Source organism: Salarias fasciatus, chromosome 7 (genome assembly GCF_902148845.1).
Source record: "Salarias fasciatus chromosome 7, fSalaFa1.1, whole genome shotgun sequence".
Taxonomy (NCBI): Eukaryota; Metazoa; Chordata; class Actinopteri; order Blenniiformes; family Blenniidae; genus Salarias; species Salarias fasciatus.
In genome coordinates, this window is record NC_043751.1 from 10445432 (window position 1) to 10560241 (window position 114810).

Genomic DNA, 114810 nt, shown 5'->3' on the forward strand with positions numbered 1-114810 from the left:
TTACAGCTCTGATGCATTCATGGACAGTCGTAATGTAAGAATTGGCAAATTGGAGCCCACAATCATATGCGTATACCTTCTCTCACACACTGCACATTTTATTATAATAATTTATTTACGAGTAAATGTGAACACATCACTTGAAACGGGGCCCTATGACCTTGTGGGCCCTGAGGCGACCGCCCCCTTGCCCCCACTCTGGCTTCGCTGCAGGCGATGGCACTATGTAATCACACTGAATGCACAGTACACTGTACCCAGATATGTCTTTTGAGTATCACCAAAGTTTTACAATCCCTCCCTGAGACTGTGTTTTCCAGACGCAGTGCCTCCATGACTGGTGTGTCTGACTCCAATCCTGCTCTCCATGGTAGAAGAAGCAATATATTGTGCCAAACATAGGACAAAAGGATTTACAAGCTACAAAGGCCTCGATTAGAAACACAAGACATCAAGATGTGATATGAAGTATTTGGCATGCTATTTCCTGTACGTGTTTTGATGTGTATGAGAACGAAGACATGAGCGTTCAGCGATGATAAAGGTTTTCATGTCTCTTCCTGGGGATGTAATATGCTTGGTACTAATTAATCTGAGGCAATCGCTGAGTGATCACTGGTTAATGGCCTCTGAAATGCAGCACTACTGAATTATATTCGCCTTGGGTCTGAATACATCGCTGCTCATCTGTCCTGATTTTAAGGATCCCTGTGTGCGTTTTTCCCCACAAGTTTTACTTTGCAAACAAGCAAACGGTCTTCGGCTGTACAACTGTCAGATTTTAACAGTCAGGGACGTTTCTCATGTTTACAACCACAAGCTGGGACATTTTCAGTCTCACAAATTTCTCACACTCTCACTTCTCCACACAGTGTAGCTGCTGCTATGAGTTTAAGCTACACTGCCCCCACAGGTCATCTCTGGAATTACTCTGCATGCTACACATTTGGAAAGGCGAAATTATGGATGTAATTTGGTTTTGGGGTCTTGATTAAATTGTGTCGCAGTTGAAAAACATAGAAAGCAATAAAATTGCACAAACCTTCAGGAGTCTTATAGACAGAATGTTAAAACGTGAAGGTCCAACCAATTAAGCGAAATGACAGCGTTCAAACTGCGAGCAAAAGAACAATGGTGAAAAGCCTGTTCAGGCTTCAAATAATGTTGCTGCTCCTGCAAAAACAGTCTTTCTCAAACTATAAACTTCTAGAAAAGTGCTAAGTGTTTGTGCATGTTGATTATTTCAGACTACAATAAATTGAGCATATTCCCCAAACTCTGCATTTGCTGGCAAAGCAGAAAAAAAAACAAAACAAAAAAAAACTTGACTCGGTTTCAGTTCGCTTCATTTCCAGCCCCACATCACGCAGAAAGCTGTGTTTACAGTCAGCTGTGTTTGTAATATGAATGGATGGACGGATGGTTTGCTAATCTTTGTAAGGATTAGTTAGGAAAAGTCTGATCTGGTGTTGCCTCATTCTCTGCTCCACAGCTCTGTGTATTCAAACTCTCTGCTGAGTGTGTTTGTGTGTCATAATTGGCAGGGATCTTTTATTGCTTCAGAGAGCCATTTGGACTCTTTTTTTTTTTTTCTTTTCTTTTTTCCACCTCCCACACCCCCGGTTTTATGTGTCATTTGTTGTTTCATTTTCACCCCAGTCGAAAGCATTCGGGGACCTATTAAGCAAAAACCTGTGAATATTTCAAGGCATAATTAGACTTCTAATTACAATTCATTATTCATCAAATGGGCAAACCAAACGGTGATACATACAGAGGTCTCAAACATCTACTGTTTGGATTGCAATTATAATATGTATAATGCTTTCTAAAACATATTGTAATATTGTTAGCCGGAGACAGAGATATACTAGTATATTATTCATGGGCACTCGCTGCAGATTCTCCGGTCCCCGCCGGGACAAACAGAAACTCTGTGCAATGAAATTATACAGATGTTTTGCTGCATAAAGGTTGGTGTTCACACTACTTTTACTTCACTGCCTCGTCTGCTCAGTATTCAGTCAGGCTTTGACTCGGGATCAAAGGAAGTCCTTCAGTTTTTCTTTATTATATTTTGACTGCCATTGCCCTCTGAGCCTCACATACAAAACATCTTAAGCAACCGTCGATACTGGTATTTAACCGTAAAGTCAGAATGAGGTCTTCCAGCGTTTTGTTTTTGTTTTTATTCTGCATGAATTGCTCCTCCATGATGTCTCTCACCCTGACGTCTTCTCTGACCTCCAAAGTGGAAAAGATTGACATGCGGTCAGCCGTTCGCCCCCTGCGCTGTGTACAAATGCAACACTTTAGTAACCTTTGTATTCACCGTCTGCCTGGATCCCATTAACATTCCTGCAAAGTTTCACTTCGCCTTATTCATGAGCGGTGGGTCAGAGTCCGTATCCGTATCCAATAGAAATTGTAATTCTCGGTCTGCGATTGCCTCGCCGAGCTCGAGAATTAATAAATAATGTCTGGCCGCTCGTGCGCACGGTGTCTCTCCCATTTACGACACAATGTAAACATCAGTTCCCTCCTCCTTTAGCGTGATTCCACTGATGGCGTTATCGCCACGAAGAGAGTTCTTTCATTAGCCGCGGCGGGCTCGTCCATTACCGTCTCATATTCATGCGTTGCACTCTGTGCTCCTGTCAACCAGGACTTCTGTAGCCCGACTTGTCTTTAATTGGCTCCTCGTGCGCTTCCTAATGAAACTGCAGCGTGCCGAGCGGGGAGACGGTTCATCCTTCTTCACCTCTGTCACCGAAGAAAGGCTGCTCCAGCCCGGCGTCCAGCTGTAGGAGAGCCTGTTGCATTGTGGGTGGAGGGACACCTGCACTGTGAGTAATGAGCCTCCTTCCAGGAGGCCTCGCTGGTCGGGGCTCAGCCCTTTACGGCTTCCAGGCTTTGCCACAGGCGAGCGAAGCTCCAAATGATCCGCGGTGCATCTGCAGAGCGAGTCGGAGAGTAATGGCCTGGTGATAATGTCCAGGGTGCTTCTTTCAGATCATCAGCAGAAGTCGGCGGAGATAAAGTTGAACTGAGTTCAAGCGTCTACAGCTCCCCAAGTGGCAGTGAGAGGAAACGCAGAAGTTTCAAACTCTTTCAAGAAGCCTCATGCGAGATATTTAATAACTCCTATAAAGATGTGTTCTATGATGTATTAGCACATTAGGGATTCTTCACAATGCATTCATATTTTTTTAACAGGTCATAAAGCTTCATTTATTAATTAACTTGTGACATTTGTCTGGGTGGTGAAGATATAACGTGTTCTGAGCTCATTATCAGTGGTGCTGTAAGTTCATTCCTGAGGAATCCACAACACTTATGGATGAGCCTGACGTCCTGGGCTCCGTATCAGGTTATAACTCCAGAGATTATTTCCAAATTAAGCCAAGTAGCCTTCTAATGAACCAGGCAGATTGAAATGGTTTGAGTTCTTCCTTTTTTTTGACTGGCACTTACAGCAAGCAAACACAGTTTATTGTAGTGTTATGGTACCTTATATTTGTAGTAACTTTACTTAGAACTCACAGTCATATGCTGCAGCAGATTACTGATTAGATCTGTATGTTTACAATGTATTTTGCGGTATTTCTGGTGATTTCATCCATTTACCAGCTAATATACAGTGCAAACACGACTTTAGATTCCTCCATAAAATGCTTATAACACCGTTATTACACTTTATAACCTTTAATCTAACTATTATAAGATTTTAAAACTTATGTAAATCTGTAAATTAGATATAATGAAAAAATGTACATCTATTTGGAATTTTTCTCTTTAATATATAGTAAGTAAAAACGACCTTGCTTGATAATAATATTCAGAAATTGAATTGTGGGCCATACCCATGTCTGAACCAGCTCTTTGTTTGAAAAAAAAAAATACTGTATATAGAATGGAAAAAAACTTCCATTCTTTAATGGAGCACCTTTAAACCACAGGGGTAGTTTTGTTTCTTATTAAAGGGAAACATAATCATCCGCTCTTCTCCTTCCCTCACTTTGTTTGATGTTGTTATTTCAACACAGGAAAGGAAAAGAGAAAGCGCTCACACCGGACTGATTTGTTGTTTTGATTAGGAGTACATTTTGTCTTCAGGAAATGCCATTATTGCCCAACATTACCTACTACCTTTACAAATCCGTAAATGACGGCTGCTTTTTTTTTTTTTTTTTCTAATGTGAAAGTAGTAATGGCTCCATCTCATCTGGCGCTTTGTTTGGAGACGGCCTGAAAAGCAGCACACATCAAAGCCTTTCTCCAATTAACCACTTAAATCAGCTCCGCAACTCGGAACATCCTCTCTATTTGAGTCATTAGTGCGTGCGCCTCGCTCCTCCATTACGCCGCGCGCTCGCTGTTTTATCACCGGGGGATCCTTTGAAGTGTCGGTGGCGGCTGCACATGAGAAAGGCTGGTTTGGTCCCATAAAGATGATGATCGGCTCTGCCTTTGAAGTGCCGGGAGCGAGGTGTGCCGCTGTCCGGAGCAGGCAGGTGAACAGCTGAAGGATTAGCCCAATCCAAACGGGGAGATGGATGCGGTTGACTGCGCGGCGGGGTCTTTCTCGTGGCGGCTGACCTTGAGGCTGGGCCGCACCATTATGCTTTATTACTGTAGGTTACAGGCGTGTGTGTGTGTGTGCAGGCTTTATGATTCATGGCTGCTGATTTCAGAGAGCTCTGCTGAGTTTTATGACGAGCGAGAGAGGGTGATGGGGAAGGAGTGACTCCAGCCGTGGAAGATGACTGCGTTTGTTTCAGATGGCCTTGGGTGTCAGAAAGGAAAGTTACATGTGACATAAACTGGCAGCATCAGGTCAGATTCCCACAAACACAGGATGCAATAACTCTGCCCTGGCTTCACTTTTCCTCTCTGCACTGGCATCTTAAAAAAGTTTAAAAGAAGGCCACGTTTAGAGCGCACACAAACACAGACATGGAGCTTGTTGTCTTACTAACAGAGCAGGATAGGAAAGTGGAGCAGTGGAGTACTCATTGGGAACAACATGCAGCACAAAACACACTGATATTCCCCAAAGCAAACAGGCGATATATCACTGTCGTCGTGATCGCGCTCTTTCTGAATATCCCGTCTGCATGGCACAATGGTCACAGGCACTGGCCTCCTGTGGATTTGTTTATGGTCACTGGATTGTGCTTTATGCATGGACACTAATCATTAGAAGATCTGCTTAATTTACCTTCTAAAATTACACACGCGGCTGTGGGAAGGATCCCATTCTTCAATCCGATGGGTAGTGTATCTTCATCTTGGTATTGCTCTGCTTTAAAATGGGCCAATCTTACAGCTGATTTTCAGCAGATATGGCAGATGTCTGCATCTTAAACAGCTGCTTTTTCTACTTTCCATAGAAGTGATTCTGTCTGGAGCTACAAAATATATTCGAATTTTAAAATGAGGATGACACAGCTATAAATATTGCTACACAAAAAAAAAACAACAAAAAAAAACCTAAGGTTGTGTTTGAAAGCTTAATAACTGTAATTCACAATGGTAGACATTTGATTACACTTTTAGCTATTTTACTGGGTTTAGACATATTTCCAATGGATTACCTATATTGGCTTTTTTATGCAATTTAGTCACGTTTGCTGCTTGAACCATTTTACTTGTCCTACTTTTCTTTTTTAACCTTGTTCTTCTGTTTGGGGTTATTTCTACCATGTTAGTCACTTTACTTTATTATATTACAAATTGTAACTGTTTCAAACGGTTTTAACCAGTTTGGTTGTGTTTTCTTCTCAGAATTTCAGTGGTTGTAGCTATATTAGTCATTTTTTTAAACTTTCAGCCATTTAGCTGTCTTGACAATGTGTTTTTTAGCTTTATTATCCAGGACATCTGAATGTTACAGTGACTTAAGCACTTCCAGAAGCTCAACACTGAAGTCAATAGCAGCAATTTTTTTTCTTTTCTTTTTTTAATGCATGAACAATTTGCTTTATGAATATCAAGAATTTTTTTTTTTACAGTACTTGCTGATCCCCTCGGGCTCCATCTCCTCAGGTGTTCCTCTCCGCTCTCAAGATACTCGAGGATCTAAGAGTACAGAGAACAAAGACTTCTCATAAAGTATGTAAACGTATGGCTTCTGTGCCGCAGTGCAATCAATTAAAATGGCTTCTGGAGGGCAGCATTCATTGTGTTTTCAGGAGATTGCTGTACGTTGCTATTACGCTGAGCAGTATTTTCATTATCTTAAGTGCATGAGATTTTGTTTAGGCCAGCATTTTTAGGAAACAGGAAACGACTATTATGGGCAAAATCTTCCCTCATGAGCATCTGAATAGGCAAGCGGAGCTCTGATTAGGCGTCCTCACCGAGGAAATTACGCTATTAGTCACAGTTACAGACCAAACTACAAGCCAAGGCAACAGTCGATTGTCCTTGTGTTATGAACGAACTTGGTACTGAGAGTCTGAGTCGAGGCCATTATCGTTTCATTACACAGGCTTATGTAGCCATCAGTTCCTCTTCAGAAAGAGGGCAATTTTGTTTTTTTATACACCAATATAATCGGCACATCTGTCCTTTCAGATACACTGATGGATATTTTTGACAACAACAACATTGTATTTACCAGCAGGAGACATATGGCTGTTGTTAAACAAGCGATGTTGCGATGAAGTGTCCATAAATCTGGAAGTGCATCCGGTGTCGGCTGGGGGAAGAGACGCAGTTTTAGACTTTTGATTACTGATTCACTGTCAGAAGAACACGGATCGATCTCCATCAGACAAAAAAATGCAACACGCTGCATTTACTGATGTGCAGAAGTTAATCTAAAAAGCTGATCTGGTGGAAATTGTCACTCAAAAATAAATATCTTTTGCTTTGTTCATACCCGACATCGTGCTGCACTACAGATGGACAATAACGACGATGGCAGCCTCTTGAGTGGATAAGTCCCAGTCCATATTCTCCTGGGAGTTGGTAGTTTAATAGTTCCAACGTGTCATTTAGCAAACTAACTTCATCATCTGTCCATACGAATGTTTTGTTCTCTGCAGGCGTGTGTGTGGTTTCATTACAAAAACAGATTGATGTTTAAACGAATGCCTAAATCTCACTGACAACACTTTCAACAACACCAGAAACATTTCCTCTTCTGGGGTTCCTCGCCAGCTGGAGATAGTTTTCCCATCCAGCATTGCTCAGATCATCCACATTCACATCTCGGGGCTAATGTCCCGGTCCGTCATTTATTGCTGAGTTTTGTTTTCATGCCCTTTTTGAAAACGAGAAATATCCTTTTTTCGGTTTTCTGTCAATATTAACAGCCCATTTGCCGTCCACTTCCACACCGGACACTAAAAGCTGCTGTCAGTAATACGAACATGCAACATTTTTTTTCTTCCTTTTTTTTGAACAGAGCACCATTCAGCACCGCTCCTGCTTCTCAGACATAATGCAAGTCGCTGATTTGCTCCATGCTATCATTTGATAAATCCAGCACCCTACATTGTATTCGCACACATGAATGGTAGCCTTTGTAATATCCTTTTTTATTCTTTTGCGTACTCCTCTATCTGTACCCATGACATGCACATGCTCACCTCCCATTTCTAAAAAAAGCTCTTGTCAGAATATGACAGATGAGATTCCATTCAGCGGCGGCGGCTGAATAGGTGGGCTAATATTCCTTTTGATGATCAGAAACGCGGAGGGACCTGATAGCCATTAATGTGTGGTCACACTGCCGGACTACCGCATGGCATCAATTCTACCGATGATACAAAGAGCTCAATATTTCTTTAAGCATGAATACCCTGTTTAATTTCCTATGTTGGGCGATGTGTTGATAAGACTCAGCGGAGCACATGCTGTTTCGGCGCATGAAGGCATGACAGAGGGAAACGTAGGAAATAAATAATGAAGGATTAAACAAAAAGTAGATGCTCACAGCTTGTATAACAATCAATCAATAAAAATACAGTAAAGGTGACATAAAATCTCATAGTGCATGACCATAACATAACACTCACAGTTTAATTAGTGGCCAGTGTACCTTTATTGTCAATATGTACCATATGGGGCATCTTAAGAGCAGCACAACACTGATGTGTGTGTTAGCATGAGAAGATGTCGTCATGGTGAAACCTGTAAATGGAAGCATTGAGTGTGTTTATCATGGTTCTTACATGAGGATGATGATAACCTGGCTTGCATATCTATATTTTGGGGAAAAAAATCCTCCTACAATCAGCTGATTAACAAAACTCTTTAATACAGGAGTGTCAGACCGGAGGCCCACAGCCCTGCGTGTTCTCAGCTTCGACACTCCTGAATCTCATGAAGATTCATCACGAGCCGCTCATTGCACTCGGCAGTGTTGAAGCAGGGAGACATGGAGAACATGCAGGGCTGCAGCTCTGAGTTTTACACCCCTGCTTTAATGACTCTCATAGCAATCAAGTCATTAATGTTATTAATATTGGCTCAGGAGAAAATGTGCACCCTGGACAGGTCACCAGACACACTCTCATTCATCTCGAGGGGCGATTTAGAATGACCAGATAGACGTGCTAACCAACGCACCGCTGCACGGCCCATTTATCTAATGTTTGACTCAAAAAGGTAGAAACCGTCCTTTTATCTCATGTTGCGCTATGAGCTGGTCCAGAGTATTGTTTCAGCAATAAGAGCAAAATTCTCGCTCTTGAATTTGAAGCTGGCTTCGTGGTCAGTCATCCATTAACTCTTCACTGTCGTGTTTCCTGATTGCTCTCTGTTAACCAGAGCAGAGCAGCGATCTCAGGTACCCATTACCTCAGAGTTTGCTTCTACTGGAGGTAGTTTAATTTTGGTTTGCACTTTTGCTTCAAAGCAAGAAGATCTTGAGCTCATGTACCTTCTGCCTGCTCACTCTGGCTGGATGAATGCGTTGTGCTGATGATAAAATAGATAATTAATTTTTGCATAGTGAGACACAGAGAGAAACAGAAGTCACAGTCACACATGCTGTATTTTCACGACACCGGGGCTTATGAGTGGTTTGGAGGTTATATTCATGGCCCTGATAAACAAAAAGCCATGTGAACAAGATGAAATACTGTTATCATGCAGTGTGCATCAGGGGTGGATCCTGGGAGAATTTGGTTGGACTTGTTCCCTCGGTTACATTGTTGTCTTCAACATCTGGTTCTTTGCTGCAGTTAATAAACACTTCGACAGAATCCGGAGAGACTCAGGCGGTGCTACCATGGAGGCTCTGCCTGCTGTGAACACTCACAAGTTTTTGGACTGATGTTCAGAAGATTAAGATTGACAGCATTTCTTGGACAAGTTGGATCGGCAAGAATGAACTAATTGGGAAGGAATTCATGAGCCTGAGCTCAGTTTTCTTTCTCTTGTTCCCAACCTGAAGTGAAAAAGAAATCTTTTTACCCTGAATATGACGAATAAAGCTTCATGCAGAGAAAAAAAACATCATAAAGCATTGTCTGCGATTCTCAACAGACAGTAAAAGATAATTAAAACAAGCTTTTGTAATGATACTCCAAAGAAAAGCTGTCATGTAACACACTGTGCAACCTGGAAGCATCTGGTTTGGTGCAAAGATCCTTCAAACTCTTCCCCGCGTTATAGTGACACCATGATTCTGGAGTTCATGGCGTGGCTGAATGAAATGCATTTCACAAATAAAAAGCAATGACTTCTATCGCTCACTCTGACAATCTGCGTGCGCCGGGTGATGAACCATTCGTGCAAAACCAAACGACCTTCGGCTACACTTACACGGCGCTTGACACCGCCGTGTATCACTGCTCCGTCGCCAGCTATTTACATTTGGCTTGGTGCTGAAATGCCGGGGATGCTGTGGGACTGTAATGGCTCGCATTTCACCACAACCCGTCAAGGGAAATTTCACCATCTGCAAAAAGAGGCAATTATTTTTCTGTGGTGACTGTTTAAAGCAATAAAGTGGGTGCAGTGTATCAAACACAGCTGGTCCCCTCAGGTGAGGGAAAACTAAGCATGTTATCCTGTGAAGTAATTTTGCTTTTTGCGTTTTGCTTAAACAACAGCATGGTCTGTTTTAGAGATCTGTCAGGAGGAGCTTCCTCTCCTCAATGCGGGGAGTCAAGCGGGATGATATGTCTGTCAGAAAATCGCAATCAGCACTCGGAGCATAATGAGGGGTGAAAAAAAAAAAAAAAAAACATCTTGCAAATTAAATTCACCTGTCAATCCATATCGGTTTGATCCCGTCTCACTGTCAGCACACACCAAGACTCCAGATCGTGTCAACACTGTGACACGCTGCGTTCAGACGTGACGCTCCGCCTTCAGCCAACTGTGATACACAAATGCACGTTTCGATATCAAGGGTGCAACAGAATATGTGATTGCGTCCAAAAGTTTTCCTGACTCGTGCGAGACCTCATGATGAACTTTGAGGCATTTTCATTACCACATAATTTACTCCTAACCTCCACTTGGCCCCTCGCATGTTCACCTGGCAGCTCCAGTGTGACTGCTTTGCCTCGTTTGCTTCCTCTGTCAAACCTTTGATTATGCAGCGGGCTTATGCCGAGGTTTTCTGAAACAATAGCCCTTTACGTCTTGCATGAATTATTTGACGCTCTCTCCAGTCGCTGCTATGATTCTCTGCGCATATTTTCAACTCGGGGACGCCACAGTTATGTCGATGAAGTCAACTAGATCACGGGTTGCAAGATTTTCCCTCGTCTTTCATTTGAGGCCATAAAATATTAATTCCACAACAGCTGTCTGGGTCTCTCCCTTATTTGACGTGTGCTGTCAGCCTTCTAATAATGTTCCTGGGTTTTGTCTCGTTTGTACGTCCCCATTGAGGTTCCAGTAATCTCCTTCATTATTAATCTCGCGGAGCAGAAATGTCATGCCTAAAGCCTCAGTGCACACTCGGCATCATTTAATTCCTGTTTACCAGCCTCCGTCTTTCGTCCCGGTGAAGGCGTGTGCCGCCGCCGCCGCCGCCACAGCAGCAGCATGCTTCCCCCCTAAAGAATAGTCTTTTCATTCTGTCAGGAGACAGAGGATTTGCATTGAGATCTATAGTCTTCTCCCTGCCACACGCTCTCTTATCATTCCTCTAATGGATCACAACAGTGAGCTGTTTCACTGTGTATCTAAGAGTGTGTGTGTGTGTGTGTGTGTGTGTGTGGGTGCGGGGTGCTGGTGTGTGGCAATTGTGAACTCCAGATCCCCTTGAGGAAATGTTCTAAGCTGATTTTACCCTCTTGTGCTACTTCTTGCTCCCTCATCTCCTTTGCAGCTCCCCAGACTCGTGCAGCTTTAATGTGACATCCCAGGGTTGTGTACCTGGCCGGGACGCCCAGTTTGAGAGAAAGCAGATGGAGCTTGGCAGTTTGTCAGAGGTTTTTGTTTAATTTATTTGCCTATTGTGGATAGAGGCTGAGAACTGGAGCAGAAGGTGACTAATGAGGATCCAGGTGAAGGTTTAATCTGTCGGGGACAGTGAGCTGCTGGTTTCGCGTTATCAAAATTGAGAGAGAATTTCTATCAAATGCTGTGATTGTTGATGCAAATAGGCTTTCTGTGGTGTCAGTCACATTCAAAACAGCTTTTATGTATTCCAACAATGGCATAAATGTGTGATCTGAGTGAGTTTGCTTAATAATCCCACAGAGAATTTTCACACAGCCCTGAAATTCTCTTCAGCTTCAGTTAAGTGTTCCAGCACATTTATGTGTTTTTATTTCATGGCTCACAACTTTTGCTGCAGTTTCACTGTGTTTGCAGACAGTTGATAGAAGTGAAAGTCAGGTGAAAGTATCGCAATTATCCCTTTCTATCACTTTTAAGAAAGGTTTTCAAACAGTCTGAAAAATATTTCTCTCCCTTTTTGTTGATGTTTGTGTTTTCTTTTTCTTTCATTGGTGTGTTGTTTAATTGGCTTGTTATCTGTTTGTTGATTTGTTCAGTGCTTGGCTGCTTGGTCAGTTGGTTTGATGGTTGGTTGGATGCTTGGTTGTGTGGTTGGTGTGTCGGTTGATTGTTGAGTCTTTGGGTGATTTGTTATTTGGTTAGTTTGTTGGTTGGGTCGTTGCTTGGTCAGTTGGTTGGTTGTTTGCTGCGTTTGTTGGGTTCGTTAGTTATTTCAATACTCAGCTAGTCGTTATGTTGGTTGGTTGACTGGTTTATTTGTGGGGGGGTTGGTTAGCTGGTTTGTTGACTGGTTGGGTGTTTGATTGGTTGGTTGGTTGGTTAGTGGGTTGGTCAACTAGTTGTTGGATTTGTTGGCTTCAATGGTCAGTTGGTCATTATGTTGGCTGGTTGCAGGGTTGGTTGGTTGGTTGGTTGGTTGGTTGTTTAGTTGGTTGGTTGGCTGATTTGTTGGTCGTTATGTTGGCTAGTTTGTTGTTTGGTTGATTGGCTGGTTGGTTTGTTCATTGCTTGGTTCAAGGCTTGGCTGCTTGATCAGTTGGTTTGTTGGTTGCTTGGTCATTTAGTTGGTTGGCTCTTTGGGGGATTTGTTTGTTCATTGGTTGGCTGGCTGTTGGGTTTTCTGGTTAGTTTCTTCAATGGTCAGTTGGTTGTTTTGTTGGCCGGTTGGTTGGTTGTCTGGCTGGTTGTTGGGTCCGTTGGTTAGTTCAGTCCTTTGATCGGTCGGTTCATTTGTTGCTTCATTCGCTTTCTAAAGACATGCTTTATATTATATTGTATTCAGTACAATAATTCTGTTCTCACATTTGTCAAGGAAGTTGTAAGTATTATTGCCTCATGCTCTTCTTCAACAGCCAATTGCATGCTGGGTTGTAGCTGTGTGTTTTGCCTGTAGCTGTATGTTTTGCCTAAATTAGCAACACAGGTGGTGGTGATTTTAAGCCAGATTTAGGATTAAGACTGCAAGGCTGTCTGGAAGTCCTCGAGGACGGGATATCTGAGGTTGAGCATGTCTCTGAGAATACATATGTGTACCACAGAGGCCTCGGCAGTTCAGTGGGCCCATATATTAGTGTTCACCAGCTGTTCTTTCTTATGCCAACTCCTCCTTTGTTTGCTGACAGACTCATTGGCGGATGCATGTGGGATGGGGAAAGGCACCTGTCAGAATTATACATGGGGCATCAGCAGCTCCATAAACAACCTCACAGCAGATGGAGAACGCAGAAGAATGTTGCTCTGATTCTGAAATGTATTCTGCTCACTCAGTATTGGCAGCAGCCACGTGGATTCGGGAGACTGAATTTGCGCTGTGGGTCGAATTGAATGTGAGCACAGGGCTGATCTTTAAAGTCAAGCATCTGGTTTTACACACCTGTTATGCAGTATATTACAGGCAGCTGAGATTTTCCCCAAAAGATTTTCCTGCAGGAGTATGCCAACAGCACTGGGCATGTTCACTGCTAAAATGCATAATGCTGCCCGATCTGAATCGAATGCACACGTCTCACTCTTTATCCATAAAAAGCGGGAATTTGAGCTGAAAAACTGTCAGAAACATCCTCAAAAGGGAAACAGATGCACAACACATTTTTTGTCCTCAGTTTTTGTCCTCTGCATGTACCCCTGAAGTCAATGTTATTTCTTTTGCTGTGGTTGCTTTGCTTATTTCTTCCCCATAGGCCTCCAGTCTCCTCCTTTCCGGCTTCTTATTAATCACACCGCTGCAGCGTTCCTACAGCAGTATGTATATTACATATCTCAATGATATGTGACTGCAGGGTTCTGTTATAAAAAATCCCAGAGGAATTCAGTCACCTTCGTTGAATCTCTGAATGCTTCTTGATTTTAATAAAAAGGACAAAGACTGAAGCAAATGAATCTGTATTAGCATTCACACCATGCGGTTTAATTTTAGCATGAGGTGCTTCTGACAGGCAGATTCTATTAATCTGCTGAAGCATTGCAAAGTCGGAAATGTTTAGATCAGAGTTTAAACCCAGCTAGAGTCATAATTTGGGCACACAACTCTGCATAGAGTTGAAGCTAATTATCAGCACATTTCCACACTTTAATAAAATGCTTTTTTGAAACGTGGTCCTGATTTCAGCTTCTCCTCAACAGCTATTTTGCATGCTGAATTTCCTGCTTTGCATTTATTAAATTGAGTTCATAATCATTTTGTTATTTTGTGGAACAAATTCATAATTTAATCAGTCTTTTTGAAAACGTATAATGAATCCAGATTAGTAATCAAGCGTTTTACATCAGCCTAAAAGCTCATGGGAGGAGTTATTAAGCCACTTCCTGCTGACAAGGTTTGCGATGTAAAGTGTCTCCGTCAGTATGAAGCGGTACATCAGGATAATCAGCAGCTCCATCAATATGCAGATTTGAGAGACACTACAGACGCTGAAGACTGTTTTTCAAAATCGTATCTCAGAAACAATAGGTGAGGTGGAACAGGTTTTATTCTCGGGCAGTTTCACAGAAAATAGACGTGAAACGGGAGGGTTCTTATAGAGTCCACAGCAGGGATAGAGACAGATTTTTAAGCTTTTCTTTACTTGAATCCACTCTTCTCTGTGTACGTCATTGTAGCTCCTCTAAACTCCTTTGCTTGCTGCCTGGTCTTGCACATTGTGAAGACATATGAGAAAAAGGAGAGTATGAAATAGTATGAATATATGTTGTTCCTGATGTCTTTCACCTGTGCCTGAGTGTGTGACTGCCTTCACCTGGTGGCTGTGGTATATATTGGGCATGTTCCATGTGTCCTGGCTGCTGTTTCATCTGTGTTTCTGTTTTTTGTTTGTCTGTGTATTTCGAGTGTTTCATCATTATCTTTGGTGATCGTGAAGAGACTGTGATTTTGGTTGTTAGTTTTTTTGTTTCTTGGTTATTTTGTGCTCTCAATAAAACGACCTCCCGTTCCACCAATCTAGCATCCTGAATCCTCCTCTGAGCAAACCTAAACAATAGCCTTTAAATACAAACTTTTCTTTGTTGTGGTGCAGAGCATACCTGTTGAAAATATCTATATTATTGAAAAAACAAACGATTACTCACAAAAAGTATTAAAATTTCAATATAAAGCCAGTTTAAATGGAACCTTCTGGTGTAAAATACAGTGAAAAGACCAAAAATCTCAAAGCTATTTTTTTATTTTTCAAAATCACACTGTCAACATGGCTTTGAAGCCACTTTGATCGAAATGAAGAAGCTCGTTTTCATGGCAGCATCAGAGATATCTCAACTCTGGTCTCAGTGTCATGTTGTGTTCACTATTCTGAAGATTATATATCAAAGTTTTGCTTGAAATATTGAGAATTTCACCATCTGTTTTAAGTTTGACACCCTGATTTAATGGGTTAGAGATATTTTAGAAAGTGTTTGATGGTTTTCTTTCAAGACACACTGAGCAAAAAATTGCACATAAAATGTTACATGTAGCCATTAAGATAGAAATCCATATTCATAGATGCAAACTAAATTTCAGTCTGAGTAAAATTAAGTATTCTTTAAATGATTCCCTTGGACAGGTCGTGCAAGGTTAAGCAGGATTTCAGATTCTTTTAGGGTTTTTGCAAATATGTGACTTACACGGCGTAATAATAATAAGCTCGTCGTGGAAACTTGCTCTTCAGGCTGTTATTCAATCTCATAATACAGAGAAGGTGCTTTGTAGATGAGCTTTATCACAACACCATTATCCCAGTAGCACCGGCTTTGTTGACTCGCTTTGAAAAGGTGTTCATGAATAAATCTGCCTCTCTTTTTTTTTCTTCTTTAAACTGGCTGCACGTTAGGTTAACAATACATCTTACAGGAGGAAAAAGCAGAGCAATGAAGAAGCATGTCATATAAAAAAGAGAGGATTGAAAGTGTCCAGAATAATGAGCCTCTTGGATGGCAGCGAGGGAGGAATGCTATCATTTGCTGTCAGCTGTGTCCCCTCAAACACAGGCACTATTTGCAGATATCATCACTTCATTCAGCCTGTTTGTTCATATTCAGAAGACCCAGGAGGGGAAAAGTGCAGCAGATGTGTGCATAAAGTGGACGTGGGTGTGCCATTGACTTAGAAGCAAATCTTTCTCAATGCATTTTCTGTCAAATTACTGCAGTATCAGCATTTAATGAGACAGATAGGTAGAGCAATAACGCTCAGACAATGAACGAGGCACATCTGCTTCCCAGGTAGGCCTGTTTGAAGTAAATATGGTAATGTGGCAGCTTTGGCTCACACAAGAACCATCTCTCATTGTCGGATATCTGTGCACGTTTAAAAAAGTCACCCACACCAGATAAAATGAGCAGAGCAGAAGGACGGACTATAATTATTTAAGCTTCAGTCCTGATGCTTTGAACCCGGTAGATGCTCCTCACCTCTCCAGCTGTAAAGAAATACGAGCGGCTAATGAAAATGAATGACCTGGTTCATTCCACTTGATTGTCAGAGCTGGTTTCAGCAGTATATTTAATGGAGGTGCTGCGGTGGGTAGGAAGGACTCACATGATATTGAAACGGCGAGCGTTTCTAACCTATCTGCAGCTCTTCGGTTCACCACTGTTTTCAGACACCAGGAAGCAGTTTGTCTAAATCTCGACAGCGTGAGTCATGAGGGACCGCAGGAGAGCAACCCGGAATACAAAGTGGACTGAGTCATTAAATATGCTGCAAATTTCACAATTTTTCCATTAAAATTTCCTGCCTCATCTAATTTAATCTCTCAGCTGCAGTAAAACCATGAACATTAAGTGTTAATTGTTTTTTTTTTTTTCTTTTACATCCAGCAGCTCAGCCTGATAAATATTCAAGATCAGAAAAACTTTAGTTAATCCCCACATGGAAATTGCCTCAGGAATAATTGCACAAGATAGAAGAGAAGTTGTAAATACATCTCTACGGCTCGTAAAATCCTGGCAAACTATTTTAGTGTGCCCGATCAGGCCTTGGACATGCTATGGAGTTAGCGTTTACAACTGGAGGTTCTACCAAGTATAAGAGAGAAACTCTTCCCTGGCTTTGTATGGAGAGGTTTGGGTCAGACTGATAAAATAGTCATGATTGTCATGGGTAATATTTTCTTTTGCGTATTGATTTGTGATTTCTGACAGTCTCTTGTTTCAGGCTCCTTGAATTCCCCTCCTCGTGTCTGATTAGTGTTACTGATGTCTTTCACCTGTGTCTAAGTATGTGGTTGTCTTCACGTGAAGACGTGTTGGACGTCTGGTTTCTTTTTTGTCTGTTTTCTGGGCACTCCCAGTGCTTCACCATTATCTCTGGTAGTCTCAAGGAGTTTGTGATTTTGCTTGTTTTGGTTTTTAATTCTTGGTTTTTCTTGATGTAGCACAGAGTATATGTGATGAAAATGTCATTATTGCAAAACAAAACAATTACTCCCAAGAATGACTACAATCTCAAAGTAAAATCAATTTTTAATAAAACCTTCTGGTGCAAAATACAGTGAAATGTCCACAAATTTTCCTCCTAATCTGCTGTAAAATGCATATTTTTATGAATGGTAAATGGACTACACTTATACTTTTTACACTGCATTGTCACATTCACCCATTCACACAGCAGTGGAGGCGGCTGCCATGCAAGGCAGCTCAATCTGTCCACTGGGAGCAGTTAGGGGTTCAGTGTCTTGCCCAAGGACACTTCAGCATATGGACGGGGGAGATAGGTAATCAAACCAACAACCTCCCTGTCAGCAGTGTGGCGTGAGCGGCGGAAAAAAACTGCGCACACGAAGGGGCGATGAGTCCAGGTTGAGTGGTCCACTTCTTATTTTTCTTGTGTAAAAGAACAAAGTGCCACAAAATGCCAAAAAAAAGTGCATAGGAGGATTTTAAAGGGAGCTTGGCTTCCCCAGCAGCAGTGTAGCATCCAGCTGCCACTACCACAACAACTTCAGAGGTAGAGACACACACCTGCGCCGGCCACTTCGCCAGTTTGTCGAGAGCGCGTTGTTTGCTTCATCTCCCTCCTCTGGATCTACTGTCCCACACTGCTCCGATGGATTGCTCACTTTTTCCCCAAAAGCTGTCTGGACAACGCCTTCAGCATGGCTGGGTATGAAAGGGACTACATTCTCTACAGATGATCCAGTCAGTGTTTTTGCAAAGGAGAAAACTTCGCTCAACAGGAACACGCGCAGGTGGTTGTCATCACGCAAGCTACTGGCCAACATTGTGCATGGCAGGGCTTCAGCTTCAGCAGCCGAAAGGCGGAGATACGGTCCGGGAGCCGAGTCCAGGTGAAACCGAGTTCCAGGGCGGCCAGGTGAGCAGATGGTAGGCAAAGGATAGACAGAGGTGTTCCAGGCTGAAGCAGACGTGAAACGAGGTCAGTAGCTGCATGGACAGATGTCAAAACATGAAGAAACTCTAGTTCAACTAACTGAGGGAGTTCAACCATCCAGCGTCGGGGTGTGGACTGCAGCCAGCTTAAATAGGCTGGGAAGCAGGTGGAACAGATGAGGCCACTCTCCGAACAGGTGAGCTGATAGAACCGCCCACACCACAGCCTGCTCACCTGCATACAGCAAGGGAGAGGAAAACGGCAAAGCAGACCGCTCAATAGTGGCTGAGGAGCGGGCATGACAATGTCGCGGTGGTCTCCCTCACAGAGCCGGCGAAACCCAGCAATCTGTGAGCTGAAACCTACTCGATCCTGGTGACCAGGTGGTCCAACTCCACTGAGCTCTACATCATAGTCATAGTCACAACACACCTTCAGGGAAAAGGATCTGAACTCTGCCCTGATCCACTCAAACTTGTGGTCCTTGCTTTGGAAACTTATCAGTCCAGGCAGAAGCAGGTTAAGATAAGATAAGATAAAACTTTATTGATCCCACGATGGGGGAATTTCACTGTTACAGCAGCCCAGAGAAGGATCACAATAAAAATATAATAATAATATTAAAAATTATGAAAGGAAAACAAGAAAAACACAAAAGTGCAGAAAAGCTTTGCAGGTAAACATTGCACACATTTCGCAGGCAACGCCATACACATCCTTAGCACCACACACAGACCACACACAGGAGGATGAAGCATGCGCCACTGCTCATGAATAGGTGGATGTGTGTGTGCAAACCGGAGGAGGCAAAAGCACATCAAAACACCACGCAATGAAATTTATACATCGATATTGTACAGTCTGACAGATGCTGGAATAAACGACCTGCGGAAACGCTCCTTCTTACACCGAGGGTGCACCAGCGTGTTGCTGAAGGAGCTTTTCAGCGAGTTTACAGTTTGGTGCAGAGTGTGGGAGGAGTTTTTCATGATGGACAGTAGTTTGGCCAGAGCCCTCCTCTCTTCCACCACCTCCATGGAGTCCAGGGGGCAGCCACAGACTGAGCTGGATCTTTTAATCAGTCTGTTGAGTCTGTTTTTGTCTCGCTCAGTGCAACCCCAGTGCACCACTGCATAGAATACCACCGACGATACCACAGTGTCATAGAAGGTCCTCAGCAGTGGTCTGCTCACACCAAATGATGCAAGCCTAGGTATAGACGACACCGACCCTTCTTGTACAGAGAGTCACTGTTATCTGACCAGTCCAGCTTGTTATTTAGGTGAACACCCAGGTACTGGTACGTCCTCCTTCTCTCGATGTGGAGTCCCTGGACGTTGGAGTCTTTGACGGTGTCCTGCGGAAATCGATCACTATCTCCTTTGTCTTACTGATGTTCATCTGGAGGGGGTTCTGCTCGCACCAGAAGACAAAGTCCATAATTGCACTCACAGTCGCTCCCCTCTGACACGCATCCTATGATGGCAGAGTCATCAGAGAACTTCTGGAGATGACAACTATCCCAATCCCAAGCTGGTACGCAAACTGCAGAGGATCCATGTTTGGGCTCACCAGGGGTGAACCAAATGGTTCAGGACCAACCTCTCCAGAGCCTTCATCAGATGAGAGGTTAAGGCTGCATGTCAAAAGTGGTTGGACTCCTTGGGGCACGAGGTCTTTGGGACCGGGACCACACAAGACGTCTTCCACATGGCAGGAACTCTTTCCAGTCTCAGCCTGAGGTTGAAGATGTAGCAGACCACCTGACAGAGCTGGTCTGCACAGTCCCGGAGAAGTCTGGAGCTGAAGCCATCAGGACCTGTGGCTTTCCTGGCTCTGGTCTTCCTGAGCTGCATTCTCACCTGATCCACTGTAGGTGTGAAGAGAAGAGGAGAAAGTGGGAGGAGGGAGGAGAGGAGAGCCCTGGGGATGGTGAAGATGAAGGAGGTGAGGGGGAGCGGGTGATCAGGCAGGAGGCACCCGGCCGGACCCACAGACAAGCAGCCTTCCAATAAATAAATAATTTAAAATGACAATTGCTGTGCAAACTTTCTTTTATGTGCAAATTGGCTTCCTTTCAAAGTACTGTGTGCATTCTAAAGTGCTGTGTGAGTGAGAGAAAAGTGCAAAATGCAGAGTCATGTCACCAGTGATGAACGGCCTGTTCGTCACACTCCCAATTGTAAGACGACTGCAATTCCAACTGAGCCACGGCCGACCCCCCAGAATAAATTCACCTTAACATGACTTTTGGGCTAATAAAAGTATGCTGGCAGTGAGTTATCTCAGCTCAGGTCTCACAACTCTGAAGAAAAGTAAAAAAAAAAAAAGCAGTGTTTTTACGGAAATTCTTCCCATTTCTTTGGTGGACCAGATTGGAGCTTCTTGCAGGTCGATTTTGGCCCAATGGCCTGGTCTAGACCAGTGAGGATTCATCACTGAATACCAGTGGCGGACCGTGCATTTCACACTAAGGCCTTCAGGACAGATTCGCCTGCACCAATCCACCCCTCAATAACTATTTTATGTCTATAAAAAAAATCTTATTAAACAGATATGCATATAAAGGGTTGTTGAGGTCTTCTTCTGCTTCTTCTTCTTCTTCTTTGGAATAATTGCGGTAGGCGACCAACAACTTAGGTGCATACCGCCACCTACTGTATCTCTTGGTGAATGTAAATCAGAAGGCCTGGATATGCTGTTGTTAGTGTACGCTAGCGAGAAGGCGCTGAGTCACCAACTCGAAATCTGATTGGCTGAAGCAGCTGTCTGCTTGACGCTTTACTTTACTTTACTGGGCTATCAGAACGGACAGTGAAGGCCTCAGGCAGATTTCTTTTTACCCTAGCAACAGATGATGCCTAAAATCTGATTGGTTAAATGATTTAATATGAAAAAAGCATGTCTGGAAGCAGCACAACCACGGGAAAACTATGAAAGGAACTGGAACATACCGTTTGGAATCATTTAGTAAGTATTCATGGACAAAATATAATTTACATCAGTCTGTAATTCAAATACCTTTTAGGCCAGTAGAGAAGGCCTTGCAGGCCCTGACGGCCCACCACTGCTGAATACCATTCTTCACCTAAAATTTAAAAAACAATTTAAATTTAAAATGGCCATTTAATATGGCTATTTAATATTAAAAATGTTTCAAATTGTTTCAAAACCTGGCCAATCGATGAGATCAATCTGTTTTCCCAAAGTCTGTCGAACATAATGTGTTGAAAAACCCGATGTTTTCCAATCCCTGTCAACAAAAAATATAGATCAGTTAATTACATGCAGTAGAGAGAGCTGTCGAATTGTGAAATTCATAACACAATATTGGACATGTCTTGCACTGACATTTACCAGTAGGACAAATTCTTGTTGTATAGCTGGCCTAAAAATACAGAAAACCCTTCAGCTACACTCGTTTCCAAGCACTGCTCCTGCCCATCACTTTATGTTTATTCTCATTATGTCAGTGTCTGAAGACAACAACAACTTCTTTTTTCAAACCAAGCCAGAATTCAACAGCGAGGTAAACATGGGAGGAGTAGACACTGAGAGTCAAACATAAATAATGTTGTCTGATGCCAGTAAGAATGAATACTTCATGAAATGATCATCTTTTTCCCACTCCACTGTCAAGATACCATGCCATGAAATATAATGTAGTTTGAAAAAAAGCTTTCACAACACAGGCAATAACATTGACTAGAAAAAAAATCACACACTTCATTTACACAGTGAGTTAGCTCATTTAATAGATTAGTAATGCTGTAAAGTTGTTGCTGGAGTTTCAGGTCATGACTCTGCTGTCCCCAGAGGAGCGAAAACAGCAGCAGGAGGCTGACCCGACCCTGAAGAGCTGGTTGGAGGGTGAACAACAACTGGAGTGGATGGAAGTGTCAGCTCAGAGCCAGGAGCTGGAATCCTGCTACTCCCAGCTGGGCAGCATTTAGTTCAGCGACGGGCTGCTTTATGGACAATGGCAAGATGGATATCCTCACTTTCCAGTTACGGATGCCGGGCACCGGTACGTCCTCATGGCTGTGGATTATTTCAAGGAGTGGCCTGAGGTGTACACAGTACCAGATCAAAGTGCAGCCACCACAGTAGAGAAGCTGGTGCGGGAGATGTTCTCACGCTTCTGGGTCCCCGCTGAACTCCACAGCAACCAAGGCAGAAACTTTGAGGGACAGGTGTTTGGCGAGGTCTGCTGGGGGTTGGGGATGAACAAGGCCTGGAACACACCGCTTCACCCCCAGAGCGACGGACTGGTGGAGTGGTTCAACCGCACCCTGGCCACCCAGCTGGCCATCCTGACCAGCCAACACCAGTGGGACTGGGACTGCCATCTACCCCTTGTTCTGTGGTCGTACCAGCCAGTGCACATCTGCAGCCCTCTAGTTCGGACAAGAACTCCGGACACCAGTGGATTTGGTGTTCGGCGCCACACTAGAACCAGAGATTGCTGGAGGACCGGAGATGGACAGTTATTGTCGGCTGAAGAATCGTCTCCACGCCATGCATGTATGAAACAAAAGCGAGCTTAAGACACACAGTGCCCGAGAAAGATGTTTATGCCCGGAGAGAAGGTGTGCATTTACTGTCCGGATCGTAAAAAGGGTATTTGCCCACTGAGCAGCCATTGGCTGGGACTGGGTGAGGTACTGGACAAAATCTAAGACGTGATATATCGGGTGCAAACGCCTGGGCACCAATGGGCTGTGGTGCCCTCGAGCACAGAGACCAGTCCCAACCCACGTCAGAAGGTCACGGGCAGCCAGAACGGTCTGCTTGAACGATTTTGCTTGGACGCTGGGATGGCTGACTTCTCAGGAGGGGGATGTGTAGTAGCCGCTGTAGAGTGAGGGGGCTAAAGAGGCGCAACGCATGGGAAGTGCTGACTTTGTTGATGTGTTGCCTTAGTTGCACCCTGAGCCGAAGCGAGGCGGATGGTGAGCACAACCCTTGGAGTGAGACATATGTGTGTGGTTCAAAATAATGGCATCCTGAGCAATAGAATCCACCTCTTAGTTCCTGTGTGCACACTGACAGCTTTACAATACGTATGTGTGTGAGAGGGTCAGATTGAACTAAGTCTCGTAGTTCCCCCTCAGAGTTCAGCATGTATTCATAATACTCAGAGCATTCTGTGTTTGCTGTGTTAGAGTTGTCAGTACACTGAGCGGATGCCACATTGTATTGGTCCTTGTCTTTTTTATGCTTCTTGTTGAAGTTATCTAGAAGTAACTACAAGTAATCTTGTACATTGCTTTTTATTTCAGTAATTAGAGTAAGTTGCTGATTACATTTTTTGACAGGTAACTTGTTCTTGTACCAGATTACATTTTCAAAATAACCCTCCCTACCCTACTTACAAATGAAAATAAATGTAAGAACAAAAATAATCTGTATTTATCAAACGCAGAACTTTTGCTCCATAGGGAACGAGTTTTCAAAGTGGAGCTGATCTGTTTGCTGAGAGCTATGAGCGGAAATGCGTTGATTTATTTATTTATTTTTCTGTCTGAGGGGTTCTTACCAGGTTCTTTGAGTTTATTGACACAATGAAAAAAACCCTTGAAAGAATCCCAGGTTAATTTGACCACTGGTTGTCTAGGGGCAGATTTCTCATCCATCATGCTGGAAATTGAGGTTCGGAGGGGAACCGCATGAGGCAGGGATCCAGGGTAGCCATCTTTGTCATTAATGATGACAGGATTTCATCCAGGAGCCAAGCTGTTCCTGGTCTTGGTCGTCTTTAGTTCCACCACAGAAAACGCTCTGTATCTGCACTGCAGTAGGGCAGCACCAGGACCTGCTCTGCAATGGCGGCAAACTTCTAGAACAGGCTTTGAACCATAATCTGTGAAGACTGAACAGAGAACAGTGGGAATAAGCTGTTGAATGTGACTGTTTTCCTTTTCATTTTGACTGAATCAGCAAACAACAAATCTGTTGTTCTTCTGTCTGTCCTGAGGCTCTCTTGAAGAATAAAATCTGTTCCCTTTTTTCTCCAGCCACTGGCCCTTTCTTTTCTTTGTAAGCATCCTTGAAAAATCTGAGGACTGAAAAGGTCATGTTCAGCTGCACTCAAACACACCGTACAGACAGCTCAGCTTTAGTGTGACAGCATTATTTATTTGGAGAGGCTATTAGTGCAGCTTAACTGTAGAAAGACGTAACCAGTAACTAGAATGCATTAGTTATTCTCCATAAATGTAAAACACAAGTTATTTCTGAAATGAAATTTCAGCTTCTCCTGAGGGGTTTAATTTCTGTTGAAGAATTTTTAATGGTGCAGGCTTAAATAATAACTGAAACAAATAGAAAAACTCATTGTAGTTAATCATTTGGGTCAGCTATTCTTATTGTTATATTTTTTTTATATTCTTATTCCAACAGATGATCGACAAAAGTGCATGTCAAGATATCTAACAGTTCATCAATAGGTCACTTTTGTAGACAGTAAAATGATTTTTAGCAATTAAAAAAGTACCAAAATAAGGGAGCCACCAACAAGAGCCTTTAATGACCACGGGACATTAGGATGAGTCAGAGGTATAAAAAAAATAAAGAATGAAATAAATAAATTTAAATAGAAACTCTTACAGGGGGTTGGTTTTACCTCCTGGCAAGATGAAAGAGTCTCTGCGTCTGTCTGCAAGTACTTTCCTTAAATTCTCCAGCCATTCAGGGAAACTTGAAAAGCTGCTCTGGGGAGTCGTTGGAGACGGAAAATAGTGAATAACAGACGACTGACTGCTGCGATGAACCACTGTGTGACGGGGATCCAGAGACGCTCTGAGCTCATGAGACGCTCATTTATTCAGAAGAACTTACTCTCACCCCACCCAAATGCCCAAATCCTGCTTGGAATCTCTGAATATTCATGTTTCCCTCTGTGTGACCATCATAAACACTTTCTTGCCGTCTCTTTATACTGTTTGACTGGTTGTCGCAGTTATCCTCGATTATCTTGCAGTTGCAATGTTAGCTAGCTATGTCGACATACTACGACAGTTTGTCACCAAGTGATAAAATAAGAAAAAAAGATCAGCAATAGGTGGAGAATGGGAAGCGGATGTGGACTGATGTCCATTGTCTGGACATCTGAGGTGGGGTTTCATCCCTTATTTATGACAAAGAAAGCAGTTGTTCTTTTTGGTAAACCACCTTATTACATCCACAAATCACATAGCCAGACATCCCAACTCTCCCAGAAGTTTCAGGAGTCTCCCGTATATTAACAGTGACTCCCCGACGCCCACAAATGAGATACAATCTCCTGGTGTCTAGAGGGACCCCAGACAGACAGCCAATTCACTGTATCCAGCGTCAAGGCACAATACCCAAAGAAAAACAAGAAAACATTTTACCCAAGACTACACAAAAGTAGGGGTGAAAAATAATGAGGGTGTTGCACAGCCCGCTGTTTGCAACAGTGATTTCAGCATTGCCCACAGCGGATTAAATGACTGTAAAAGACATGTTGAGGTGAGTTTGACAGTAATTTGTGCATAGGCTCTTTTATTTACTAGATGACGATAGTAGGTAAATAATACGAGTACCATCAGTAGGCTATACATGTTTTAATGTCACATTCTAAATATAGGCCTTTGCTTACCGAAAGGATAAAATTACTGTGTTACACATAGCCGCCCCAAACAATGAAAAGAGGTAATTAAGTCACTTTAAATTCCATTTTGACACCTTCTCAATCGCTCAACATTTCTTCTTTGCATTCACAGTCATACTTTGTCGAGTCATGCTGATTGATCAGGTGAGAAGAAGTCACATGGAAGTGATCATATTTACCGTTCCATTTTTGCATCTCTGTCTTTGCCGGTATCGTGCCAGTGTAATTATTCCCGATAAAGTGTTTCCTCTGAGCACACGGGCATTCAGTGACTCGGGAGCAACATCACTGGGCTTGATTTCATCCAAGTAAATGAAAACTAACAATTGAGTAGAGGATGGTAAACAGGACAAAGTTAAGGCCATCAAAGTCGTCAGATGCCGCTCCAGTACAAATAAAATGCATTCCAGGGAATTACAGCAATGATAAAACCTCATGGTTTCTCAGAGATCACTGATCTAGCATGTCGTAGCCTACAACACTTTCAAAAGTTTAGCAACGCAACTTAGCAGAACTTAGCAGTACATTAGCTTGTAAGCTAGTTGTCCTCCAATTTGAGCGATTACTCTGTGGCTTCCAATCGTTGATCATAAACGCTGTTATTTATGTGTAGGCCTCAATAACTGTTGATAAACCCTGCTGCTGGTTAGCTTGTTAGCTGAGGATTACCCGTATTTAGCGATCGCTGCAGATTGTTGCATTTTTAATCAGCCTTGGAAAGGGTGTTGACAGTATTCTGTACAACTTGAGTGTTTTGTTGTTTGTATTGAAATAGTTAGTGGCAACCAACAGCAGAAGACATGATTGCTGCTCTTCCTGCCCTCTTTCTGTAGTTGACGTGCGCATTAGAGCGGGAATTGACATAGACCGACGTAGACTGATAATCTCATCCGAGGTCATGTATTCCCGCCATACAGTCAGTGGTTTAAACCTAAAGCACTCGTCATTCAAGTTAATTATCTTTCTAATCAATATAAAGCTTCAGCCTTTTGTGCTCCCCGTGTTGATTTGATTCCATTTGTGCTCAGCTCTATGGGGAATAAAAGGTAATCTGAGAGTAATTATGTTCACAATATGAAGTAATGTATTTTAATCAACAGTGAGCGTCTGTCTAATTATTCCTTAACATGGACGGAAACATACATTTTCAGTTATGATGATAAAGGAAATGGTGGCAAGCAACTTTCAATCATATGTTTTTATTGTTCAAATTATGTATCAGGACATACATAAATGATCTAAATCATTTCTTGAATTTTTCTCCAAGTCAGATTGTTTTTCTGACTTTATGAGAAAACACATTGGAAAGCCGATGTGAGGATTCATTAACCTTTTTTTTTTTTTTTTTTTTTTAAATCAGTCTTCTTGCAGTGCTGGCAGATTGACTACGTCTTGTAAAACAATCATGTCGGACAGTCTCAGACAGCTTCAGACTGAAGCCTAATGATTTTGTATCATTTCGTGACACATTTCGTAAAGCCACTTACCAGCCAATTTCACCCTCTGCGGCAGAACGCAGCCTGATGGGAAAGAGGTATGAGGAGAAGTTTTAGGAGTTCGGTGGACAGAACGGGGGTCAAAGGGACTCCTCTCTGAAGTAGCGGTCAGCACTTCAACTGCACAAGCTTTCTGTGTGGAGTTTACGGGAGAGTGCTTGGCTTTTCCTCAGACACTGTGGTTTCACCTCTCAGTTCAAAAACATATGAGGTTGACTGGTGACTCGGTTTAATGTAGGAGTGAGTGTGAGTGAGTGTGTGGCTGTCTCCTTATGTTTGTGATGGATTGGTGACCTGTCCAGGGATGTACTCTGCCTTTGTCCATAGTCAGCATCCAAAAACTCCAAATTGCCTGGGACAGTATGAAAGATGGGAAATTGCATTAACAGCTTCATTGAGTTCTGCTCAATGTACAAATAAACATTAAGAAGTTCTTACAAATTCACACTGTATTACATTTTTTCCTCCATAAGGAGGTCGGTAGCAATTCACCATATGACAAGAACTGACGAGAACAAAAACACTTTCAGCAGTAAATCACTGTCATTTTAAGCGCTGTCCTTGGTGCTGAAGTTGCAAAAAAAAAAAAACGATCAGTTGGGTCTATACTCCAAAACTCACTACCTCTGACATGACAGGTAAGGATAGATTATAAAAAACATCAACAAATGAACTCAAGTCCCACAAACCAACAGCAAGCGACGAACAGATGAACATATGGACAGCCGGCGGCGGCGGGTTGTACTCAGCTGCTCGCTGGCGTGACTTCAGTTTCAGCTGCCACAATGTTGTTGTTTTTACCTTTGTCATCCTCGGGAACATTCAATTTTGATTTTTAGGAAGTATTCCCTGTGAAAAAATCCGATATTCTCTTCTGCTTGCTGTCTGCCATCGCTGTTTGATTGCGAAGAAGCTGCGTCGGGGTGAGGGAGGAGTCTCCTCAACAAACAATTTAAATTTAATTTCTTTTAAAATAGATTTTTCCACATAACCCCACAGCTCTGTGTAAATTCATTCCACAATCTTTTTATATTTTTATAGTTTTTTTTAAATTAATTTAGTCAATGCTAACGCTAAATCCTCATGCGATTGATCACATGGGGATTCTTGAAACATTAAAAAAAAAATGTAAATTGTCAGGGGAAAAAAATGAACAGTGGAGAAAAAAATGCATACAGTGAACAGCAGCCCACACCAGCATTCAAACATTTAAAATAATTTAAATCACCTACGTGGGCTCTGAAAAGTACAGCAGCCCATCATGTGGACCTGAATGTGCAAAGTCGCCTTCCCATCAGTTCTTCATGTATGTTCTCATTTTAGGTCTCAGTATGACATTTATTTTTGTTTTAATTTCATAGAAATAATTCTGATATTGAAGGTAAGTTGTGCCCTATAAAATTCAACGGTTGATTTTCCCTTTTATTAAAAAAAAATTACATGTCCTAGAAACCATTTAACAGTTGTTTTTTCTTCTGGTAATAGAAGTTCGACTCCCTCAAAGGTCGTTTCATCCTTTGACTCTCAGCAGCTCGGTTAGCTTCGTCGCCAAGGGCACCGACAGTCTGGTATTTGTGTTAAACGTTGTCAGGAAGACAACCACACGGCGAAGTGAGTCCCTCTTTATCGTCCTCAAAGTCTGTCTTGCTGCGTCTTTTTGCCCGAGACCCGTTCGCTCCCAGCTCCGCCGTTTCATGCACACTTTTCCCCCTGATACTCCGCAGAGCCGCTCAGTGGCTCCGTCTTTCATACGACAGTTTTGTCTCCTGTCAAGGCTTTTTTTAAGTTCCTTCTCCGTACTTCTATCCCCATCGGAGCGCGGCTGGCAGAGAGCAACACGCAGTACAAAGAAGTACAAAAGGTTTTTTGGCTCAGAGGCATTTGTATAGAGATAACTATTTCCTATCTCTTCTTTGTAAGTTTGCAGTGCTTACTGAAGGGAAAAAGGCATTTTGGAAGGTAGTTAAGAGTTTAGTGTCTGAATTTGAGTTTGGCTGCAAGGCAGGGATTTTTTTTTTTTTTTCTTGATTGAAAATGGAGTAAATATAGCAGGAAGCAAAAAAGTTTTATTCCAAAAAAACCCCTTGCTGTTAAAGTTGTCGGGCCTCTCATTTTAGGAAAAGAAACCAGATTGACTGTATTTTATGAATGAATGGTTTTCACTCCACAATGTTTTTATTTGCTCACTAAAGGTTGCACGGTGATGCAGTGGTTTGCACTTGTGCCTCATAGCGAGAAGGTTGCGGGTTGAAATACAAGCCGAGCTCTTCTGTGTGGAGTTTGCGTGTTTACTTGCTTCATTCAGCTGGATCCTCACTTAAGCCACAAAGCCAGAGGACAAAATCAATCTGTGCATGAGTTTCTCTGTGAACTGCCCATCGCGTCCCCTGCTGACTGGATTCTTCTTTCTGCAGCCTGAACGCATGTGGAGAAGACGGATAGAACGACAGCAAATATTCCGCAAGTACCATTAGTGTTTCTAAAGTTTGAGCTCAAATTAATTGCCTTCAAAGTTTGAAATTCTGAGGAACAAAACAATAACTCTTAGAGGATTAAACTTTCAAAGTTTCCCTGCAGGGTTCAATTACTCTAATGAACACAGGAATAAAAAATGGCTAATTTAAAGAGGATGTTTGTATTTCACACACACTGTTTGGCCAGCAGTTGAAATGGGGAATCCAAAGAAAATACCTCAAATTTAGCTAAAATTGGTTGCCTTTATAATGAATTGTAATAAATAAATAACTGAGAAAATGTTAATAAGCCAAAAGTCACATTTACACAATGATTTGTGTGGAATTAGAAAAGCGCAGTCTGCCACACTGAATTATCGAATCGCACAATATCACAAAATGAGATTACATTTAATAGTGTAATTTCATGTATAGGTCAACACTGACAGTTCAGCTGTTTTGTTTTTCATGGGGGAGACAATCAGATTTTTTAAGGAATCTTGATTAAAAATGGAGAAAAGTAGAGAAGGCCACAGTTTCTTTGGTTTTTCAAACACATTTTTTTTTGGTCTTGACACAGTTTTAATCTTTAGCTCATCTGTTTCAAGCTGTCTGATTATGAAGCCACTGATAAGTCGGGCAGTTAGGTTGGTGGATAATATTTCCAGTGTCCTTCAGGGTGACGAACTGTGATTTGGATCCATCTGATCTGATCAACTCTTGCTTTATCTCAAAGGTAGACATAACAGGAGAGAATTAATGTGTGAAATGTATCAGGAGATAGTCTACATCTCAGTCTAAATAAAACATAAAGCATTAAAGTCCATTTTATTGCCCCGGGCACATCATAATCTTCTGAATAAACATGGCCGACGACCATCTGACGACTCTCCTTGGATCCGCTGTGACGCACTGATAGAGATTAGCGGTGCTAACCGAGACACGCCGTCGCTCCACAATAACAGAGCCACATTTCTCCTCGCCGTCGATGTGTGCCGCTGTCACAGGCTGCAGGAGAGGCCAGTAACAAAGCACGGTGAGATAGTGTCTGGATTCTGAATGCACTGTATAATGGAGGAGTATGTGAGGAAAGCACGGGGGATGCAGCTTTTCCATGGGAGGATTCCTCTTGGGACTGCAACACTTGAATAATAATAGCACAACCTGACAACTGAGAGGAGAGGAGTGGTTTCTGTAAACCGAACCTGTCACAGCAAAGACAAACAATGTTCTTTTGTTTTTGAAGTGAAAGGGATTGTATCTTTTAGTCATAGTATGGCAGCAACGGCAAATTCCCAGAAGGTGATCCAGTCAAAATAAGGAGCTCGCAGTTTTTGTGCATCTTTATTTTTTTCTCGCCAAATGAAAATCCACAAACGGAGTGGACAGACCCGAGCAGAGGTGTTTATTCTGTGTCTCCTCTCTTTATAAGATTGTGCTCTGAAGCTACTCATCTGCAGCCTCATGAATAATTCAGGCATTAAGAAAAATCTAAATGCAATGCGAGAGAGAAATATATGTCACACAAGGTTTAACATAATAATAAAGCCTCCACTGTTGATTATCGCTTAACTCCGGCTATTGCTGGCTTCAATTTCAGCCTCGTGTTCTTGCCATTTCACACCTTGAGCCAAGCTGATGGAGAGAACAATCACATTATATCGGCTGAATCATTGCTCCTAACTTGAGCAGTGGGCTCCATTACAGCCATCACTCGGAGTCGCAGGAGTATCGCCGCAACGTGCGGCGGGAGATTAAACAGGACAGTGCTCTTTGTGGACACGCCGTATAAATGCCAGACCATATAATTATGATTAGAGGAAGGCATCTCCATGAAATGTTAATTGAATTAGGAATTTGGAGAGAAGCGCCGGCCGGCCGGAGATGAATGCGCGGCTATTTGGACCACCGAGGGCGCCGCATGCCGATTTTGATTTGATCAGAAGCACGAGGATGTTAAATAGATCATCCTGCTGAGTAACACCGGTCCTATCTCAGAGCATTCACACGTTTTCTAATGAAATTAAAAAAGGAAAGCGCGGTGGCATGAAAGGTTGTTTAAAGTGGCGGCATGGAGGAATGAAGGAAAAAGGCTTCTTTTACGACTTTCTGCACTGGTGCTCAAAAATACCGTCCATCAGACGGCAGAGCGGGGCCGAGCGCAGCAGAAGGCAGGGCAGAAAACGCTCTTATATCGTACATAATCAGTGAGGGAGCCATCATTTTATAATGGCTGACAAGCCAATCACCTCCCGGGGCTGGCCCGCTGACGGTGATGTTTACATCTGGAATCTGAATTTCAATGAATGTGCGTTTCGTTTATGAAGACACCGTCAGATTTTCCAAGCCGTTTTTCATCAGCTGGTTTTATCACATCCATAACAAGTTTGTTATATAGATGATCGTGTAACTAAACACAGATCTGAGCTGCAGAACCCCAAACAATATTCACAGGCTATAAAGATTAGTTTGCTTTCTTCTCATTTCAGTCTGAACAGCAGTTTCTTGTGCAGCAGTGAAATCAATCTGCCTGGCTAATTCTTCTTTTGTTTTGATGAGGCTTTAAACTGGAGTGGGTTGTTGTGAGTGTAACACTGCATGAAAAACGTCCATCTTTCCCAGAGAAATAAAGTCTGTCAGCCGATAAAAATATGTACAATATGTATTGAAGTGAAAATCATCATGAGCCTCTAACCTAGAGAGTATTTTTTAAAATATGGCATTATGAGATTTTCACATAAAAAGATGGGGATATAGACCAAGGTCAGGATGCAATTTGAGACCTTCTGCAGTCTGCACAGGAGCGTAATTAGATGAGGAGGATCATAAGAAAGGCCTCACCAGTAAAATTGGTTTTGCTGAAAAGAAGTCATCAGTGTCACTGCTATTAGAAAGCGGCTGTCAACAGGTGCCTCCTTCGGCGCGGCGATTTCTAAACAACGCCGGCTTCATTTTCAAATGTCATTGTACTGACTGAAAGCCTTACAGCACTGGAATCACAAACCATAGTAAAAACGATTGTCTTCATACATCAGAAAGGAAGAGCAGGGTTTATGTAACATGTCTGAATTAGAGTTGTAAATATACTGAAACAGAGAATCTGAGATATTCTAATAGACAGGCACATCATTTTACTGTACTTCAACTCTCTGTTCTAAACCGTATCGTGGATTAAAGATACAGAAAAAAGCTGGTTTCAACCATATTTCTCAGACAGATTCCACCCTGTTCATGTTAATAATGATAAGTCTAAGCTATGGAGTTCCACAGGGTTCTGTGTTAGGACCCATACTCTTCATATTATACATGCTTCCTGTGGGGGATTAAAAAAAATACCCAATACATTGTTATGTGGATTCACAGATGTATTTATATATGAAACCAGATTATACTAATCATCTTCTTACTTTTCATTTGCCATTCCCAGCACTAATTATGATGCCTTCAGGTACTCCCAACAGTGCAAACTGTAGACCTTGGAGCCGTAACATTCGTGCTTGTTCACATTTCTTCCTGTCTGCATTCTTAGCCATACGACATGTAATAGTTTCTCAGCAAACAGCAAAGTTTGGACAACAGCATGAACTGCCAGGAGGTCAACATGTACAAACCCTGTTTTATTTATCTATTTTATTTATTTTCTTTGGTTTTAGAAATGCTCAACCCAGTTGCACATTCATGCATCGCCATGTGGAAACTGGCAGCATAACCGTGCAGTTTTTGTTTTTGTTGTTGTTTTTTTTTTTTTTGCCACTGCGCAGCAACAATTTGAGCAAAGCCACACAGGCAGTATAATTCTAGCTTATGACTGACAGGAAACAAAACTTTTTATAACTGGCAGAAAACTTTTCCCACAATATTTCCAAAACATGATGTATATTCTTTGGCATGTTTTGTTGCTGGTATGCTCAAGCAAAAAGTGAAATGTATGCAATCTCTTGCAGGTGGATGTAAGATAGACACCATTAATATACACCAGACAAGGTAATGACCCGTGTTACATCAGTATTTACACATCAACAAGATACTTATTAAAGAAACCCACTGGATTATCTTCCAAAGTCATTCAGTAATCCTCAGTGATCTTCAAACTGGATTAGAAGCTAATCTTCTTATTACATTACCATTGGTGTGTTTTATAAGTAAATTCAGTCTTCACATATCAAATGTGTGTAAATATTTATTGGTACATTGTTTTATTTTTATATATATCACTGAAGCAGTTTACAAATGAGTGATTGTGACTTCCCATAGATTCAGTCACATCGTAACATTTGAGAGGCGACGGCGCATCAGGCCTGGTTTTCCCTGCACACCTCTGCAGGTGGAGTATTGAGTGAAGTGAACACCGAGTGCCTGTTGGGTTCAGGTAAAAGGAAATCCATGCAGGCATGGAGGCAGATAATGAAATGGAGTGACGGTGGGCCCTGAAGGCACATCACATTCCGGGGACTCACTCTGGCTCCCATGACAAGAAAGATTGTCTCCTTTAATTGAAATCTGGTTATTCTCGAGTGTTGATGGACCACTTTTAAAATAAATTGAGTGACTTTTGCTTCCTGGTGATTTTTTTTTTTTTGCCTGAAAAAGAAACTGCTTCATTTTTAAATCCCCTGACTTTTGCTGCTTCGTTACATCTGATTTTATGACATTATTGACTTTATGGCCCAAAAATTCTGTGCATTATGAACCGAAAGAGAGGAGAAGCGTTTAGTTCATTAATTCTGTCTGACAAAAAGCAGGGAGAGTTTTAAAAAAATGCTTCAGAGAGCAGATTTTGGGTAAGAACTTGAGATGCTGAGAATTATCAAGCAACATGCTTAATTTTAATGGTAAATGGGTTTTATTTGTCTCAGTTTCATTAAATTTACAGATGGCACTTTGCAAGACCATCTCAATGAAATTGAGTGTGTTATTTATTCATAAGCATTGTTCATAAAAGCAGCCACCGCTGACTTTAAAGCTTTAACTGGATGTTGATTGATGACTTTAAGTAGGACAACTGCCAGTTGAAACCTACTCTACCAAATGCTTTTGTTCCTGGAGTTTGCATGGTATTCCAATTCCTGCTTTTCTTAAGTCGTGTATGGATGGATGAATGGTCTGCTGTGTGGAACAGATGCAAAGCGTGCACCAAGTTAATTCTTTAGGTTGTTTGAAAAGTAATGAATGCATAATTATTTAAATTTACATTTATATGTTCAGCTGCCTTGAATATTTAATATTGAAAAATAAGGACATTTTGGCGAGATTTCATTAATCAAACAGTTAGGAAGCAACGGCAACCACGCTGTTCAATGTGGTGACAGTGTTTAAAAAACAAAAACCACAAACCCAGTAAAATGTCTTGCATGACAGTCGAGGAATCAATGTTCAGTTGGGTGTAATTTAAATCAGAAAGTCAAGTCTTCTTCAGTGAGAATGACGTTTTCCTGTGGAATATTCCATCAAACCATTGAGTCTTTACCGCTATACCTTCGCCCCACTCTCAGTCATATCACTGAGAAATTAGGCCCTTCAATCCTCCAAGCATGCATAAATAATGATAATGACTCACCGGAGCTTTGATGAGGAACCGTCCCTGTGTTTTTGTGGTCAGAGTGCCCTTGAAAATAATAAGGAGGGCCTGAAAAATGTCTTTCTTGGAGCAATTTGTGCTTCTTTTCCTTGGTCGAAGCCATACAGCTCATTATGCGTTTTGCAGCTTGGTAACCTTAAATTGCATTGTTGCTGTAATGTATTTGATTAATCCATTTCACTGTTACAAATGCCTCCGAGTGCAAGAAATAGAATGCTAAATTAGTTTGAGATTAGATTTTTATAATAGGTTTCACATGAGGGGCGCGTCTACGTCTTTTGGTGGAAAACCTCAGCTCATTTAACACTTCCATCACAGCCAACAGTTCATGAGGTGGAGAGAGATTTGTGGCAAATTGTGGAGTTTGTGGAACAGTAGCTCCGGGGATTTCCTTTGAATGTACTTTCAACTCCAAATGAGGCCCGTCTCTAGTCTAAACCAAGCTTGGAAATGTGCCCATTAAAGAAAAAAAAAGAAAAAAAGAAAATGTGTTTGCAGGGACTAAGCCGGATTTCACAGGAAGTTCTCATTTGACCGTGAATGTTCTTCAAGGTATGAGCGGGCTGCCCTTTTCTTCATGTCAAAGATAAGTGTTCTGGCAAATCCATCATGTATCGTCTGCTGTCAGGCTCCGGGAAAAACAATTAAAGGTTTCACACACAGGTCGACCCGCTCCAATAGTCAATGAAGCGACCGCTGTGTGTGGGCCGCGGAAAGATAGATTCATTAGGAAATGCCACTGGAGGACGGATGTATGCGCGAGACAATTAAATGGCCTACAGTATATGAGATCGAGGACTCGGGGGACTGTAAAGACGACAAGGAGAAACAACTGCCAATAAGACACGGGCGCTGTTCACTCCGACCGCTGTAATTATTTTACAATTAAAAGCATTTGGGTCAAAAAGGAAAGCGACTCTTCCTCACACTGTGGAGACAGAAGTGTTTTCAGGGAACAGGAGGTCGATCACAACTCCAGTAAACAAACCCTCCCTTTGGCATCCTTCCCAAACGTCAACAACACACACTCAGCCGCTAATTCACTTGTATGCTAACGGATGCAAGCCCATTTGTGGCATTTAGTGGCGTCGCAAACGACGTAACATCCACCGACGCTCGTGCGAGAAAGTGGATGTCCGGAATGGTCTGTGCAGTCAATCAGAGGCTCAGTTCATTAATGTCACTGTTGTCTACAATGCAATCAAGAAAGTGTGGAGTCGTGGAGCGTATTGTTCACTGGCGATACTCTGCAAGGCATTGATTTCAACCAATAGTCCTTTTGCCCCCGGGCGATGGGATGTAGCTCATTGATGAGACATTTTATCAAGGGAAAAAAGGTCAGCTGGAGTGATGGATGCCCTCTTTTATGAGCAGTAATACAGACGGTATTACGTGTGAATTTTGAATGCTCAATCTCATTGACATTTGCTCCAACTGGGCCATAAAAAGCCAATGTATGAGTGAGACTGAGTAACTACATCCTTATTTTTGTGTGTTTGAATGTTATGCATCTATAAAACTTTCCTTGCTATCGTGCCTGTGTGGACGGCGCGGCGGTGGGGGCCCCTCGGGGTCCTCATGGACGCTCTTTGACTGGTTGTTTACGGCTGGCGGGTGAGCGGAGGGGAGCAGCCACCCTCCTGTAACCGCCACTATTGATTATTTGTTGAAACATTGATCCACACAGTGTAGCATGAGGCAGTGTGCCATTAATCCAGCAGACTTTCCATTCATGGAGGAATAAATGTGAGGAATTTACTGAGTTCGAGCTGCAGGTTTGGAAGTAAATCTATGAGTGACCCTCAGCGAGTCAGTGGCTGACTGAAACACCCGAACAACTATCAGATGGATTGACAGAAACCAGAGTCACCAGAGTGCTCTTATCCTTACTTTGCTCCTATTGCCTCTGCCATATGGAGTTTGCATGTTATCTCTGTGCAGACGTTTTCCCCAGTTTCCTTCAACAATCCTAAAGCATGTGCACGGTAACTGGTTGACTCTAAATTGCTATAATTACAAATTTGTGCTGGTATGTGATGAAATTTCACCACTACTTATCTGCACTCAGCCGAACAGGATAAAACGATACAGAAAATGGGTGGCTGCATGGACAAAGACATGTAGGTCTGTGTTTTATTATCCTTGGTGTCTTTTTTTCCTTGAGCTGTATTGCAAAAGTAAAGCTATATTTAGTTGTACAGGTCCATAAGTTACTGTATCTGTAATCTTATAGATGCCTTCAGGGTGGGATGGGGTCAATATAAAGTTTTAAACTTTAGATTCTCACACATTTCAAAAGCAGAGTAGGAAACTTTGTAGAATACGGAGCACAGCCTAGAAACTGTTATTGTTTTGTTTTGAAGCCCCACTGTAATGTTTGGGGAAATGAGTGTTTGGAGATTGGGTAGAGGCAATCCGGGGAGCTCCTTGTATTGAAAAAAAAAAAAAAAAAAAACTAAAAAACTGTTGTGCACCACTGACAAAGCTGAACTTTCCATTTATTTACCAAATATTAAAGTAGCAATCCAGGAGATCATGGTTTTGTTCTGTTTGATAGTATCTTTTCCTGCAGTAGATTTTCTTGGTGTGTCTGCCTGGTCCCTTCTGCGGACTCATCCTGTTCTCTGCGAGCAATAAAAATGATGGCGGGTGCCTGACTGGGCCCTGCAGCTGCCTCTCCGCCTGGATCACCTTAAACCTTACAAATGGAGTCTCAGTGGCAGAATGAGCAGCAACATGGGCTTTACCTGTGAGATATGCACGGTGTCGCCTGTGTGATGGCGGCCTACCAGAGGAGCAACTGCTGCTGCTGCTGCTGCTGCTGGGTGATGGAAAATGTGCAACACGTTGTTGCACGGCTGCTGTTTTTCTCCCAGCGACGACACCAAAGTCGCTGGGTTTGTATCGCTGTGAATGCAACAGCCGCAGGCTCAACAGCACAGTGCTAGCTTGCTCTGCAATAGATAGTGTCTTAAGTGACGTTCCTTTAAGTGAGAAGCGTTCAGCTCAAAGCGATAACCTCAGAAAGTCTCTCAGAGCAGCGAAAGCGACAGTAGATTTTCAGCCTTGTTTGTACGAAGCCATTCTTCAGTTTCAGTCAACTTTATATCAGCCGGAAAGCAGGTGATCGCTGAGACAGCACACAGTTAGCTTGTCCTGCACCGGTTGAACTGGACTTCATTTCGTGACAAGCTGATATCCATACATCCTGTGTGTGAGCAGCGAGAGAGAGCAATTCCGTCCTATTTGCATATGCATATTTCTCATCTGGTTCTGCTTACAGTAGCAAATTCACCTCTCAACACGATACAGAAGGATCCATGCATAGCTAATGCCCAACAGTAAATTACACGGATTGTTTTAAACCCTGACATACCAGCACACTTATACCTGTCTCAGCAGTGCAGGCAAATGTATTATTGATCAAAATGTTCACTTGTGAAATGATGCTCTCCTGCAGCGGGAGAGGAGGCAAGCTGGGAAGACGGATGTGTGGAGAGGAAACTGATTTTCTACCTGTTCCGTTCAGCTGTGACGAACCTCTTACTTCCCACTCATCTCCGCGCCGGGTTGTGTTTTATTTCGGTTTATCAAACTCACAAGACACCTGACAGTCGGGCGGGTTCACGTCTTGAATAGCTGGAGTGTCGTTCTCAGTCAGAGGCGCTGAACACATCTGACGTGCTGGGGATGAACGCTCAATGGGCAACATGTCTGCCTGCTGCTCACACTCTGAATATCAATGCCTTCACAGCTCGTTTACATGATCCTAACGTGAACTGAAACACAGTTTTGTTGTCTTTGACTTCAGGGAGTGAAGCGATTTGACAGGGAGACGCTTTGGCGAGAAGAAATGAGCCACAGTGACGTCCTGGAATGAAGAAAACTCAACTTTAAACTTCCTGAATGAGCGTTTGGTGAAGCATGGTGTTGGCAGCATCATAATGTGAAGGAAGGATGGATGCAGAGAAAGTCGTAAAGAAAACTTGTTGGGAAAATTAGAATCTTGAAAGCAGAGGGTTCAAACATAATAATCCAAGCAGCAGTCTTGTGCATATCTAGCGTTTTTCTACAGCATCTTCTTTATTTTTTGTTTTATTCTTATTTTTTCAATGTTGCATCACATCAGTCTTAAACACCTTGTGTCCAAATTATGAAAAATTGTTACTTTTATTGAAAGACTAATGTTCGGTTGGTGGATGGTTTGAACTCTGTTTCACATCCCTGTCTTATCAGAAGGACACCGATAAACAAGCCCAGGTGTCCAACATCTACTGATGACAATAAAAGATGATAGTTTAAAGTCTTACGTTTCACCTTTCTCGCTTCATTAAAGAGAAACTGGACGACAGTGCCGAGACTGTGTGTGTGCGCGCGTGCATGTGTGCGTGCACGTTCATGGTCTGCAAAATCATCTTCAGTGGGCATTCAGCTAAAGTGTTTCTCATGAGTGGAAGTGGTGTGCGCAGTGTGTTTGCTGAGTGTGTGAGTACACATCATTTTCCCATCAGCAGCAGACGTAATGGACTCTGCACTCAGAAAGAACAGATCCTGTCATCTTCACACTTTAAATGTCTTTTGTGAGAGAAAAACAAAACAAAGAAAGAGTTGTTGCTGCGCGCACTCTGCTTTCCTCCTGGAAAAATGATGCTCCGACCTTGTGCTGCCTGATCCTCACTTTGTAAAACCTTTTTGCTCGGCGTTGGGCCATTTTGTCTCCAGCTGTTTTAATTTATGCCCGGGCTTTAAATCGCTATTGAACATCGCGGAGGAGAAGTGGTGCTGGCAATAACATGAATAATCCATTGGCAGTTCCTGTTAGGCTGAAGGAGAATGAGATCTCAATCACCATTATACTCAGGGGGAGTGAAACCAGGCTGGAGCAGCATTAGCCTTTCTCCTAAAAAACCGAATATGCTTTGCATTTCCAAGTTGTAAACATCCATCTTACTCAGGGCTGGAAGGTATTCAATAACGCCAAGCATTTCTCTGGCCATATACAGCATAATCACTTTATGGAAGAGGAGAAAAAAATGACCTCCTGTGAGTTTTCCAGCTCAGCCAGACTCTGTATGTGCTTGTTTAACTCCTAAAAGATTTAATAATGTCTCTCTGAGAGTGTTGTTCAGGGGACACAACAACTCAGTGTGAAGCGCCACACACTGCTGACAGCAGTTTGTCTTTTTCCGGCAGTGCAGTTGCAGTTGTGGCAAATACATAAAAATGATTTTAAAAAGTAGCATAATCCCCATTTAATTCTGACAATTCCAAAGTTTTCACAAAGTTTCAGTGCTATTTGCTGTAAATCTTCACTTTTACTACACTTCTCAGAGTCCATGTTTCCTTCCTCTGCGATCCTGTCATGTGTCGGGACACATCCCGGCTGACCACTGAACCGGGATATTCTCTCTGTGAGGCATGAGAGCTCAGCGCCACACTACACTGCTCTCTCTGTTTATCATATTAGCTCATTACTCATTTCTAATTTCATGCTGAACTTTTGGAATCGCCGCTGTGGTGCTTTTCTCGTGGTTCCCTATCAGAGGACCGAGCTCCGCAGGTCACCGACAACTTATGATAATTCTCAGTGTGTCACCCACTGCACTGCACACTCGCCGATTTCTTGACAAGCGAACGAACAAATGCAGCCGCTCCTCGGCATACAGACCGTTTTAAATTCGTCACACAGGCCTATTGCTAACTCCGCACACGTCCGTCAATCTGCCTGTGAAATGAGGAGCCGGGGGCAGTTGACCCCGACACATCAGCCTCTTTCTGCTCGGCTAACAATACTTTCTCAAGTCTTCACAGTCACACACTGATTTCTTACTTTCTTACTTGCGTATAAAGAGCGGGCAACAGCAACACTCATGGCATAGTGGTTGTCTTGGCTTAATAATGAAGAATAATGCAATTCAGAGTGTTTTGAATGAAAGCTTTAGTGTTCCTTATTTAGCATAATTTAGTGACGCTCATATTGGCTTGTTTTTGATGGAAGTATGAAGAAGCTACCAAAGAGCTTGAGGAGATGTACAGCAGCAGCAGGATAAAGTCCAGGGATCGGGAGGAAAGCTTGTCTCAGAGTATAGATGTTACATAACTATTTGCTTTCATAAAACATATTTATAGAAGTGAAGTGGAGCTGCCCTGCAGCAGTGGAATCGTAACTACAAATGAAGATCAGAAATTACCTATTAAAAGTATCTAAATCAGAAGTTATGAGTATAAATAAGTTCACATGCAGCCAATTTCATCTCAAAATAATGAAATAATAACCTTTATATTTAAATTCACCCAGGCTGGATTCGGCCTGCTTTGGCCCAGGAGTCTTCTGTTTTACGCACAAGATTTTTTTGCTTCTTGTCTGATCCCAACAGCTGTGAACATCTTGATCATGAAATTATTTGGAAGAGTCCGACATTCAGCAAACTGTTCCTCGTTGAAGGTTGCAGCGTGAGAGTTGAGACTGCAATGTGGTTAAAAACCCCCGCTTCATTATATTCTGCTCAGACAGATGAGCGACGACAGATTGCTAAAACACAACTCATACTCGATTCACTTTCATTGCACACATACATACTATGAATTCACCAACTTGATGTTTTTTTTAATAAAATATTTATTCAGCGTTAATTTAATATTCATTTAAATGTTTATCTCCTCTTTTACAGCAAAACATTGAAAAAATACAGAAGACTTTTTGCATTCTTACATCAATTGTTCCAGCAGTTGTGCAACATTTCTGAGATTACCTGGACACTTGACAACGTACCGCATTTCGGACCAGAGACGCCGAGGCTGGTTAGTTACAACAGTAAACATCTCATGAGTAAATGAACCGCGTGTTAAATTTGTGCACAAGGCTTCCAAAGTGCTTCCATCCAATTATAATAAATACTGATCAGATATTACCAACAAACACTTGTTTTGTTCAATAACAGGAGTTCAATATGTAGTTAATAAAATACCTGAAAATAATGGAGTCGCCTTTTCGTGAAAAAACAAAAAACACTAATACACATTCCATATGCAGATTTATATTAAACATTCTAATAAAATACTCTTTATAAGTCTGCATTTGTTTTTATAACAAAATTCGTAGACAACAGAGTGATTGAAGATTCTGTATAAGACAAAAGTAAAAATGTCCGACTGATTGTCTGGAAAACAGGAAGTGGCTCCGAAGCTCAAAATCTCTGCAGGGCAAACTGATTCAGTGCGTTTTGCACCACAGTGAGAAATCATGAGCAGCCTGATTGTGACTCCACTGTGCAGATATGTACCAACATTAGCTTTAAAAACAAAACACACACACACACACACGACTCGGCCCACTGATTTCTGCCGTCTGTAAACAAATGAAGTTGCTGCGTTGACAGAGTGTGTGTGTGTGTCCTCCAGCTGATCGTCTCCACAGGAGTAACATGAATCTCTGCGATCAGAGCGGCACGGTGGCGCCGTACTGGCGTGTGGGGGAGGGCGCGTCATCCCCCCTGTACGGTGGCGGCGTCCTGCCGGACAGACGCGGCACTCTCTTTCAGCCTCTTGGTGAAGAGGTGGCTGGCTCGGCCGCAGTACGTGTGTGTGGTCGACTGCAGCGACGCCTCCAGCGGCCGCAGCAGGGACGCCTCCATGTCCCCCCCGAAAGGGAACTAGGACCAAGAGCAACACGGGGGGGTTAGATTCCTCTGATATCGCAACAATAAGAGAATTCCACAGTCATCCTGCCTCAACTTTTATCTCCGCTCCTCTTGAGAGACTAAAAAGTCTTTTTCTTAAAAACTAAAGCAATTCAGAGCTAACTCCAATTTCTTAATAACAGGAATTTTCAAACAAGTACAAATGAAATTCAGTGAAGGACAAAAAAAAAAAAAAAAAAGGACTTTTTTTTTTTTTTTTTTAAATTATCGTATTTCTGAACTGCATGAAACCGTGCCAGATCTGATTTTCCGGACGTTCACCGACTCAATAGCTTCTGATTCATATCAGAACATCTGTATTCCGAGTGTGATTGGAAGATGAATATCTATCAACACACACACACAAAGGTTTGGTAAGGCATGACAGCCACAGCTTCAGTATTCCCGATAAGTTTCACTGCTGCATGTTTTTTCTGTCAAAAAGTAAACAACTTTCCTCTCTTCAGTCATTTCCTATCAGCAGCTGACGCCGTCGCCACGTACAGAATGCAAATATACATGTGGGCCTTTCAGTTTTATATTCAGGCACGCCAGTTTTTTTCCTTTACTGCTCGAGTAAATAATAGAAATCCCTCCTTTACTGCATCTTATTTGACTCCAGTTTGCAAAGCATTACGTTACTCAAAGCACACTTTCTTTATTATCTTTCATATACTGCAGAAGGCAATAAAGCACCATTAACAGCCTCCTATCGATTTTTATGTGGATGTGGCTGCTGCGTTGTCCACACAGCCATCATGATGTCTCAAACTAGCATCAGCACTAAAAATTTTACTACTCTTCTGTGGGCTTGGCTGGGTAATGGTGGTGCCCTTTATTGCGAGCTCCTCTGCTGGCTGAGAGAGCGAGAGAGAGAGAGAGAGAGTCCGTCTTGGGAGATGGGCTGACGAAAGGAGCGCTTGGCTGAAAGGAAATGGAGAGTTTTCTTCAAGAATTGCCCGCTCCGGGCTGCAGGACGCTTCCCTCAAAGGACTGAGTGGGAACAGAGTAAGAGGGGACCTGGTGAGTTGAAGCAACCGGATGAGTTGTTAAAATACTTCAACATAAACCGACTTCTGAGGAGGAAACGCTACATGTAGTAATAAGCTAATGGAGCAATAAAGCCCTGTGTCTTACATTTATCCATTTATGAGAGAACATGTGATGAGTAACACGAGCACTTCTCTCAGGTGTGTGTGTTGGCGCTGTCGGGCAGACTGATGGAGGCAGGAGGGCCGAGCGCCCCGTAATGAAGCCCGCTCGTTTACTTAATGGCTGAGAACACCGATAGCGGCCGGGCTCGGCCCCGTGGCGGTAATGGACGAAGCTCGCCGCGCTCCGCCGACGGCCGCCCGCACGTCGACCGCAGCGCTGAAATCAACAAGAGCGGATCGAAGGCGAGGCGCTGCCCCAGACGGCGGGAGAGGGCTCTCAGCTCTGAGAGCTGAAGCACGTTTAAAGGAAATCTGACAGATGCTGGACTTCACGAACACATTCAGCCTACGGTAATATTAATGGAGCCGTATTTCCACTTTTGTGCAGGAGGTGGCAGTATGTCTTCAGTTAGTAATGTTGTTTTAAGGATCAGCCTCTGTTGTGTTTACTATTCAATCAGTGTACTTTACCAGTGGCTCCCAACATTTTTCTTGAGGGACTGAAGTTTTAACCAAAGTAAACACACAGACCACTTTCCTTCCAGAGCCGCTTTTCTCCGAGGATAAACTCGTTGGGTTGACGCTCTGTGTCTCGGGGTGATTTCTGGTCTGGTGCCACTTCGGCTTGCAGTTTCCAACTTTAACTTCCCAGTTTCTCACTGAAAATGATCCATTCAGCTCTACTTAGGTCCACTGCTACAGAATGAAGCTATATTCTACATAAGTAATTTCTTTCCCTTTTCTGACCTGATGTGCCACCATTTTTTAACGCTTTAATTGTAAACGGTGAGTCGTTTTGTGACCCACCTGAATTAAATGCTGATTCACCTATTTAGAAAATGCCAGACACCTTAAAATCAAGAGGGATTCACACTCCTCCATGAATCTTATAATCTTATAAAATGAAGAAAAAAAAACATTTAAACAGGTCAGTAATACTGACAGTAAGACAAGATCTAAACCTTGAACTTTTAACAGCAACATTTGAATCTTGTTTTTAAAATGTCCATAATTTAGAAAAGCTGAGATTTTAATGCTCCAGACATGTTTGAGAATATCATAAAAAAAACAAAAAACAAATAAAAACTGATCACCTATAGCTGGTTTTGGCCTTTTTGTTGATATTCAATATAACAGTTGTTCTTTCAATGTATGTTTTAACTATTTGTTTGATTGGTAAACTAACAATAAAAAGTAATAATTCAAGTCAAATTATTCATAAAGCTAGAAATGATATACGGTTTTACCCACAGAGACAGTGAAATTTAAAGTTCTGTTAAAGCAGATCTATAATCTTTAGATTAAGATGCATGTCGAGTCCAGAACCAGTTTTAAAACCTCACAGAGACGCTTCCTCTTCACTGACCAGAGCCGGGTGGGACCAATTTGCCTGGTTTGAGGAGGGGGGGGGGACAAAGACAGGATGACGGAAATGTTTAAGAGGCTATTGATTAGGCACCGGAGGACGGAAGCATCCATAAGAGAACAGCAGTGGCCTGGAGAGCCTATTGATAATGTAATGACACGCAAATGTTTCTCCAAACCGGCGTGAGCACAGACACCGGGGAGAAAGTCCAGAAAATGATCCGTCCCCACTAAAGTAAACAAAATCTCCGCAAGATTTCTTCCTCTTGCATCAAGATTTCCAGTGAGCCGTGAGTGGAATTTATTCGTCGTATATAGCGGTTAGAAACAAGTTAAAAAGCACTGGATTAACTCTGAAAGATGTTGTTTTTGTACCTTCTGGATGGCTTCATAGACGGCTCGAAATGCCGGCTGCTTGTCGTCATGATAAACTCCTCTGTTTCCATGGAGAATGAAGACACCTTGCTGCTCCGCCGGCTGACAGTTGCTGCCATAAATACAGTGATCTGGACGGTAGTTCCACTGGCAGGGGAACACGAAGAGGCTTTCTGCGACACATTAATGGACACGTTTAGAAATCAGAACCCATTTCAGGCCTGCTAACGTGCATTTGGCTGCACATACCTGGGTTGTGATGAAATATGATATTAAGAAGATCCTGGTCGCCCCAGGTTATATTCAGTTTGTACTTCTGAAGAAGAGGCATCAGGATTTCCTCCCATTGCAGCGTGACTGGAGTCATGTCGTTCTGAAAGGACAAAAAAAAAAAAAAAATGCAATCAGGCTGCATTCACGCCTTTGGTCAACACTTCACAATAACTCTAAAGGAGATGGATTGTCTTTCAAACAAGTGAGCGCAATGGAAATGTGTTCAAAGACACCGCAAGAGTGACCTCAGCTGGCCAATGCTGGTGGTGCAGCACACTGACTGCTGCGGTCAATGATTTGGTTAAAGTTAATGGTTTTGTCTGTTATTTGTACACTAGTAAAACATTAGCTAAAAAATCTATATATTAAAACGATGTGACATCTACAGCTTCAATTTTAATGAATATAAAAGACATTTGCTCTTGGGTCATACTCTAATATTTTGAGATACCATGTTCGATATTTGTCATTTCTGGCCTAGAAAGGCATGAATTAACTTGTTCATGTATTTAGTTCACTACATTCTAATTTTCTAAAGTGCATCTGCACAAATTACACAAAGCTACTGTTATTCTGCTGTATCAAGATCACAAAAATGAAATGAACACATATCAGTGCAAAGTAACAGTACCTTAAAAAACTTCTCCCTGAGGCGCGTCATGTTCATGAGCATGACCCCTGAGTTGACCCCGGTCTTGCCGTAGTACGGGTGGCGGGCGAATCGGTTGTACCAGCCGATGCGCGGCTCCTCGTGCTCGGGAGCCATGGCTGCCAGGTGGCTGGAGTTGAACTGAGAGAGCAGGGCCCAGATGTCCTCCACGGGCCGCAGGAAGAGAATATCTGTGTCGACGTAGATCAAGGAATCCAGCTCCTTCAGAATGAGCTGGAAGCAAACAAATCAATCCATGAACACACCTTGGGGAAGTTTTTTTCAATTCATAAGAAAGAAGGCCGTAAACACACCGGGAGGAAAAGTCTCTGAGAGGCACAAGGTTTGAAGAGCTTCTTCCATTCTTTAGCGTTCTCCTTGGGAAAGGTGATGGGGTGGACTGTGAAGTTAAACCTGGTCCGAACTGTTCTCGGCCATGATTCCAGCTTCAAGGAAGACAGAAAAACTCCATCATTCATATGTTCTACTTCAGTGTTTATCTGTTGGTCTCTTTTGATCGCAGCAAGAGCCACAAAGGTTCAAACCTCTCTACCAGAGGTAGATGATAACAATAACAATGTTTAACAATGAATGGGAATCCCAGCTGATAAATCCTGTAAACAATGAGAACTGTATCGAAATATAAAACTTCTAAAAGAAGCTCATGAGTTGTCTACAAATATGCAGAATGGTGTTTTATTTTATAACAGTACTTGTAATTTGATCATTCCATTTGCACGATAGTTGCTCGTTTTCGATACATGTGAGCCAGTAATGAAACATGACAACAACAACACTCCTTCATTACGAGCAGAGCTACTGCTTGAAAAACTGACCGTAGCACAAGAGTTGTAGTGAAGTGGAAAACACTTACAGCGTTCCTGAAGCCGTCGTGCAGCACATCCTCAGCAAAGATGTAGAAGTGCAGCGGCTTTTTGCTGAAGAGGACGGCAGACTTCAGCATGGTGAGAGTCTCCTCTAGCCGGGGGCCACAGGCCACCACGGCCAGGTGACTCCTCTCATCAGCATGTCCCCGGGCCGCCGGGCCTGACCTCTCTCTAAGTGCCAAGACAAGAGTTAAAATTATCAGCACTCAATCACGCTTTCACTGCAGCGCCGACACGCTGACGAGTGCAGCAGACAGCAGAGTAATGAAAATATCAGCAGTCTCAGCTGACTGCTACTCAGCCCTGTGGGGTTCAAACCGTCATTAGAGGGACGTAGCGGAGAATTATCACTCGTGCTTTGTGGGACCTCCGAGCACTCCCGGTGAACTACTGCTTTCACATTTGGAAATCATCAATGTAGCTGTCACATTTTAAAAGGCCAAACCGGTAAGTTTCAATCATGCCTTTCATTTTATGTCACAGCACGGAGGGTCAAGACACATAAATCTCATTTTGACAAATTAATCTTTCTTCCTGCTCAGGTTTGGACCTAATGATGCCGACTCACTCTCAAGACAAGGAAGAAAAAGACTCTTGATTGTAGTGATAAATGACTGGTTGGCTAAAAAAAAGATGGACAGTGCTGCAGCACTGTTTTGAAGTTTTAGATTGATGGGTGTGCGTTGGGTGGGGTGGGGTTCTATTAAAACATTTTTAGGTTATTAGTTAATATTTTCTAATCACTTAATGGCACTGAAAGATGATTTGGAAGGACAGAAATCAGTTATTGGTGTGTATATCGACTGCATTAAATCAGTATCAGATCTCCACAACACACCTGGACAGAGTTCTTTCAGAAACCTACAAGGTGGTTGTTTAAAACATCTTAGAGAACTGAGCAAAGATCTGCTGTGGGTATAAAATGATTCAGATTCTGTTGAGTCTAAGGCCACAGCATCGCTTCCTGAATGCCTGGTTACTTCTTTACACTGGAGGTAGTTCCTAATAAACATCAGCTGTATGTCCGCTGTTATTTTCCTCCTCCGCAGTAGAGACACTTAACAACTGAAATTAAATGGTGGATAAGCAGCTTTACACTGTACCGAACTAACCCCACCACAGTATGTCAATGGCCATATATATAAATGAAGACAGAAGTTAATACCATTGAAAGCTCCAGATCATTTAAGGGGTAATCATCATCACGTCCCCTGTTTATCTATACCCATGACACTGAATCTCAATTCCACTATAAGAACATATAATGCACATTTCATGGTTAGAAGGAAACCTGTAAAAGCAGAAGTCATGCATTCATTTTGAACTGTGAACTCAGGGTGTAGGCAAAAACCTGCAGGCCAAAGTTTGATTAATAGCTTTATGGACATGAATTGCTGATTTCATTGATAGAGGTGCACAAAATCATTCATACCTAAGAGATGTCTCCAACAAGCAGTTCACTCCACAAACATCAGCAGGCAGTCTCCAATACGGACTCCAGTAGGAGACTGACAGTGATTTACACCTGACAGAATAAAAACATGAGCTTTCCTCTGCGTTAAAGGATCTGTTGAACATCAGAAAACTGTATGTTTAGTGGTAACATGTGTCCCCAAGGCTTTTAACAGGTGGTGCTCCTTCAAATCCAGCATGAAGCTAAAGGAATGAGCCACTTAATCTAGCGAGCTAACAGGATTAAAACAGCAGAAAACACATAGACACGGCACGCTAAAAGAATTTAAATAGAAAAAGCAAATGTAGCACAGGCACATTTACACACCGAGTGGAAGTGAAGACACAGGTTTAGCTAAAAGCTAACGGCTAAGCTACCTGTCCAGCTCCTGATCGCCGCCGCCGCCCCGGAGGCCTACCAATCCCGGGCTTTTCCTGAGAAGGCTCCCCGCGTCATGGCGGCTGCTGTCGGGTAAGCCGCGCTCTCTCACCACGCGCTCGTCTCCGTCCTCCAGGGAGGAGGCTAGCTGGCTGACCACATACAGCAGAGAGAACAAGGTGAGCACCGTGCACAGCAGAAATGCGTGGAGATAGCATCGCATTTTGCGACACGACTATTATGCCCTGCTCATTGTCGTTGTTGCCCCGGGGTATCTAACTACCACACCTCTACTCAGTCTGTGAGTAATCTGTGATGAACCAGACTCAAGGTGAGGGCAGTACAGTGTTTACACCTCTTAGCCCCACCCACTTCTTACACACGTGCCGCTCAGTCACGTGCTTTTATTTTTACTGTAAATCACTAAATGATGAACTCTGATCTACATACTATGAGATTATGAAGACATTTACTGTAATTACACTCTGCTGAGAGTATTCCATAGCTCTCACTGCTCTTTATATATCATCTTCAACAGTTGCACCTGTCACATTATTGCAAAAGGTGGCACAAATACAAAGCTTCTGCCATAAACATAAAACCAAGAACGTTTTCAAAAGTAACTTTGAATACAAATAAATTTAACAAAAAATTTCAGAGAACATACAAGCAAAATATTTCACACACACATAGAAGCAAGTATGTGGTTCTGTTTTCACAGATCTCAGCTTTCAAACAACATGGTGATTGATAGCTGCACAGAGCAAACAGGTAGGAAATGTCTTTCGGGTGGATTGTGAACATGAGATAACGAAACAAAAGCTTTTGTGGTTCAGTGACATTCTGAAAGAGTGGAAAGATTCAGGACAGTAGAACTGGGATTATTATGCTCGTTGTGGCCTTTACCACTGCTTTTACATTAGTATTGAGAATGCACAGTTCCAAAGTCTGTCAATTCATCATGTGGGTGTTGTATGGTCTGCTGGTGAAGTACTGCTAAAAAATACAGGTAAGGAATAGCTTTTGTTCCAAATTTTAACAAATGTTACCTTGAGAAACCGACTCCACAACTTCACTGTTTTTTCTGTGTAGGATTATTTTTTCTCTTCGCTCTAAAGCCCTGTCAGAGGAACTAAAGTGAAATGGTGATCTTTGTAACTCTTCTGATTACATGCTGATAATATCATAGTGTAATATGATGTAGTATTCATATGTAAGTAAAGCAAACTGTGTAACTGAAAAGCAGGTAATGTAAACCAGAGTAAAACCTGCACACACACTCTCTAGACTTTGTTCTGAGAAGCAGCAAACTTTTCCCAAAACCATCCTGAAGAGAAACACAAGTATACTATTTCAGATATTCCATCAGATTTACCTAAACAAATCACATTTGTTGCAATGAGAGAAAGCACAACCTGAAAATGGACATTTTACTGCTTTACATATGAATTGATGCTAAAATTGCTTCAAAAACAGCAAAAATACATGTATTTGATGGTGTACTTGTCCCTTTATTTACCAAAAGACAAGAAATCATCAGGAGTATTTATTTCAATTTTATAAATTATCATGAGTTGCTCCGCTTAAGACTAAGTTGGAATGTATGTGAATGAGAACTAAAATGTGTTTGACATATCAGATCGAAACATTTCTGTCTGTTATTAAAAGAAACATCCGATTTGGTTTTGGTTACAATAGTCTCAAGGAGCAGGAATGTCACTTCAGCCTGTTTAAATATCACTTCCCCACAATTCCGTAGAAATATTCAAAAGGAAAAAAAAAAACATGACATATTCAAATATCTAAGCCTTGTTTTATTCAACATTTTACAATATAAACCATTCTATAGAATAAATCATGCTCTAAAACATGAAGGAGGAGTAACGGTTCGATATCTGTACTCAGATGATCGACAGTAAAACATTTCTTGCATCCAATGGCATAAAGCGCGAGCTGCGAGGCCAGTAACTGACAGTGTTATGATGCACCGATAATATCGGTGGCAAATAATGCTAGGAGATAAAACATGGGACTTCATTAAGTGCAAATAAAAACAAAATTCAAAGTACAATTCTGAGATGACTTCTTCACATTTCTTTCTTGATATTGTGTGAGAGACGCCGATATGAAACGTAGGAGTCCACAACACGTCATCCAGGATTTAATGCTACCGCTCTTTTTCCTCAGTTCGTCATGAGCTCTCTGCAACGAGCGTCACACTCGTCAAGTGAAAAACACACCCTCAAATGGAAGTGAATGCTATCAATATTCAGATTTAAAGTATTATCTTAAAAAAAAAAAAAAAAAAAAAAAAAAAACAGCGTGCATTAAGTTTAATCTCTGGTTGAGGCTGTTGAGAGTGCAGAAGAAGAGCAGGTTGTGCTGAATGTTAGTGAGGCTCTCCGTTGACTGACGAGGCCTCGCCGCGCGGCGACGAGCACCTGGAGAGCCCTCGCTCGGTGTTATCGGAGCTGGAGCCGCTCTGACTGTGCTGGTCGACCGACGCGGCGTTTGTGGAGGTGGACGGCGGTTTGGCTTTCTCCTTAAAGTCTGTGATTATTACAGTCAAGTCCCCCACTGTGACCTCCAGGTGCTGAGCGCTGCTCCGGTCGACGTTTTTTAACCGGGGCCTGGTGGAGTCGTGCACAGAAACAAAGGGAAACTAAATATGTTGTCAAAGCCCGGTGAATTTCTGAAAAGAATTGATTCATTACCTCATCTTTTTATAGCTTTTCCTTTTCAGTGTGGGCTCTTTATCACTTTTGTCTTTTTCAGATTTTTCTTTCTTCTCCTTTTTGGGGTGTGTTGGAGGTGCAAACTGCTGATTTACTTGCTGTGCAACCAGCTGGGAGACAGGCCGTGGCTTTCTGAAAGAGAATCAGACTGGATTACTGACACTGCAGTTCTGTTTAGATCAGTGACTCTTTAGGCGATTTGATCTGCGGAACATCTCGTGTTGAAGACGATCAGGCTGAATATCTGAAAACCCTTGAAGTTACAACAACAACAAAAAAAGTCATCTCTTTAGTCCCCGATGTGGCTTTGATGTAACTCTGTTTCTTCAATCTATGAATATGCAGATTGTCCCGGCCTTAATCTGCGGCCAGCCTCAGGCGTGACGACACACATCAAACACACAAACCTCTGGCTTTGTCCTGTTCTATGAGCTCTCTCAGTGGCACAGGGGATTTTTGAGATTTATTCAGACATGTTCACACTGCAAAGTGGCTCTTAGAGGGAATAAACGGCATTAGATCTTTGAACAACTTCACGTCTATTAATAGTCTCTAAACCTTTAGAGACATTATGATAACATAATAGGAGCCTCTTGACTGCGTCCCATCATGTAATTTGACAAGATTTGGTCATTTCACCCTATGCTTGGTTGTCTCACTATACATTTGTAACTCAGATTTTGAAAATTGCATCATAAATAAGATTATATTATCAATATTATTATCATAAAGTAATCATATTGTTGGTGGTGCTGATAACTTCACAAAACAACTTTCACCATGTAAATTCAGCTGACGTGAAGTTAAACATGGACTACATTCATTGTCTAAAACCTTTCAAAACCTGTCACTGTGGACTTATTCTGCTCTCATTTGAATGGAAAGATCTTTAACAGTTGAGGCTGGAGGCTTTGCCTGCTCTGAGTGTGTTTAAGTTGCATCTGCACATAAAAACATATAAAAGTCTTTTATCAGTCTTTAAATGTCGGGATTTTGAACATAATTTTGGTGAGAATGGCATGACTCAAATGTTCAGATATCAGAGGGATACGCATTAGCATTAACATTAACATAGCCCTTCTCTTCTCTTAGAGGCATTCTTGATGAAGAAAGGGACTGAAGAGCCACTGCTCTGCACTGAAACTTCAAAATATTACCTTAGTTTTCACTGTAAATATGGAATAAGGATTGAATTGTGGTGAAAAATGATTTTATTACTATAGAAAAAAAACATTTTAATAACAACAGGTTTCAATACATGTTGAGTTCAACTACTTGTTGAGGGAAGACACAATCTAAGCCCTGTCAGGGAGGGTAGTCCTTCCATACATTGAGAACCGCCCCATTAAGCTATCCATCCATCTTCTATGACATTTTATCCTGTCCAGGGTGGCAGGGCGATGGAGCCAATCTCAGCTGACTATGAGAGCAGGTTACAGCCTGGACAGGTCATCGGTCCGTTACAGGAAAAACACCGACAGCCACACCTAGGAGCAATTCAGGGTCACCAATTAACCTCACATGCTTGTTACTGGATTGCAGGAGGAAACTACAGAACCCTGAGAAAACCCATGTGCACATGGGGAGAACAAGCAAATTCCACACAGAAAGGTGTGGCTGGTATTTGAACCTACAACCTCCAACTATTGCTTCACTGTATGGCTGCAGCAGGTATAGGAGTTTTCACTGTATTTTGCACAAGACAGTATCAGTAAAATTGGTTTCATGTTGAGATTTCAGTAGTAATTGTTTGGTTTTGTGAAAATAGACATTTTCATCATTTTACGCTGTGCCACAACTAAGAAGAAACACTTTAAAGTGTAATTTTAAATGTTATTATGGCACTATTTAACCTAAAGCCTTGTTTGCAACAACATTTTCAAGTGGAAACAGACGACTTTCAATGCATTTTTGGTGCTTGCTGCCACTGAAAGTGCAACTTTGTGAATTTGGCTCAGAAGGTGGAACTTTCTGTAAACGCTCTGACTCTGTCTACATATAAAAGGGGATAAACGCAACTTTTCTGAAATGCTGCAACTGCGCATGTGCACTACGGCTGGAGTAAATGGTTCTTCTTCACATGCAAGTAGACGGAACATAACAACAACGGCATGCAGCCTGGCATGACTTCAAGTTCATGTTCTCCTGAGACTCCTAACAACAATAACACTGTGTCTCTCCATAAGAATGTCCATGTAGCCTACTTGCCATTGATAACGTTTAGAGTATTTATGCAGTTTCATGACAGACAGCACCCACTGGCGCCCCCACATGAGAACTGGATCATTTTCAAAAACATTCAGTGTAAACAGGAAACCTTAATGAAACGAAAACGCAAAAACAAAGAATGTCCCCTTGAAACGTTGCAGAATAAACATTTAAAGCTTATTATAACACTATTTCGGGATGAAGATGTATGTGGCCTCTCAACTAAAATGTCGCAGCAGCCATTGCTACGAGTGATTATTACTGAGGACGTAAATGTCTTGAAAACGTCTCTACATCTGAATGCGTTCACCAGCAAAGAGGAGATCCGTGTCACGCACGGCTGTCACAGGAAATCAGCGGGCTGCAGCAGCAGCAGCTCCCCGGAGCTCCTACGAGCAGAAACATGCGGACTTGTGGTTCTTACCGTGTGGACGTCCCCTTCCGGACGTCGCACATCATGCACTTGAACGCCTCGGCGCTGTTCCTGAAGGTGCAGACGCTGCAGTCCCAGTACCCATCGTCGGAGAAGGGCTTGGACTGCCGCTTCGGCCTTCAGACAAAAACAAAACAACAACACAGGCACAGCGGCGGGTTTACAAAGGCGATACTCACTCCACAGACTACCAGTGCGTTCAAGAAGACGGTAGAGAGGGGAAGAAAAAAACGGGACACTAAATATTAAGAGCTCCAGAGTCGCGCCGAAGGGAGCCCCCTCCGCTCACACACGGTCGCCCCGCATTAGAAGCAAGCAGCCCGCCGCCATGAGCACTCCGGTGGAAACAGCTTCATCCATTGACCGAGCTCTCTGCTCACCAGTGACCCGTTTAAAGTCTCCACTCAAAAGCCGCCAGCAAAGATTTTACCTCGTCGGGCTCTTCTTGTCTCCCATATTTTTTTAAAATTGTTTTTTTTTACTATTGAAAAAACAAAAACACCCGGCCAAAGCGGACGCGAAAAGGAGCCGCGTTACAGGTGAAAAGGCGCATTTATTCAGCGGCTACTCAGCTGTCGTGGAAAGTCCTGTCGAAGGATGGTCACGTGACGCGGCGTCACCCAATCACTTCCATGTAATCACAACAGCGCTGCGCGTGACAGCGGTCACAGCGCAGCCACAGTGTGAACCAGGACTGAAACTGCAGCTCCTGAAAGAGAGCTCTTTTTAGTAAAGACAGAGAATGTCCTGCCTGCTGCAGGGGAGATCCCACTTGAAATAACTAAGAACACATAAGAAAATGCAGGGCAGAAACTGCAGCTCGTGTTTAAATAGGGCTCATCTTAGCAAAGACATGAGAGAAAAACAGGGCTGAAGCTGCAGCCACAGCAGGGTTTAAAGGGAACTGAAGACAGATCCCACACGCAATGAGTACACAAAAGATAAAAACACAGTTGAAACTGCTCCCACTTCAGGGTTTAAAGAGGAGTCTTCTTAAAAGTGACAGATCCCACATGCAAAAAGTGCACCTCAATTTGAATTTATGAAAACATCACTGAAACTACTCCTATAGCAGGGTAGATCCTACTTGTGATAAGTACACATCAAATACAAACAGGACAGGAACTGCAGCATATGATCCCACATGCAATATCAACAATTACTGAGGGTCATTCTGTCTAAAAACACAAATTATACAAAAGAATTAACCTCTAAACTTGTGTACTCTAATGCTCCGACAGGTTTTAAGCATAAACCAAGATATCTCTTTAATCAGAACTCTTTTTTCAAATCCAATCCTTAGGTACTAAAAAGCATGAGTCCAGTCTTGTGAGTTTTATACTTAATATTTGGAAATGATTAATTGCAATAATTCCAGTGCAGCATTCAGTACAGTATTCTTATGCATCTTGGCACCCCATCATTTTAATACAGATCTCCCTATTTATATTTCATGTTCAACTCATGTGACTCATTTAAAATTAACAGCAAAGTTTATTTTAAAAATCAATTTGCCCCAATTTTCCTTCATTCCTACCGTTTTTTTCCTCCAAAATATCTTCTTGGAATTAAAAATGTGAAAAAAAAAATCATGCTCTAAGACCTCATGATATGACACTCAGACGCTCTCTGGTGTTCCTGTCTTTGAACACCCACTCTACTACGTTAGGTAATATTAAGGAAATATATTTCATACAGCTGGAGTTTGCAAATGTATTGTATTTTCTTTTATTTTTGAAAGTAAGTTGTCCTGTATTTGAATTTATCATTCACTGTCATTATAGTGTGAAACAGTGCCTCCTCTCCAGGAGGGGGCAGCATTACACCTCCCTCCACGGGTCCTGCAGTGAAGACATCAGGGGAGGAAGAGTGTGCAGGAGTGGAAGAGAACCGCGCTGTTTACAGAATTTATTTATCTTTGTTTTTGATTTATTTCCATTGTACTGGCGATTCTGGTCGACTCTCTTGCAACCGGACACCACGATTACGTGCACTGTGGTGAAGCGAGGAATATGTCACTCGTGTTTGGCGTGACGAGACATTAAATTACAACTCGGTGAGTGTTTACAGCTCTTCACATGCCTTCACTCTCATTAGCCATGTTTGCTAACAGCTGTGCTATTACCACATTACAACAGCCGCGTGTCTGCAAGATAAACTCAATATTTTAACATGTGAGTGAAAGTAGTGAGCGATTTGGATGTTTTCACAATCCACGACGCTCTTTTTTTTATATACGAATAAAGATTTCTTCTTTCCCCATTAAAGGTCTCCATCCCCATCCCTCGCTTTTGCACCAGCGGAGATTTAACTCTCCCCTGTTGTGTCCATCTATCTGCTGAGATCGCCACTCGACTTAAAGTCATTCCTTCCAAAGTAAGTGAAACGATCTGCGTGATTATAATGCACTGTAAGTTAAAACATATCATCTTTCGAAAAGTGATTTCACCCCAGGTCTAGCTTGTCTTTAAATGGAGTTCAACAGTTGTTGGAAGTGGGAATTTTGCAATGCTGGGACAATTTTCAGAGGTTCACTTCTTGCTACTGTATGTTTCTTTAAAGTCAGCAAAATGCTTGCTACATAGGTATCTTTGCTCCACATTAATAAATAAGAATGGCATGAATACATGTGAAAACACACTAGGCAGGGGGTCTCTGTGGATCAGTGTGTGAAAACAATGAAGCAGATGTTAAGAGGTTGAAGATAAGATATCTCTCCTTTGCAATGCAGATCAGAATACCTCACTAATCCCAGGGGATAGTTATTTGTGACATGAGTGTTCCATGTGAAAGAGGATTGTCCCACCTGTTTATATTAATACACATCCTTGTAAAAAAAAATGTTAGTGACACTGAAAATCTGATGGTCACAAAATGTGTTGTATTCAGGAGTGATAAATCTCTGGCTGAGGGTGTTTTTGTGTATTATCCCTCCCTCCCTCTTCCCGCCTAATCGCCTGAACCCACTTTTGTCTGACTTCTTCGTTCTTTGGAAACGAGTAACAGTTAAGATAAGGCTGCTTCAGCCCTTACGAAAAGCAACCAGGTACGCCACAGCATCGTTTGTTTTTAGCTTGTGGCATTGGTACCGGAAGCAAAGTTACCCCGTGATTGCGTATTTCCGGCTGAAAAACCAGGAAGTGTGAAAAAAGGTCTTTAACATCTTAGAGAAGGTGTTGGTCTGCTTACAAACCATCATCCTGAGTAAAACTGCTGCCAGAAGCTCCACCTCAAACACAACAGCAGACATATGAGCATAGGCCACCCTTGACTCTCTCAGCGTACTCAGTATAGTCTGTGAGATTCGATGTGACCAGAGCCTCATTAGCGGGTAGTCTCAGATATCTGTAGTGTGCATGGCAACACTGTGGCCTTGGAGGTGTAATTATTTCTCCTCACATGCATAACCCATTTCTTAGTGTTTCACGCATTAAGCATGAAATACATGATGAATGTCTTTCCAGAGAGATGAAATTAATCATCTGTGTTTAAACTGTAGGAATCAACTGAACCATCCTGCAAGAATCTACGCAGTTAATGAGTGAACATACCCAGAAAGTCTTGGGTTGATCAAGTAACGGATGGAAAGATAACTGACAGCGTAACCTGTAGTCACACCATATTTACTGAAAAACAATTGTAGTTATAACTGCAGCTCCAAAACAAATACTATTTTTTGGCTGCTGTGGTACATCCAAATCAACTGTTGTTCCACTGAACACTACTTACGCCAAACTATTGTTTCCTTTGATATATCACTGAGCAATGAAAGATGCGTTTACATGGCAATGTTTGCACACAACACAACACACTCATTGCCTTTACTTTTACCTGTCTCGCCTATCTTTACGTCAGTTTTTGGTGCCTGTTACATTCTGCACACTCTGATCAGCTCTTTCTCAAACTTCCTCATATTAAGAAAATATACTGTATTTGTAACACGAGCTTCTTCTTACTGTCAAAAAACACAGTCATACTGCAGAACTGTCAGATAGTGTAAGTTTAGGTTTATTCTGGTAACGAGGCAGAAGCACTCTTTCTTTAAACTGCCTTAACTGTCTGTTAAACTGTCTCTAATAATTTATTGGTGATTTCACTCAGTGCAGGACATCAAAAGAACCGTTTTTGGTCATTTTTGGCTACAGTGTTTGTCATGTGTTGTTTTTGTTTTGTGTCATCCTAATTCTGTCATTTCAATGTCTGTTGTTACTTCCTTGATTGTATTATGTTGGGATTATTTCGAAATGAGATGAAGCATCTGAACAAACACAGTGAATAAAGGAAAAGCTTTCCAGCTACTCGGAGAGCCTGTTCTGAAACTTGTCTGTACAGGCCTGCTGAGCCACCAGTATGTCATGAAGTTGACTTGACAGTCTGGGTTTGAAGTCTGTCCACAGAGCAACCACAGCATTTGTAGCAGATGCTTCAGCATAAATTCAGCATTTAAATTTAGTGCCTCCAGCATGTCAGATTTCAGCCATTTGGTGAAAATGTGTGACGCAATGATGGCGGTGGTGCTGCCACTGACTTTTGTTGTGACGTATTGTGCTCATGGCCACATGCGTTTATGCTGAATTCATGTTTTCAGTCCCATTTAACAAATATACAGCTTGATGACGGCAGCTCTGTCTGGAGACCCTCAAATCTCAGTTTTCAGTCCACTCCCATTCCAGTTCAAGTCAAATCTGTGTGAGAAAATATAGGATGTTACAATTAAGCTGCAAAAATAACTGTGAGAATATTAATGAATGCTTTTTTTTTTCCCTCCAAATTTTTAAGTGGCTTACCGACGTGGTAGAAAATCAATTAGAGACGCATACGAGGAACACTTTCAGCAACCGAATTCAAGAGAGGTAAGGGACGAGTTTTCAATATCTTTTCCTCATTCAGGTCTTTTTTCAAAAGTTTTTGCTTTAATATGTAATTTGTGTTATTTTCTTTTGAGGTGACGCTTCATCGAGTGGTCAACATCGTAGATAAGAGGGGCCACATGCCGTGGTCCGGACAGGAATATGATGAAGGATATGAAGACGAACAGTGGTACGGCGGGCCCCGGCACTACCAGGACACCAGAGAGTATCACGACGAAGGCGCTTACGCACACAGTGACCGCCAGTACTACGAGGGAAACCAAAGCTTTGGGAATTTTCGCAGAAATTCCCCCCCACAGAGAAATGTAAGACAAGATCGGGATCAGTGATCTGAGATCTGAGACATGTGAAATCTCTGCAGTTTGACAACGGATGAAAGAAGAATCTGAACAAAACGTGCAGTTTATACATCAGTGTCGAGCAGGGGTGTCCAAAGTGGGTTCTGCATGTTTTCCATGTCTCTCTGCTTCAACACACCTGAATCTCATGAAGACTCATGGCCACGTTCTGCAGAAAGCCAGATAACGAGCCTCATTGCAATCAGCTGTGTTGAAGCTGGGAGACATGAAAAACACGCAGGGCTGCAGCTCTCCAGGACCGACTTTGGACACCCTTGACTCAAGTGTGTGTATCAGAGGGGTTTGAGATAATGCCGTGAGAATACAGTTTCTATGTATTTTATTTTCAGGAGGGACCGTATCCACAGCCGGCGTACAGCAGAGATGACTTGAGGCATCATTTAAGCGCGAGGTAATTGAAAAAACTTTTTTATGAGTGTTTTTCTTCTGCTTGGGTGAGAGTTTTCACCACAACCTCTTTGGGTTGTCTGCACAGCGTCTTTGAATTGTGTATGCAACACCTGATTATGACCACTAGAGGTCGGTAGAGTTCTGTCTGTGAAAACCAAACCACATTCTGATCTTAAAAAAAAAAATCGATCATCTCAGAACTTCATTTATTTTTAAGTTCCATACTCTGACATAGAAACAAATATAATGTTTCCATTAAAATTGATGCCTTTGCAAATATTATCAAAGAAACGTGGAGTAAGTAAAATATATCAACTCTCGTACTTTAATGAATTACTGAATCTGAACCAAACACTCAAACATTGAAGTCCAGCAGTGATTACAACTACATCAACACGCGCTCCTCTTCCGTTTGCCACTCCGACATACCACCAGTTTCCAGGCCTGAGCCCCCCCACTGCTCGCCAGGAGTCATACCAGGCTAAAGAAGGGGACAAAGGGCACCAGTGTCTACTCACTCAGCCAAAAAAAATCCCGCCCCCGCCTTTTACCCCACCCTGAGAGGAAAAACAGCTGGACCACTCCCTCCTCAGACACCCACACACACGTCTCAGAGTCTCGGAGCAGCAGATTTTATGTCTGTACTTATTATTCAAAATGGAAAAGAAATATTTCATATCTTTTCTAGATATCTTGTAAATCTGGACTCATTGATGCAGTTTTAGAATTGATGAATGCGAGAATAAGAATTTTGATGTAATTTAATGTTGACAGCTGTGTGGCTCTTTAGCCATTAAAAATATAACTTTTGCCAGTTACTTTTTTTTTATTTTTAGTGTCTTTTATGTTTTTCTCTACAATGATACTGATCTGTTACACTAAACGACATCCTCCTAACCCCACATTTCTTCTTCTGATTCCCTCCTGCTGTGCTCCCTCTAGGACCAACTCCCTTCCACACTCTGAAAAACACTGCTTTGGGTATTAGTCAGGTGTTTGGGAGTGAAACTTGAATTCAGTATTGTGCAGAGGTACAGGCTAAGTTAATATATTCTTCTTCTTTTTTTTTTTTTTGTAATTAGACTCCCTCTTTGTGTTGCACTCCCCCACCACCAAACAAAGGCGGCATTCTGTCCTCAACAGAAGTTCGTTTCGGGCACATTTGATGTGACTCACTCCGATATCTGCTGATGCCTTAGAATTTATAGGACCACGCTGTTTAAAAGCCATGATTAACCAAAAGCTTCATGTACAGGACCGTGTTGGTCGTAGAAGTTGGTCGCCTTTTATTATAGGTCAGGAAAGGTTTGACCTGTTCAGTGATACCCGAGTAACTCTTAACCTAAACCAATTAGGTCTGATTTTACTCTGCCACTATGATGAACATGCTTCAGAGAGCAGCCTAAACTGACCATTGAACAACTCCTGTTGCCTTATTCAGTGCTCCTACTAATGACGAGCACTGAAGTCAACTGTTTTCAGTTAATAAATTAGAAAATATGAATATTTGTTGCATTTCTTTCTCATATTTCAGCAATTATGTGTATATGGTTCAGCCAGATTTATTGTGGAAACCAGCCAGAAAGATGCATTTTGTTTGTTTCTGCTGAGTCATTTAACCTCAGCAAATGAAGATTTCTTTTCCACCTATACGTCCTCCTGCTCTTAGGTTGTGGTGCCTGAATGGAAAGTCGGTGTTTGGCAAACGGCATGCCGAGTCCTGGCCACTTCAAACGGACCGCCAGCCATAAAAGTTTGAGGCCTTGTTAGACCTGCTTTCTGTTTCAGACGTGGCTCGAGTTCAGCCAGAGGTCACGGCAGCCAGGTGCTTTTTGAGCCGGCTCGCCGTCCGGACCTCAGGGATGTGGTTCATATTTAAAAAATGCATTAAACTATTGTCATTTAGTAGCTGTATGAGGTCTGTCAAAACAAATAAAATGCTGTGAAATCACATTACACGGTTAAATAACATCGGGTGCTTTCTAGCCTCGGCTCCATTTTTAGCCCGATTCCCTGCTGGACTCACAACTGAAGACAGATCACAGAAAACGGAGAACAAAATTGGTCCATCTGTCAGCCGACAGTTGCTGGTGCCAAAGTGGAAGATTGTATCTGCTCCACAAATTGATCAGTGTGCCACAGAGTCCCACTGAGTCGTTGTGGGTTTTCGTCTTTATTTCTTCTGTTTCCATTACCAGTCGGAACATCCAGGACTTTCTCTTCTTCCAGCGTCACCCATGAAAATAGCGTCTACTCGACATGCTCTTAGAAATGTTGCATTACGCGTTTGCATTTCCTGACTACTACATTTCCTTAGATTTAGAAAAAAAGAAAATTTAAAAATATGCTTTTTCTTTTTCTTTCAGGAAAAGTAGACCAAACTATTTCCGCGGCCGAGGTCGAGGGTCCGGCCCACCTGTCAGACCAGCACACGACAGAAATGCCAAGTAAATACTAAAAAATTCATGTGATTCTGTTATCGTGTGTCTATCGCATTGCGATCATCTCTGGTTCAGTCCTGGTTTTCCAGCAAAACGTCATATTATTTACCACTGTGCTGAATGCTAACGCTAAATTCCTGAAGGTGTGCCGTGCGTCATTATTATTCTTCCTACTTTAACAGAGAGGACCGGGACGACTACAGGAGCCCTCAGTCCGTGGTAATCAAACGCGGCCACTCCCCTGTGAAGAGGGAAGCCCCGGCACCTGCAGCCTCCCGCTCGGCATCGAGCTCCAACAGAAGCGCCTCCTCTGAGAGGGAGAAAGGACACAGCCACCAGCAGAAGCAGCAGAAGCGTAAGGCTCAAGTCCTCTGCAGATAGCTAAACTGTTAAGACTCGCCGTTACCTGATGACAGGAGTAGAAGAAAATTCTCCGAGAGGTTTTGTGCAGTCATTTCTAGAAGGTTCAGTGATCAGCTTGTAAGCAAATTAACAGTGCTGTCGAGAAAAAACTTTCACTCCACTTTTAATTTTTAAATGTATTGTCCAGACGTTGCAGTAATGGACTTGACCATTTGACCTGGTGACCCCGTGGATAGCGTGACATCCAATAAGAGAGCAGCGCTCTGAACTACCTGACACTCTGCGATTCGCCACAGAATGAAAAGAAGAAAAAAAAAGAATCTAAGGTCTTTAGATTCGGCATGCAAAGTTGTGAATTCCCCCTCATCTAATAGAAAATTTGTGTGAAATGGCAACAGAGGAAATCATTAACCCCTCTCTACAGAGACACATGTGACCCCAGTGTGGCGAAAGGAATTAAGCCATTCCAGGTGAAGCATCTGTTTTCAGAAGAGGTGTGTAATGTGAGGGGTCAGGGTGTGCTCAGACATGTTAGGATGTTGATGACACACACACACACACACACACACACACACACACACAGTGGAGTGGCTGGGGAAAAGGATACTCTTGGTTTATTGGAGTGGTTTGGCGTTGCATTCAGAACCCAACATTTTCTCCAGTGGGAGAGTTGTTAATAATGACGTCTTCCAAATGAATTTGGGTTTGTCCGTTTTTATATTTTGCGACTTTCATTACAAACGCTCGTTTTAAAGTGATCTGGCGTCAAGACGATCATTAATTTAGGGGGGAAAGCTGTGAACAATAATTCCTTGTCGTCCTTTGATTTGTGAAATGAAGAAGCATGTTGAAGTGTTGAAAGCATAGCTCCGTGTTGCACCGCCCTTTGAAAATGCAATAAAACAGCGAGAAAACAGTCGTAGCTCCCACCTCCACTCCCATCTGGGATACTAATTAGAACAGCAGAGCGTAGTTCACAGTGACGGGGTTGTGATGACGGGCCATGTATTGCACACAGATTTCAATGTATCTTGAAAATGACTTGTCGATGCTGACTCGCAGTGAGTTGGGTTTTTTTATTCTTTAGTTTTAAGAACATACACATTAGCTTGCACAATTTATCATAAATAGTGGCAACAATGTGGTGTCTTCACTTCAATAACAAATGCATGAGATAAAAGACAACAGCAATAATGAACAGTCTCATTTTGATGGATTAGCTGTAAGTATGCGTGTGTGTGTGCGTGTGTACACTTGCAATATGTTGAAATGAAGAGATAGTGGTAGAGTTTGAATGGCCAGGTTCCAGCTTTTGATTATTACTTTTTTCATGACTTTCTGGAATGTTTTTTGTTCCACCTAGAAAAGTTCCCACACTTTCTCCATACAGAAACTAAATGTCGGGAGGTCCAGTTTTAGCCTCTTGATTTTGATGTATTTGAGCATCACTCTTATCAGAAATCCTAAAACACATTTCTGGCTCTGCTGTCAATACCTGCAGGTATCAGGTATCTATTATCTGACAACTGTGAGGTCTTTGCACCTTCATATACAAGGACAATAAGATTCTGAGGCTCTCTGTATGAGATTCTATATTGCATATTTTTTGGGTGATTTATCCTTATTTGTGGTTATTTGTTTATTATTTTATTGGGCTACATGTCTGATCTGTTTTATTTATTTTTTGTAATGAATATATGTTGACACAGTATTTCAGTTGTACTGTGTCTTGCATTTCCAGTAGTAACTGACAATCAAACTGACTTTGAATGTAACTTAACTTGATATTTTTAACGTGTTACTTGATCATTTTTACAGATGCTTGTATTTTTGGACAGATTTTTATGCAACACTGCAACAGACTCTTAAGTCTTCTCTGCTATTGATAACTATTATTAGAATGGTTACTGCATTTTAAGTTGTTGGCTTCATCTTTTTCTGTTTGTAGTCCATAACATTAATGGCATCCACAAACTCCCTCTCCTTGTGTTTAAAAGTGATATGCTGTCTGTCAGCAAAGCAAACATCATTTTGGACTCCTGGTCTGCATTTTCTAGATTCAGTGAAAGCAGCCTTGGTCTTGCAAGGTTAGCTCATGACAGAAATCAAGCTCTTGTTATAGCTGAGTTGTCCTTGTTCTGTCTTCTTTCTGCTGCCTCTCCTACATTGTGCGTCTTGTGCAAATACTGACACTTGCATTTGCTCACCTCAACACTAGGGACTACTAGTTCAAATGTTGCACAAGTCTCCCAACTTGATAGTTTTCATCAGTTCTGTGAATGTTGGACCATGAGTCTACCAAAGATACATTTGTTGAATATTTTGTTGTTTTGGACATGAGAGTAGAGTTATAGTTACCAAAGCACTCACACACTCACTCACTCACTCTCATGCACATTTTCCGGACTGTAAGTTGCAAGTTTTCTCAGAGTTTGGCTGGTCCTGTGACTGTCAGATCAAAAATGTATCTAGTTTAACCTGTACTGACTGGCGTAAACCAACGTGTAAACATTACCTTCTACAGCCACAAGAGGGCGCTCTGGGCTTGTGACGACTATGAATTGCTGCTTAGCAATAATTAAAAAAAAGACCTGAAACTTATTAATTTTAAGACAGCAAGTAACACTGAGCATGTGGCGCGTATGCACACTGCTTTTAATCTCTTTTCCACCGTCACGAAAGTTGAGATTGCCCCGTCCAGTTAGCAGGTGGCTAACGAGCTGGGTCAGCTGTTAGCTTGTTAGCTTTAGCCGTCAGCTTCAGTCAGTCAGCGAGCTGTGCTTCATCCTACAGAAGAGTCCCGATGCTTCATCTTCCTCCTCAGTTGTTTAGAAGCGACACGTAAGAATGCAGTGATTTTGAAGGAGACAGGGAGCTTGGTGAGCCTGCTTGGACTTCCTTGTTATGCTAAATTCGCCTGTTCAGTCCCACACGAATGTTTTTAATGCTGTTGTGTCTCTGAAGCTAACGCAGCGGCGCCTATTAAACCTGTTGGTGTGTGTGTGCTGTTGGGTAGTGGATTGACTTGCCTTTTTTGGTCTTGGATTTTGTGAAATTAATTTCTAAACAAATGCCACAAGTTTTGGAGCTCCAAAATCCAAATGTGGATGAGGAGTGGGCTGGTTTACGAGGCTAACAAGTTATAGTGCAGTGCGACCTATGATAGCAGTATGACTCTTAGCTCTTTTAGAATGATTACACATAGTGTAAGGCCACAGCTGACGGTAAACATTTTGGACCACTATAACGGCGTGTTCGGTACCATATAATGATATTCACGCACAAAATGCCACCAACAACTACAGCTGCCTCGATTGTGGACTTGAATCGCACCCTTTCTCCCGGCCGCCATCTTGGAACATGTGCGTCCTGGGCAGGAACGAGCATGCGCAGAACGACCGGAATGAAGGCAGAACATGCTGAATTTACACAGAATTAAAAGAATTAGAATTAAAACAAACTGAGCAGTTTATTCGGAGTTTACTTCTGAATAAACATGAAATTCGAATTGGATGTCTACCTGGTCATTTCAGTACGACATTAAGTCTGTAAAGATGGCCACTGTTAACTGTGCTAGTTGCTGTCCTCTTCATCCCAGAGATCCACCCTCTGCAGCAGTTTGCTGTGAATCCATAGTTGAAAAGTTTGTCCATTACTCATGCGCTGTAACATGCTTTTACTCCTATTTGAGCTAATATTGCATGAAACCCTTCGGGATGGCTGCAGGCCGTGTGTCCCCCAACTCAACTTGCAGAGGATCAGCTTCATGCTCCCACCACATCTCCTCCAGCGCCTGCTCCAAGACATGACACTATAACTTGGGCATTTTAATACCCCGAACCACAGCGTTCGACCCGTCCGCTGTTTCTGTGGGGTGCCTGTGAAAGTGTCATCCTGGGACTCCATCGTCTCGCTCTGGGATTCAGGATCAGCTCTGCTCTGGATCGCTCTAATCACATTGAGAAATATCCTCAGACAGCTCGGCCCTGGTGGTTATTTCTAGACACAGTGGAGCCAACAAAGAACAATATTTCAATTTAGGCGCAGCTGAACTCAAAGTCGGCTATTGTGTGGGAGGCTCCAACAAGGGAGTATTTAAAAAAAGAAAAAGAAGCAGTCATCTGTGCTTTTCTGCTGCTTCTGAGCTATGACTTCCTGATTGGTTACCATAAAAAGTGAGTAATTGTTTGATGTCTCACAGTAGAAAGCAGTTACTCCTCAAGGGTATATTTTTTGGAGGATATATTGTTTTACCGTTGCTGGACAGGACAATAGAGAGGAAACACAGCGTAAACTAAAAGACAGATTGCTGCCGAGAGATTTTTACAAGAGATGCTTAAGGTGGCACGTGTCCAAGACTGACCCACCACGATGTTCCTCCAGGGTTCAGTTTAGTACTGACAAAAAAATTATTTGACTGTTTTGCTTGCTGTTTTGCATTAATTGGATCACCTTTGTGTTTGCAGATGTAAAACCCAAGTCAGCACATTTTTTTTAATTTGACATAATTATCTCTGAATGATTATCCGCTTGTTTGCTTACTGCACTGTGGTGTTTTTCTTTTTCTTTTTTTTCCCCTGCAGATAAGCCCAGTGCCGTGGCAAGGCAAAGCTCAAGCAGCTCTGTGGAGGAATCTCCTCAAACTTCAGTGGCATCAAAGGTAAAGGAAGCATTTTGGGTGAAAATAAACCTGAAGTCATCAAACAAGAAGCATGTTGGTGTGTGTAAAATTCAGAAGGTTCAGATCAGGTTAGCTGTGATCAGATACTGTTTATCACACTGTTAAATGTTTAAACATAAGTTCATTTACATATTAACAGTTGTCTCGAAAGACAGTGATTCAGAACAAAATTATAGCACCATAGCATTACATAGCGCAGGTACAAAAATTACACTTTTAAAACACAATTAGACCAAAAGTTAGAAAAAGTGTCCTGTCTTGTCAGTTGTTGCATTGTTGACTTTCCAGTTGCTCTCTTTTCCTTGTGTTTGGACTTTATATGAATCTACTGTGAAACTAAGAGGCGCAGCAACTGCAAAATTTCATGCAATTTCAAAAACACACTTCAGTAATGTAAAGCAGCTATATTTCCTTTTTAATATCTCTTATTACTTTGCATTTACTTCATTTATGTCAGTCTTGCAGGTATTGTGCTCGTTGTCTGCCACTTAAATGAAGACAGAAGTGAGCTTTGGCCTGTAATAATACATCACCAACATTTGGATCATAATTAATCATTTATGATTATAACGTGAATAAAAACATGAGCGCATTGATAATGGAATCAGTAGGTGAATGCATGTCTTCCTTGTTTAGCATCGATGTAAAATATCCAGTTTGTTTTAAGACGTTAAAGTGACAGTAAAGCATGGAGAACCATCGCCGTGTTGCAGCCGATATAATCAACAAATTCTGTTATTTGGTTCAAATTGATGCTTTCTCTCATTGCAAACATAACTAGCTGCTGTGTTTTGTGTCACCGACTCGTCACTTTGATCTCTGGCTGCCGCCGCTCTGTAATTAGAACGACAGACTCTGTGTATCACACCTCATTTGTGTTTACTGTTGACGTGCGGCATGCATAATGAGACACATACCAAAACAAGTACTCAGCACCTGTAAGAGAGCAGAGTTGTCTCCATTTGCAACACTTTGAAATCAGAGCCTGTTTCTAAACCCGGTGGCCCCGACGCTAACCCCTTCACCTTTGACCTGCCAGGAGCAACCTTCAGCATCTGTAGCGGAGCCAGAGGAGGAGGCGACTGCCAGCATGGAGCCAAAGCTGACACCAGAGGAAGACTTCAAGGCTCGCCGGTCGGAGGCCATTAGGGCTAAGGCCCTGGAAATCGAGAAGGTAGTAAGATCTGGTCCATGAAACGACTCTCTTAAACCTCTTATACTGTAATATAACAAACTCCTAACCATGACAATTCATTACATAGATTGGTTAAATCTCGGCCTACGTGCATTATTATCAAAGAAGATTTAATGTACTGTGAAAAATGCCATCCAGATAACCAACTACAACCTGACTGCTGAATGCATTTGTGAAAGTCTTTGGAAAAACACAGAAAAACAGTACTTTCTTTCAGGTGTGCGTTTAAAAAAAAAAAAATAAAATAAAAAAGGAGTTTGTATTATTGTGTAGTGTCTCAGTCAGAATACTGACACACACATATTTGAAAACACTCCCAAAGACAGATGAAAGTAGTGTGACGGCAACTGAAACCTCAGTCCGTCTCTCACCTCATTTGTGTTTTTTAAATTATTAAAGCTTTGGTGTTCTAACTCAAAGTGGAGCGATGAAGGGCCCCTTTACAGCAAACCTGCCTCTTCATTATCAGATAATGCACAAAGAAATACATGAATGGAGAATAGAAAGACTTGATTATATTAAAATGACTGCCTCTGATGATGCATGAAAAATAAAAATAGGGTTAGTTTAAAATCTAATGTGGGAATAAATATTTTGCTGTACTGAATAGAAATAGTTTAAAATTAAATGAGCATGTCTGGTATACAGATATGTTTTGTCCAGTCTGCAAATTAAGTAACTTTAGTCCCTGTGAGCGACAGTTTATACCCCGAGCATCAAAATAATACAGCAGAGGTTTGGATAGATGGACCTGATCCAGGCTGGACCCCTCCTTCCCCTTCACAGTAAACATGCTGGACCTCTTGGTTTTGTTTCTGTGGAAATGTGTTTTGTTAAGCAGCAACAGCAAAGTTCCTTCCCGGGTGTGTGCGCAGTGCGCTGGCTCCACATCACGTGTGGACTTTGCCCCGATTTCAGGGTGGCTTATGTATCTGAACAGCCTCATTTAATTGACTTTTTATAATGTGGCTGAAAGTCAAACAAATGATGTCAGAGATGTTAAAATGCGCCTTGGCTTGCTCCGCATTATATTTGAGAAACACCTAATTCGAGACACATTTTTCTGCGTTGAAAAGGAGGATGAGTCAGCAGAACACGTCCTCGGGTCGTGATGCCTCTTGCGGCCTGCTGTTTGGAGTTGCACTTTCCCCCCTCTATTCATCCCGCTGCGCTACAGTGCCACTTATCTGTTCCCGTTAAAGCGGGGCAGGAATTGCCCTGCAGGATGCAGGCGGCGGCGGCGGCGGCCCACCCACAGCGTGGTACATCTCTTGGCATTAAGCACACATACGCTGACACTGCCGTTTTCAGCTGCCTCACCAGACGTGGCGAGAACCTCTGCACCCCTGGGGGGACTCGAACACGCGCCGATGCGTCGTCGCCGGTTGCCAGGCTGAGGAGATCCGGTGGCTGGCACTGCCGGACCACAGACTCCTCAGACGCCTTTAATAGAACTGGTCCAATCTAATTTGTGTCAAGCAACGTTGTCTCACACACACACACACACACAGTCCAGAAATTTAATCACTCCGTGTTGTTTTTTAAACTTTCGTCATCTCTTAATGTGCTGTTTCAGCATGGTCCCAATACGCTGCATGGACGTCCCTTTGACCACACAGCTCAATTCAATCACAAGTGGATTTGTTACACCAACACAGCTCATTGTTTTACAGCCAAGAGCCGAACATAATGCATACAATCTGTGGGCTTTTCAAGGTTTTGAATGAAATCCAAACCCGCCAACAACTTCACTGACAGTTAGCATCAGTGCTTGTGACGCCACTTGTCATAACATCTTTTGAAATTGTATTTTTTTTCACGCGGACTTCCATCACAACATGTCATTCCCCCTTTTCTGATGCAAGAGGTGGTCTGTGGGTTAGATTAATGGACACCGATCTCTGACGATGTGATAAAAACACGTGAAAACAACAACAACACAGAAGCAGAGTACATTCATATTTTTCGCGTCACATTGTAGTGAAGTGGCTGGGAGTCATTTTGAGAGGAGCCCATTCATCATTTCAATCGGTGCAAATGAAACATATCCATTTCAACTATTACCCTCTCCATCCAGAGGTCCGGCTTTGCAGCTTGAGTGATTAAAATGGCTCTTTTAATATCCCCTAATGTGTACCAGCCCTCAAGTGATTACCCCGCTTCCCTTATTATGCGGGACCCCTGCCTGCATCAGCGCTCGTTTGAACAGAACCTCACGTCCATGTGTATAATCTCACTCAAACCTTTAACTTCCCCCCTCGGTACTCCCAACACACACTCCGCATGTTCACAATTTGGACCTCCGCAAACATCCGATTTGGGCAAAGGCCCACTTTTTTGAGGCTCATTTTTAAGGCCCCGAGTGTTGCAGTTCCTCTTGGGGCTCCGGTCCTTCATGTGTGGCCTTTTAGTATCAGGCTTAAAGATCAGCTCAAGGCTCCCACTGCTGGGAGGAAACTCAGGCAGAACCTCCCTGCAACCTTTTCTCTCAGCATAAGAAGCACGCTCAGGTCAGAAGCAGCCCTTCCTGTTTGCTCAATAAATGCGGGACACGTTCTTACAGTGAAGTATGTGGTTATTTTAAGTCACCCCACAATTGTTGTGACTGTAGCAATTTATTTTGAGCAGGACAGATGGAGATGTTCTCTGCTCCAGCCATGAGAAAGGGAGTGTTTTCAGTCCAAAGATCTTTGCTAGATTCCTTGTTCCGATGGTGCTCAACCTTGAAAAGTTGTTTTTTCCTCTGTTGACACAATTGGGAGCGTTTTCTAAAAGTTCTACCTTCCATTTTCAAAAAGTTGTGTTTTCACACCCAAAATCCAAGAAAAGGAAGTGTCAGTAGGACACAAAGGCCGAAGCCCTCCAAATAAAAGCAAGGGGAAACGTCCCAGGCCTGCCCTGGTTTTCTGTGACGACCTCGGAGCAGGCGAAGCCTCGCTCGCCCTCAGGAGGGTTTTGAGACGGAGACCAGTGACTTTACGCTGTGGCTTTCCATTGTGAAAACCAGTGTTTCTGGAATATAATGAAGTGAAAATGTAATCACTGTCAGCAAAGACTGCAGTTTGGGGAAAAACTTAGGAAAAAGTTGTGTTTTGAAAAATGACAAACATAATCAACCCTAAAGTGGTTAGAGTGGGCATTGGTTAGTGGAACGCATACACACCGCATGTTTGTGTCAACGAAAATCCCATCTTTCCTCCTGCATGTTAAAACCTGAATTATTTTTTTCTTCTTTTAAATTCATCCTTAAAAAGTCTTGGTAGAAGCAGAAATGATTTCTACTTCATAAATGACGTAGGATTATCGACTCAAAAATGTCTCAGACTAGGGAACCGGCTGGTTCTGTGCTCCGTGGGCAGAGAAGACGGAGACCTGCGGCGTTGAACGATGGTGACCCTGAGCTTAGCCGGCCACACGTGTCGTGAGTCTCTCTCACGCGGTCGAGCTGAGGACTATCATTATGTGGGGCTCCAAGTTCGCTTGACATGATCTACAGACGTTAAAGTCCAGCATCTCCCACAGTCTGGTGTATTTCTGTCGGAGTCCTCCAACGCAGCCTTCCTCTGCTGCGTGCACACAATGCACATTGTGAAATAGCGATAACAACGCGCATTGTTGGACCGTTCAGTCGTAGCTTTTCCTTACTGCAGGAGCGTGCATTGTGTCGAGTGTGCACAAAAAGGCTGTTTAGGGATGCAGGAATGAATAGATGAGCGGGAATCGGCGATCTGAACATGTTGCAGCAAGCTCTGCTGGGATTTTTCATCAAGAAGAGAGACGAATGAAATAAAGGGAGGATAGCAGCCGGAGGCATCGTTGTAATCATCAAGTAGGACATAAAATAAAGACCCTTAATTTTCACCCTCCAAGCTTGGTTTACTGTCTCACATCAACTTCTTTAGCCTACTTTGGTCCCTGTGTACCTCCCACAACTAAACACCTGTGATTTGTTTCTCCTCCCAACAGGTACCTACTTTTTTTCCCCCCCAACATGAACTTCTTACATGGGAAGCAGTGAATGGTTCCCATATGGAGAGCTGCTCCCATCCTTATTATTGTTTTTCTTTCTGTGACTGGGTTTAAAGCCCCACCCAGTAAAGCTTCTCTTACGTTTTCACTGCTGCTAATGTTGTCTTGAAACACATTGTAGACTTTCTCTGGGATTTGTCTCCTCTTCTAATTCAGCGACGACCTTTCACCCTTTATTTTCCAACACTTCGTCTTTCTCAAAGCCTTCATGAAAGGTTAACTCATGTGACGCTGAAGTTTAAATTGCTCCTGTGTTCGGCATACAGATTTATGGACGCACAATCAAGACTGAGCTCAGACCCACATTGCATAATATGTATCTAGGCAGAGAAACAGCAACTTGTGGTTTGAAATTTCCCCATAACTGACAGAATGCTGGAATATGGCTGTTTAACCGGTTAACCTCACATTTCTGTTGGAGCACGGACTCTGATTTAAGTTGACAGGCAGCATTTTTCTTTTCAGAGTTGCCGAAGCCAGTGGCTCGAGTTTTATTGCCCTTAAAAGACAGTCAATAGCCGATGAGTTATTGTCAACTAATTTTAGTTTCACAGCCTACGAAACCTACATTCCTAAAATGGCTGCGCGATCTGCTCATGACACAGATATGTAGATCCTCTGAGGAGGCTGCGACTGTTTGATTACGAAGAATCAGGGCACATCTCCAGACATTTTGATTCAACTTGACATCCGAAGTGTTTGTTTCGCACCTGAATGCGTTGTTCCAAGGTGATCAGGGCTCAACCCTGGAAACCCGCCGTGGAGCTGCGGAACCTCTCGGTGGTTTTAGTGGCGGGCCCTCACATTTCGCCTTCCCTCTCCAGGTGATAAAGATGTTGTGGGCTTGCACCTGGGACTCTAATAAAGAACTTAACAGCCGTTTTGGGTCGGCAGTAAAATCGGAGAGGGATGTGAAAGCTTGTTACAAAGCGGTGTGAAGGAATGCCTGAGCGCCACTAACACACTCTGACACCTCGTGTCCCCTTCGTTATGGGCGGACACACAATCACACAGGCCCACGTGTACACATTGAAACACACACCTGTTTGGTGGGATAAACCATTTTACCAGAACTGGATTCATTAAATCTGTTGGGGGTCATTAGAGCTCGAGCAGCTGGTGGCAGAAGTGAAAAATAAAGTACATAAGTAGACCGTTTACTTCATTTGAAGACAGTGGACTGATTGATATTGCTTGTTGTGGAGAATCTGACAGTTTTAGTAGAAGCAGAAGTTTCAAGTTGTAGATATGCATATATGTTGTGTACCATTGAAACTAGTAGTATTTGTGCTTAAATGTTAGGGGAGCAGTGTATTGGGCCGCTCCTTGTTTCTGGTTCTTTGCTCAAAGTTTAAGCTCAGTTAGAAATTATGCTGGTTAATAATGAGCTGATCCAAATCATGGTCCATTACCGCCATGTGCAACACAAATAACCAACAATATGTTCATTTTTTCATTTAAAGAGCATATATGCTGCACATGCTAAACCTTAGATTTGGGTAAAACACTCGATATGAAACACCGTGCGTGAGAATGGTTATTGTCTCTCTCTTTGTGTTTGGCTTGCCGCTCAGCCATTGTAAGTCCATAATTAGGTTAGGTTAGCATGGTTTGAAAAGCTATATATTTTTTTTCCTCAAACAAACATGCTTAGATGACATTTTATCACTTTTCTTCAAAGGCCCTGATCTGTTAGACCTGCTTTCTGCTACTCTGCCCCCTTTCAGTGCTCATAATGAGCGCGACATCTCTGATGGGATTGTTTTCTGTGCAGCATTACAGGCAGGACTGCGAGACATTTCGCACGGTGGTGAAGATGCTGGTGGCCAAAGAGCCCAGTCTGGATAATCTGCTGCAAACCGCGCTAGACGAGAACCTGATGGAGCTCCAGCAGCGCTGCCTGGACACACTCAGGAGCTTCGTGGCCGACTTGGACAAGATTTAGAGCAGACGGAGGCCTCAGCATGAACCACACTGCAAAATATGTTGAGAATGGTCTCTTTGAACTGAAGAAAGTTTAGTTTGTTCAGAGGTTTTTCTGTCAAAACCCATGAATTAATTGATATTCTGTTTAATGATTGTTACTAAAGCTTTATGGATCCAAACAGGTTGAGTTCTACTGAAGCAGCTCCCAGAAAGCAGTGTTGAAGTGGTGATGCCTTTCTCTGTTTCCTCATACTCACTTTGTGTTGTAACTCTGTTTCAGTACCTGCATTTCTTGTAGCAGTTTATACAAGACATGGCAGACATATCTGTAAACACAACTATCTTGCAATCAGTATTGAAGGCCCCAAATACTTTATATTTCATGTTTTAACCTGTGCAGCTTTTAAGATGGTTTTTTTTTTTTAGTTACTGGAAGTTGAAAGGAGTTGATGCTGAATACTATCTTTTGTGCTGCTAACTTCTGCCATTATATGTGATTAATGTTATTGTTCCAGATAAAATTAATAAAAGAAACAAAAACAGTTCTACCAGAAAGTGCAACTAATTGTTTTTCAACGGTATTGTTGACTTTTCTCATTACAGCTGTGGTTTTTCTTAGAAATGCCAACTTGAAAATTCAAATAAACAAAAAGTTATTTCTTTCACACTGCCATGGCATACATGTAGTGAAAAGCCTCAAATTGTCATCTTATATTTAGATTGTGTGATGAGTGACCACAAGGCAGTCATACAGGGAGATAAGAAGTCACGTATTGATGCTGGAGGTCATCTATGAGCCGATCAGAAGCTTTAAATCGGTGTGAAACCGGCAGGGTGGGAGATCTGTGTTAGGAATAGGCTGAGGACACTGCAGATGTTTAAACTGAAACATCAAGTTCAGCACATGCTGCCTGTGTCTAAAAATGTTCAGAGCTGTTTGATTCCAGCATGACAATGTAACAAGGCATGTGATTGTCTCAGGGGGGAAAAAACAACACAAATATATATAGATAATTTTATTACAGTCATCGTCTATCTTAGCCTTATATTCCAGTTTGTACATTTTTTACAGATTACAATGATGTGTTTACATGACAATGACCCATAAATACACCTTTCAACCAGGCGATTTACAACACACAATGCTTTAATGTTGCTTATGCACAAACCTGGATGAAAACACACCTGAAGCGCTTGGGTCACAGTAAGCTTGTCATTAAATTTCTGACACTTGTAGAAAAAGTGGCTCCGTACCAGATGTCAATATTTTCATGTCAATGCCATTCAGGTACAAAGCATGTTCAGATTACAAAAATAGCCACTTTGTTTTTTGTTTTTTATTTTTTTTTTTTGGGGGGGGTTGCTTTAACTTTACATTATATACACATTATGCACTGTTAAATAAACACGTTTTAAATTGTGCTCCATAAATATGCAATAACCTGAAATACTTCACCGGCAGTTTGTAATGTTACAGAAGCATACATTATGAATTGTGAGAATACGGACTTGTGTCTTACACAACTACCTTGATAAGTTGAGTGCTGGGAAACAATTAATAGCAAGTAGACCATTACTGTAATGCAAACACTGAGTGTAGGAGAACGAGGTAAGAGTCAGAGCATTACCCAAAGCTCAGGAGTGTAAAGCCTATGAAATAATGCAGTTTTTCCCCTTGTGGCCTTTTTTCTTCTTGGACTTGGTCCATTGGCCGTACGGAGCTGAGGACATGCCTGCAACAGCACTAGGCAGGTCATCAGTGTAGTAGTGTCTGTGGGGCCTGGGCTGAGGGATGGGCTGGCCCAGGAAGAAGCCCTCCTCTTCAGAATCAGAGGATGAAGAAGAACATGTGGAACACCAGTCATCATCATCACCATACATGCCCAAGAACTGGCCCATTGGTGGACCCTGGAGCCTGTAGTCTGACGAGGTAGCAGGATGCGGGTGACCGTGGAAGGCATTGTGGCCCTTGGGACCGGGGGCGTGGCCTCTGTGGTCTAATTTGTAACACATCTGAACCCTCTCCTTGGGCAGAAGGTTCAAAGCGTTGTCAGAACGAGACTTGCGGCTTCTGCGTCTCCTATGGTGATGATGATGATGGCGGCTTGACTGAAGCTCCTGGCCTTGCTCCTCGAAGTGGTACACTCTCCGACGAGTTCGTTCACTCATAGGAGGCTGACGCACTGGGAGATCTCCATAATGTCCGTTGTCCACCACGTCGTCGGAGAACTTGACCTGCTGGGGTCTAGACTGCGAGCGCGTCCTCCTGAGAGCAGGAACGTGAGGTTTGGGTCTGTCCTCGAGTGCTTCCTCTTCCTCAGGGATATTCTCTTCGGCCTCCTCCTCTTGTTCAGATGCAAGACTCTTGAGGGAATTTGCACTCCTGTGTAGCATTGATGAGTTAAGGGTTCCCATATTGCTGGTTTTCTCACATTCTTCTGTCTCTAGGTCATGATAGCCTTGCAAGGAATATGTCAAAGATCTATCCTTGCCATCACCATCTACTGAAGCCCCTGGAGAACAGAGAAAAATGACAAAATGTAAGGTTCTAACTATTATTAAAGTATATTCTCAGATTGAATGTAACATGGTCAGACTGTGTCTACTTACCGGTAATATTGGAGAGAGCAAGCGAGTCCATGGAGTCTCGAACGCTGTGATCGGTCTTTTTCAATTCATCAGTAATACACTCCAAAGAGTCAGTGTACCACTGTGGCTCCTCTCCCTGAAAACCTCCTTCAGCCCCATGGTCGAGCTCCAAGTCCTGGATTTTTCTGCTACTTGCTGGGCCAGGATGGCTCCCATAGGCAGAGTCTCCAAGTCCATCTTGCGATTGTGCCCAGTACATGTCAGCCTGGTATTTCTTACTGGCCAGGCTGCCCCTCCCACTGCCACCACCACTACCACTTTTTGAGGTCTCCTGCTTTAACTTGGTTTCCTTTTCAGCAATCCATAAATCTGTAGGTCGAGAGTCATTGCTTTGCTGGAAGACCCCATGTTCCCCAAACTTTAAAAGCAGCTGAGTCATGTAGTCTTCATGCTCAGCCCACTCCTCCTCGGGTTCTTCGGGTGCCTCGGCCTCCTCGGCTCTTCCCCTCCAGAAGTGCTCATCTGCTAAGTTCATGTGGGTCAGCTTGTTGGTCAGAGTGTCATCGGGGTTCCCACTGAAGCCAGGGAACTTGTAGTTGACAGAAGGGGAGAAGAGGAGCGACTGGCGGCACTGGTCCGCTGAGCGACTGCTCTTGCCCATGCGCACACTACGGCGGGATTCACGCGACCGCGCGGACTGGAACGCAGAGTCGGAGGAGTCTGACGCATGCACATCCTCTCCAAGACTGCAGGCTTTAGAGCAGTAGATATGACCCTGATGTGGCAGGAAGGGGCAACCAAGTAGAGAGCTCTTGCAATGAGCACAACTGAAACAGGCTTCCGTAGCATGCCAGTGGAGCCCGTCGTACGTCATCTGAGCATGATCAACTCCTGCAAAAGGGGACAATGTTGACATAGTGAGCAACTGACAATGCCTCGCTGTTTGAAAGACTACACACAATCATGGTGGGTGACTTCGTTCCACAAATGCATCGTCTTACCGATGTGTTCCCCACAGGCCTCACAGTATTCTGCATAGAGAGATTCAAAACAGCCACAACAGTATGGTCTGCCGTCCTTCATGATGTATCGTTGGCCCCCCAGAATTGTTTCACATTCAAAACAAGCAAAGTGCTTCATGTGCCAGTGGCGCCCCTCTGCCTCAGTGCACTCATCGGCGAAGATTATCTGGAGACACAAATGTACACAGGATGAGACAAAACAGTGACAAGCTGTCCTGCGACCTGTCATAAATTTTAATTTCAATGTTTTTGTTCAAAGCAATGGAGATACTGCTATTCCAGAAGGTAGCAATCTTCAGATTTTCTTCCTTCTCAACTTTGTTTTTGTGTAGCATTCCAGTCTTGTGGTTTTACCTCATCGCAGGCAGAGCAGCGTGGTTTGAGGAGCTCAGCATGGTGTCTTCCGCAGTGAATCTTTCCATCATGGTAGAAATAGATCAAATCCACCAGAAGCTCGCTGCATGTGGAGCAGGCAAAACACGTCGGGTGCCAGCAGAGCCCAGGACTCGCCCTTGAGGCAAACACCGCCATTTCCCCACCATTGAAGTTTTCTCCACACTGCCATAAAAAGACATGGCTGACGTCAGTATTTCCCCTGAAGTCACTCAAACATTTCACACATATGTAGATAATGGGTATATCCCATGATAGTACTACTGGGCTCCTGATTTTAAATATGTCAGTCCACTGCACTTTCATATCTTGCGATTTCTGTTTGACAATTTATCTCTTTTTTTTCCCTTCCCCAATGAAGTCATTCTATGAGCAAATGTTTTGTCAAATTGTGACCATGGTTAAAAAAAAACACAGTTATGAAAACAAAAGGCGTGTCTTGTGCGATGCAACATTAGAAATGTTTTGTCAAAGATCATGATGACCTTACGGCTGCTCAGTGATGATTTTAAGCCGTCCTAACAGATACTTATGTGCAACTATAATAGGCCACCAGTGCTACTCTGGAATGTAGAAAGTGGGAATAGATGCACAGAGGAAAGACAGTGATTTGTTCCTGTTTCAGCACGTTAGTTAGACACTGTTTGTGTTGTAAGAAAATATAAGGGAAGGTCGTTTACTTTCATACCACTCAAACCACTTCCAGTCATTCCCATGTTTAAATGGTGCATGCAACGCAGAGAACCTACATGTTCGCAAACACTGTTCAGAAGATTACGGGGCAGGAGTTTGATTGTTCCCCTTCCCAGAGCTTCCTTCTTCCTTTGGACACTGAACATATGCAACTCCTTCTTCTCCTCTTCGCTGAGGGACTGGCAATACCGAATCTGGGGAAAAAGGTCATGGGATTATTCTGTGTAATGGTTAAAAAGAAGCTACAAGGTATGAATTTTATACAAAAGGTCAAAGTGACCTTTTCTTATCATGTCCTCTGAACGATCCCAATGCAGGGTCATCAATCACCCAAAAAGGTTATAAAGTTAGGTAAGTATGAGTGAGGGCAGTGTGCATACCAGAGCACACTGAACAAAAGCAACTTTTGACCCCGGCTTGCCCTTCTTACACCCCCTTAAACATATCTCCACCCACAGCCCCCTGATTGAGAACCTCATCTTTACAGCAGTCCTTTTTGATGTTTCCCAAAGCCTTAACAAGAGGGAAAGCAGACGTTTACACAAACAAGGCCTGTGTTTAGAGTGGAATCAAGAGGATGGGCAACAAAAGAAGAGAGACGGCCAAGTCGAACTGTGGTGCCACTGCGGTGGTGGCATCACATAAAGCCTCTTTCAACCAGCATCCCTGACTCCCGCTGAGCACTCCTCATAAAAACCACTGCTATGACAGGAATCCTGCTGGTGGGGGCTCCCAGCAAACATCATAAAATCATCAAGTCAAAAGTGACATTGTACCCACACTGCGTGTCTACAAGATTGAGGAACAAAAATCCCCTAGTGTGATGTGAACGTGAATGCCAAGGCCTCGCATCAGCAGGATGGCACGAAGATAGCAGACTTTAAGACTGCAAGATTGGAAGGCAGCAAGTGATGCAGCTAGTAAAACAAAATGGACAGTGGACCTTTCCAGCAGCTGTTGCATAAATGAGAGGACCTGCTGGGATATGTTAAATGACACTCCGCAGACAAATACTTGAAAATATTCTCACCTCATTATCATGTGGTGGCAGTTGGTAGAGGAGCTGCTTGATCCTGAACTTCTCTCCGGGGCTGTTGACGTAGGGGACTTTATCCTCAGGTAGACAGGAGAAATACAGTTGTACCTGGGGAAATCATGTCATGGAGGTATTAAACCAGATTTAGTGGCATTTCTTAAATGAACTCATTTCAAAAAGCATATCATGGTTCAACCGAAAGGCTCACTGAATTCCCGTCGAAAAACATCTGAAACCCATTTCAACTTACACAATTAAAATCGTTTATGTATCATGGGTTTGTGTTGGGTTCCCAACCATTCATAAATTCCCCAAAGTCATCCATTTCATTGCAGTAAAATATTGCGGTTGTCATCTTGGGGAAATAGTTTTATTTACACATAATCCTTTCCTAGAAACTACAGCACAAACACAATGATTTGTGACAAGACATATTCCTGGATGACTCTGAGTAGAACGTATGGAAGACTGACTTTGTGGAATGCCCGTTTTCTTAGCACTTTGATGGTGGCAGCGCAACAATTATTTTCCTCATAAATCGGTACTGAACAAGCCAAAACAGGTCAACAGGTCAAATCAGTTTCACAGTTGTGTTTTTCCAGTCATATGTTTGTCTCTGTAGAGACAGGACAAAGCGGCCTGCCGTGATGAAACCCTGACCCTTGAGGCTGACCACAGAAAACTAAACTTTATGAGGGAGGGGCTATTACAGTCAGCCAGATAAAAAGGTGGGCTGTGCTTGTCTTGTGTGTTAGAGGACTTCCTGCAGCTTTAGCTGTCTAGAGGGGGGGGTAACGGCAATTTACCCTGACAATCAACTCAACACCCCCCGACACCAAACCACCACCATAAATTATGCACATCTTCATGCTGCTATTACCCCTCATCCAGCTCCCTAAGGGCCGAGGAGCAGTCAGTTATCACCCAGGGACCTGTGTGTTTCTACACTGTAATGATGACCCTTAATGCACAGCCCGTTTAGGGAAACGGCTGCAGTAAAGGCATGACAGCTGACCTGTGCATTTCCTGAAACAAAAGGCCACGCATGTTAAGGCTTTGGGGTTCTCTGCTGCTGCAAACTCATCTTTTCATGCCCATCACCCGCTCATTATTTCCATGTGTGGTGGCAAGAGAATGAGAGAGAAGAGAGGAACATCAAGAGAGGAACAAGGCAACGAGAAGGAGAAAAAAAAAAAGAGGGAAAACGCTGCAGATTTTGGGAAAAGTGCCACATCACACTGGCTGCCCTGCGGACACAACTAACAGCCCTGGCTGTGTTTATGGAGGGGAAGGCTTGTTAAAAGACGGCCCCTTGATTTCTGATCTTGCCAGCAGCGGTAGACGAGACCCACCAAGCTCTGCTCCTAGCAGATCCCTGATAATCACAAACAGACTTTACCATACCACAGTTTGTAAATAAAAGTACACACATCCTGCCGGTAAGTGGCTGCTTGGTTTGAGCCCGACAAGTCAGCCCCGAGCAAACCGCGGACCACGTTTATGAAATGCGTTTTCTGTCCCTTATGTGCCACTTATGTCAGTAACATGCTGGAGGTGCTTTGTCTGAGACAGGTAAACGGGCTATAAAGGAGTTAAAATTAGGTCAATGGTGTTTTTATTTCCTGTCAGGAGGATACATAGTTATTCATTGTGGTGATTAAAGGAAGAAATTACATGTGATCTAATGAAACAGTCCACAACTAAAAAGAACAAAGTCATGTTAGCAGGTCAACCTTCATTGAGATCAGCTTAAAAGCGCATGTGTTCTTGAGTGTGAGCAATTACCTGTTCAGGTCTGAGGCCAGGTGGTACCCAGGCATACTCCTCCAGCGCACAGCCTGAGTCGTCGTCGGACGTGGAGCTGCGTTGGAAGCCAGAGGTTAACTTGCTGACTTTCTGCTCCATCACGAAGTCTCGCTGGCGCGCTCCACCCTGGAAGCTGGCCACGGGCCCCGCTGCACTCGCCAGGCTCATGAGACTCTCCTTTAACTAGACAGGCCGAGCAGGAAGATGGATGGTTGTGGTCAGAGTTCGGAAATGTGGATGGGAAGAAGCGGGAGGGACAAAAGACAAGACAACAAAATATTAGTTGTCAGGTCATGACGTCAGTTCCTGAATGATGCTACCCTTGCTCCACCGAGTTGCGAGTTGCACTCTCTCATTTCAGTGCCATCGGGCTGGATGTTAACCGCCGGCTGAATCACGCCATCTTGGCGCCTTTCATGAGGCTCACAGCCCCCTCAAAAGCCCATTATGGTATCTAAGCACGCTTTTCTTGGCACATCTCTGGTGATGACTCTACATAAAGACACCAATGACGAGAACTATACCCTTTCACCGCCACTGTGGTGGCAGTTAAACATGCCCTCCTCATGTGGCTTTTGAGGATGCAGAGACCATTAGGAAATTCCCAAAGCTTCATGACATGACGCCCGTTCTCATTACGGCGGCAATAACAAGCAATGTGCTATTCATAAATTTGAAGTTTCTTCTATGGACTCACACTCCTGGGCGATGTTACACAGAACGTATATTCCTATGAAGCCAACACCTCTAAAGAAATAACACTGTAACAGTGTTAAATGCTGCTAGCGATGTATGACATCATCTGATACTACGTCATGCGTGGTCCCAAAAGGGACCTCCACATGAGATGCTAGCTTGAGCAATTGAGCCTGAGGTCTGTATAAACACAGGGCTGGCCTTAACACAGGGCCACCATATGGGGAATGTCCACAAGCCTGCTCTCTCCCTTTATCTCCCCTTTTTCTTTGGACTGTTTGTTTTCCAACCTGCTGCAGTGACTGTTTGATCATTGTTTCATCTTTCAGCTGGACGGAGCTACGGCCAGACAGGTGGAGGAGCTGGATAGATGGAGGTTAGCATGGATGAGTGACAGATACTGACAGTGGGACAACAGGCAACAAAATAAAGTGTGGAGATCAAAGACCTGGACTGTGTGAGTGTTGCCACAAATGTTTTTCTACACGGCCTCGCTTTAGCAGACATGACTGTACCACTGAAGAGACAAGACTGGCAAAATGAAACAACGGGGATCTGGGCAGAGTAGACAGATCCTTATCCTTTTATAGCCTGCAAGAATTATACAATTAAACACCGAGTTTAGAATAGTCATCAAACTGTCGCTGGAAAATCTTTCAGTTTATTTAATTAAGTAAGATTGCATGTAAATGATCAAGACTGAAAGTAGTACTGAGTAATGTTATGGATTGTACTACAGTCTCGTTTCTCTCATCATCCTTCTTTATCCAAATGCCTCATCTGTTCAGTTTTGCTTAATCTTTTCCTCCTCAATCACTCCTAAAAGACCGTCACTCCATTCCTTGAGCTGATGTAAGCTGTTTAGGACCACACAAACATATAGATGATGAATGTGTGTCCAGTTGTGGTCATTTCTCACGAGCCGAGGGCTCTAGCTGAGATCAAATGGGAGAGCAGCCAGCATCCAGCAGACCTGGCCCTCACCCCCCCACGTCTCAGGCCTTAGCCCCCCCATGGCCGGTATGGGCACAAAGGGCCACAGAGAGACAGCTGGGAAAACCAGACACACTCGAATGCAGCCTTTGAACACAGACACGACGGGCAAAGGGGGCCTGAAAATCTGCGCTCTCTCTCTCCCAGAATGATATATGTGCCTGGCTGCTTCTGGGAGTGTGCAGGTCCTAAACTTAAAGAGGGAATGCACACATGGAGGCGTGCAGGCGTGGAGCCTTAGAGAAACAAGCTACTATGGACTAAGCTGGTCCCCACAGACACATAAAGTATTATCAACACACTCTGAGATATGGACCCGACTGTGGATGATTAACTGTTCGCCAAAACTTCCAGACAGCTCCTGGTTTCTCATACTAAGCCAAGAGGAAGCCGGTCACTTTGGACTCCCCATTACTAATGACTGGCTTGCCCAAAGACAAGCTTACCAGAATTACATGACAGACAGTATTTACAGTGGATTATTGGATTCTTTTTGAGGCATTTGTACCACAAACTGTCAGGGCAGGTGGATTGACTCATGGCGTGTCTCCGTTGTCACCAACAATGATATGTTTGTGAAAGAATCCATCTAACAACAGATGTTTATTTAGTCTCAAATCTTTTTTTTTTTTTTTTCCTTCTGAACATGTGGTACGTTATCTCCCCATGTACGACCTGCCTTCAGATGAGAGAGCAGGGTGAGAAATAAGACACCCTCTTGTTCTAGTTGCATCTATTGACTTGCAAATGAGACCAAAATAACCTGCAAAAATGTGGCCTTGTTTGAGAGCGGCTTGGGTTTCACGGGGAGATGGCTAACTATAGGCAGGTTCAGTCAGGAGCGTCGAGAATCCCGACTTCACAGTTTCACCCTTTTTTTTTTTTAAATCCAGTATCAGGAACAGAGTCAGTTACCATTGTTGGAAAGATGTTTGCTTTTATGGCTGAGTGTCTGCAGGGATGTCTCCCAGAGCCAAACCTGACTTACTGGAATGTCAGGCTTGAACTTTCACCGGTCCTTTCGGACGGACAGAGTACACAGGATGTGCATGGCTCAGGGTCCGCCAAAGTCCCTGCGCTCACACGACCACATGTGCTTGCATGCTAATTTTTCCCTTTACATGCTTTGCAGTTCATTTCCTCTGAATTTCCTCAACCGTTGGAACGACAGACGCAGCGAGCCGGCTAACTTAACCCTGCGCGCGCTGACTCACCGACAGACTCATCGCTTCTCCTGGGTTTCAACACATTTCTCTCAACAGGGATGCATGGATTGAAAGATTACTTTGTGAACTCCCCGCTATCACCCCCCGCCCCCCTTTGCCCTGTCCTCCTCCCACACTAGCCAGACCCCTGCAGTCCTGAATGTTTAACAGCCTCTCACTCTTTTGTAAAGGTGCTTGTTAACATGGCTTTGGGAGCTGTTGGTCCTGCATATCTGACTGATCTGCCCACAGAGAGCTGGAGGGCGGTGGGGGTGCAATCAGGCTGAGGCCAACACAGGGTGACTGACATGTATGAAAATGTTAATGTCTCGGTCGACAAAAGAGAGGAAATCTAAGTCGTGACAGGTGAACGAGGGGAGCTCAAACGCATCATTGTCTCAAAAGGTTTTTCTGTATTGGAAAACATCCCTCAACTCATTCAACAAGAATGAAAAGGTGCTGCTGAAGGTGGCACTTATTTTCTTATGAGCTTACAACAAAAGCTGAATGAGTGAGTGTGTGTGTACGAGTCAAACTCCGTAAGAAGCGACTTGTTTGTCCTCACTCTAAAGCAAAGACTGTCCAACACCACCTCATGGGTGAACTCAAGCATAATCTTATTTATTACCTCTCACGAGACCTTATACACTGACTGGACAATAAATAAAGCCAAGAGGGACATTTTTAAAGAGCATTCAGCAACATTTTAACCAGAGTATCCCCCAAACTCCAGACAGTGGAGCCTTGGATTAATAACCTTAGAGCGAGTGTGCGGGGAAAATAAGCAGCTTCTGGTCTGAATTACTGTCTATATGCCTCTAGGAAGTGAATGATGGACGCACACACAACCAAACACAGTGCTCTCTGTCAGTCTGGACCGACCCAACATGTTTAACTTGGCTGGCGCTGGCTCAGCAGTGCAGGAATGGCTCAAATTGGAGAGAAAAACAAGAAATTCAGAGTTCCTGCTTACTTGAGCTGGAGCTCATACAAACCAGTTTTCTTATTTGATTTATTTATTTTTTTTCACCTTTATGACAGACAAGATGGGAAAATATGCAGTGTGTAATTTCTCTCCCTGCGTGTATCTTCAAATGACAGCCTGTCAATTTTTGGTTTTTAACAAGATGCGTCTCTTATGAAATATGTAACTGCAGGCGATATCCGACTCACTGGAGCGGTACATCATCATGCGTGAAGCTGAGAGAACGGCTGCTCGAAAATGAAAAGCGATACCAAACATGTATGAACCATGAATAACTGTTTTCACACCGACTGCAGTCAGTGTGAAAATGCTCCTGGCAAACGACGCAGGGCCGAGGTGCTACGGGTGGAGAGTTTGGAGGCCCACTTTCGTGGCCGGGGGAGTGTTTTTCCAGACCAAATGGGTGGGAGTGACATCCCCACGGAACAGAGCTCTCCACGGGTGAGACCACCTGCATGTGCTGGGCAAACTGGATCAGCAACACAGGTACCGATGTCGCAGAGCGGATTTGCATGCACTCACTCATTCTCACACATCTTCAGCACCGTCTTACCTCAGTGTGGGTCAACTGTCCTGAGGCGAGCGGAAAACCAAAGATCTAATCACAGCTATATCCAGACTTAGATTCTTCTCAAGCCTCTGGGCTTCATATCTACACGAGATCCTTTGAGCCTTAGTTCCAGGACGGGACAGGAGCAGTCAGACTTCTCTGTCAGAGCCGTCAGCACAGGAGCGGCCCATATCCGAGGCAGGGAGATGTCTGAGCACACGGGAGAGAGTGTTTGAGAGAGGTGTGTGTTCATGTGCGTGCACATGAAGGAGCCCAACCAGATGATCATCCCAGCCTTGTCTCCCACTCCTCCTCCTCCTCCTCCTCCTCCTTCCAGCCCTCTTCACCTCAGCCCGGCCCCTTAACCTCAGAGCAGCCAGTCACGGCGGGGTGAGGCAGAGCCGGGCAGGCGCTTCTCCCTCCCCGACCCTCCCCTCGCACCCCAGCCATGCGCTCCCAAATGAGAACCACCAGTCGAGCTCACAGGAACCGCGCCTCCAAGCAGCACATCAGTGATGGCAGAGCTGATTTTACCACACTAACCGCCTCATATCCACTAAAGCGTTCACATGACGTTCTTCTTCCTCCGTTTCTATCAGCGGCTTGAAGCTGCGGGGAAAGTGGTCGAGGTTAAAGAGTCTGGATTTGGTTTGTCTGGTGATTTCTCCTTTGTTTTCTTCTGCACTCAAATCCGAAATGTCACTGAGTTAGAGAGAGTTGTTTGCGAACTGCAGCTTTATGATTACAGAGCTTGTCAGAGCAAATAAACAAAGGATGCTTTTTTCGTAAACCTACAACATCTTAGATCAGCATCATATATAACTTTTCCCACAAGGTTAGTGTCATCATATGTTTGACATGGGAAAAACTCCGCAGACAGTTTTATCAGCCACAGAGCTGTTACTGTCATTCTATAACATCTGAATCAGAGATGCAATGTCTAACAATATTTATCTCAACTCTGTGAAACCATGCGAAACGCCTGAGGGGCAGCTGTCGGGTTGAGAATACAGTTACAGCGTAGACTCACTGGATCACATAAAATTTTACCAGAGTACTTTATTTTAGAGGTGAAGGACACATTTCAAAGAATTATGAAGTTATTGTCCTGTCAGTTATTTCAATGTATCAACTATGAGGGTTCACATATTTTAAAATAATTGTACAAAAGAATTGCCCCTGCTAAAAACAAAAAGTTGGAAAATAATTCATTTTACAAAAATAATGAAGTAGAAGTACAAATTGATTTTTGCAAATTACAGATTTATAAATTGAATCAAACAAAAAAAGTTTGAAATAATCCTGTTTATGTGTTACAAATACAAAATATATGAAAGTATAACTCACAAAAAAATCCCTGTGTAAATCCAAATGGATGAGCATAACGGCAACAGTTACCAGATATTTGGATTACTTTTTACATGTACTTCTATTTTTTCTTTACATCTGTCTGCTTTTAACCACCTGTCGAGATTATACAGGTTCGTGGGATTTTTTTTTTTTTTTAATGAATACAATGTTTTTCCTTTCCATACCTGATAGAAATTGAAATTTTGAATCTCTAAACTAGCTGGATGTTTCCAGTAATGTCTAGTATGGAGGCGTTTACACCATCAGCAAACTAGATCAGTTGATCAACACAATGTAATGTTTACTCACCACTATTATGGCCTTATTTTATATCCCTTTCTATGATATAATTAATTGGGTGCAAAATGTAGCTTCTAACTGCTGATAAACAGCAAAACAAGTAATCAGTCAGCTTTCAATGTGTCGTCATATCAGAGAGGATCTGTAACAGGACGCATTTGGGAGACAGGACCCTAAATTTTAGGCGAGTTCTATAAAACCTAAATGTACAAATCCGCCCATGCAGTGAAACCCGCCGGCGGGGAGGACGCCGTTGACCTCTGCCTCTCCTTCACCTCTGCAGGAGAGTCACCGCCTGTTTCTCTTCCTGTTGCCTCAGAAAACAAAAGTGAGCTGCTCAGGTCAAATAATGGAGGGCTGCCCCGTTTTCATCTGTCGGTGGTTGTTTACAGTGTCAGAGTGTAATTTTTCATCGGACAAGGTTCATTTAGCAAAGGAGAAGATCATTATCTCCAGAGAGGGCTTATTGGTTCTCTCTTTTCTTGATATTTTTGCTGGAGAATGTCAGCATGTTTTAACGCTGTAAAACATTTGATTAAAAAGAGGATAATCTATAAAACAGCTAGAACTGCTTGCTTTATAAACACTTGAGCAGCTGTTTGTTTTTGTGGATGTGACGTGAAAACCTAATTCTGTGAATCAGTGTGAGCAATGGACTTTAGAAAAAAAAAACACAAGTTATGAATCTACATGAGTAATTCAGGACAACTTTTTGAATTTAGGACACGATCAGTTTTATTCAGATCCCAGCTTGGTGAAGGCCAGGAGCTCATATTCAGCGCATGATTGACAGAGTTTGAGTGGCAGTTTTCGTGTCCATCTCACTCCTACATACATTGACGCTGTATATGTGCTGAAATATCACAGCGTGGGAGGTGAGTGGCGACCATCATTTGAATACTTATGCACATATTCTCTTTAGAAAGCAAGTGAAATTATGTCTGAGTGAGTCGGAGTGATTAAAAAAAAAAAAAAAAAAAAAAACCGGGGTGAAGCGGTGCATTTACACTTGAGTGGTACATGGACTGTATACTGGTGTGGACAAAGCCATTGTAGCAGCCAAGTCCAGGGAGGAGAGGCACCCTTTCACAGCAAACTTCAGGTCCTTTGTGGTGGTCCCAAAGACACAGCGCCCTGCTCCATTAGCAAGTCTTTGAGGGAAGGGGCGACACAATGCGGCTCCTCCCAGAAGGCCAGATTCATGAAATGCAAAGCCGGGCTGACGTGGACAAAAGGTACAGAGCAACAACAACACCAGCCAGGGAGCCAAACTCCTAATTTATGTTGAAAAAGAGGAACTTTACTGCTGTAAGATCTCATCAAGTGTTTCAAAGTTGCACAAAAGGTTTAAAATATGAGGGCTTTGGCCGTGACCTCCGCTTGGTATCAGAGCTCACACCCCTCCGATCGCACCAGGCTAAAGTTAGACGTACCCTGCCTCACAGTTCAAGGTTCACCTCAGATAGTTGAATAATATAAAGTTGGACAAGTCACGCATCCCTGACCTTCGACCTCAGAGAGCACCAGATGACCCATAAATCTGTGTCCCGGGGGGCTTTACAGCCCATTCCCCTGTCATAGCTGCAACGACCTGAAGAGCATCTCACACCTGGTCTGCATCTTCTTGACGCTATAAAAGAAGAAGAAGAAGGAGCAGGAATACGCCCCGCGCTGGCGGCGAGGCGGCCTGTGACCAGCAAGCCCTGACAATGACAGGACGGGTGATCACCATCAAAACGGCCGCTCGACGATAAAGCCGCATTCTTCTCCGGTCTAAACACGTCCCCGAGGAGGGGGACCCATAAAAGCAGGCAGGCTCCTCGTCAAAGCCGGACGCTCCATCATCGCAGCGAGCTGGGGATCCTCCCGGTGACACCGGCCCAGAGTCGTCATCTGCCTGAATGAGTCAAGTTTTGGTCTCGGCGCCCGTCATAAAGGAGGCTGCCGGAGGGGGCGAAGGGAAGGTCAGTCCCTTAAGCCGCCGTCGTTGGTGACCATTGTTGAGAGCAGCTCTCACTGGTGTGTGAGCTACCTTATAAAAAGTAGGCATTCTCAAGGTTTAAATGACCTGCCGACGGGTATTAGCAGGATACAGGCGCAACAAAAGCCTCGGTTATAAAGGCCAATAAAAGCCTATCACCCTACTGTAACAACAATCCTTTTTACGCCTTGAAAGAGGGAGGAAAAGGTCAACTGGTGGAGCAGCCAGTGCATTGATATTGACTTAGCTAGATTGGTGCTGACAAACTCAGGTCAGACTGTGGGCTTGTCAGCCCTATAACCCTCTCGTAACCCCGTTTTTTTTTTTTTTACCTTTCCCTCTGACACACTGGAGGCAGCTGAGGGACAACGCTTGAATCTAACCTGTTTCTGACCCGAGACGTTTGTAAAAATTAAAGGGAAATATCTAGTCAATTGACACTTGACCCTGAAGATCACGTGTTTCTCAAGAGCTCAAACAGAAGAGGAATATCGGTCAAGATTTATTTGACTAAAGCGGTAATGCAATATACTCAAGTGTGAAACGCATGTATCAAATGATAATCTAATTTTCTTCTATTCTGAACACAAACACAAAATACCAGCAGTTTAAATCTTTAACCAGATTATCTGGGTTTTATTATTAGATTATAGCAGTTGTATCAAACCAATAATATAGTTCTGAAGTGGATGATGTAAGTTTGAAAGGGCCTGGTTTATTGGAAGCAGTTTATTGACACACTGCATATCTGCCCATTTAATAAGACTCGAATGCCCCATTTCCATTGAGTAACATGTCTGGAGACAAAGCCTGGTGTCAGGAAACTGGTTGTTTTCTTCCCTTTACAACACGTACACTACTGTACGACCGCTTTTGCCAAACGTCGCAGACACGTATGATCTGGACGGGTCATATTTCAGCCTCGATCTGACACCCTCTCACCTAGTTGTAAAAGTCGGACCTCATTGGGAAACAATGGGAAGTGGAGCGAAAGAGCTCCCGGGGCTGTTAAAGGGAGGAAGCCCCTTTATTTGAGGACGCTATAACTCAACAAATGCCTGTGGCTGTCTGCACACAGAGCGGGGCTGAGGATGAATGGGCTGCTCTTACACTACACACTTGCGCCAACAAAAGCAGTGGATCAGCGAAGGGGCAAGGCCTGTCATGTGTGGTCTCAGATATAGACATTAAATAACAAAACAGTCCCCGAGCAGTGACTGCAAGCAACAGGTCCGGCGTTTTACCATCATTTAATTTCTGCGGTGAGCCTTTAATGATTTCCCTGTGCCTATGAAAGCCGGTTTGATCACCCCTGTTGAAACAGCGCCCCGTCGATGTCCAGGTTCAATGTTTATGACCTTTGAGACGCTGCGAAATTTTCAGCACATGACCTCATACTTTCTCAGAAACCGGCTCACGCACGGCGTAAACCTCACACCTCACACATCTGGGCTTTTCTCCTCGGCCGTCCTCCGAGTTCAACAGTATCCCCCCCCCCCCCCCCCCCCCCCCCCCCCCCCCCCCCCCCCCCATATGGCGACCCAAACTATTTCCTGTGTGTTTCCAGCCTCGGGCTCAAGTGGACACATGAATGAAACCGCCATACCAAAACAAGCAGTTCTTGGTCATGAGTGCTACGCGCTGGCTGCTGAAGAAAAAGACGATGCAGTTAAAAAAAAAAAAAGAAAAAAAGACTAAGGTTGACAATTCCCACACGTGGAAACATTTTCCTGAGCTGCTTGGCTTCAAAAGACAAACTGTGGAATCCAACAATACTCTGAAATGGTTAAGAGCCGCTCAGTCAGGATCCCACTAATGATTAACATTCCTGAAGAAACGCTCTGTTACAGTCTTTTTAGAGCGTTCTAATTAAACACATGCTCCAGTGCCGCAGCACAGAGGGAACTCTGACAACTGCAAGTGGGGATGCTTCTTTCCAGTGCTGCTTAATTGGATACAATTTAAGTCATTAAGGTGGTAGTAAAACAGCAGTAAGAGCAGAGGAGAGGCCCAATGATCGGCCCTGGAAGACTCCCTGTGGCTCTGATGTTGTTGACCCTTTAACCTCCTTATGCGACTCAAAATGAAACAAACAGGGGGAAAAAAAAGTGTCCCGCTCCATTTTAGTCCAATCTTATGAAAGCCACGCATGTATGATGAACACATCCGATATGACGCCGTTCAAACAAGTTCAATCATATCCTGACATATGAGCCACTTTTCAGAAAGAAATTCTCTGTTAAATCCTTTTTTCTTTTTTGTGTTGTCGTTTACAACATAATCCTTTTCAAAGTAAGGGTCTTTTGTAAGAATATGTACAGTAGGGTGTGGCTGTGGTCATGAGATCCTCAAATGAACTCTGCAACCTTTTTCATAGCGTCCCTTCACCACTCGGTAGATCTTCTTTACCTGAAAAAATAGACATATAAAGGCACAGCATATGCCTGTTGAACACTATGAATAAACATATTCTTAATCTAGAAATATTTTAAATGAAGCTGATGGAAGAATTGAAACGCAAAATGAGTCTTACTTTATCTCAAAAAACATGTTTACAGGCAAGTTATTTAAAAGTGTTAAACTATAAACCCTGATGTTACGGGCTACTGCATTGTGGGACATCAACCTGTCAAGCCATTAGGATACAACAATAAACTAAATTAACTGTCATGCTTAAACCTTCGTTTTCGGTCCAGACGTCTTTTAGTCCCCCATCAAGCTGGTGCTGTGTTGTCTGCAGGGGCAGGAGGTAACATCAGGGGAGGGATTACTGTCCACGGCCCTTCCTAATGACCCATTGAAAGCAAGAAATCTCTAATGCTACTTAACGCTCCAATCCTTTAAATGGTTATTTACAATTATTCTTTGTCCGCTAACAGTTTAAACCTCAGATTTAGCGTCACATGAAGTAAGTTTGAATCAGATTAGGCTACAAAAGATAATTCAGCTGTTATTGCAAATTGGCACTAAGCACATCAACAAATACAATATTCAAAGCTTGAGATCTACTTTATTGCAGCTAATAAAGTTTATTATTTAACAGAAATCGTTGCTTTATATCTGAATGTGTTTAAATAAGAAATTGCATATTTATATGGTTTATTGCTCAGCTGAGAAACTTTGAACTTCAGTGTTTCATACAGGTATTAAAATGAGTCCCTGCTAAAGACGTTTCGATTGAATGCAGTTCAAACTTCCTAAAACCTAAAGTAGTTTTAGAAACAAGACCTTTGTTCTGAGCTGGGATCATTGTGCATCCATGACTTGGATAAAGCAGTTTAGAAGACAGACTGGTGTTTCACACATATCAGAATACATACAGTATGAATAAACGTCTGATGCAGAGTGAATACAGTGCATGTGTCTGTTGGCACAACGCGTGTGTGGAATGGAAAAAGTACCACAACTGGCTGCTTTATCACCCTCCAAATTGCGGACAGCAGTCCTCGGGGGCAAAGCCTATTCTTAGAAACCTCGCATGTAATACGTCTGTTTCTGCCAGCATGAGAGTGTTATTTCTGGAGCTGCTAATACTTCGGTCACTAATGACACCAAACCATTTACAGACATGGAACATGTGACAGGGCGGGATACGCTCTGCTGGATCTTGAAACAAAGTCATCTTCTCTTTTCAATTTGACCTGCTTCACTATTATTTCTTTTCAAAATCCCCAAATATGATCCCCTGAATGGAGAGAGTGTGTTTTTGCCTGTGGATAGGACCTATATAGATGCACACATCTGTTGAGCCACTGGTCTTGTTTTCTTTGGGAGCTCAGCCTCTAACAGGAAGACACTGCGAGCACAGCAAACAAAAACTCGACTCTTTGAACCGGTCTCTCAGCAGGAGCTGATGTCGGGTTGTTTTGGCCAAACGGACATTTTTTTTCTGCGAGCTCGGTGAGCCCACATCGGGCCTCATGTCACTCGTCCTCAGCTGGCCTTTGTCGACCTGAACCCATCCGTATGCTATCCAGAAAATATCTAGCTTGGCTGTAATGTAGCACTATTCCCATCTGATAATAACACGTTTCATCAGTGTGAACAGATTGGAGGAGAATGTAGGGTAAAAGTATATAAGTCCAATGATTTATAGGAGCTGTCAAAGTCACGATAAAACTCTCAGTAGGTGTAGAGGGGGAAACTTTACAGGTCTGCTAGATGAAACTAAGAATCTAAATATGGCATGAAAGTAACGCTTGTAAACCAAATTTGAGGCGTTTGTAAACCTGATCCCTAATTTTTTTGGGGGGGGTTATTCAATTCTAGACATAAATATTGACCAACCTTTGGCACTACTTAGAAATATGGTTTAAAAGAGAATTAATGTATGATAAATGCTCATTTACTCATCTTTTCAGTGTTGAAATATTACAGCTTGATGCACCATTAGTGGGTGAAACATTCAAAGAAATACAAGAAGTTTACTGATGCAGAGCAGCAACACTCACCGAGCAAACCATGTGACATAGCCTACTGTTTTCAACGAGAAGGATTTAACTCTTTGGAAGAGACAGAAAATCAGATTCACACATATAGGCCATTTTACTAATTAGCCTCAAAGGCACGTGAGGGAGAACGTTGGAGTTCGCAGAGAACATGCAGACACCAAAAATGCCCCCAAGACCAGACGTGAACCGGTAATATTCTTGCTGTGAAGTGAAAGTGTGAACCACTACACCACCATACAGACTTCAGATCCACTGCACTGAAACTAATATACACGATTTGATAGCAGCTATAAAAAAGTGATGAATAGAATAAATGAAGAACAAATAATGAGACATTTTGTCATAACGTGTTTCCAGACTTGCAGTTTATCACAGTAAATGTAAAAGTAATGTCGCCTCGCAAGATCACCGCAGCAAAACTAATGTGTGTCTCATATGAAGCGAAAAGGTCTCTGGTGTGTTTTTATTAGAAATGTGAAGCATGTGCCAAAGAGCACGTCTGGCGGTCGATGAAGAACACATTAGTCTTGAGAGGAAGATCCGGTCAAAGACGTCCTTTTGAACAAGTTCAGAAGAAAAACCTGTCCACTACAAAATAAAGAGAAGAAACATCTCTTTAAATCTTTCTCAGAGAGAGCCGGAAGGAGATAAAGTGTGGATTTATCACTTGGTATTTCTCTTAATCTTCCAACAATATATCCCAGGAAATACTCAGGATGACTCATTCTCAGAGCCAAACTTGGTAGTGTGTGATTGGGGAATATGGTGGAACCCTGCGCTTACATTTGTTCCCAAAACCAGATTAATGGCAGAGTGAAATATGACAGGGGTTTTAATGAGGAGATGTTTGGGGAGGGATAACCTGGCAGTGGTCCAGATACTGTCCCTCCAGTCTGCAACTGTAACCTTTTAGTAAAATCTCAGGAAATACCTTTGTTGTCAGTCCCAAAAAACTCGCCTGCCCTGCAGGGTCCATTTCTAAACCCCGCTGACCTTTTCCATATCGTCCATGCAGACTGACTCCGCCCACGTGACAATGCCAACAGGGGGAACAAGAGCCACAGGAAGGGGAGCGGGGAGAGAGTGTGCTTTGCATATTTCCAGCCGGGGGTCCGGAAAGCTTTAACTGAATCCCCTGTTGTGCGCTGGGGAAATGAGCCGGGCTTTTTAATGACTATCTCAATGTAATATGTTTTCTTTTGCTTCTGAGCCCTGTGATGCTGCGATTGCCTGGACGGATCCCTATCGGAGCGGCGGCTGTAGGGAAAACACGGCCTCCTGCAGGTATCAGGATGGGTGAAAAGAACTTTCCAAATCCCCATTAGCAAGGTCGCTGATGTGCTATCTTCATATCTGTCACTCAAGTCTGCGAAAGACCCACATGCTGATAATAACCAGCTTGGTAGCTCGGCAGCGTTATTACGGTGCGGCATGCGTTCGCTGAGCATCATGCCTGTACATGATGCCACTAATGAAACATGTGTGTCAAGCATGACTTTCATCATCGCGGTGGTCTGACGGTCGGTCCCATAATTACGCCGTGTGGTTACCAAAGATCTGCCGGGGCATTAAACCCCAGTCTGCGAGCCAAACCCGTTTCCCTCCAGCATCATCCTGCAGCTCCTAATAAACAAGAGCTGTGTCTGGAAGCGCTAAATCACTAACTACCTTTAATCACTTTAGAATAATGCTTAGCATGTGGATCCAATGTGTGCCACAGCTCCGGGCGCATCGCGCCGACTCATACGTGACGCCGTTTGAACACCGCAGCGGGGGAAACTTTAGCACGGCGGCGGGCACGGCTATCCGAATCCCTTCAACCACGACTGTAACAGTGGCCTGAATCTGACCGACCGAGCCCTGGTCCACTCCGCCAGACCGAGTGGCCGCAGATCCAGGGACCACCGGCATTAAAACAAGCCGTATTTCATCCCGTCTCCTGCCAGCCTCCCACAAACAGTTTACAGTCGACGGACTCTGCTCTCTGGAGTTTGTCTATGGCAACTCGAACCCGGTTGCCACATCTCCCCATAGCAGAGCCGCGGAAGACCGGCCCGGCCTGACAGCTCCTCACAACACACGGCCCTGTGCCGCTCCGCTTTTAGCCCGGCTGCGGTGAGCTGGACCACGTCTGGTGGATAAAAGGCTGCCAGAGTGTTTGGCTTGCAGGCGATTTACACGGACGCAGGGGTGATTCATTCTGGCTTCGCACAAACAGGCCTCTGTGTACATTTCGCCGGTACTCGGCTTTTAAATCAACACACACGAGAACGTATACACATTTTGACTTACATTCTGTTCATTCACACTCAGCTGGGTGTCTGCGGCACACACTCGGGCCCTCCAGCGAACGCCGACCATCGGGGACACATATGTGAACACTTTGTCCATCTGAGACACACACCCAGACATGCCACACTGTTTATGTCTCGGGCTGCTTTCATTTCTCTGATGCATTTTTACTGCTGCTACAGTCTGTCTGTCCACAGTCTGTGTGTTCCAACACAATGCAGGCCGCTCCGCCGCCCAGTCTCTGCACCCGTGTTTTAAATACACACTTTTGGAAACTGAAACCATCAACATAATCCACAGGACTCATAAACATATTTCCATCTTGCGTCGACACACACAATCCTGAACGAAACCATCTTTGGATTCTATCGTCGGTATCTGGATTCACCTCAAGGCTTTGGGAATAAGTTGTGAACAGACGCCGTGTGGCACGTGAAGCTGCTCCACAAACACCCCCCGTCTATAAATAACCTAATATTCTCAGAGAATTCTCACCTGCGGCAGCTCATTGAAAGTTTCTCACCCACAACACATGCCTTCATGGCGAGATCATCTAAACACTGATGCCTGCAGCTGTGAGACCCACATTTCAGTGGCTACACGTTACACATTGTGTATTGAAACACATTTACAGCTGAATGTATACAACTTATAAAATCAAACATGCACTATTACACCCACTATTACATTTTGTAAAGATGGCTGACTTGATCTAGTTAAACCTCCAGGTGGTATTTTAACTGAACTGGATTTGTGTCCAGTGCAGTTCAGCTGTCAGCCTGTGATCTGGCCACTAGGGGACACCACCACCTTGGTTCTGCCTTCTGCTTGTGTCTCTGTCCACAGCTCACGCACTCAAACTGCTTCTTTGCAGGACTGTTTTTCCTTCTCTGGTCTTTGTCCCAAGAGAGAAACAAAAGAAAAAAGAATTCTTTAAAGCATGGTAACAGTGGAAGGGAGTGACCATGGTTTAGAGGAGCGCCTGGTCCAAATATACTGAGATGTTGACCTGGGGAGCTCTAACTTTGAAGTGGCATTGTTGACACTGTGCAGAACCTGCTCTTAATCTTCCTCCTTTGTACTGTCAGTGAGCTCCAAAGTATAACACAGTCTATTTAAACACACTCTCACTTGGACTGCATCGCCTCAAATAACTTCCACTATGGATAAATGTGTTTAAATAAAGACCACACCATGTCCTCTTTTTTTTTTTTTTTTTAACCCTCCTGATGTTGAAGTGTCCTGGGATCAGCACTGCTCTGTTTTCATCAGCTGTGCTCCTGCTGACATATTTCAGAGCAGCTCTGGGTTTTTCATTCTGTCAGCCCTGGAGAAGGCACGCACAGGATTTAATGGCTCCCGGTGATCTTTGCCGCAGTCCAGTGAGAACAAATGTTTGTTATAGATAGTCTCAGGTAAAGCAGTAACAGCTCTCACGTGCCTTGTAGATCTGGTTCTTTATATCACAGCTGAGGACGGGAACGTTTGAAAGTTTAAGATGTGTCATTGCATTAAGGGAATTCTTTATGAGATGCTTAGCTTCAGTGAGAGTCCAGAGTAATGAATTCACCCGTTCAGCCTGGAAGAGATTCTAACCCAGACTTTAGGAAGCGCACACTTTGGTTTCAGACTGAGGGGGTTGGATTTTAAAGTATAAACACTAAAAAAAGAAAGAAAAAAGTTGCAGCTGCACCACTTCTCAAGTCGTTTCCACTTCTAACCATCGTGGACAGAACTGGAGAGAGTGAGAGAAACTTCACACAGTGTATATCCCTGATCAGGCTCTCTTTCCAGATCAACTCCTCAGCGCTCCTGACAGCTCCAGCGCCTGCGGTGGCGGACAGGCAGCGGTCACGGAGCGCACACCAGTTGTCACCGAAGTGACAGGCGACAGCTGAGTCCATACATCTGGAGGCCCCCGGGGACTCCACACTTCCACACGTCCGATCTGTGACCAAGTTTTTCTTTTTTTTCTTTTTTTCAGCGCCGTGGTGACGGGCTGTGCTCCGCGCGCACTGGTCTCTTTGGAGAAGTCGCTGCGTAAAAGCGCAAAGTATTGACAGTGGAAGACATGAAAACCACTTTGCTCTTTGTGGTGGTACCTTTTATTTTTTAAAGCCACAATAATGAAGTCAGAATTTCTTTAGTTTTTGCTTTTCTTTTGTTTCTTTGCGCAAAACTCGAAAATACAAATATAATTAACTTAACAGATAAATAACTTTTATTATGAGTCATAAACTACTTCTGAGTGATTGAGCTGTTTGGTTCACTCACCTCAAACCAGTTCAGGCGCTGTAAACCGAGTATCCAGATCCAATATTCCTGAAGTTGGAGAAGCGATGCACGCTGCGTCTCATTGGCATTTAGATGCAAAAGTCCAGAGAGGGCGCACCGCTGTGCCTGCAGTGCTGGACTGAGCTCTGTGCGCGGCGATAAGCGTTAAACCCCCGGTACTGCTGGCTGCATGGGAGTCGAGCGCGGAGGGGGGAGAGAAAGAGAAAGAGCCCGGTCCGCCTTCATGCACTGTCACCACATCTCAGTCATCTGCGCGGCGCACGGTGCGCTATGGCGCTCCTCTCCGCGCTCCACCCGCCGATTGGCTTAAACAAAGAGCCTAACCAATCCCGAGGACACGCTGTGGACAAACGCTCCAGAGAGTTTACATCAAACGCCTGAGGATCAGCGTTTTGGAAAGGAATCCACCAGTGACTGTAATGCCACTGCCTTTGGAAGAGCCACGCTTTTAATTGATTACTTCTATGAAATGCAGTTGAATCAGCTGAACCAGAGCTGTTGTCTCTCTGTCCTGTGCTGAATGGATTTATTTAACATAAGCTGGTTGTGCTGTATTCTGCACCAAATTGTACATTGCTGAAAATTGTACATAACTTGCAGGAGTGCATGGTGCAGTTGAAAATATTAACAACAACAAACAGGCCAGCTAAAATCAGCTAAACTATATCTGTAAGTCATTCATTAAATGAATCCTCACTGGTGGTGTGTCAAAGAAAACAAAAGTAACATAGTCAGTCTTTCCTTATAGCCCTCATACTTTTCTCACTAACTCACCACATTCAACAACTTTTCCAACATTACTGAAAACTACTGACATATTTTTGTGACTTTTACATTTTAATGTTATAAATAATAACCACTTTTTATTCTCTCGCATCAGTTCAACAACCTTAACTAGAACAGATCTGAGCATACAGTACATTTGTCCACCAGCTGTTGAAACATGATCCTTTTTTGACAAACCTATTTGTCCCTCTTGCTTCCAATACAAATGTTTCACAATGTCTTTTATGTTCTTGCACACAGACTGTGTAACTCTACTCCTATTTGCGGCGGGGCATGAAAGGTAAGTCTAGATGCACACACTGAAAAGACTCAGACAAAGTCAGACAGAATATTCTGAGGCGATCACAGAAGTGAGCAGGAGCAGCCTCCACCCAGAAATCACTGTGCGAACATGATACAGGCTTTTAGCTCGTGCTGTTCAGGTCCACAGACTCATTGTGATGTTTCTGGTAATTTTGTTGGAGTGTGTGTCTGCAGGTCGATGCATCGGTGGTACAAATTAACCTTCGATGTGTGTTTTGTCCTGGAGGACCTTGAAGAAAAGCTCCGACCTGCTGCCCCGGCAGATAAAGCTGCTCCGTGACATCGGTGTGACACGGCGCTCCCAAACACATCGCCATGCGTCCGGATCAGGTCAGATCAAGATGTTAAGTGTGTTATTGTAAATCAAAGTGCCACTCCACATCTCTGAAACATGAAAGACAAATGTGACAAAATGCATGAATTCAATAGCGCGCCCTTTGATCTTTAGCTTTCTGTCGCGGCGCGGTGGCCTCCACGTCGCTGGCTGACCCGGGTTACGACCCAGAGAGCATCGAGTGGGTCTGTCTGTGAGAACGGAGCCTAAGTGAGAACAGGTTTAGTCGGCTCAAAGAGGTCAGGTATTGTCTACTCGGATTGGCATTAAGCAGTGAGATACGACTCTGAATCAGTCTCAAACGGAGCAGATTGATACTCTTCATGTCAAACTATGTTCCAGCCCATCACCGTCTTCTTATCGGGATCAATAATATGAGGAATCCGCAGGTAATTAGTCACAACAACTGTATCACACAGATCAAAATGCCTCACTGTCTTGTCTTCATTTGTGATGTGTCCCATTTTAGCCTCCGAGCTAATTTTAAAAGCTGCAGATATATTTAGAGATATTTGACCCATTTTGTTTCTACACTGTCCTCAATGTGTGAGAAGAGGAAGAGGAAGAGGAAGAGGACAGATATGAACAAACTTAGTATATAAAGTCAGGATATCATAACACAGTGCTGATGATGATATGTTATTTCAGACCAGTGATTATTCCGAGGAGCCCTCATGCCTTCGGCGAGAAAGCCTGACCAGGCGGAGCCTCCCTCTCCATCACTTATCTTGTCTCTCTTCAGGGTTTATCTCCGGCTTATCTAATGGGATATTTATGGCGGTGTTGTAAAAAAGAAAACGACAACCTCTGAGTAGCATGTCCTACATGACTTTAGACCATAAAAGACACCCGTAATATTCTCCAGCTCGTATCACGACAAGCAGTATGCATGTTGACTTTAATAACAGAACTTGATTGCTGAATATCAAACTGTCAAGTTTGAAGGGCAACAATCAGTCAGCAGTTTTTTTTTTCTCTCTCCTTTGGTCACAGTTTTGTGTGAGTAGCACTAAATGTGTGAGTCAAATGCTTAATTCCTTTAATGAGATTATACAGCTAAAGCCTGTTATCCCTCTGACTGGAAAATATGCTTTAATTGGAGATACAGAGGCTGCATGGTGGCGAAGCGGTAAAAATGCTCCTTAAATATTCTTATAGTGCAGTTCAGAGCTTTTGTTGCTTTACATGAATCGCCACTTTCACCCATTCACACACACTCTCACACACCAAATGAACTAATTTTAAAGAAGTAATTTTCAGCGATACACTTCTGATGTAAATGCCGTGAAGCGCTTTTAAAACATGAAAAAATGTGATGCGCGTTAAAATCAAGAGGATTTTGTGAACACAACGGGAGCTGTGTTTATGAATTATGGATATATCTGGAGAGACGTGCCTGTGCAGACCTGTGTGTCTGCCGCTCTTCTCTAAGCCAGTCCGCTGACTTCGAGACCCACTTCTGCAACCTTGAGGGAATTTTGTATCTGGCTGCGTTTACTTCCAGCTGCATGTATATTTCATCCTCAGGAAGCGTAAACGTATCTCAGGAGTAAACACTGATTTAGATTCAACAACACAACTTCCAGCCACGGTGTTGTTTGATGTTTGGGATGAAATTACAGCAATCTGGCCGTCCATCAGAAACAAGCCGCCGTTTAGTCTCCAGGCACTGACGCAGTTGTAACTCTGGTTGCCAGGTCGGATGGGGATATTTGCTGGAGTGTTAGTGAGTTAGTGAGGTCTTAATCAAGCGGCTCGCTCTGCTTTTCATGTTTGCTCTACTTTTTGGTGTGAGTGTGTGTTTACTTGGGCTCAGCATGAAGCTGCAGCATGTGTAAATACATTTTGCTGACATAATTTTTCCTCTTCCTTTTTTTCTTTTTTTACATTATGCATGAGATGTTTTGCAAATTGAAGTGTATGAGATAAGGAGATCCAGAAAGAGATTCCTGATAATTGCTTGTTAATGCTGCATCACAGCCACAGAGAGAAACAAACAAATCTGCATTGAGATGCATTCAAGCGGCCTGGGAGGGGATTGTTTTGTTTAAAGGGATCTGGTTTCTTTGAGTTTACAGAGGAAGTCTCCTTTCCAAACAAAGGCAGGAAGACAAACAAACAAGTGACAGTCGGGGACGCGAGCTGGTGGCTGAAGGCAAAGGCGGGATCACTCAACGGGACGGCCCGTTTTCCACACTGAAGACGCCGGCGACCGCTCCGCGGCCCTCAAACGCCCCACCTTCAGTGACCCGGGCAGTTTATCACACAGTAACCAATGGGATTATGCCTTAATAAATGAGGCTGTGTCCCGGCAGTCAATCAGATCCTGATCGTCCTCCAACATCCCACAAAAAGCCCACAGTAGTAGCTTTCAACTGCCACAAGAGCTGTTACAGTAACAATAGGCTACTGCTATTCTTTTTGGCTCATTGATCGCATTTGGTGAACACTAGACCATTATAATTGACATGCTACACTTCAGCCTCTGTAGTCTCTAATTGGCTCTTGCTCAAGCTACCCCGAAATAACTATAAACAGCCTCTGAAAGGAGAAAAAGCTGGTTGGCAGAGAGCATGCTAATTATGGAATTGTGACAGAGTAGAAAAAGAAGTAAACTGCCAATAGTGGTGTCATGATATCTGCTGGCCTCCATCCCTGCATCTCTATTGAGGCTTATCATTGTTTGCTCATGATCCACGGGCTGAGTGTGTGGGAGTAAAAGGGAATCCTTTAACTACTTTGCGTTTGCTTTCATGTGAAGCATATAAGACCAGCAAATGCCTTCTTTCTTTTTTTAACCTACCTCGGAAAAAAAAAAAAAGAATCTCATCACCTCAGAAGGATTCTTGAAAGTAACAGCTTAATAATTTTTGCAAATGTGCGTGTTGGGTTTCTTGCAGACCGCTGCTGCCAGCAGCAAGTTGTCTTAGCATCGCTAAAGGAGTGGATTCTGTAGGAACCAGAAAATCTAGCCAAGAAATGATCAGACATGTGACTTCTGTTAGCTACGCTGCTTTCCCGTTGATTCAGAGCTCGTAAATTCAAAACCTTTCCCGGAGTTGCGAAGCAGAAATGAGGAAAGACTCTCCCACATACATGTGTATTAGTCCGTTAAACTGGGTGCAATCTAAAAACAAGCATGTGAGGTTAATTGCTGACCCTAAATTGCCCCTGGGAGTGAGTGTGTGAGTGTGTGTGGTTATCTGTCTCTCTGTGTTTGTCTTGATACACCCTGGCGACCTGTCCGGGGTGTATCACAACAACAACAGCTTTCCTGGACACCTGCGTTCTACACTCTGAACGCTGTGACCCCACTTTTCCATGGGAGTGACGTCAGTCTAAGGCTCCACTCACAGGAGAACGTTTTCAAGTGGAAGCAGAAAGCTTGAATTGCATTTTGGGTGTCTGAGTGCCCTCAAAGTGGAACTTTTCGAAGATGTTTCATCTCAGTTTACACGGGGGAAAACGCAAAAATTAAAGTTCCTCTGAGCATGCACAAATAGATATGACAATAACAACAACGACGAATGTCCTCGCCCTTGCTCATCTTTATTAGCAATGTATTGTCATGTGTGGTTTCATTACAAAAACAGCCAACAGCACCCGCTAGTGGCCCAACATGAAAACTACACCATTTCCAACCATTGCTGTGTAAACAGACATGGTTTTCGGTATGTTGCCATGTAAATGCAAATCTGTGTTTTCACTGAAAAGTCAGGTAAACTGAGCCGAAGTGATCAATACCCAGCGAAATGGGAAAATATAAAGCAGCTGAGTGTTTCCTGACTCTTCCACTTCTTGCTCATGATAAACAGCTTTAGCCTGTCATTGTACTTCTGCGCTAAGCTTACAGGGTCTAGTGGTGGTTTGACATTGTAAATCCAAAACTGAAACAGTCTCATGTGAAGAGAGTATTTCCCCTCTCAGCTCTGCTCCGGCTATCAGGGCTACAGAAGAATCAAATATAAAATTGTAATAGCCTTGCATACACGAGCCTCTGCTCTCTGCAGTTATCAAAACTCAAGTCTAATACGAACCATCTGGAATTACTTTTATATCAACTTTTCTTATGAACTGTAATTTTTTTCCCTAAAGGTTGCCTTTTAAATCTTTGATTCAGGTGTATCCCACAGAAAGTTCACCTAATCCTGCTCTCTGAATAGATTATTAAGTAGAAAAACATCAAGTAAGGTTTATGATGAGAAAAAAAGCAGTAGTATTCCAGTGCTGGATTTTAATACAAACCTTGGCGTCCTCGATTGCTATACCATCCAAACTTTCTGAAAGCCTGAGCAGATACGGCGTTATCTCTGCAAAGCATCTCATTTTCTTTGACCAAATTGCGGGGCTTTAGGTTGGATCAATTCAGCAGGCAGTGTGCTCGTATAGAAGGAAGCCTGAAGGACTCCAAGAAGCATAGATTGGGGGTGGGCTTTAGGGTTTTGGACAGGAAAACCAGGGAGCTGGGTGCAAGACAAACACAGAGGCTTCAAATGAGACGTGCCAACAAAGCGGCTCGAGTTCCAGCATTATCTCCCCTTTCCTAACACGGTCTGACTGATGAACTGTGCATCTTTGTTCGTGTGCGTGAGCTTCCCTGCTGAATCTTTAACGCCCCTCAAAATGTTATGCTTCAGATGTAAATTGTCAGAGGATCAGGCCCTGATGTTTCCGTCACTCTGTTTTGTTTCCCATCGCAGGATTCTCCTCAAGTCTTTCATTCTTATCCCAGGCATTGCTACGCTCCTGCTATTAATTCCCCAGTGGAGCTGCTCTCGGCATGCTGCGGTGCTCCGGGCCGCTCTTCTGTCGCGAGTGAGACAGCGCAGAGCACACGACCTGCACTGCGATTAGGATTCCTTATGTTCGCCAGATAAGGGACAGAAGAGGACCTCTGCTTTCTCTCTTCCTCCACATTAGCCTACATAATGTTTCCCTTCCTTCCTCGTCTCCCAAGTCTTCACTGAAGACTTCAGCTGTACTGGAGTGGCTCCATCACACGCCTGGTTGGACTTCTTAGACCTTGTCCAATCAGAAGAACCAGTTCAAGCTGTTGAGTTGAGCTTCTGTGTCACACAAAGCTTCCCAGAGCAGATTCACCCAACATGGATGCTTCTGTTGAAAGATCTTGAACATAAGCTTGGCAGTTTCTGCATCTGTGCATGCATCCCCGTTCCTGTATTCTCTAAACAAGCCTAAGATTTGTAACGGTCGATAGACATCAGATGGAAGCTATACGTATGAATTCCGAGCCTGCCATGCATAATCGTTTTTCAGCATTATCCTGTCTCTACTTGGCAGCGGGGACCCTCTGTGAAGCCAGTGGCTGGAGTCTGTTTCCCTCATAACAGGGGCTGCACATCTTCAACTGCAGCCCTCTGCAGCTTTTCGACGGCGCTAGGCTGTAATTTAATGTGCGCCTGTGGAATTCGCCGTCCAGTTATATTCCCTCACTAAAATACCATCAACAGCTTTGTTCCGCCGCAAAAAAAACACATTAACAAAAACGAGGTCAGCCGCACTTCTGGGTGACACTTTACTCTGAATACCTTACTGTACACAGACTCCTTAAAGCCTGAAAAAAGCCTCATAACCAGATTAACTGCCGTGCATGTACTATCTGCACTTGCAGGCAGAGGTTTCTGTATTTCCACCCTGCTTGTCGCTCTGTGGTCCAGAATTTTATAATTTTTTTTTTTTATTTTCTAGTAAAAAGTGCCTTTTTTCCATGTTCTTGCAGAACAGTATTGTGAAGATCATCAACCTGGGGCGGTGCCAGTGCAACTCTTTCTGCACCTCTGCAGAACGGGCCGAGGGGGGAATGTTTTTTTTGGGGTGGAGGAGGAGGAGAGGGGGCGGTCGCGCAAAGGTAGTCTGAAGGTAAAAGCCTCTCAGAGGAATCTGCCCCATTCCGTGAATTCCTCCCTGTGCAACCTGCCTCACAGGAACATGTTTCTTTTGGAGATTTGGAGTTTTTCTTTAGGAAAACCTTGGCCTCTGCTCTATATCCCCATAAATGATCCGCTCCAACTCTTCTTCTTCTGCTCCTTCACCCCTCTTCCTCCCTCCTTTCAGCCTTCTGTCCCATGGAAACGTGCCATTAGCAGATCTTTATCAGCAGACCCATCCCTGCTCGGGCTCGCTGTTTGTGGGCTTTTGTTTTACTTAACCGGCCCAGTGCTGAGCCAGGATGAGGGATTTGTGTGTGCACTTTTCTCTGCAGCCCTGCCGCCCTAATGTGAAACTGGTGTAGTTGTGGTCCCGACAATCCTTTTCCAAATGTTGCTGTGGATGATAATAACATGGGTCCGTGCCTGGGGGACAACGCCGTGCGGTCAGGGTCAGCCGCAGATGGTTGTGCCTGTGGACGGCATAAACAGGGGGAACGTCAAAACAACCCTCAGACGAGCACAGAGGAGGCGAAAGAAGCAGGGTTTCGAAAATATGCCGACAAGAGAGCCTGAGAGACAGATCAAAGTTAAAAACAGGCATTACAAAGAAGAATAGTAAGCTACGGAGGACATAAAGGAGACAGAAGTGCCGTTTGTCCCCGGTCTGATGATAAAGTGATGGGGAATGGAAAGTATGCCGAGCCGAGTGTAAAACGAAAGAGTGTGGGCCGGAGGTGTCGCCTTTCATCCTCCTGCACTGGGGGCAAACACACTGGATGAATCTATTCATTCATCCCACATGAGACGACGCAGCAGCACCCAGAGAGCAGGCCGGGCCCACCCAGCCCACCCAGCCCTCCGAAGGCCGGAGAGGACGGTGAGAACAAAGTGTTAATCCATCTCAGCTCTCTCTCCCTCTCCCTGCTGGCAGCAGCTACATCACACCATATCTGAGGCCAAGTGCGCCTCATTTCATTTATTCCTCCTTTTATCTCGCCTGAAATAATTGGGCAGCTCTTTTATTTACAAGTCTTTTTTTTTCCCACAAACAACCTACAGGATCCAAATGGACCACAGTCAGCCGCTCTGTGGAAAACAACATCAATCTGCAAACCTACAGAAACCACCGATTCTGCAGCAGCAAGTCCCAGTAGCGTTCTGTAACTGCACAGAAAATGTGTGTGAACGCACAAGTAAGGAATAAAACATGAAAATCAAGTCAGTTTAACCATGAGATGAGAATTACTGTGTGAGTCTCATTGGAAATCTGAAGAAGAGATCTGATTACCGAAAAGCTCATAATAGGAGTTGGATCAAAATGAGATGGAATCAGGTAACCCATATTCTGTTCTACTTCCTTTCTTGTCGGATCTTTAGGAGCTGATTCCAGGCAGTTTTGGATGAAGGCAGAATAAACCCAGTCGCTCACTGAGCAGACACGTGATTTTTTTAGGCAAGGGAAGAACATGCAAACTCATGATAGAAAGACTCGAAAGCCTAATCACACTCTAAATGTCCATACTACTACAGCATGGCTTCCTCTACATTCAATAATATTCCTTCATATTTATCATATTCAGTTTCTTGATTGACATAAATGTAGAAAAGTTCTCACAATTTTTTTCTTTTGTTCTTACAGACAAGTGTTTGTCCTTCAAAATGACCCTATGTGTTTTACTGATTATAAAAATAAAAGTGTTTTAACATCACACTGCAGAATGGGGACATTTAGGCCTGTTTTGAGACAATTATGGCAAAGGGAGTTTAGTTTACAACACAAGTTGTTCATTCATGGTTGTCCCAATATTAAATCCAAAGCAAATGCTGAACTCTTTACTGCATGTCAAATAACATCTTGTTTCCAAATAAAGCATATTTGCAAAGTGTTATTTTAAGGGTTTTTATTATATTTATGAGAGCTTCAGGCACTGATGCTTTCAATTTTAGTGTGTACACTCATCGACATTAGATTCATATTAGAATCACAAAGAATCTTTCCAAGAGACCTTGAGTGTCCTTTTTATATTTGATCGCGGCGATCTCGGTGTTCTTTTGCGAACCAGAAGCTGACAGCCAGATGCCTGATCTGAAGACTGGGACAGTGACATGTCCCGCTGTGCCATCATTCAGAGCTCGGCTTGGTTCTGGTTTCAGACGCATTCACACATACAGGCTCACACAAGGTGGCACAAACCGCTTCCCCACAAAAGACCGTTTGTCTGTCAATCAACACTTCTAATGAGATGCTCCGTATCTGCAGCATGTCATCTGGTTAGCTCGGGTCGTCACGTTCAGACGAACGCCCTCTCAGTTTTAATGAGATGAGGGACAATGAAGGAAAGCCGGAGCATGTGCGCCGCTCCTAACGATCAAGATATTACCCCGGTCAAACCGCACCATTACCGTTGTTTCTGTCTGATTTCTGCTGTAAGCTGTGCTTATTAAAACTGCCACCAGGGAGATTTTACTCCTTAAGCCAGATATAAAATACAACAGAGGAGATTTAGAGGAGCTTAATTCCTTTAATTAGCCAAAAAGAGGGACGCTCCTTTGAGATCAGTCTCTTAAAAACACAAATGCTTGACCTCTTGGTTTTTGCAAAACAGTCTCACACCTGTGCCAAGCGAGGATTTATTTGACTCCGACATCCAGAGAAGTGATCATTATCTTTGTTTGGGTTCTTCAATCCCCGTGGGCGCGTTTCGTTTCAAGGTGCAAAGGGAAAGTTTGGTGGAGCTGCAGGTGGCTACACGGTGAAACACACCCAGACACAGGCGGGGTCAGGGGGGTCACGGCCGGCCCGGTAACAGCCGGTCCTGTGTGACGTTCGCAGACACAAACACCATCAGAATATTTATGACTCATTTTCAGGAGCTGCCGGGTGTGTGAAAATTTGATAAATGTTTTTTTTTGGAGAAGTGACACGTGGGCGGCTGTGGCTCAGGAAACGCTGATGGATCGCGGCTGCCTGATGAGAAGAATCAGTCCAGATCTGCTTCTAGTTCCCCACATGGAAGATTTCCAACTGCGGTTCCAGGCGAAGAATGCATGATGTGTTCAATGACGCCATTTCGTTTCTTCATTCTTATCAGGCAAGTCGATAACAGCTGTTATGTAGCTGAATTAGTGGGAAATACTTTCACAAAGCAGCTGAACCTTGACAGAAAGCTTCAGATTAGGTGTCAGAATTCTCCTGATATTTTAAATGAGTTTTTATTCGCATGGCGCGCTCCTCAAAATTTAATTAGCATAAAAACAACAGTTCTAAAATAAGACAATCTTAACAAAACGATCTCTAAAAGGTGAGCAATGTCAGTATATAAACCTCATTAAAAGCCATTATTACCTACTGTGAAGGTGTTTGACAAGAAGATGTCACATAGATTTTTATCTGTTTATTTATTTCTTTTTTTAATGCACCATAGACCCACTTTTAGGTCACGACCCACCAGTCCCCTACACATATACGTAAATTACACACCTCATCATTCCTAATGCAGTTCCTATTGTTCCATAATACCTCATCTCTCTCTGTTTTCAAAGTCAGTTTTCACTGTTGTGCCGCGAGCAGAATATGAGCGTGAAATCTTCACGACACTCGACATATCAGCAGTTGTTGTGTAACAGAGTGAGCACTCACTTCAGATCAGTTGGAGGAAAGTTTGAGGAGCTGTCAGGCCAACAAAAGGCGTTTCACTCAGGTGGTGTAGCATAACGTCTGTGCATACATCTCTGTCAGCTGCCCCCTTTCTGCCGCTCAAGTGCTGATCCATCACTTTAACCCGGCACTCCTTCACTGTCTGGCGGACAATCGGCGAGGAGAGAGGCGTGATCCGAGCACTCAGCCGACCGGCAGCCCGGAGCAACACGGGGTGTCATCGCCCTCCTCTTTCTTACTTCAGGCTTCAGGCATTTCAGACACTCGGTCGTGGATCATGCACTCACACACACACATGCAGCGCCGCCGCTACACACTCTCAGGTCAAAGAGGTGACATTTGGAGCGCAGGAGCTATGTCCCGTCACCGCACATATAGTCCGTCACCGTAGTAATGGGACGGGATTTGAAATAATGCCGGTGAGGGCTCTTCAGCATGGATGGATGGAGTGTTCTCTGCAAGCAGTTTTTTATCAAGACAAACGATCCTCTTTCAGCCGGCTCTAAAACAGCGATTGAGTTGGACGATGGGGCTGATCGGTCCAGCATGAAGTAACAAACAGAGCGTAAACGAGAAGAATAATTCATTGTTCAAGCATGCATATTGCTGTGGGTTATATTAGGCAATAGTTTATTCCAGGTGAAAAGAGGAAAATGTTGCAAAAATATCCAACTGTAAAAAACATCTTATTTATTTTAAGCACGCATTAGAAAAAAGGCAATGGACTTCTATGCTTGCTTGAATGGAGCTATTTTTAGACTACATGCCACTACAAATGTGTCCCGTGAAATATGAAGAAACAAAATGATGCAGCATTATTAAAGATCCGTTTTAAAGCTCTAAAGTCCCGATGCTGGAGAAAACTGATTTTTCTTTACTATTTCTGATGATGAAATGTTAAAGGTGCATTGAGGAGTTTGCACATTTTATGCGAAACAGCGCCCCCTGCAGGCCTTGGGCGTAATGCAGCTTAGTGAAAAACTCGTCCCTGTGGCTCGCGTGCACGGACGAGGGGAACTCCGTCTTCGCTCGTTTAGTAGCGCTCAAGTAAGATTTAAGTTTCTTTTACCTGGTGGAGTCTGTGTGGAGCTGTGGCAGTGCGAGAAGCCAGTCTTTTCTTACTTTCTGGAAGATCCTGCTCAGTTGTTGCTTACTGAGCATCTGGCGGAGTAATGGCACGCATTACGTCATTCCTTTCAAATTCTCCCCAAAAAAATTCTGGTGCCGAACCGGCACTGCAACTTTCAAGTGACAATTTAGCGCTGTTAGAGGTACTTGTAATGAATATGTCAGGGCACATTGTACACATCATTAAAAATGTGTAACATATTTATGGTGGAAAATAAGTATTTTTAAGGTTGTAAAACTCCTTAATGCACCTTTAAAGTCATCAATTTATACAGCTGCACTCCTACACGCAATGTACATGAACATTCAGCTGAATGATTAAACTCGCTCCTGGTCTATGCTCTGCAAGTTCTTTAAAATTACGACAAATTATTTTACTATCTCTCAAAAAAAAGTTAATGTTTTTCTTGGAAAGTAGCTTGGCAGAAAACGAGTTCTCGGTACGAATTGAGCCAAACGCTTGGAATTCATCCAGCTCAGGTTAAGCTGTGATATTGACAATAACCCGTCAGGATGAATAAAGAGCTGACTGAAAGCTCAGCAGTGATACAGTTACTGCTGCCAAACCGTTGACAAAAGGTGACTATTAAGGCTCCGTCCTGCCTGCTGGCCTCGGGGCTGCTGGGTTTTTCGTTTCGGCCGGGCATCGCACAGAGAAGCGGCCTGCGCCGGTCTGTCATTACGGCGATGCCGCAGCACAATGCCAGACAGATGTCACTGTGAGTGAGAGGATCTGTGTCATAAATGACACGGTGAAGAGACCTGAGTCACCCTGCAGACTCGGCTGTTTTCATGCGAGAGGCTTGGTTTCCCCGGCAGGAGCTGCAGGCTACGTTATTATGGGCTGGAGGAATAAAGGAGTGTGTGTGTGCAGGAAGTCTGAACAAAAGACAATAAGGCAGACAGCCGCTGGAAAACACAATAGAGGTGATTGTGAGCAGAATGTGTACTGTCATCTGTGAAAACCTTCAGATGGATGGTCCATTTAAAAATAACTGTAAGCGAGACAGAAATATATAGAGAGAAAGATCATACACAGGGAAAGTATCTGACTAAATCACCAAAGATGGGGCAGATGCATGTGAACCTTTTGGAAAGAAGTCATTTCACTGCTTTATGGGTGATCTAATATTACCTTTCTTTTATTTATCTTATATTACCTTCAAACTACTTCGGGTTGTTCCTAATGAAGTACAAAACATATCAAGTGTCCAGTGTCATAAAGCCAAATTGGAAACATAACAAGGTCTGACAGTGTGCGCAGATTTATGTTGGGTTCCCACTCTGAGGATTTACACCCTTTAGCCGGAGCGCAAACCACAGCTGAAACAACTCCAAGTGGTCCAGAACCCCTCCGGCCGGCGGAACCACTTCAAACACAGCAGCGTGGAGAATATGGATCCTTCTTCCCGCTAATGGAGGAAGAACAAGGGAAGAAGGCAGCAGGATGGAGTTATCATGAGCAGGAAGTCACCATAATCAAGCGGGCTAATATATTATCCTGCTATCTTCGTGTTGGGGAGGGGTGGGGGGAGGAGGCGGGGCTCGGGGAATGAAGCCAGGCTGCTTGATTGAATCCGATCGTTGTCAGAACCCGCGGCCTGTCCACCAGCTGTGTCCAAACAACCCACACCCGCCGCTGGCGTCTCCGAGCTCCGGCTGGAGGTGCTGCTGCTGCTGCTGGTGGCGGTGGCGGTGGGAGGACGGGAAGAAAGGAGGGGTGAGGGTCAGCTGAGGGTGGACCACAAGCCCCTTCTCCCCTCTCCTCCTGTGTCTCCCTGTCTCTCTCCACGCTACAGTAATTTCTGCTTTTGACATGTGGAGGCCCGGATCCCATCCATCCTCCCCCTGACAGCTCAGCTGCTCCGACACACACTGGAAGGTAGACAGATTCGGCGTGGGCTCACCGCTTTAAAATAATAATCGCACTCTCCCCGCACCCTCCACATTCATAGAAATGTCTTGTCAGTGAGTCTTGTAGTCGAACATGTTTGCGAAGACGAGCACCTTGTAGCCCTCTGGTGGAAATGAACTGTTTAAACTGACACCAAGACGCATTAGAGCAGGTTTGTGTTCTTATGACAAACTATGATTATTAATATTACAACCGGCGAAGACGTAGCTCCCATCAATCTTTTTGACACTTGTATAACAAATGCACTGAGGCCTGTTAAAGAATGTGACAGAAGGTATTAGGTGTGTATTCTGGCCCAGAGGAAGGCATCTCCGTTTCTATAATGTCTTCAGAGAATCATTTCCAGAGAACTGGTTTCTGTTAGTTTCCATTGTTACGGAGGAGTGTGAAGGAATGAGAGACAGCTTTTTGACAAAATCCAAGCCATCTCGGTTAACTCCTCTTAAGATCGGTGTGAAATTGTGTTATAATTAGCGTACAAATTCCTGACTTGAGCCACAGTGTGTGTGTTGTGAGCTCACACTGACCTCGATATTCGACCACCCCATGTAATTATTTCCTTCTTGAGTAGACGTGAACACATGGAGGCATTCGCTAAAGACCTTAATGGGGCCTTGTTTTCGTTTACAGTGTATGACTTTCCGATCAGTTTGCATTCTTTAGTGGGACTGCATGTGTGTACCGAATTTCATTATTTCACCCCCAAATTGTATTTAGATATTTTGCAAACAAAAGGATGAGATTACAAAGACTTTAAATCCAGCCCAGGAGTCGTTACGCTTTATCAGCAGAGATGCCTTTGTCCACTCAATAATTCTATCTGAAGGTATAAGACATACATCTCTCATAATGAAGATTTCACAGATTATAAACTTGTATGAAGAATGTCGTCAATTGCTTCTTTTTT

The 114810-nt window shown here is 43.3% G+C and overlaps 4 protein-coding genes across 6 annotated transcripts; 1 reads left to right on the forward strand and 3 right to left on the reverse strand.

Moving 5' to 3' along the window:
* Positions 1 to 42036: 42036 nt before the first annotated feature.
* Positions 42037 to 49946, reverse strand: gxylt1a (glucoside xylosyltransferase 1a). 2 transcript variants are annotated; one of them, XM_030097017.1, is made up of 8 exons: positions 49620 to 49946; positions 49222 to 49314; positions 47777 to 47960; positions 47217 to 47348; positions 46885 to 47136; positions 46230 to 46353; positions 45981 to 46153; positions 42037 to 43059 (listed from the first exon to the last, which is right to left on the reverse strand). In XM_030097017.1, the coding sequence occupies exons 1-8, from the start codon at positions 49841 to 49843 to the stop codon at positions 42892 to 42894; spliced, it is 1350 nt and encodes a 449-aa protein (XP_029952877.1). In that variant the 5' UTR covers positions 49844 to 49946; the 3' UTR covers positions 42037 to 42891. The 2 variants fall into 2 exon arrangements, with proteins under 2 accessions (XP_029952877.1, XP_029952878.1); XM_030097018.1 differs by lacking the exon at positions 49222 to 49314.
* Positions 49947 to 51413: 1467 nt separating this feature from the next.
* Positions 51414 to 55689, reverse strand: LOC115392536 (YY1-associated factor 2). Its single transcript, XM_030097213.1, has 4 exons — positions 55427 to 55689; positions 54988 to 55113; positions 52335 to 52487; positions 51414 to 52250 (listed from the first exon to the last, which is right to left on the reverse strand). Exons 1-4 carry the CDS (start codon positions 55450 to 55452, stop codon positions 52010 to 52012), a joined length of 546 nt encoding a protein of 181 aa, XP_029953073.1. The 5' UTR covers positions 55453 to 55689; the 3' UTR covers positions 51414 to 52009.
* A 1171-nt stretch (positions 55690 to 56860) lies between these two features.
* LOC115392482 (periphilin-1) lies at positions 56861 to 75916 on the forward strand. The gene is made up of 10 exons (XM_030097110.1): positions 56861 to 57052; positions 57265 to 57372; positions 59776 to 59849; positions 59942 to 60172; positions 60556 to 60617; positions 62983 to 63063; positions 63240 to 63412; positions 68004 to 68080; positions 69141 to 69275; positions 75100 to 75916. Coding segments are annotated over exons 2-10 (1005 nt in total). The 5' UTR covers positions 56861 to 57052; positions 57265 to 57371; the 3' UTR covers positions 75271 to 75916.
* A 695-nt stretch (positions 75917 to 76611) lies between these two features.
* Positions 76612 to 100095, reverse strand: prickle1a (prickle homolog 1a). Of its 2 annotated transcripts, none has more exons than XM_030096496.1 (8): positions 99868 to 100095; positions 82770 to 82973; positions 80979 to 81092; positions 80005 to 80142; positions 79217 to 79420; positions 78842 to 79028; positions 77862 to 78731; positions 76612 to 77764 (listed from the first exon to the last, which is right to left on the reverse strand). In XM_030096496.1, exons 2-8 carry the CDS (start codon positions 82956 to 82958, stop codon positions 76902 to 76904), a joined length of 2565 nt encoding a protein of 854 aa, XP_029952356.1. In that variant the 5' UTR covers positions 82959 to 82973; positions 99868 to 100095; the 3' UTR covers positions 76612 to 76901. The 2 variants fall into 2 exon arrangements, with proteins under 2 accessions (XP_029952356.1, XP_029952357.1); XM_030096497.1 differs by lacking the exon at positions 99868 to 100095 and adding an exon at positions 87223 to 87545.
* Positions 100096 to 114810: the final 14715 nt, after the last annotated feature.

Coding starts and splice junctions, on each gene's coding strand:
- LOC115392536 (XM_030097213.1), bottom strand. CDS start 55,452: ATGGGAGACAAGAAGAGCCCGACGAG. Junction 55,114..55,426: donor GACAAGAAGAGCCCGACGAG/GTAAAATCTTTG, acceptor TTTTGTCTGAAG/GCCGAAGCGGCAGTCCAAGC. Junction 52,251..52,334: donor AAAAGCTATAAAAAGATGAG/GTAATGAATCAA, acceptor CGACTCCACCAG/GCCCCGGTTAAAAAACGTCG.
- LOC115392482 (XM_030097110.1), top strand. Junction 59,850..59,941: donor AGCAACCGAATTCAAGAGAG/GTAAGGGACGAG, acceptor TTTTCTTTTGAG/GTGACGCTTCATCGAGTGGT. Junction 63,413..68,003: donor CCAGCAGAAGCAGCAGAAGC/GTAAGGCTCAAG, acceptor TTTCCCCTGCAG/ATAAGCCCAGTGCCGTGGCA.
- gxylt1a (XM_030097017.1), bottom strand. CDS start 49,843: ATGCGATGCTATCTCCACGCATTTCTGCTGTGCACGGTGCTCACCTTG. Junction 49,315..49,619: donor GGCGATCAGGAGCTGGACAG/GTAGCTTAGCCG, acceptor TTATTCTGTCAG/GTGTAAATCACTGTCAGTCT. Junction 47,137..47,216: donor CTCAGAGACTTTTCCTCCCG/GTGTGTTTACGG, acceptor GTTTGCTTCCAG/CTCATTCTGAAGGAGCTGGA.
- prickle1a (XM_030096496.1), bottom strand. CDS start 82,958: ATGAGCCTGGCGAGTGCAGCGGGGCCCGTGGCCAGCTTCCAGGGTGGA. Junction 81,093..82,769: donor CTGGCCTCAGACCTGAACAG/GTAATTGCTCAC, acceptor TGATTTCCCCAG/GTACAACTGTATTTCTCCTG. Junction 80,143..80,978: donor TGCCACCACATGATAATGAG/GTGAGAATATTT, acceptor CTTTTTCCCCAG/ATTCGGTATTGCCAGTCCCT.